Source organism: Pseudophryne corroboree, chromosome 6 (assembly GCF_028390025.1).
Source record: "Pseudophryne corroboree isolate aPseCor3 chromosome 6, aPseCor3.hap2, whole genome shotgun sequence".
Classification (NCBI taxonomy): domain Eukaryota; kingdom Metazoa; phylum Chordata; class Amphibia; order Anura; family Myobatrachidae; genus Pseudophryne; species Pseudophryne corroboree.
Window position 1 is genome coordinate 402,131,178 of NC_086449.1, and position 129,542 is coordinate 402,260,719.

At 48.5% G+C, this 129,542-nt stretch overlaps 1 protein-coding gene across 1 annotated transcript; it reads left to right on the forward strand.

Moving 5' to 3' along the window:
- The first annotated feature begins 10,803 nt into the window (after nucleotides 1–10,803).
- ECHDC3 (enoyl-CoA hydratase domain containing 3) lies at nucleotides 10,804–103,695 on the forward strand. The gene is made up of 5 exons (XM_063926866.1): nucleotides 10,804–11,028; nucleotides 36,679–36,800; nucleotides 50,960–51,057; nucleotides 101,543–101,743; nucleotides 103,317–103,695. Exons 1-5 carry the CDS (start codon nucleotides 10,883–10,885, stop codon nucleotides 103,635–103,637), a joined length of 888 nt encoding a protein of 295 aa, XP_063782936.1. The 5' UTR covers nucleotides 10,804–10,882; the 3' UTR covers nucleotides 103,638–103,695.
- Nucleotides 103,696–129,542: the final 25,847 nt, after the last annotated feature.

Consider the following 129,542-nt stretch of genomic DNA (forward strand, 5'->3'; position numbering starts at 1 on the left):
TGCAAAACATGCACTGTGTGGGGTCCTGAGGACCGAGTTTGAGAACCTGTGGTCTATACTATAGACCAGTGATGGGGAACCTTTGGCACTCCATCTGTTGTTGAACTACACATCCCAGCATGCCCTACTACAGTTTAAAACATGTCCAAATAGCAATACTGTAGCAGGGCATGCTAGGATGTGTAGTTCAACAACAGCTGGAGTGCCAAAGGTTCCCCATCACTGCTACAGACCATCCATAGTGTTCAGGGGCGTAGCTATGTCAGTCGGGGCCCCATAGCATAAAATTATGCTCCCGGCCGCCGCCTTGAATGCCCCCCACCCCCATGAATTACTCAAAATTCCCCTTCCCCAGTGAACTTCCTGCATCACTCACCATTGGGCCACGGCCGCCTCATCTGCTCTCCCGGTCTGCCTGACTCGGGATGTACTAATGCTTACCGCCACGGTAAGCATTAGTACCGTTTACCACAGAGGCCAGTTACTGAAGAGGCATATGTATTAAACCACGGCACTGAGATGCTCTTCTCACCATCCAGCTGAGTGGCCGAGCCGGGCGGGGGGACAGCCAGCAGCAGGAGCAGCATGCCGGATATCAGCAGCCGAGGTTGTGGGCTGTACATACCTGAGGCATCTTAATATTAAACAGTGCTGAGAGCCTCCGGAGCCCGCACCCCCGGAGCTGCAGTACACTGGCAGAGGACACTCCTCCCCCGAACCCTGCGTAGCCCAAAGCCGGAGATCAACAGCATGTTGACAGGCAACAAGTGGCTTCCGGCTATGCAGGTTTCGGGGGATGAGTGTCCTCTGCCGCTATACTGCAGCTCCGGGGGTGCGGCCTTAATACATATGCCTCTTCGTTAACTGTCCTCTGCAGTAAACTGAACTAATGCTTACCGTGGCGGTAAGCATTAGTACATCCCACCCTCCTCCGTGTCTCCTCACAGACGCTGGGAGGAGGCGTAGCCGTGGTCCAGAGATGTCCCTGCAGACTCAGCCATGCCTCCTCCATATGCGCATGCAGGGGGGGTTTCCGAGTACCTAGAAACCCCCCTGCACGCCGATCCATCGGAGCAGCAGACTATTTTGTTTTCTTATTTCAGAGCTGCAGAAAGACTGTGTGGCTGCCAGCAGCTGAGCTGCCTTCACTGACTGAGTGGGGACGGACTCGGAGGCAGGCTGGCTGAGTGTAGGGGGAGCTAGCTGCAAAGGAAGAAGCAGCTCCTCCTAGGCAGTTCTCCCATGTGACCAGTCTGGCTGGCCGGGTGAAGCAGTAAATCTGTGCAGTGCATGGCAGCTGTGTATTTCATGTGCAGGGTGGGATTAGTTATGATGGACAGGTGAGGCACCCACTGTCCTGGTGTTTGAGGGGGAGGGAGAGGAGTATGCTATGTGTTTATATGCCGTATGTGTGTATCCTATGTGTGTGTATATGCTGTATGTGTGTATCCTATGTGTGTGTGTATCCTATGTGTCTGTATATGCTATGTGTATGTATCCTATGTGTGTGTATATGCTGTGTGTTTATATCCTATGTGTATGTATCCTATGTGTCTGTATATGCTGTGTGTATGTATCCTATGTGTCTGTATCCCATGTGTGTGTATGTATCCTATGTGTATGTAGCCTATGTGTCTGTATATGCTGTGTGTATGTATCCTGTGTGTCTGCATATGCTGTGTGTAGGTATCCTATGTGTATGTATCCTATGTGTCTATATGCTGTATTTATGTATCCTATGTGTATGTATCACATATGTGTGTATGTATCCTATGTGTCTGTATATGTTGTATGTATGTATCCTATGGATGTGTGTGTATATGCTGTATGTATGTATCCTATGTGTCTGTATATGCTGTGTGTAGGTATCCTATGTGTCTATATGCTGTATGTATGTATCCTTTGTGTATGTATCACATATGTGTGTATGTATCCTATGTGTCTGTATATGTTGTATGTATGTATCCTATGGATGTGTGTGTATATGCTGTATGTATGTATGTATCCTATGTGTGTGTATGTATTCTATCTGTGTGTATATGCTGTGTGTATATTTCCATGTATGTATGTATGTATCCCATGTCTGTGTATATGCCGTGTATGCATCCTATGTGTGTGTGTATCCTATGTGTGTGTGTGTATATGCTGTGTGTATGTATCCTATGTGCAGTGCCGTAACTAGGCATTTTAGCACTGTGTGCAAGAAACGGCATTAGCGCTGCCCCCCCCCCCCCCCCCCCTAATGTAAAATACGGGCAGTGCGCGCACAAAAAATAGGATTTTAATTACCTACCGGTAAATCCTTTTCTCGTAGTCCGTAGAGGATGCTGGGGTCCACATTAGTACCATGGGGTATAGACGGGTCCACCAGGAGCCATTGGCACTTTAAGAGTTTGAGAGTGTGGGTTGGCTCCTCCCTCTATGCCCCTCCTACCAGACTCAGTCTAGAAACTGTGCCCGAGGAGATGGACATCTTCGAGAGGATTTTACACAGATAGTGACAAGATTCACACCAGCTCAAACACAAGGCAAACCAAGCTAACTAGCTTGAAACATCAGCAACGGCTGAACAAGATTACTTACCAAGTAATGAACCAGTACTTAACCTAGAACTAAGCAGTACAGAACTAAATAACCACTGCAGGATCATGAAGCGCTGGGCGGGCGCCCAGCATCCTCTACGGACTGCGAGAAAAGGATTTACCGGTAGGTAATTAAAATCCTATTTTCTCTTACGTCCTAGAGGATGCTGGGGTCCACATTAGTACCATGGGGATGTACAAAAGCTCCCAGAACGGGAGGGAGAGCGTGGAGGCTCCTGCAGAACTGACTGACCAAACTTTAGGTCCTCAGAGGCCAAAGTATCGAACTTGTAGAACTGTGTTCGACCGAGACCAAGTAGCCGCTCGGCAAAGCTGTAAAGCCGAGACACCCCGGGCAGCCGCCTAGGAAGAACCCACCTTACGAGTAGAATGTGCCTTAACAGATGTAAGACACGGCAAGCAGAGCCGGCCCTAACCAATATGATGCCCTAGGCAAGATTTTGGCTGGTGCCCCCTAGCACAACCGCTGGTTCCGCCTCTGACCTTGGACCTCTTTCCCAGCACCATCACCCCTCACCCATAGCAGTCCTTATTTTGGTGTTTGTACCCCCTATATTTTAAATAGGAACAGTTCGCACATTTGGCGCACAGCCCAAAAAGGGGTGTGTTTTTGCTGGCAAGGGGAAAGGCCACACAATAGTAACCCCAATTCCAATTGCGCCACACAGTACTGCAACTATAATTCACATTTGATCATGCTATAGTGTCCATAATTCATATTACATCCCACAGTAGTACCACTTTACGTTACTTCTCACAGTAGAGCCCCTTATTCACATTACATCACACTGAATTGCTCCTTATTCACATTACACCACACCCTAGTGCCCTTTCTATACGCAACGCCACATAGTAGAGCACCTTATACATATAATGCCACACATTAGTAATGCATTTATACACATAATTCCACACAGTAATGCCCCTTACACATATGAGACACATTATTAATGTCCTTATAAACATAATGCGCCTTACACATTATGACAACCTTTATTAATGCTCTTTTACACATAATGTCCCTTACACATATGCCGCACATTATTAATGCCCTTATACACATAATGACACACATAGTGCCCCCTACACATTTGCTGCACATTATTAGTGCCCCTATACACATAATGACACACATGCAGTACTACCCTGTTACACATATGGTGCACATTATTAATGCCCTTTTATATATATATATATATATATATATATATATATAATGACACACATAGTGCCCCTTACACATATGTTGTACATTATTAATGCATTTTTACATGACACACATAATGCTCCTTACACATATTCCGAACACTACTGCACAACCAACCTACTCACATGCACACAGCACTCACACTTCCACTATCCTCTGCTTGGATACAGATGTGTCCTCATAAATCTTGCCTCAATGCTAACGTCGGGCACCTTTTTTTATGAAAATGTATCTTATTTGCATTGCTATGTAGCTAGGATACACAAGCAGCTTCTGCTGATTAAAATGATATGCAGCATGCCTATATACTGTGTGAGACTGTGGCTGTATCTGCATATAAAATGGTACACACAGAATATAGGCATGCCGCATATCATTTTAATCAGCAGAAGCTGCTGATGCCCCTAGGCATATCAAATGCCCTAGGCAATTGCCTAGTTTGCCTATACCTATGGCCGGCTCTGACGGCAAACCTGCCGTAGAATATGCATGCTGGATAGTGAACCTGATCCAGTGAGAGATCGCCTGTTTAGAAGCAGGACACCCAATTTTCTTGGGATCATACAGGACAAACAGAGAATCCGATTTTCTGTGACGAGCAGTCCTCCTCACATAGGCCCTCATTCCGAGTTGTTCGCTCGCTAGCTGCTTTTAGCAGCATTGCACACGCTAAGCCGCCACCCTCTTGGAGTGTATCTTAGCATAGCAGAATTGCGAACGAAAGATTAGCAGAATTGCGAATTGAAATTTCTTAGCAGTTTCTGAGTAGCTCGAGACTTACTCCTACATTGCGATCAGTTCAGTCAGTTTCGTTCCTGGTTTAACGTCACAAACACACCCAGCGTTCGCCCAGACACTCCCCCGTTTCTTCAGACACTCCCGCGTTTTTCCCAGAAACGCCAGCGTTTTTTCGCACACTCCCAGAAAACGGCCAGTTTCCGCCCAGAAACACCCACTTCCTGTTAATCACACTACGATCACCAGAACGATGAAAAATCCTCGTTATGCCGTGAGTAAAATACCTAACTTTTGTGTAAAATAACTAAGCACATGCGCTCTGCGAACCTTGCGCATGCGCAGTAAGCGACTAATCGCAGTATAGCGAAAATCGGCAACGAGCGAACAACTCGGAATGACCCCCATAGACTTTTAGGGCCCTTACAACATCTAAGGACTTTGATGAAACTGAGGAGTCGGTCGCAACTGGCACCACAATAGGTTGGTTGATATGAATAGCCGACACAACCTTCGGAAGAAACTGCTGATGTGTCCAAAGCTCAGCTCTGTCTTCATGGAAGATCAAGTATGGGCTTTTACATGACCAGTGTCGGACTGGGGCATGTAGGGCCCACCGGGCAAATGCAGTGGTAGGGGCCCATGTTAGGGGTGTGGCCAGTCTGCAGAGGTGGTGTGGTATGTCACCTTATTGGTTTGAGTAACCATTAGAGAGTGCAACGTTTTGAGCCCCTTCATAAATATTAATATATACAGTAAATTCAGCTGCTGCATGCATGATAATGTACCAGATTAATAACCGCAGTGCACTGTAGAAAATACACCATAGTCCAGTATAAGGTAACATATGTATAATGTATAATTCAAGTGCACAGTCTGGAAACTGATCCTTAGAGCAGGAGGTGGGGCCCCAGGCAGTGGGGCCCACTGGTGGTTTCCCCTGTACCCCTGTGAGCCAGTCCAAGCCTGTACATGACAAAGCCCCCAACTCCGACACGCACCTAGCAGAAGCCAAGGCCAACAAAGTGACAGCCTCCTGTAGAGGATCAAACCAGTCCGACTGGATGAACTGCAACACCACATTAAGATCCCAAGGCGCCGTAGGCGGTACAAAGGGAGGTTGGATGTGCAGAACGCCCTTCAAAAAAGTCTGAACCTCAGGGAGGGCAGCCAACTGTTTCTGGAAGAAAATGGATAGAGCCAGATAGACCTTTATGGATCCTAACCTCAGGCCCATATCCACACCTGTTTGCAGGAAGAGGAGAAACCGTCCCAGTTGAAACTCCACCGCAGGAAACTTCTTGGACTCACACCAAGATACATATTTTTTCCAAATACGATGGTAATATTTTGACGTTACTCCTTTCCTAGCCTGCATCAGGGTAGGAATAACCTTGTTTGGAATGCCCTTCCGAGCCAGTATCAGGCGTTCAACCTCCATGCCGTCAAACGTAGCCACGGTAAGTCTTGATAGGCGAACGGCCCTGCTGCAGCAGGTCCTCCCGAAGAGGAAGAGGCCTTGGCTCTTCTAGCAGTAGATCCAGAAGATCAGCGTACCAAGCCCTTCTTGGCCAGTCCGGAGCAATGAGGATTGCCTGAATCCTTGTTCTCCTTATGAGTTTGAGAACTCTTGGAATGAGTGGAAGCGGAGGAAACACGTATATCGACTGGAACACCCACGGAGTCACTAGGGCATCCACTGCCACTGCTTGCGGGTCCCTCGACCTGGAACAATACCACCAAAGCTTCTTGTTGAAACGAGAGGACATTATGTCGATTTGGGGTACACCCCAAAGATCTGTTACCACCTTGAACACCTCCGGATGGAGACCCCACTCCCCTGGATGGAGATCGTGTCTGCTGAGGAAGTCCACTTCCCAGTTGTTTACTCCCAGAATGAAGATGGCTGACAGCGCCAACGCGTGTTTTTCTGCCCAGAGGATGATTCTTGTCACCTCTGACATTGCAGCTCTGCTCTTCGTTCCGCCCTGTCAGTTTATGTAAGCCACTATCATCACACTGTCCGACTGCACTTGAATGGCCTGATTTCTCAGAAGATAGGGCGCTTGGAGAAGACCGTTGTAGACGGCTCTTAGTTCCAGAATGTTTATCGGCAGGCCGGCTTCCAGACTTGACCATCTTCCTTGGAAGGTTTCCCCTTGAGTGACTGCACCCCAGCCCCAGAGACTTGCATCCGTGGTTAGAAGGACACAATCCTGAATCCCGAACTTGCGGCCCTCCAGAAGGTGAGGTAGTTGCAGCCACCAGAGGAGTGAAATCCTGGCCTTTGGCGACAGACGTATTCTCTAGTGCATGTGTAGATGGGATCCCGACCACTTGTCCAGGAGATCCAATTGGAAGGACCGAGCGTGAAACCTCCCGTACTGCAGAGCCTCGTAAGAGGCCACCATCTTTCCCAGAAGGCGAATGCACTGATGAACCGACACCCGGGCTGGCTTCAGGACATCCCGGACCATTGTTTGTATCACCAACGCTTTTTCCTCTGAAAGAAACACCCTCTGTACCCAGGGATCCAGGCTGGACGACACACAGATGTGGCAAAAAAGCCTGAGTCTCGCTCCCACTGGCTCCACCTCCGGGACGTGCCGTTCATCGTCATGCGGAGGATTTCGGCATACCTGAAGCAGGTTTCTGTTCCTGGGAACCCGCAGCAACAGGTTTCTTGGATTTGGGCCAACCTCCCCTAAAGAAGGTGTTGGACGGTGTGGCGTTTCGGGGCTTGGCAGCCCGAAAGGGCTGTGATGTAGTTGAAGAAAAGGGTTTCTTCGGAGCTGGTGCAGCTGAGGGAAGAAAGGGTGACTTATCCGCTGTAGCTGTGGAGATCCACGCATCCAATGCTTCCTCAAAGAGAGCCTGACCTGTGTAGGGTAGGGTCTCCACACTTCTCCTGGATTCCGCGTTGGCAGACCACTGTCGCAGCCACAGTCCTCGACGAGCTGAGACAGACATGGAAGAAATTCCTGCAGCCATGTAACCCAGGTCCTTCATGGATTCTACCAGAAATCCTGCCGAATCCTGCATGTTACGCAAAAACAATTCAACATCAGATTTATCCATAGTATCCAAATCTTCAAGTAACGTGCCTGACCACTTTACTATAGTTTTGGCAATCCAAGCACTGGCAATAGAGGGGCGTAGTATAGCCCCTGAAGCCGTGTACATGAATTTGAGCGTATTATCAATTTTACGATCAGCCGGCTCTTTCAAGGCGGTAGATCCTGGAACAGGTAAAACCACCTTTTTTGAGAGTCTGGATACCGACGCGTCAACAATGAGCGGGTTTTCCCATTTTTTCCTATCCTCCACAGGGAAAGGAAACGCCACCTGGACCCTTTTAGGATTCTGGAATTTTTTCTCAGGGTTTTCCCAAGCTTTTTCAAAAATAGCATTTAATTCATTTGACGCAGGGAAGGTTAGCGAGGCTTTCTTATTTTCAGTGAAGTAAGCCTCCTCAACCTGCTCAGGTGTTGCATCAGTAATGTTCAACACATCCCTAATGGCCTCTATCATCAATTGCACCCCTTTAGCAAGTGATGCGGCCCCCCTCAACACCTCCCCATCACCGTCTGCAGTGTCAGAATCGGTATCCGTGTCGTCTTGCATAATCTGTGCAAGAGCACGTTTTTGGGAATATACAGCGGGGGGGCCCGGAGTTAACAGAACTGGGCCAGACTGCCATAGAGTTCTGTAAAGACTGAGTTGCAGACTCATTTCGTGCAACCCTAGTAGAAATCTCAGAAATCATAGATTTGATAGAGGATAACCACTCAGGCTCCCTTGCTGGTAACTGTGCTAACACAGTGCAATCCTGATTACATGGAATGAGATCATCCTGAGAGGACATATCCTCTGCAGCATATGACACAGAGTCCCTGGACATAGCTTAATGGAGATCACAGACACTCCACACACACACAGGGGAGGACAGACAGAGTTTCACCCCCAAGAATGGCAAGAGAGACACAGACATTGGAGCCAACCCACACACAGCGCTTTTTAGGTAAAGGGGGACCCCCAACCAGCGCTGACTGTGCGCCTTAATAGGTTACACAGTCTTTACACAGCCCCCCCACCCCCACCCCTTCTACAACCCCCTGGTACCGTGAGAGATAGCTGGAGTTGTTCTGGAGGGACTTGCTCTTCACTGACAGCATTGTGCAGGCAGGAAAATGGCGCTGAACGCTGCTGGGTCCGCTCTGAGAAGCTCCGCCCCCAAAATGGCGATGTCCTCCTGCTCTTCATAAGATTATACTGGCCTAAGGAATTATGCTGGCAGCGATCCAGGGACCCTGACAGGCTGGAAGGTCAGTGTAGGGTGTAGGCGCTGGCTCAGGGCGCCCTTCACAGCGCTGCACAATGTACCGCTGAGTCCCGGAGCGCAGTTGGTACTGCGCTCTATACCCTGTTGCCGCCATCTTCACACTGGCCCCCTGCTTGCTGGGGGGGGGGGGGTCGGTGTCTCACTCACCACCAATCTTCTGGCTCTGTAAGGGGTGGCGGCATGCTGCTGGGGTGAGCGGTCCCCTGTGGCGGGGAACGATCGATCCCCTCAGGAGCTCAGTGTCCTGTCAGCGGAGATAGTGGTTCAGACACCGCAGGGCGGACACTACTCCCACCCTTAGTCCCATGATGCAGGGAGGCTGTTGCCAGCAGCCTCCCTGTAAAATAATAAACTCTAAAAAAAACTTTTTCTAAAGAAGCTCTGTAGAGCTCCCCTAGCTGTGACCGGTTCCACTGGGCATATTTTCCAAACTGAGTCTGGTAGGACTGGCATAGAGGGAGGAGCCAGCCCACACTTTCAAACTCTTAAAGTGCCAATGTCTCCTGGTGGACCCGTCTATACCCCAAGGTACTAATGTGGACCCCCACCATCCTCTAGGACGTAAGAGAAAATATAGGGGTGTGGCTTCATGGGGAAGGGGTGTGACCACAAAATAATACCAATTCATACAACAGTGCACAGTATTCTCCATTATTCAAATTACACCGCACAGTAGCGCCACTACACCAGGTAGAGCCCCTTTTACACATTACGGCAGCCAGTCCCCCTTTTTACACATTACGGCAGCCAGTACCCCTTTTTACACATTATGGCAGACAGTGTCCCCCTTTTTACAAATTACGGCAGTGTCCCCATTTTACACATTATGGCAGACAGCGTCCCCTTTTTACACATTACGGCAGACAGCGTCCCCCTTTATACACATTACGGCAGACAGCGTCCCCTTTTTACATATTATGGCAGACAGCGTCCCCTTTTTACATATTATGGCAGACAGCGTCCCTCTTTTTACACATTACGGCAGACAGGATAGATAGATAGATAGATAGATAGATAGATAGATAGATAGATAGATAGATAGATAGATAGATAGATAGATAGATACCATCTCTCCCTGCTGGCTCAGGCAATCAGGCTCCTCGGTGTTGGCAGATCCCGGACAGGTGAGAGGGAGGGGGAGGAGGGAGCCACACCTGCTAAAGGTAAAAGCTGCCAGTGTCGCCGCCACGGCTTAGCAACAAGTTGCAAGGGAAGGCTCGGGCCCCAGAGACAACTCGGGCCCCATAGCAGACGCATCCCCTGCACCTATGGTAGCTACGCCCATGATAGTGTTAATTATTAATACTGTATTCCATACACTATCTAGCGTTTAATGTTCACATATATGTTCCAGGGTCGGTACTTGTGTCTTCTACGGCTCCCTCAGGGGCCCTACACATTTGACGATGTGCCGCCGAGGTGCCCGACGGCCGACGAGCGACCCGGCGGCGGGGGGGCAGTGACGGGGGGAGTGAAGTTTCTTCACTCCCCCCGTCACGCGGCTGCATTGAAGTGCAGGCATATATGGACGAGATCGTCCATATTGGCCTGCATGCACAGCCGACGGGAGACCAGCGATGAACGAGCGCGGGGCCGCGCATCGTTCATCGCTGGAATCTCCACACTGAAAGATATGAACGAGTTCTCGTTCATTTATGAACGAGATCGTTCATATCTTTCAGAAAATCGGCCAGTGTGTAGGGCCTATCAGACTCCCACACTTGCTGCAATATTCTGAGAGCGGGAGATTTTGGATTGCATTTGGAAACCTCCCTCTAAATCCTGCGTTTGCCACTGCAGTTACTGTAGTACTGCTGACCCTTCACATGTTATTATTACTAGTAGTGAATAGTGATGGGAAGTTTCTGCAGAGCAGATCCTCCATACTAGGGGGCAGCACTGCATTTACGGCTTTAGTTTTTTTATTTTCTCATATGCAAAGTGCAAAGTTTGTGTTTGTGAGCCTGGGCAGAGAGAGTAACAAGCCCGGTGCCTATGATGAATGCATTAGTCTGCTGCCTACTCCCTGCTGCTGTGAGGCGCTCCTGCCGGGCTGCAGCTGTGCCGAGGAGATGGGTGACAGGCACAGTGCAGCGGGAGCACCCAGCACTCACCGTCTCTGTGCAGGAGGGTGGAATCAGGTAAAGGTAGTGCTGCTGCCACGGGACTCCAGCTGCTAGGGGAGGACTATAGAAAACGTTATATACGTGTAGAAAGGGGAAGATAGATTAATAAATGGCATGCTTGTTTTGTTTTTTTCATTCCTATTTTTTTTTTTTTATGGTAAGCGTGTTAATAGAGCTGCACATTTGCGAGGTAGCATAATAGTATAACAGTGTACACTCAGACATTTAAAAGCGAGTCTGCTGCTCTTTGGAAAGCTGCTGTATACTACAGGTACATGTAAAATGAGCATGTTATTCACATTCTATCAACATGTACTTTTCTCTAACGTCCTAAGTGGATGCTGGGGACTCCGTCAGGACCATGGGGATTAGCGGCTCCGCAGGAGACAGGGCACAAAAATAAAGCTTTAGGATCAGGTGGTGTGCACTGGCTCCTCCCCCTATGACCCTCCTCCAAGCCTCAGTTAGGTTTTTGTGCCCGTCCGAGCAGGGTGCAATCTAGGTGGCTCTCCTAAAGAGCTGCTTAGAAAAAGTTTTTTAGGTTTTTTATTTTCAGTGAGTCCTGCTGGCAACAGGCTCACTGCTACGAGGGACTTAGGGGAGAGAAGTAAACTCACCTGCGTGCAGGATGGATTTGCTTCTTAGGCTACTGGACACCATTAGCTCCAGAGGGAGTCGGAACACAGGTCTCACCCTGGGGTTCGTCCCGGAGCCGTGCCGCCGTCCCCCCTTGCAGATGCCGAAGTTGAAGAGGTCCAGAGGTCCAGAAACAGGCGGCAGAAGACTTTGTCTTCATAAGGTAGCGCACAGCACTGCAGCTGTGCGCCATTGTTGTCAGCACACTTCATACCAGCGGTCACTGAGGGTGCAGGGCGCTGGGGGGGGCGCTCTGGGCAGCAATGTATTATACCTTTTTTATGGCTAAAATACATCACATATAGCCCTTGAGGCTATATGGATGTATTTAACCCCTGCCAGATCTCACAAACTCCGGGAGAAGAGCCCGCCGTTTTAGGGGGCGGGGCCTATTCTCCTCAGCACACGGCGCCATTTTCCTGCTCAGCTCTGCTGTGAGGAAGGCTCCCAGGCTCTCCCCTGCACTGCACTACAGAAACAGGGTTAAAACAGAGAGGGGGGGCACTTATTTGGCGATATGATTACATATGTAAAAATGCTATAAGGGAAAACACTTGTATAAGGGGTTGTCCCTGTATAATTATAGCGTTTTTGGTGTGTGCTGGCAAACTCTCCCTCTGTCTCCCCAAAGGGCTAGTGGGGTCCTGTCCTCTATCAGAGCATTCCCTGTGTGTGTGCTGTGTGTCGGTACGTGTGTGTCGACATGTAGGAGGACGATGTTGGTGAGGAGGCGGAGCAAATTGCCTGTATTGGTGATGTCACTCTCTAGGGAGTCGACACCGGAATGGATGGCTTATTTAGGAATTACGTGATAATGTCAACACGATGCAAGGTCGGTTGACGACATGAGACGGCCGGCAAACAAATTAGTACCTGTCCAGGCGTCTCAGACACCGTCAGGGGCTTGTAAAAACGCCCATTTACCTCAGTTGGTCGACACAGACACGGACACTGACTTCAGTGTCGACGGTGAAGAAACAAACGTATTTTCCTTTAGGGCCACACGTTACATGTTAAGGGCAATGAAGGAGGTGTTACATATTTCTGATACTACAAGTACCACAAATAAGGGTATTATGTAGGGTGGGAATAATCTACTTGTAGTTTTTCCTGAATCAGATAAATTAAAGTGTGTGATGATACGTGGGTTTCCTCCGATAGAAAATTATTGGAGGTATACCCTTTCCCGCCAGAAGTGAGGGCGAGTTGGGAAACACACCTTATGGTGGATAAGGCGCTCACACGCTTATAAAAACAAGTGGCGTTACCGTCTCCAGATACGGCCGCCCTCAAGGAGCCAGCTGATAGGAAGCTGAAAAATATCCTAAGAAGTATATACACACATACTGGTGTTATACTACGACCAGCAATCGCCTCAGCCTGGATGTGCAGCGCTGGGGGGGCTTGGTCGGATTTCCTGACTGAAAATATTGATACCCTTGACAGGAACAATATTTTATTGACTATAGAGCATTTTAAGGATGCATTTCTATATATGCGAGATGCGCAGAGGGATATTTGCATTCTGGCATCAAGAGTAGATGTGATGTCCATATCTGCCAGACGATGTTTATAGACACGACAGTGGTCAGGTGATGCAAATTCCAGACGGCACATGGAAGTATTGCCGTATAAAGGGGCGGTCCATCGGACCTGGTGGCCATGGCAACAGCTGGAAAATCCACTTTTGTTACCCCAAGTCACATCTCAGCAGAAAAGGACACAGTCTTTTCAGTCTCAGTCCTTTCGTACCCATAAAGGCAGGCGGGCAAAAGGCCAGTCATATCTGCCCAGGGTTTGAGGAAAGGGAAGAAGACTGCAGCAGGCAGCCCATTCCCAGGAACAGAAGTCCTCCACAGCTTCTGCCAAGTCCGCAGCATGACGCTGGGGCCATACAAGCGGACTCAGGTGCGGTGGGGGGTCATCTCAAGAGTTTTCAGCACGCAGTGGGCTCACTAGCAAGTGGACTCCTGGATCCTACACGTAGTATCCCAGGTGTACATTGGAAATTCGAGACGTCTTCCCCTCACAAGTTCCTGAAGTCTGCTTTACCAACGTCTCCCTCCGACAGGGAGGCAGTATTGGAAAAAAATTCACAGGCTGTATTCCCAGCACGTGATAATCAAAGTACCCCTCCTACAACAAGGGAAGGGGTATTATTCCACACTATATTGTGGTACTGAAGCCAAACGGCTCGGTGAGATCTAAAAGATTTGAACAATTACATACAAGGGTTCAAATCAAGATGGAGTCACTCAGAGCAGTGATAGCGAATCAGGACGATATGGTGTCACTGGATATCAGGGACGCTTACCTACAAGTCCAAATTTTGCCCTTCTCACCAAGGGTATCTCAGGTTCGTGGTACAGAACTGTCACTATCAGTTCAGACGCTGCCGTTTGGATTGTCCACGGCACCCCGGGTCTTTACCAAGGTAATGGCCGAAATGATGATTCTTCCTAAAAGAAATATGGACGCTTTCCTGATAAGGGCAAGGTCCAGAGAACAGTTGGCGGTCGGAGTAGCACTATCTCAAGTAGTTCTACGACAGCACGAGTGGATTCTAAATATTCCAAAATCGCAGCTTTTTCCGACGACACGTCTACTGTTCCTAGGGATGATTCTGGACACAGTCCATAAAAGGATGTTTTCTCCCGGAGAAGAAAGCCAGGGAGTTATCCGAGCTAGTCAGGAACCTCCTAAAACCAGGAAAAGTATCAGTGCATCATTGCACAAGGATCCTGTGAAAAATGGTGGTTTCTTACAAAGCGATCCCATTCGGTAGATTTCACGCAAGAACCTTTCAGTGGGATCTGCTGGGAAAATGGTCCGGATCGCATCTTCAGATGCATCAGCGGATAACCCTGTCTCCAAGGACAAGGGTGTTTCTTCTGCGGTGGCTGCAGAGTGCTCATCTATGAAAGGGCCGCAGATTCGGCAGTCAGGACTGGGTCCTGGTGACCACGGATGCCAGCCTGAGTGGCTGGGGAGCAGTCGCACAAGGAAAAAATTTCCAGGGAGTGTGATCAAGTCTGGAGACTTCTCTCCACATAAATATAATGGAGCTAAGGGCAATTTACAAGGCTCTAAGCTTAGCAAGACCTCTGCTTCAAGGTCAGCCGGTATTGATCCAGTGGGACAACATCACGGCAGTCGCCCACGAAAACAGACAGGGCGGCACAAGAAGCAGGAGGGAAATGGCAGAAACTGCAAGGATTCTTCGCTGGGCGAAAAATCATGTGATAACACTCTCAGTAGTGTTAATTCCGGGAGTGGAAAACTGGGAAGCAGACTTCCTCAGCAGGCATAACCTCCACCCGGGAGAGTGGGGACTTCAGCGGGAAGTCTTCCACATGATTGTAAACCGTTGGGAAAAACCAAAGGTGGACATGATGGCGTCCCGCCTGAACAAAAAAAAAAAAAAAAAACTAGACAGATATTGCGCCAGGTCAAGGGACCCTCAGGCAATAGCGGTGGACGCTCTGGTAACACTGTGGGTGTACCAGTCAGGGTATGTGTTCCCTCCTATGCATCTCATACCAAAAGTACTGAGAATCATAGGAAGGAGATGAGTAAGAACGATACTCGTGGTTCCGGATGGGTCAAGAAGGACTTGGTACCCGGAAATTCAAGAGATGCTCACGGAAGAACCGTGGCCTCTACCCTTAAGAAAGGACCTGCTCCAGCAGGGGCCTTGTCTGTTCCAAAACTTACCGCGGCTGCGTTTTGACGGCATAGCAGTTGAACGCCGGATCCTGAAAGGGCATTCCAGATGAAGTCATCCCTACCCTGGTCGAAGCCAGGAAGGATGTAACCGCAAAACATTTTCACCGCATTGGCGAAAATATGTTGCGTGGTGTGAGGCCAAGAAGGTCCCTACAGAGGAATTCCAACTGGGTCGTTTCCTACATTTCCTGAAAACAGGACTGTCTATGGGCCTAAAATTAGGGTCCATTAAGGTTCAAATTTCGACCCTGTCGAATTTCTTCCAGAAAGTACTGGTTTCAGTGCCTGAAGTTCAGACGTTTGTAAAAGGGGTACTGCATATACAGTTTCCTTTTGTGCCCCCAGTGGCACCTTGGGATCTCAATGTTGTTTTGAGTTTCCTAAAGTCACAATGGTTTGATCCACTCACCACTGTGGACTTAGAATCTTCACCTTCCATGTGAAATATTTTATTAGCCCTGGCTTCAGCCAGGCGTGTGTCAGAATGGGCGGCCTTATCATATAAAAGCCCTTACTTAATTTTTCATTCTGACAGGGCAGAATTGAGGACTCGTCCTCAATTTCTCCTTAAGGTGTTTTCTGTTTTTCACATGAACCAACCTATTGTGGTACCTGCGGCTACTAGGGACTTGGAGGACTCCAAGTTACTTGACGTTGTCAGGGCCCTGAAAATATATGTTTCCAGGACGACTGGAGTCAGAAAATCTGACTCGCTGTTTAGCCTGTATGCACCCAACAAGATGGGTGCTCCTGCTTCTAAGCAGACGATTGCTCGCTGAATTTGTAGTACAATTCAGCTTGCACATTCTGTGGCAGGCTTGCCACAGCCAAAATCAGTAAAAGCCCATTCCACAAGGAAGTGGGCTCATCTTGGGCGACTGCCTGAGGGGTCTCGGCTTTACAACTTTGCTGAGCATTTACTTGGTCAGGGGCAAACACGTTTGCTAAATTCTACAAATTTGATATCCTGGCTGAGGAGGACATGGAGTCTCTCATTCGGTGCTGCAGGGTCATCCGCACTCTCCCGCCCGTTTGGGAGCTTTGGTATAATCCCCATGGTCCTGACGGAGTCCCCAGCATCCACTTAGGACGTTAGAGAAAATAAGATTTTACTTACCGATAAATCTATTTCTCGTAGTCCGTAGTGGATGCTGGGCGCCCATCCCAAGTGCGGATTGTCTGTAATACTTGTACATAGTTATTGTTACAAAAAAATCGGGTTGTTATTGTTGTGAGCCGTCTGTTCAGAGGCTCCTACGTTTGTCATACTGTTAACTGGGTTCAGATCACAAGTTGTACGGTGTGATTGGTGTGGCTGGTATGAGTCTTACCCGGGATTCAATATCCTTCCTTATTGTGTACGCTCGTCCGGGCACAGTATCCTAACTGAGGCTTGGAGGAGGGTCATAGGGGGAGGAGCCAGTGCACACCACCTGATCCTAAAGCTTTATTTTTGTGCCCTGTCTCCTGCGGAGCCGCTAATCCCCATGGTCCTGACGGAGTCCCCAGCATCCACTACGGACTACGAGAAATAGATTTATCGGTAAGTAAAATCTTATTTATTTATTTTTAACCAAAAAACATTTATCACTACCTAAAACATTACATTTCATAGGTAAGCACTACATAGAAGTGGTAACTTACATGTGATTATTTGTTTTTCTTTAAATACATGAATTTCAGTGATGTGCGTACAAGGTAGGCAGAGCGTCACCTGTCCTCTTGTAAACTCCAGTTTTGACTATAAAAAATATTGAGAAAAATTCAAAGAAGATATATATCTTTTTTTGTTTTATTGTAATACATTTTTAAGTGAAAACTCTGGAGGGGTGTAGTTATGTGACTGGCGGTCACCTCACCGATGGTTACAGCCCGAACCCTCTAAATCCCGTCAGTCCGCATGCCGACTAGTAGGGACTATTCCCACTCGTGGGTGTCGCGACACCCATAGAGTGGGAATAGAACCTGTGGCAAGTGCAGCTCGCCACTGAGCCCGCAGCGTGGTGAGCGCATCGAGCTGCAAGGGGCTTTGTTTCGCTCCCCCATCCCCCCCGCGGGCATTCTGCTGCTGGGATACTGCGGTCGGTATGCTGACCACCGTGGGGTCCCCAGCGCCGGCCAAGCATACCCAACCCCTACTGGGTTATGACAGGTGAGGCTGTATGGATTCAGTATAATAGACCACTGGACGGGATGCCGACAGTCGCAATCCCGATGCCAGAATCCCGATCAGAGTAATCCCGACAGGAGCGAGGCAAGTATGTTCCCCCTTCTCCTGTAATCCTCCCTTCCTGCAGCCTAAATCTAATGCCCCCAGGTGACGCCTAAATCTAAACTCTCTCCTCCGAGCCCTAACCCACCTGCTATACTTACGGTTGGGATGCCAGCTATCGGGATTCAGACGCCGGTCTTCTGACCCTTTAGGGATTCCGCCATCGCCATTTTGACGGGTTTAGGGATTCTGACAGCCGGCATCTTAACCGCATCCTCTCTGCCTACCTAAAGCTGGCTTTTACCCTCCGCACTGAAGCCCCCGGTTAATGCAGTTAAGACCGGAAGACTGGATTTTTACCACATTTTACCTTTAGTGCACCCTGCCCCATGTAACTTATTTAACAACGTAGTTCACAGACCTATCTGGTGTACACACGGGAGGCAATCACGAGACCGACTGTCGGGATACCAGCGGTCACAATGCTGACGCCGGAAATCCGGATAGGCAGGGCCGGATTAAGGTCTGCGGGGGCCCAGGGCAACGAACTTGTGGGGGCCCTTATAAATAAAATTATCCAAATATATATATATATAAAATATTTTTCTCTGACGTCCTAGTGGATGCTGGGAACTCCGTAAGGACCATGGGGAATAGCGGGCTCCGCAGGAGACTGGGCACAAAAGTAAAGCTTTAGGACTACCTGGTGTGCACTGGCTCCTCCCCCTATGACCCTCCTCCAAGCCTCAGTTAGATTTTTGTGCCCGGCCGAGAAGGGTGCACACTAGGGGCTCTCCTGAGCTTCTTAGTGAAAGTTTAGTTTTAGGTTTTTTATTTTCAGTGAGACCTGCTGGCAACAGGCTCACTGCATCGAGGGACTAAGGGGAGAAGAAGCGAACCTGCCTGCTTGCAGCCAGCTTGGGCTTCTTAGGCTACTGGACACCATTAGCTCCAGAGGGACCGAACACAGGCCCAGCCTCGGAGCTCGGTCCCAGAGCCGCGCCGCCGGCCCCCTTACAGAGCCAGAAGCAAGAAGAGGTCCGGAAATATCGGCGGCAGAAGACATCAGTCTTCAACAAGGTAGCGCACAGCACTGCAGCTGTGCGCCATTGTTACTCAGGCACACTTCGGTCACTGAGGGTGCAGGGCGCTAGGGGGGGGGGCGCCCTGAGCAGCAATGTAAACACCTTGGCTGGCATAAATACACCACATATAACCCCCAGGGCTATATGGATGTATTTTAACCCCTGCCAGAACTCACCAAAAAGCGGGAGAAAAGGCCGCCGAGAAGGGGGCGGAGCCTATCTCCTCAGCACACGGGCGCCATTTTCCATCACAGCTCCGCTGGAAGGACGTCTCCCTGACTCTCCCCTGCAGTCCTGCACTACAGAAAAGGGTAAAAAAGAGAGGGGGGCACTAATTTGGCGCAGTTTTAATACTAACAGCAGCTATAAAGGGAAAAGCACATTTTATAGTGGTATTCCTGTCTATATATAGCGCTCTGGTGTGTGCTGGCATACTCTCCCTCTGTCTCCCCAAAGGGCTAGTGGGGTCCTGTCCTCTATCAGAGCATTCCCTGTGTGTGTGCGGTGTGTCGGTACGATTGTGTCGACATGTTTGAGGAGGAAAATGAGATGGAGGCGGAGCAATTGCCTATTATAGAGTTGTCACCCCCTAGGGAGTCGACACCTGAGTGGATGAGCTTATGGAAGGAATTGCGTGACAGTGTCAGCTCTTTACGACAGACAGTTGACGACATGAGACAGCCGGCTACTCAGCTCGTGCCTGTCCAGGGGTCTCAAACGCCATCAGGGGCTTTAAAACGCCCGTTACCTCAAATGGCAGACACAGACACGGATACTGACTCCAGTGTCGATGATGAGGAGACAAACGTGACTTCCACTAGGGCCACACGTTACATGACTGAAGCAATAAAAAATGTATTGCATATCTCTGATAATACAAGTACCACTAAAAAGGGTATTATGTTTGGTGAGAAAAAACTGCCTGTAGTTTTTCCTGTATCCGAGGAATTAAATGAAGTGTGTGATGAGGCGTGGGTTTCCCCCGATAAAAAACTGATAATTCCTAAAAGGTTATTGGCATCGTACCCTTTCCCGCCAGAGGATAGGGCACGTTGGGAAACACCCCCTAGGGTGGATAAAGCGCTCACACGCTTGTCTAAACAGGTAGCACTACCTTCTCCTGATACGGCCGCCCTAAAGGAACCTGCCTATAGAAAGCTGGAGAATATCCTAAAATGTATATACACTCACACGGGTGTTATACTGCGACCAGCAATCGCCTCAGCCTGGATGTGCAGTGCGGGCCTGGCGTGGTCGGATTCCCTGACTGAAAATATTGATACCCTAGATAGGGACAGTATATTACTGACTATAGAGCATTTGAAGGATGCATTTCTATATATGCGTGATGCACAGAGGGATATTTGCCGACTGGCATCAAGAGTTAGCGCGCTGTCCATTTCTGCAAGAAGAGGTTTATGGACGCGGCAGTGGTCAGGTGATGCGGATTCTAAAAGGCACATGGAAGTATTGCCTTATAAGGGGGAGGAGTTATTTGGGGTAGGTCTATCAGACCTGGTAGCCACGGCAACTGCTGGAAAATCCACATTTTTACCCCAGGTAGCTTCTCAACCTAAGAAGACGCCGTATTTTCTCTAACGTCCTAGTGGATGCTGGGGACTCCGAAAGGACCATGGGGAATAGCGGCTCCGCAGGAGACTGGGCACAAAAGTAAAAAGCTTTAGGACTACCTGGTGTGCACTGGCTCCTCCCCCTATGACCCTCCTCCAAGCCTCAGTTAGATTTTTGTGCCCGAACGAGACGGGTGCAGGCTAAGGGCTCTCCTGAGCTGCTTAGTGTAAAAGTTTAAAGTAGGTTTTTTATTTTCAGTGAGACCTGCTGGCAACAGGCTCACTGCACCGAGGGACTAAGGGGAGAAGAAGCGAACTCACCTGCGTGCAGAGTGGATTGGGCTTCTTAGGCTACTGGACATTAGCTCCAGAGGGACGATCACAGGCCCAGCCATGGATGGGTCCCAGAGCCGCGCCGCCGGCCCCCTTACAGAGCCAGAAGACTGAAGAGGTCCGGAAAATCGGCGGCAGAAGACGTCCTGTCTTCTATAAGGTAGCGCACAGCACCGCAGCTGTGCGCCATTGCTCTCAGCACACTTCACACTCCGGTCACTGAGGGTGCAGGGCGCTGGGGGGGGCGCCCTGAGACGCAATAAAAACACCTTTTTTGGCAAAAAAGACATCACATATGCTCCTGGGCTATATGGATGCATTTAACCCCTGCCAATTTTTCCATAAAAAAGCGGGAGAAAGGCTCCGCCCCCTTCTCAGCGGCCTATCTCCATTTTTTCCTCACAGCTCCGTTGGAGGAAGGCTCCCTGACTCTCCCCTGCAGTCCTGCACTACAGAAACAGGGTAAAACAAGAGAGGGGGGGGGCACTAAATTGGCATATAAATATATACAGCAGCTATATTAGGGAAAAACACTTATATAAGGTTATCCCTGTATATATATAGCGCTCTGGTGTGTGCTGGCAAACTCTCCCTCTGTCTCCCCAAAGGGCTAGTGGGGTCCTGTCCTCTATCAGAGCATTCCCTGTGTGTGTGCTGTGTGTCGGTACGTTGTGTCGACATGTATGAGGAGGAAAATGGTGTGGAGGCGGAGCAATTGCCTGTGTTAGTGATGTCACCCCCTAGGGAGTCGACACCTGACTGGATGGTCTTATGGAAAGAATTACGTGATAGTGTCAGCACTTTACAAAAGACTGTTGACGACATGAGACAGCCGGCAAATCAGTTAATACCTGTACAGGCGTCTCAAACACCGTCAGGGGCTCTAAAGCGCCCGTTACCTCAGGTCGATACAGACACGGACACTGACTCCAGTGTCGACGGTGAGGAAACAAACGTATTTTCCAGTAGGGCCACACGTTACATGATCACGGCAATGAAGGAGGTTTTGAACATTTCTGATACTACAAGTACCACAAAAAAGGGTATTATGTGGGGTGTGAAAAAACTACCCGTAGTTTTTCCCGAATCAGATGAATTAAATGAGGTGTGTGATGAAGCGTGGGTTTCCCCCGATAAAAAACTGCTAATTTCTAAAAAATTATTGGCATTATACCCTTTCCCGCCAGAGGTTAGGGCACGTTGGGAAACACCCCCTAGGGTAGATAAGGCGCTCACACGCTTATCAAAACAAGTGGCGTTACCGTCTCCTGATACGGCCGCCCTCAAGGAACCAGCTGATAGGAAGCTGGAAAATATCCTAAAAAGTATATACACACATACTGGTATTATACTGCGACCAGCAATCGCCTCAGCCTGGATGTGCAGTGCTGGGGTGGCTTGGTCGGATTCCCTGACTGAAAATATTGATACCCTGGACAGGGACAATATATTATTGACTATAGAGCATTTAAAGGATGCATTTCTATATATGCGAGATGCACAGAGGGATATTTGCACTCTGGCATCAAGAGTAAGTGCGATGTCCATTTCTGCCAGAAGAGGATTATGGACGCGACAGTGGTCAGGGGATGCGGATTCCAAACGGCATATGGAAGTATTGCCGTATAAAGGGGAGGAGTTATTTGGGGTCGGTCTATCGGACCTGGTGGCCACGGCAACGGCTGGGAAATCCACCTTTTTACCCCAAGTCACCTCGCAGCAGAAAAAAATACCGTCTTTTCAGGCTCAGTCCTTTCGTCCCCATAAGGGCAAGCGGGCAAAAGGCCACTCATATCTGCCCCGGGGCAGAGGAAGGGGAAAAAGACTGCAGCAGAGACAGCCTCTTCCCATGAACAGAAGCACTCCCCCGCTTCTGCCAAGTCCTCAGCATGACGCTGGGGCCTTACAAGCGGACTCAGGCACGGTGGGGGCCCGTCTCAAGAATTTCAGCGCGCAGTGGGCTCACTCGCAAGTGGACCCCTGGATCCTGCAGGTAGTATCTCAGGGGTACAAATTGGAATTCGAGACGTCTCCCCCTCGCCGGTTCCTGAAGTCTGCTTTACCAACGTCGCCCCCCGACAGGGAGGCGGTATTGGAAGCCATTCACAAGCTGTATTCCCAGCAAGTGATAATCAAGGTACCCCTCCTACAACAGGGAAAGGGGTATTATTCCACGCTGTTTGTGGTACCGAAGCCGGACGGCTCGGTGAGACCCATTTTAAATCTGAAATCCTTGAACACTTACATAAAAAGGTTCAAGCTCAAGATGGAGTCACTCAGAGCAGTGATAGCGAACCTGGAAGAAGGGGACTATATGGTGTCTCTGGACATCAAGGATGCTTACCTCCATGTCCCAATTTGCCCTTCTCACCAAGGGTACCTCAGGTTTGTGGTACAGAACTGTCACTATCAGTTTCAGACGCTGCCGTTTGGATTGTCCACGGCACCCCGGGTCTTTACCAAGGTAATGGCCGAAATGATGATTCTTCTTCGAAGAAAAGGCGTCTTAATTATCCCTTACTTGGACGATCTCCTGATAAGGGCAAGGTCCAGAGAACATTTAGAGGTCAGAGTAGCACTATCTCAAGTAGTACTACGACAGCACGGATGGATTCTAAATATTCCAAAATCGCAGCTGATTCCGACGACACGTCTGCTGTTCCTAGGAATGATTCTGGACACAGTACAGAAAAAGTTGTTTCTCCCGGAAGAAAAAGCCAGGGAGTTATCCGACCTAGTCAGGAACCTCCTAAGACCAGGCCAAGTGTCAGTACATCAATGCACAAGGGTCCTGGGAAAGATGGTGGCTTCTTACGAAGCGATTCCATTCGGCAGATTCCACGCAAGAACTTTTCAGTGGGATCTGCTGGACAAATGGTCCGGATCGCATCTTCAAATGCATCAGCGGATAACCCTGTCCCCAAGGACAAGGGTGTCTCTCGTGTGGTGGTTACAGAGTGCTCATCTCCTAGAGGGCCGCAGATTCTGCATTCAGGATTGGGTCCTGGTGACCACGGATGCCAGCCTGAGAGGCTGGGGAGCAGTCACACAGGGAAGAAATTTCCAGGGCTTGTGGTCAAGCATGGAAACGTCACTTCACATAAATATCCTGGAACTAAGGGCCATTTACAATGCCCTAAGTCAGGCAAGGCCTCTGCTTCAGGGTCAGCCGGTGTTGATCCAGTCGGACAACATCACGGCAGTCGCCCACGTAAACAGACAGGGCGGCACAAGAAGCAGGAGGGCAATGACGGAAGTGGCAAGGATTCTTCGCTGGGCGGAAAATCATGTGATAGCACTGTCAGCAGTGTTCATTCCGGGAGTGGACAACTGGGAAGCAGACTTCCTCAGCAGACACGATCTTCACCCGGGGGAGTGGGGACTTCACCCAGAAGTCTTCCACATGATTGTGAACCGTTGGGAAAAACCAAAGGTGGACATGATGGCGTCCCGCCTCAACAAAAAACTGGACAGATATTGCGCCAGGTCAAGGGACCCTCAGGCAATAGCTGTGGACGCTCTGGTAACACCGTGGGTGTACCAGTCAGTGTATGTGTTCCCTCCTCTGCCTCTCATACCCAAGGTACTGAGAATCATAAGAAGGAGAGGAGTAAAGACTATACTCGTGGCTCCGGATTGGCCAAGAAGGACTTGGTACCCGGAAATTCAAGAGATGCTCACGGAAGACCTCTAAGAAAGGACCTGCTCCAGCAGGGACCATGTCTGTTCCAAGACTTACCGCGGCTGCGTTTGACGGCATGGCGGTTGAACACCGGATTCTGAAGGAAAAAGGCATTCCGGATGAAGTCATCCCTACCCTGATCAAAGCCAGGAAGGATGTAACCGTACAACATTATCACCATATTTGGCGTAAATATGTTGCGTGGTGCGAGGCCAGGAAGGCCCCTACAGAGGAATTTCAACTGGGTCGATTCCTGCATTTCCTGCAAACAGGACTGTCTATGGGCCTAAAATTAGGGTCCATTAAGGTTCAAATTTCGGCCCTGTCAATATTCTTCCAAAAAGAACTAGCTTCAGTTCCTGAAGTTCAGACGTTTGTCAAGGGAGTACTGCATATACAGCCTCCTTTTGTGCCTCCAGTGGCACCTTGGGATCTCAATGTAGTTTTGGGATTCCTAAAATCACATTGGTTTGAACCACTCACCACTGTGGACTTAAAATATCTCACATGGAAAGTGGTAATGCTGTTAGCCCTGGCTTCAGCCAGGCGTGTCTCAGAATTGGCGGCTTTATCCTATAAAAGCCCTTACCTAATTTTTCATACGGACAGGGCAGAATTGAGGACTCGTCCTCAATTTCTCCCTAAGGTGGTTTCAGCATTTCACTTAAACCAGCCTATTGTGGTGCCTGCGGCTACTAGGGACTTGGAGGATTCCAAGTTGCTGGACGTAGTCAGGGCCCTGAAAATATGTTTCCAGGACGGCTGGAGTCAGAAAATCTGACTCGCTGTTTATCCTGTATGCACTCAACAAGCTGGGTGCTCCTGCTTCTAAGCAGACGATTGCTCGTTGGATTTGTAGTACAATTCAGCTTGCACATTCTGTGGCAGGCCTGCCACAGCCAAAATCTGTAAAAGCCCATTCCACACGGAAAGTGGGCTCATCTTGGGCGGCTGCCCGAGGGGTCTCGGCTTTACAACTTTGCCGAGCAGCTACTTGGTCAGGGGCAAACACGTTTGCTAAATTCTACAAATTTGATACCCTGGCTGAGGAGGACCTGGAGTTCTCTCATTCGGTGCTGCAGAGTCATCCGCACTCTCCCGCCCGTTTGGGAGCTTTGGTATAATCCCCATGGTCCTTTCGGAGTCCCCAGCATCCACTAGGACGTTAGAGAAAATAAGAATTTACTTACCGATAATTCTATTTCTCATAGTCCGTAGTGGATGCTGGGCGCCCATCCCAAGTGCGGATTGTCTGCATTACTTGTACATAGTTATTGTTACAAAAATCGGGTTATTGTTGTTGTGAGCCATCTTTTCAGAGGCTCCTTCTGTTATCATGCTGTTAACTGGGTTCAGATCACAAGTTGTACGGTGTGATTGGTGTGGCTGGTATGAGTCTTACCCGGGATTCAAAATCCTTCCTTATTGTGTACGCTCGTCCGGGCACAGTATCCTAACTGAGGCTTGGAGGAGGGTCATAGGGGGAGGAGCCAGTGCACACCAGGTAGTCCTAAAGCTTTTTACTTTTGTGCCCAGTCTCCTGCGGAGCCGCTATTCCCCATGGTCCTTTCGGAGTCCCCAGCATCCACTACGGACTATGAGAAATAGAATTATCGGTAAGTAAATTCTTATTATCAGGCGCAGTCCTTTCGGCCCCATAAGGGCAAGCGGGAAAAAGGCGCCTCATTTCTGCCCCGTGGCAGAGGGAGAGGAAAAAGGCTGCAACAAACAGCCAGTTCCCAGGAACAAAAGCCCTCTCCCGCCTCCGCAAAGTCCTCAGCATGACGCTGGGGCTTTACAAGCGGACTCAGGCACGGTGGGGGCCCGTCTCAAGAAGTTCAGTGCGCAGTGGGCCCACTCGCAAGTGGACCCCTGGATCCTTCAGGTGGTATCTCAGGGGTACAAATTGGAATTCGAGACGTCTCCCCCTCGCCGTTTTCTAAAGTCTGCTTTACCGACGTCTCCCTCAGACAGGGAGGCAGTATTGGAAGCCATTCACAAGCTATATTCCCAGCAGGTGATAATCAAGGTACCCCTCCTACAACAGGGAAAGGGGTACTATTCCACACTATTTGTGGTACCGAAGCCGGACGGGTCGGTGAGACCAATTTTAAACCTAAAATCCTTGAACACTTACATACAAAGGTTCAAATTCAAGATGGAGTCACTCAGAGCAGTGATTGCAAACCTGGAAGAAGGGGACTATATGGTGTCTCTGGACATCAAAGATGCTTACCTACATGTCCCAATTTACCCTTCTCACCAAGGGTACCTCAGGTTTGTGGTACTGAACTGTCACTATCAGTTTCAGACGCTGCCGTTTGGATTGTCCACGGCACCCCGGGTCTTTACCAAGGTAATGGCCGAAATGATGATACTCCTTCGAAGGAAGGGAGTTTTAGTTATCCCTTACTTGGACGATCTCCTGATAAGGGCAAGATCCAGGGAACAGTTGGAAGTCGGAGTAGCACTATCTCAGATAGTGCTGCGCCAGCACGGTTGGATTCTCAATATTCCAAAATCGCAGCTGATCCCGACGACACGACTTCTATTCCTAGGGATGATCCTGGACACAGTCCAGAAAAAGGTGTTTCTCCCGGAGGAGAAAGCCAGGGAGTTATCCGAACTAGTCAGAAATCTCCTAAAACCAGGCCAAGTCTCAGTGCATCAATGCACAAGGGTCCTGGGAAAGATGGTGGCTTCTTACGAAGCAATCCCATTCGGCAGATTCCACGCAAGAACCTTCCAGTGGGATCTGCTAGACAAATGGTCCGGGTCGCATCTTCAGATGCATCAGTGGATAATCTTGTCACCAAGGACAAGGGTGTCTCTCCTGTGGTGGTTGCAGAGTGCTCATCTTCTAGAGGGCCGCAGATTCGGCATTCAGGACTGGGTCCTGGTGACCACGGATGCCAGCCTGAGAGGCTGGGGAGCAGTCACACAGGGAAGAAATTTCCAGGGCTTGTGGTCAAGCCTGGAGACATCACTTCACATAAATATCCTGGAGCTAAGGGCCATCTACAATGCTCTAAGCCTAGCAAGACCTCTGCTTCAAGGTCAGCCGGTGCTGATCCAGTCAGACAACATCACGGCAGTCACCCACGTAAAGTGAACCGTTGGGAAAAACCAAAGGTGGACATGATGGCGTCCCGCCTCAACAAAAAACTAGACAGGTATTGCGCCAGGTCAAGGGACCCTCAGGCAATAGCTGTGGACGCTCTGGTAACACCGTGGGTGTACCAGTCAGTGTATGTGTTCCCTCCTCTGCCTCTCATACCCAAGGTACTGAGAATCATAAGAAGGAGAGGAGTAAGGACTATACTCGTGGCTCCGGATTGGCCAAGAAGGACTTGGTACCCGGAACTTCAAGAGATGCTCACAGAGGACCCGTGGCCTCTACCTCTAAGAAGGGACCTGCTCCAGCAGGGACCCTGTCTGTTCCAAGACTTACCGCGGCTGCGTTTGACGGCATGGCGGTTGAACGCCGGATCCTGAAGGAAAAAGGCATTCCGGATGAAGTCATCCCTACCCTGATCAAAGCCAGGAAGGATGTAACCGTACAGCATTATCACCGTATTTGGCGTAAATATGTTGCGTGGTGCGAGGCCAGGAAGGCCCCTACAGAGGAATTTCAACTGGGTCGTTTCCTGCATTTCCTGCAAACAGGACTGTCTATGGGCCTAAAATTAGGGTCCATTAAGGTTCAAATTTCGGCCCTGTCGATTTTCTTCCAGAAAGAACTGGCTTCAGTTCCTGAAGTTCAGACGTTTGTCAAGGGGGTACTGCATATACAGCCTCCTTTTGTGCCTCCAGTGGCACCTTGGGATCTCAACGTAGTTTTGGGGTTCCTAAAATCACATTGGTTTGAACCACTCACCACTGTGGACTTAAAATATCTCACATGGAAAGTGGTAATGCTGTTGGCCCTGGCTTCAGCCAGGCGTGTCTCAGAATTGGCGGCTTTATCCTATAAAAGCCCTTACCTAATTTTTCATACGGACAGGGCAGAATTGAGGACTCGTCCTCAATTTCTCCCTAAGGTGGTTTCAGCGTTTCACTTGAACCAGCCTATTGTGGTACCTGCGGCTACTAGGGACTTGGAGGACTCCAAGTTGCTGGACGTAGTCAGGGCCCTGAAAATATATGTTTCCAGGACGGCTGGAGTCAGAAAATCTGACTCGCTGTTTATCCTGTATGCACCCAACAAGCTGGGTGCTCCTGCTTCTAAGCAGACTATTGCTCGTTGGATTTGTAGTACAATTCAGCTTGCACATTCTGTGGCAGGCCTGCCACAGCCAAAATCTGTAAAAGCCCATTCCACAAGGAAGGTGGGCTCATCTTGGGCGGCTGCCCGAGGGGTCTCGGCTTTACAACTTTGCCGAGCAGCTACTTGGTCAGGGGCAAACACGTTTGCTAAATTCTACAAATTTGATACCCTGGCTGAGGAGGACCTGGAGTTCTCTCATTCGGTGCTGCAGAGTCATCCGCACTCTCCCGCCCGTTTGGGAGCTTTGGTATAATCCCCATGGTCCTTACGGAGTTCCCAGCATCCACTAGGACGTCAGAGAAAATAAGAATTTACTTACCGATAATTCTATTTCTCGTAGTCCGTAGTGGATGCTGGGCGCCCATCCCAAGTGCGGATTGTCTGCAATACTTGTACATAGTTATTGTTACAAAAATCGGGTTATTATTGTTGTGAGCCATCTTTTCAGAGGCTCCTCTGTTATCATGCTGTTAACTGGGTTCAGATCACAGGTTGTACGGTGTGATTGGTGTGGATTCAAAATCCTTCCTTATTGTGTACGCTCGTCCGGGCACAGTATCCTAACTGAGGCTTGGAGGAGGGTCATAGGGGGAGGAGCCAGTGCACACCAGGTAGTCCTAAAGCTTTACTTTTGTGCCCAGTCTCCTGCGGAGCCCGCTATTCCCCATGGTCCTTACGGAGTTCCCAGCATCCACTACGGACTACGAGAAATAGAATTATCGGTAAGTAAATTCTTATTATAATATTATATATATATATATATATATATATATATATATATATATATATATATATATATATATATATATAAAATATTTATAATATTTTTACTAGGGGGGTTCCATATATATGGGAGGGGGAGGGGGGGCATTGGGGGGGAAAGAGGGGCATGGAGAGACAGAGAGGGGGGGTATGGGGAAAGAGACAGGCATGGGGAGAGACAGAATGAGAGACTGGGCAGAAGAACTTGCACTCAGGTGCCCTGGAGAGCAGTTACCTGCAGGCCTGTGGGAGCCACTGCGTTGTTTTTCCGTGATGTGCAGTGGATTTGTGAGGCTTCCTGCATCCTAGCAGCAGTCCTTTAGGTGGCTGTGAAGGGGCGGGCGGGAGGCATCATGATCCGGCACAGTATGCTGACCGGAAATCACGGGAGACACTCGACCCCCGGCCCACAGAAACTGCCCAGCGATGTATGCGAGCACACACTGGCTCGGCGGCTCTTCATTATTCACTGATGTTCTTGGCGCAGCTGTTAGGAAACAGCTGAGGTGCCGAAGAGCATTAAACTGGGGACAGCTACAGTAAATGCTGTACTCCAGTTTTATATGAGTAGCACTTGGAAGTCTGGGGCAGTGTGTGGGGGACCCGGGATGACCGCCCCTGTTGCCCCTCCCATAATCCAGCCGTGCTGACAGGTGGTGAAATGCCACCCGCCGGAATACAGGCGCCACAGGCTTTTCTACCTCTATGGGTGTCCACGACAACTATGGGTGTATCGGCAAGTCAGGGATTTTTAACATGCTGGATTTTTTTGATTCCCTGATAGATCGTCAATCATTGATGTTGCTGTTCAGCGTCAGCAGAATGGGAAATTGTGGCTCTGCTGTATGGCCTTTATAAGCCCTACCCTTTACAAGCAATTGAACACTACTTGTCCCCTTTTCAGAGTAATGATTGGTATCAGTTTTTGATATTATAAAATCATCAATATCTTAACATGATAAGATGCGATATTCCACCCAATATGCTTTGGACGATATAGCAGGTGGTTCATTTGCAACTGTGGATAAGTCTTTACCTGCCACCTAGCTGCTTTTTCCTCCTCACCTGATTCCTGTATCTGTTTGGGATGGGGGGGGGGGGGGGTTGGGTATGAAATGCCGGCAGTCAGAATCATAATGCTGACATATCCCAGTGAGTAATCTATCCCTTTCCATCTCCTCCCGCAGCCTAACCATATCCGTCCCTTTCGGCAGCTTAACCTTAATCATCTCATCCTGCAGCCTAAGTTTAACCCTGCCCCTAGTGCAGAGGTTCTCAAACGCGGTCCTTAAGGCACCCCAACGCTCCAGGTTTTAAGTTTATCCATGCTTAACCACAGGTGACTTAATTAGCACCTCAGTCAATTTGATATAATCATCTATTCTGAGCCATGGATAAACCTAAATCCTGGACTGTTGGGGTTCCTTGAGGACCGCGTTTGAGAACCTCTGCCGTAGTGCCTAACCCTAATACTCACCATTGGGATCCATCGTCATTGTGACCGCCGGTATTCTGACTGTCTGGAACCTGACCACTGGCATCCTGACTACATCTCGTTTGGGGATGTCCTGAAACTCTGAGAAAGCCTATCAGAAGACAACAAGAACTTCTTGGTATCTTCTGAAAGGCTCTCTTAACCTCTCAGAGAACCAGACGTAGTGTGGATTTCAACTGCGCATGCTTGATATTGACAATTAAAATGATCAATATTAATTGCAACGTATTCTTCTGAATCAATTCATACAGCCGGGTCCATATTGATTAAGAATGTCAATGTGGGACTGGTAAAGATCACAATGTCGCAAACATACTAGTGACTTGTACAGTTATTAAATAGAAACTGTGCAATTGAAATTGTATTGATTTTTGGATAACACAAAGTAAAGTGAATTACGCTATTAATTAAAAATGTACAATTACAAAACAGTCAAATAAAATCCTGATTTGAGGGGCAGAATATTTGTGGAGCTACCAGACCTGCACACGATATGCAATAAAATAATAATGCCATTACATTTTTTGTGACATCAATCCTTATAGTGTGCATTTTACAGGCACATACTTCTTTTCTCTAACGTCCTAGTGGATGCTGGGGACTCCGTAAGGACCATGGGGAATAGACGGGCTCCGCAGGAGAAATGGGCACTTTAAGAAAGAATTTGGATTCTGGTGTGCTCTGGCTCCTCCCTCTATGTCCCTCCTCCAGACCTCAGTTTGAATCTGTGCCCGGACGAGCTGGGTGCTACTTAGTGAGCTCTCCTGAGCTTGCTATAAGAAAGTATTTTGTTAGGGTTTTTATTTTCAGGGAGATCTGCTGGCAACAGGCTCCCTGTATCGTGGGACTGAGGGGAGAGAAGCAGCCCTACTCTCTGAAGATAGGTCCTGCTTCCTAGGCTACTGGACACCATTAGCTCCAGAGGGATCGTACACAGGATCTCACCCTTTGTCGTCCGATCCCGGAGCCGCGCCGCCGTCCCCCTCGCAGAGCCAGAAGACAGAAGCCGGGTGAAAGAAGCAAGAAGACTTCGAAATCGGCGGCAGAAGACTCCAGTCTTCACTGAGGTAGCGCACAGCACTGCAGCTGTGCGCCATTGCTTCCACACTACACCCACATACTCCGGTCACTGTAGGGTGCAGGGCGCGTGGGGGGGGGGGGGGGGGGGCGCGCCCTGGGCAGCAATTAGGACCTCTTGGCAAAAGTTAGACATATATACAGTTGGGCACTGTATATATGTATGAGCCCCCGCCATAATAGTGTAACGCGGGACAGAAGCCCGCCGCTGAGGGTCGGGGCTTCTTCCTCAGCACTCACCAGCGCCATTTTCTCTCCACAGCTCCGCTGAGAGGAAGCTCCCCAGGCTCTCCCCTGCAGATTCACGGTAGAAGAGGGTAAAAAGAGAGGGGGGGCACATAAATTAGGCGCAAAAACATAATATACAGCAGCTACTGGGTTAACACTAAGTTACTGTGTGATTCCTGGGACATATGGCGCTGGGGTGTGTGCTGGCATACTCTCTCTCTGTCTCTCCAAAGGGCCTTGTGGGGGAACTGTCTTCAAAAAAAGAGCATCCCCTGTCTGTGTGGTGTGTCGGTACGCCTTTCCCCCTTCACATGAGCTAAATGAGTTATGTGAAAAGGCTTGGGAATCTCCAGATAAAAAACTGCAGATTTCCAAGAGGATGCTTATGGCGTATCCCTTCCCGCCAACGGACAGGTTACGCTGGGAATCCTCCCCTAGGGTGGACAAAGCTCTAACACGCTTATCCAAGAGGGTAGCCCTGCCGTCACAGGATACGGCCACCCTAAAAGATGCTGCGGATAGAAAGCAAGAGGGTACCCTGAAGTCCATTTATACACATTCAGGTACCTTACTCAGGCCAGCGATAGCGTCGGCCTGGGTGTGTAGTGCTGTAGCAGCATGGACGGATACCTTATCTGAGGAACTTGATACCTTAGACAAGGATACTACATTAATGACCCTGGGGCATATAAAAGACGCTGTCCTATATATGAGAGATGCTCAAAGAGACATTAGCCTACTGGGCTCTAGAATAAATGCAATGTCGATTTCTGCCAGAAGGGTCCTGTGGACTCGGCAATGGACAGGCGATGCCGACTCAAAAAGGCACATGGAGGTTTTACCTTACAAGGGTGAGGAATTGTTTGGGGAGGGTCTCTCGGACCTGGTCTCCACAGCTACTGCTGGAAAGTCAAATTTTTTGCCATATGTTCCCTCACAACCTAAGAAAGCACCGTATTACCAAATGCAGTCCTTTCGATCACAAAAAGGCAAGAAAGTTCGAGGTGCGTCCTTTCTTGCCAGAGGCAGGGGCAGAGGAAAGAAGCTGCACAACACAGCTAGTTCCCAGGAACAGAAGTCCTCCCCGGCTTCCACTAAATCCACCGCATGACGCTGGGGCTCCACAGGCGGAGCTAGGCCCGGTGGGGGCGCGTCTCCGAAATTTCAGCCACAAGTGGGTTTACTCCCAGGTGGATCCCTGGGCAATAGAGATTGTGTCTCAGGGATACATGCTGGAATTCGAAGAGATGCCCCCTCACCGATACCTCAAATCGGCCCTGCCAGCTTCCCCATTAGAGAGGGAAATAGTGTTAGCTGCAATTCACAAATTGTATCTTCAGCAGGTGGTGGTCAAGGTTCCCCTCCTTCAACAATGGAAGGGTTATTATTCGACCATGTTTGTGGTACCGAAACTGGACGGTTCGGTCAGACCCATATTGAATTTAAAATCTCTGAACATATACCTGAAAAGGTTCAAGTTCAAGATGGAATCGCTCAGAGCGGTCATTGCAAGCCTGGAAGAGGGGGAGTTTATGGTGTCTCTGGACATAAAGGATGCATACCTTCATGTCCCCATTTATCCACCTCATCAGGCGTACCTCAGATTTGTGGTACAGGATTGTCATTACCAATTTCAGACGTTGCAGTTTGGTCTCTCCACGGCACCGAGAATATTTACCAAGGTGATGGCAGAAATGATGGTACTCCTGCGGAAGCAAGGGGTCACAATTATCCCATACTTGGACGATCTCCTCATAAAAGCGAGGTCAAGAGAGCAGTTACTGATCAGCGTAGCACGCTCTCTGGAAGTGTTAGGAGAGCACGGCTGGATTCTGAATATTCCAAAGTCGCAGTTGATTCCTACGACTCGTCTGCCCTTCCTGGGCATGATTCTGGACACAGACCAGAAGAGGGTTTATCTCCCGATGGAAAAGGCTCAGGAACTTATGACAATGGTCAGAGACCTATTAAAACCAAAAAAGGTGTCGGTGCATCACTGCACACGAGTCCTGGGAAAGATGGTGGCATCATACGAGGCCATTCCCTTCGGCAGGTTCCATGCGAGGACCTTTCAATGGGATCTACTGGACAAATGGTCCGGATCACATCTTCAGATGCATCGGTTAATCACCCTATCCCCCAGGGCCAGGGTGTCTCTCCTGTGGTGGCTGCAGAGTCCTCACCTTCTGGAGGGCCGCAGATTCGGCATTCAGGACTGGGTCCTGGTGACCACGGATGCAAGCCTCCGGGGGTGGGGGGTAGTCACACAGGGAAGAAATTTCCAAGGCCTGTGGTCAAGTCAGGAGACTTGCCTTCACATCAACATCCTGGAACTAAGGGCCATATACAACGCCCTACGTCAAGCGGAGTCCCTACTTCGCGACCAACCGGTTCTGATTCAGTCAGACAACAAAACCGCAGTGGCTCATGTAAACCGCCAAGGCGGCACAAGGAGCAGGGTGGCGATGGCGGAAGCCACCAGGATTCTTTGCTGGGCGGAGAATCACGTAAGCGCACTGTCAGCAGTGTTCATCCCGGGAGTGGACAACTGGGAAGCAGACTTCCTCAGCAGGCACGACCTCCACCCGGGAGAGTGGGGACTTCATCAAGAAGTCTTCACACAGATTACAAGTCGGTGGGAACTACCACAGATAGACATGATGGCGTCACGCCTCAACAAGAAGCTACAGAGCTATTGCGCCAGGTCAAGGGACCCTCAGGCGGTAGCTGTAGACGCCCTGGTGACACCGTGGGTGTTCCAGTCGGTCTATGTATTTCCTCCTCTTCCTCTCATACCCAAGGTACTGAGGATAATAAGAAAAAGAGGAGTAAGAACAATTCTCATTGTTCCAGATTGGCCACGAAGGACTTGGTATCCAGATCTGCAAGAATTGCTCACAGAGGATCCGTGGCCTCTTCCTCTAAGACAGGACCTGTTGCAACAGGGACCCTGTCTCTTCCAAGACTTACCGCGGCTGCGTTTGACGGCATGGCGGTTGAACGCCGGATCCTAGCAGAAAAGGGTATTCCGGAGGAGGTCATTCCTACGCTGATAAAGGCTAGGAAGGACGTAACAGCTAAACATTATCACCGGATATGGCGAAAATATGTTTCTTGGTGTGAGGCCAGCAATGCTCCTACAGAGGAGTTTCAGCTGGGCCGTTTCCTTCACTTCCTTCAGTCAGGAGTGGATTTGGGCCTGAAGTTAGGCTCAATTAATGTCCAGATTTCGGCCCTTTCCATTTTCTTTCAAAAGGAGTTGGCTTCTCTGCCAGAAGTTCAGACGTTTGTGAAAGGAGTGCTGCATATTCAGTCTCCTTTTGTGCCTCCAGTGGCACCTTGGGATCTTAACGTGGTGTTGAGTTTCCTGAAATCACACTGGTTTGAACCACTTAAAACAGTGGAGTTGAAATATCTCACGTGGAAGGTGGTCATGCTATTAGCCTTGGCTTCGGCTAAGCGCGTGTCAGCATTAGCGGCTTTGTCTCATAAAAGCCCATATCTGGTTTTCCATATGGATAGAGCGATATTGAGGACATGTCCACAATTTCTGCCAAAAGTGGTCTCATCCTTTCATATGAACCAACCTATTGTGGTGCCTGTGGCTACTCGTGACTTGGAGGATTCCGAGTTACTAGATGTAGTCAGGGCTTTAAAAGTTTATGTAGCCAGAACGGCTAGAGTCAGGAAAACGGAGTCACTGTTTATCCTGTATGCATCCAACAAGCTTGGTGCTCCTGCTTCAAAGCAGACTATTGCTCGCTGGATTTGTAACACGATCCAGCATGCTCATTCTGTGGCTGGATTGCCGCAGCCAAAGTCAGTGAAAGCCCATTCCACTAGGAAGGTGGGCTATTCTTGGGCGGCTGACCGAGGGGTCTCGGCATTACAGCTATGCTGAGCTGCTACTTGGCCAGGTTCAAATACGTTTGCAAAGTTCTACAAGTTTGATACCCTGGCTGAGGAGGACCTATCGTTTGCTCAATCGGTGCTGCAGAGTCATCCGCACTCTCCCGCCTGTTTGGGAGCTTTGGTATAATCCCCATGGTCCTTACGGAGTCCCCAGCATCCACTAGGACGTTAGAGAAAATAAGATTTTACTTACCGGTAAATCTATATCTCGTAGTCCGTAGTGGATGCTGGGCGCCCGTCCCAAGTGCGGACTTCTTCTGCAATACTTGTATATAGTTATTGCTTAAATAAGGGTTATGTTATGGTTGCATCAGGGTTTATCTGATGCTCTGTTATTTTTCATACTGTTAACTGGGTAAAGTTATCACAAGTTATACGGTGTGGCTGGTATGAGTCTTACCCTGGATTCCCAAAATCCTTTCCTTGTACTGTCAGCTCTTCCGGGCACAGTTTCTTTAACTGAGGTCTGGAGGAGGGACATAGAGGGAGGAGCCAGAGCACACCAGAATCCAAATTCTTTCTCAAAGTGCCCATGTCTCCTGCGGAGCCCGTCTATTCCCCATGGTCCTTACGGAGTCCCCAGCATCCACTACGGACTACGAGAAATAGATTTACCGGTAAGTAAAATCTATTTTTTCAACTGCGAATATAAACTAAAAGTCTTATATTTTCTGTGCAGGAAAGTAACGTTGAATAATCCACAGCAAAGGAATGCTTTGTCACTTGCCATGCTACAGTCTCTTCAGAAAGACATCCTTTATGAGGTTCATGATGTGAATTTGAGAGTCATTGTGATTGCAGGTATTTTTTGCACCCAAATTGAACTTTACTCCCACACTCTGCCTAGATACGTACTGCTCACCTAAAACAAACTGCACAATTGGCCTGATTCAGATGCGGCTGGAGGTGCTATCACTGCAGTTTCCTTGGAAGCCACAGTGATAGCGCTGAATGGTGATGCAGCAGGTGGCGTTGGTTACAAGCAGATGCCTCCTGCTGCAGGATGCCGTCGTCACCCCCTCCCCGCATACGAAATGACATCAGACTGACAGTCACTGGAGGACCCGTTTGCGCATGCACAGGACCCATTCTGAGCGTGCGCTATGTACCAATAATCTGTACTTTGCGCTACAGGACCTGAATCACCCCCAACATACATAAGTACTGAGTTCTCCCCCCAAGTCATGTGTTATACAACCTATCCCTTATTCTACTTTCTCTAACGTCCTAAGTGGATGCTGGGGACTCCGTCAGGACCATGGGGAATAGCGGCTCCGCAGGAGACAGGGCACAAAAATAAAGTTTAGGATTAGGTGGTGTGTACTGGCTCCTCCCCCTATGACCCTCCTCCAAGCCTCAGTTAGGTTTTTGTGCCCGTCCGAGCAGGGTGCAATCTAGGTGGCTCTCCTAAAGAGCTGCTTAGAAAAAGTTTTTAGGTTTTTTATTTTCAGTGAGTCCTGCTGGCAACAGGCTCACTGCATCGAGGGACTTAGGGGAGAGAATTTCAACTCACCTGCGTGCAGGATGGATTGGATTCTTAGGCTACTGGACACCATTAGCTCCAGAGGGAGTCGGAACACAGGTCTCACCCTGGGGTTCGTCCCGGAGCCGCGCCGCCGACCCCCCTTACAGATGCTGAAGATTGAAGGTCCGGAAACAGGCGGCAGAAGGCTCTTCAGTCTTCATGAAGGTAGCGCACAGCACTGCAGCTGTGCGCCATTGTTGTCACACACTTCACACCAAGCGGTCACGGAGGGTGCAGGGCGCTGCTGGGGGCGCCCTGGGCAGCAATATTTAATACCTTTATGGCAAAAGAATACATCACATATAGCCATTGAGGCTATATGTATGTATTTAACCCATGCCAGATATCTAAAACTCCGGGAGAAAAGCCCGCCGAAATAGGGGGCGGGGCTTATTCTCCTCAGCACACAGCGCCATTTTCCTGCTCAGCTCCGCTGTGAGGAAGGCTCCCAGGACTCTCCCCTGCACTGCACTACAGAAACAGGGTAAAACAGAGAGGGGGGGCATTTTTTGGCGATATTTTGATATATTTAAGCTGCTATAAGGAACAACACTTATATAAGGTTGTTCCCATATATATTATAGCGCTTGGGTGTGTGCTGGCAAACTCTCCCTCTGTCTCCCCAAAGGGCTAGTGGGGTCCTGTCTTCGATAAGAGCATTCCCTGTGTGTCTGCTGTGTGTCGGTACGTGTGTGTCGACATGTATGAGGACGATGTTGGTGTGGAGGCAGAGCAATTGCCGATAATGGTGATGTCACCCCCCAGGGAGTCGACACCGGAATGGATGGCTTTGTTTATGGAATTACGTGATAATGTCAGCACATTACAAAAATCAGTTGACGACATGAGACGGCCGGCAAACCAGTTAGTACCTGCCCAGGCGTCTCAGACACCGTCAGGGGCTGTAAAGCGCCCTTTACCTCAGTCGGTCGACACAGACCCAGACACAGACACTGAATCTAGTGTCGACGGTGATGAAACAAACGTATTTTCAAGTAGGGCCACACGTTATATGATCACGGCAATGAAGGAGGCTTTGCATATCTCTGATACTGCAAGTACCACAAAAAGGGGTATTATGTGGGGGGTGAAAAAACTACCTGTAGTTTTTCCTGAATCAGAGGAATTAAATGATGTATGTGATGAAGCGTGGGTTAACCCAGATAGAAAAGTGCTAATTTCAAAAAAGTTATTAGCATTATACCCTTTCCCGCCAGAGGTTAGGGCGCGCTGGGAAACACCCCCTAGGGTGGATAAGGCGCTCACACGCTTATCAAAACAAGTGGCGTTACCGTCTCCTGATACGGCCGCCCTCAGGGATCCAGCTGATAGGAGACTGGAAACTACCCTAAAAAGTATATACACACATACTGGTGTTATACTGCGACCAGCCATCGCCTCAGCCTGGATGTGCAGTGCTGGGGTCGTCTGGTTGAATTCCCTGACTGAAAATATTGATACCCTGGATAGGGACAGTATTTTATTGACTATAGAGCAATTAAAGGATGCTTTCCTTTATATGCGAGATGCTCAGAGAGATATTTGCACTCTGGCATCGAGAGTAAATGCGATGTGCATATCTGCCAGAAGGAGTTTATGGACGCGACAGTGGTCAGGTGATGCGGATTCCAAACGACATATGGAAGTATTGCCGTATAAAGGGGAGGAATTATTTGGCGTCGGTCTATCGGATCTGGTGGCCACGGCAACTGCCGGAAAATCCACCTTTTTACCTCAGACCCCCTCCCAACAGAAAAAGACACCGTCTTTTCAGCCGCAGTCCTTTCGGTCCTATAAGAACAAGCGGACAAAAGGACAGTCATATCTGCCTCGGGGCAGAGGAAGGGGTAAGAGAGGGCAGCAAGCAGCCCCTGCCCAGGAACAGAAGCCCTCCCAGGGTTCTGCAAAGCCCTCAGCATGACGCTGGGGCCTTACAAGCGGACTCAGGAGCGGTGGGGGGTCGACTCAAGAATTTCAGCGCACAGTGGGCTTGCTCACAGGTGGACCCCTGGATTCTGCAGGTAGTATCTCAGGGTTACAGGTTGGAATTCGAGAAGTCTCCCCCTCGCCGGTTCCTAAAGTCTGCTTTGCCAACGTCTCCCTCAGACAGGGCGACGGTATTGGAAGCCATTCACAAGCTGTTTTCTCAGCAGGTGATAGTCAAGGTACCCCTCCTACAACAGGGAAAGGGGTATTACTCCACGCTATTTGTGGTACCGAAGCCGGACGGCTCGGTAAGACCTATTCTAAATCTGAAATCTTTGAACCTGTACATACAAAAATTCAAGTTCAAGATGGAGTCACTCAGAGCAGTGATAGCGAATCTGGAAGAAGGGGACTTTATGGTGTCCCTGGACATAAAGGATGCTTACCTGCATGTCCCAATTTGCCCTTCACATCAAGGGTACCTCAGGTTCGTGGTGCAAAACTGTCATTATCAGTTTCAGACGCTGCCGTTTGGATTGTCCATGGCACCTCGGGTCTTTACCAAGGTAATGGCCGAAATGATGATTCTTCTGCGAAGAAGAGGCGTATTAATTATCCCTTACTTGGACGATCTCCTGATAAGGGCAAGGTCCAGAGAACAGCTGGAGGACGGAGTAGCACTAACCCAACTAGTGCTGCAACAACACGGGTGGATTCTGAATTTTCCAAAATCCCAGTTGACCCCGACGACACGTCTGCTGTTCCTGGGAATGATTCTGGACACGGTTCAGAAAAAGGTGTTTCTTCCGAAGGAGAAAGCCAGGGAGTTATCCGAACTTGTCAGGAACCTCCTAAAACCAGGGAAAGTGTCTGTGCATCAATGCACAAGAGTCCTGGGAAAGATGGTGGCTTCTTACGAAGCGATTCCATTCGGCAGATTCCACGCACGAACTTTTCAGTGGGATCTGCTGGACAAATGGTCCGGATCACATCTGCAGATGCATCAGCGGATAACCTTATCGCCACGGACAAGGGTGTCTCTTCTGTGGTGGTTGCAGAGTGCTCATCTGTTAGAGGGCCGCAGATTCGGCATACAGGACTGGGTCCTGGTGACCACGGATGCCAGTCTGAGAGGCTGGGGAGCGGTCACACAGGGAAGAAACTTCCAGGGAGTATGGTCAAGCCTGGAGATGTCTCTTCACATAAATATACTGGAGCTAAGAGCGATTTACAATGCTCTAAGTCTGGCAAAACCCCTGCTTCAGGGTCAGCCGGTGTTGATCCAGTCGGACAACATCACGGCAGTCGCCCACGTAAACAGACAGGGCGGCACAAGAAGCAGGACAGCAATGGCAGAAGCTGCAAGGATTCTTCGCTGGGCGGAAGATCATGTGATAGCACTGTCAGCAGTATTCATTCCGGGAGTGGACAACTGGGAAGCAGACTTCCTCAGCAGACACGATCTACACCCGGGAGAGTGGGGACTTCATCCAGAAGTCTTCCACATGATTGTGAACCGTTGGGAAAAACCAATGGTGGATATGATGGCGTCCCGCCTCAACAAAAAACTGGACAGGTATTGCGCCAGGTCAAGAGACCCTCAGGCAATAGCTGTGGACGGTCTGGTAACACCGTGGGTGTTCCAGTCAGTGTATGTGTTCCCTCCTCTGCCTCTCATACCAAAAGTACTGAGAATTATACGGCAAAAGGGAGTAAGAACGATACTAGTGGCTCCGGATTGGCCAAGAAGAACTTGGTACCCGGAACTTCAAGAGATGCTCACGGAGGATCCGTGGCCTCTACCTCTAAGACGGGACCTGCTTCAGCAGGGACCGTGTCTATTCCAAGACTTACCGCGGCTGCGTTTGACGGCATGGCGGTTGAACGCCGAATTCTAAGGGAAAAAGGCATTCCGGAAGAGGTCATTCCTACACTGGTAAAAGCCAGGAAGGAGGTGACTGCACAACATTATCACCGCATTTGGAGAAAATATGTTGCGTGGTGTGAGGCCAGGAAGGCCCCCACGGAGGAATTTCAACTGGGTCGATTCCTACATTTCCTGCAAACAGGATTGTCTATGGGCCTCAAATTGGGGTCCATTAAGGTTCAAATTTCGGCCCTGTCGATTTTCTTCCAGAAAGAATTGGCTTCAGTTCCTGAAGTCCAGACTTTTGTAAAAGGAGTACTACATATACAGCCCCCGGTTGTGCCCCCAGTGGCACCGTGGGATCTTAATGTAGTCTTGGATTTTCTCAAATCCCATTGATTTGAGCCGCTCAAATCGGTGGAGTTGAAGTATCTTACATGGAAAGTAACCATGCTACTGGCCCTGGCTTCAGCCAGGAGAGTATCAGAATTGGCGGCTTTATCATATAAGAGCCCATATCTGATTTTCCATACGGACAGGGCAGAACTGCGGACGCGTCCTCATTTTCTGCCTAAGGTGGTGTCAGCGTTTCACCTGAACCAGCCTATTGTGGTGCCTGCGGCTACTAACGATTTGGAGGATTCCAAGTTGTTGGACGTGGTCCGGGCATTGAAAATATATATTTCAAGAACGGCGGGAGTCAGAAAATCTGACTCACTGTTTATATTGTATGCACCCAACAAGATGGGTGCTCCTGCTTCTAAGCAGACGATTGCTCGTTGGATTTGTAGCACAATTCAACTTGCACATTCTGTGGCAGGCTTGCCACAACCTAAATCTGTCAAGGCCCATTCCACAAGGAAAGTGGGCTCATCCTGGGCGGCTGCCCGGGGGGTCTCGGCATTACAACTCTGCCGAGCTGCTACTTGGTCAGGGGCAAACACGTTTGCAAAATTCTACAAATTTGATACCTTGGCTGAGGAGGACCTTGAGTTCTCTCATTCGGTGCTGCAGAGTCATCCGCACTCTCCCGCCCGTTTGGGAGCTTTGGTATAATCCCCATGGTCCTGACGGAGTCCCCAGCATCCACTTAGGACGTTAGAGAAAATAAGAATTTACTTACCGATAATTCTATTTCTCGTAGTCCGTAGTGGATGCTGGGCGCCCATCCCAAGTGCGGATTGTCTGCAATACTTGTACATAGTTATTGTTACAAACAAATTCGGGTTGTTATTGTTGTGAGCCGTCTGTTCAGAGGCTCCTACGTTTGTCATACTGTTAACTGGGTTCAGATCACAAGTTATACGGTGTGATTGGTGTGGCTGGTATGAGTCTTACCCGGGATTCAATATCCTTCCTTATTGTGTACGCTCGTCCGGGCACAGTATCCTAACTGAGGCTTGGAGGAGGGTCATAGGGGGAGGAGCCAGTACACACCACCTAATCCTAAAGCTTTATTTCTCTATCGTCCTAAGTGGATGCTGGGGTTCCTGAAAGGACCATGGGGAATAGCGGCTCCGCAGGAGACAGGGCACAAAAAAGTAAAGCTTTACTAGGTCAGGTGGTGTGCACTGGCTCCTCCCCCTATGACCCTCCTCCAGACTCCAGTTAGATTTTGTGCCCGAACGAGAAGGGTGCAATCTAGGTGGCTCTCCTAAAGAGCTGCTTAGAGAAAGTTTAGTTTAGGTTTTTTTCTTTACAGTGAGTCCTGCTGGCAACAGGATCACTGCAACGTGGGACTTAGGGGGAAAGTAGTAAACTCACCTGCATGCAGAGTGGATTTGCTGCTTGGCTACTGGACACCATTAGCTCCAGAGGGATCGAACACAGGCCCAGCCGTGGAGTCCGGTCCCGGAGCCGCGCCGCCGACCCCCTTGCAGATGCTGAAGCGTGAAGAGGTCCGGAAACCGGCGGCTGAAGACTCCTCAGTCTTCATAAGGTAGCGCACAGCACTGCAGCTGTGCGCCATTTTCCTCTCAGCACACTTCACTGGGCAGTCACTGAGGGTGCAGAGCGCTGGGGGGGGGCGCTCTGAGAGGCAAATATAAACCTTATACAAGGCTAAAAATACCTCACATATAGCCCATAGGGGCTATATGGAGATATTTAACCCCTGCCTGACTGGAAAAATAGCGGGAGAAGAACCCGCCGAAAAAGGGGCGGGGCCTATCTCCTCAGCACACGGCGCCATTTTCTGTCACAGCTCCGCTGGTCAGAACGGCTCCCAGGTCTCTCCCCTGCACTGCACTACAGAAACAGGGTAAAACAGAGAGGGGGGGCACATTAATGGCTATATATATATATATTAAAGCAGCTATAAGGGAGCACTTAATATAAGGATATCCCTTGTATATATAGCGCTTTGTGGTGTGTGCTGGCAGACTCTCCCTCTGTCTCCCCAAAAGGGCTAGTGGGTCCTGTCTTCATTAGAGCATTCCCTGTGAGTTTGCGGTGTGTGTCGGTACGTGGTGTCGACATGTATGAGGACGATATTGGTGTGGAGGCGGAGCAATTGCCAAATATGCAGATGTCACCCCCCAGGGGGTCGACACCAGAATGGATGCCTTTATTTGTGGAATTACGTGATGGTTTATCTTCCCTTAAACAGTCAGTTGAGGACATGAGGCGGCCGGACAATCAATTAATGCCTGTCCAGGCGCCTCAAACACCGTCAGGGGCTGTAAAACGCCCTTTGCCTCAGTCGGTCGACACAGACACAGACACGGGCACTGATTCCAGTGACGACGGTAGAAATTCAAACGTATTTTCCAGTAGGGCCACACGTTATATGATTTTGGCAATGAAGGAGACGTTACATTTAGCTGATACTACAGATACCGTAAAACAGGGTATTATGTATGGTGTGAAAAAACTACAAACAGTTTTTCCTGAATCAGAAGAATTAAATGACGTGTGTGATGAAGCGTGGGTTGCTCCTGATAAAAAGTTGATAATTTCAAAAAAGTTATTGGCATTATACCCTTTCCCGCCAGAGGTTAGGGCGCGCTGGGAAACACCCCCTAAGGTGGACAAGGCGCTCACACGCTTATCCAAACAAGTGGCGTTACCCTCTCCTGAGACGGCCGCACTTAAGGATCCATCAGATAGAAAGATGGAAGTTATTCAAAAGAATATATACACACATGCAGGTGTTATACTACGACCAGCTATAGCAACTGCCTGGATGTGCAGTGCTGGAGTAGTTTGGTCAGAATCCCTGATTGAAAATATTGATACCCTAGATAGGGACAATGTTTTACTGTCGTTAGAACAAATAAAGGATGCATTTATCTATATGCGTGATGCACAGAGGGATATTTGCACACTGGCATCTCGGGTGAGTGCTATGTCCATTTCAGCCAGAAGAGCCTTATGGACACGACAGTGGACAGGCGATGCGGATTCAAAACGTCACATGGAGGTTTTGCCGTATAAAGGGGAGGAGTTATTTGGAGTTGGTCTATCAGACTTGGTGGCCACGGCTACTGCCGGGAAATCCACTTTTTTACCTCAAGTCACTCCCCAACAGAGAAAGGCACCGACCTTTCAACCGCAGCCTTTTCGCTCCTACAAAAATAAGAGAGCAAAGGGCTTGTCGTACCTGCCACGAGGCAGAGGAAGAGGGAAGAGACACCAACAGGCAGCTCCTTCCCAGGAACAGAAGCCCTCCCCGGCTCCTGCAAAAACCTCAGCATGACGCTGGGGCCTCTCAAGCGGACTCGGGGACAGTGGGGGGCCGTCTCAAAAATTACAGCGCGCAGTGGGCTCACTCGCAGGTAGACCCCTGGATCCTGCAGATAATATCTCAGGGGTACAGGTTGGAATTAGAGACGGATCCTCCTCACAGCAGGTGATAGTCAAAGTACCCCTATTACAACAAGGAAAGGGGTATTATTCCACTCTATTTGTGGTACCGAAGCCGGATGGCTCGGTAAGGCCTATTCTAAATCTGAAGTCCTTGAACCTCTACATAAAAAAGTTCAAGTTCAAGATGGACCAGGGGTACCTCAGGTTCATTGTTCAAAACTGTCACTATCAGTTTCAGACGCTGCTGTTCGGATTGTCCACGGCGCCTCGGGTCTTTACCAAGGTAATGGCCGAGATGATGATTCTTCTTCGAAGAAAAGGCGTATTAGTTATCCCATACTTGGACGATCTCCTAATAAGGGCAAGGTCCAGAGAACAGCTGGAGACAGCTTTAGCACTATCTCAAGAGGTGCTAAGACAACACGGGTGGATTCTGAATATTCCAAAATTCCATTTAATCCCGACAACTCGTCTGCTGTTCCTAGGTATGATTCTGGACACGGTTCAGAAAAAGGTTTTCCTTCCAGAGGAAAAAGCCAAGGAGTTATCCGATCTGGTCAGGAACCTCCTAAAACCAGGAAAAGTGTCAGTACATCAATGCACAAGAGTCCTGGGAAAAATGGTGGCTTCTTACGAAGCAATTCCATTCGGCAGATTCCATGCAAGAATATTCCAAAGGGATCTGTTGGACAAATGGTCAGGGTCGCATCTGCAGATGCACCTGCGAATAACCCTGTCACCAAAGACAAGGGTGTCACTTCTGTGGTGGTTGCAGAAGGCTCACCTATTAGAAGGCCGCAGATTCGGCATTCAGGATTGGATCCTGGTGACCACGGACGCCAGCCTGAGAGGCTGGGGAGCAGTCACACAAGGAAGAAACTTCCAGGGAGTATGGACGAGTCTGGAAAAGTCTCTTCACATAAACATTCTGGAACTAAGAGCAATCTACAATGCTCTAAGCCAGGCGGAACTTCTCCTGCAAGGAAAGCCGGTGTTGATTCAGTCGGACAACATCACGGCGGTCGCCCATGTAAACAGGCAGGGCGGCACAAGAAGCAGGAGTGCAATGGCAGAAGCTGCCAAGATTCTTCGCTGGGCGGAGAATCACGTGATAGCACTGTCAGCAGTGTTCATCCCGGGCGTGGACAACTGGGAAGCAGACTTCCTCAGCAGACACGATCTTCATCCGGGAGAGTGGGGTCTACATCCAGAAGTCTTCAACATGTTAATAGACCGTTGGGAAAGACCAATTGTAGACATGATGGCGTCTCGCCTCAACAAGAAACTGGACAAATATTGCGCCAGGTCAAGAGATCCACAGGCAATAGCTGTGGACGCACTGGTAACTCCTTGGGTGTACCAGTCAGTGTATGTGTTTCCTCCTCTGCCGCTCATACCAAAGGTATTGAAGATCATACGGCAAAGAAGAGTAAGAACAATACTAGTGGTTCCGGATTGGCCGAGAAGGACTTGGTATCCGGAACTTCAAGAGATGCTCACGGACGAACCGTGGCCTCTACCTCTGAGAAGGGACCTGCTACAGCAGGGTCCCTGTCTTTTTCAAGACTTACCGCGGCTGCGTTTGACGGCATGGCGGTTGAACGCCAGATCCTAAAAGGGAAAGGCATTCCAGAAGAAGTCATTCCTACCTTGATTAAGGCACGGAAGGAAGTCACCGTGAAACATTATCACCGCATTTGGCGAAAATATGTAGCGTGGTGCGAGGATCGGAGGGTTCCGACGGAGGAATTCCAACTGGGTCGTTTCCTACATTTCCTGCAATCAGGATTATCTATGGGTCTCAAATTGGGATCCATTAAGGTTCAAATTTCGGCCCTGTCAATATTCTTCCAAAAAGAATTGGCCTCTGTCCCTGAGGTCCAGACTTTTGTCAAGGGAGTACTGCATATACAGCCTCCTGTGGTGCCTCCGGTGGCACCGTGGGATCTAAATGTAGTTTTAGATTTCCTCAAATCCCATTGGTTTGAACCATTGAAAAAGGTGGATTTGAAATATCTCACATTGAAAGTGACTATGTTACTAGCCCTGGCCTCTGCCAGGAGAGTATCTGAATTGGCGGCTTTATCTTATAAAAGTCCTTATCTAATCTTCCATTCGGATAGGGCAGAACTGCGGACTCGTCCGCATTTTCTCCCTAAAGTGGTATCAGCATTTCATCTGAACCAACCTATTGTGGTGCCTGCGGCCACTAGCGACTTGGAGGACTCCAAGTTGTTGGACGTTGTCAGAGCCTTAAAAATATACATTGCAAGGACGGCTGGAGTCAGAAAATCTGACTCGCTGTTTATATTGTATGCACCCAACAAGTTGGGCGCACCTGCTTCTAAGCAGTCGATTGCTCGTTGGATTTGTAACACAATTCAACTTGCACATTCTGTGGCAGGCCTGCCACAGCCTAAAACTGTAAAAGCCCACTCCACAAGGAAGGTGGGCTCATCTTGGGCGGCTGCCCGAGGGGTCTCGGCATTACAACTCTGCCGAGCAGCTACGTGGTCGGGGGAGAACACGTTTGTAAAATTTTACAAATTTGATACCCTGGCAAAGGAGGACCTGGAGTTCTCTCATTCGGTGCTGCAGAGTCATCCGCACTCTCCCGCCCGTTTGGGAGCTTTGGTATAATCCCCATGGTCCTTTCAGGAACCCCAGCATCCACTTAGGACGATAGAGAAAATAAGAATTTACTTACCGATAATTCTATTTCTCGGAGTCCGTAGTGGATGCTGGGCGCCCATCCCAAGTGCGGATTATCTGCAATACTTGTACATAGTTATTGTTAACTAATTCGGGTTATTGTTAAGGAGCCATCTTTAAGAGGCCCTTTCTGTTGTCATACTGTTAACTGGGTTTAGATCACAAGTTGTACGGTGTGATTGGTGTGGCTGGTATGAGTCTTACCCGGGATTCAAAATGCCTCCCTTATTGTGTATGCTCGTCCGGGCACAGTACCTAACTGGAGTCTGGAGGAGGGTCATAGGGGGAGGAGCCAGTGCACACCACCTGACCTAGTAAAGCTTTACTTTTTTGTGCCCTGTCTCCTGCGGAGCCGCTATTCCCCATGGTCCTTTCAGGAACCCCAGCATCCACTACGGACTCCGAGAAATAGAATTATCGGTAAGTAAATTCTTATTTTCAGTGCCCTGTCTCCTGCGGAGCCGCTATTCCCCATGGTCCTGACGGAGTCCCCAGCATCCACTACGGACTACGAGAAATAGAATTATCGGTAAGTAAATTCTTATTTTTGTTTGCCACAATGTCTTACACCTACCACACATTCATCCTCAAATCATCTTCTGGTAGGGCTTGTTCCCCGATATTTTCTCTACAATGATCTGAGTTGACCCCCAATTATCAGACACAGCCTGACCCTTTATCAGGACCTTGGCAACAATTGTATTCTGAGCAGTGGTCTTGTCAAATAAATGATGTGCTGCACGATCTATATTTATTTGCCAGCAACTCGCAATTGTGCACTATTAGTACAGCATTGCCTTATAGGCAACACACAGTCATATCATTTGTTCAGCAGGAATCATTTGATTTGTCGTTGGTGTAAGGTACTGTAGCTTACACTGCTGATAAAGGCTTTTCATATACACCCACACACACACACACACACACACACACACACACACAAACACACACAAACACACACACACAATGTGCGCCATAGAGTTTTAGTAGGTTGAATTAAACAATTTAAAAATCAAGCATTTATTTGCAATAAAACAAATTTACATTTGTACCAATGTTTAGAATGACAAAGGCAGATCACCAATCCACAGCAATCAATCAGTGCACTAGAATTGCTTGCCGCAGCTAGCTGCCACGATGCTTCACATTGGGGTGTTGATCATTGGGTCGACAGTAACTAGGTTGACAGTCATTAGGTCGACCATTATTGGTTGACACTTGAAATAGATCAACGCGGTCATTAGGTCGCCATGAATTTTTCTTTATGTCGTTTTTTCCGTAAAGTGACCGGGAACCCCAATTTGTGCACCTTGTACCCCCGTATGGCTTGCTTTGTTCGCCATGCTTCGGGCAAGGTTTACTATTCCCAATCGTAGTCCACGTGGATCGTAAAGTATGAAAAAGTTTAAAAAATTTAAATTTGTTTAGAAAAACTCATGTTGACCTTTTCATGTGTTGACCTAGTGACCATGTCGACCTAATTAGTGTTGACCTAAGCAGGGCCGGATTAAGGTCTATGTATGTGGTGTGTATGTATATATATATATATATATATATATATACCGATACACATATACTGTAGCTCCTCTGCGGCGGCACTCAGAAATGATGACAGACAAGGCAGGAATAATATTAATGTTTCAAAGGTTTAGTTTGTCATCAGGATGACAAAGTAAACCTTCGACACGTTGATATTATACCTGCCTTGTCTGTACATTATTTCCGAGTGCCGCCGCAAAGGAGATATAGTATTTGGAGTTCCCGCAGAGGTACCTTTGGCTATATTGGGGGTGCTGCTTCAATTCACTATCTATATATATCTATATATATATATCTATATATATCTATATATATATATCTATATATATATATATCTATATATATATATCTATATATATATATATATATATCTATATATATATATATATCTATATATATATATATATATATATATATATATATATATATATACAGGTTGAGTATCCCTTATCCAAAATGCTTGGGACCAGCGGTATTTTGGATATGGGATTTTTCCGTATTTTGGAATAATTGCATACCATAATGAGATATCATGGTGATGAGACCTAAGTCTAAGCACAGAATGCATTTATGTTACATATACACCTTGTACACACAGCCTGAAGGTCATTTAATACAATATTTTTAATAACTTTGTGTATTTAAACATAGTTTGTGTACATTGAGCCATCAAAAAACAAAGTTTTCACTATCTCACTCTCACTCAAAAAAGTCTGTATTTCGGAATATTCCGTATTTCGGAATATTTGGATATGGGATACTCAACCTGGGATGTCAGGTATGCAGCTGGGCGATTGCCACCAATGGCATAAAACTGAAAGTAATATTTCCAAATATGGTTGCATATATATATATATATATATATATATATATATATATATATATATATATGCAACCATATTTGGAAATATTACTTTCAGTTTTATGCCATTGGTGGCAATCGCCCAGCTGCATACCTGACATCCCAGCGCTGACGATGTGCACCACATGCGGGAAGGGGTCCAGAGCCGCTGCGACCAGCTCCCTCTTCCGCAGCTCAGCTGTCTTCTCAACAGCAGCTGCCGCTGAGGAGCTTCCCTACAGTCAGCGCCGACGATGTGCACCATGTGAGGGAAGGGGTCCAGAGCCGCGGCGACCAGCTCTTTCCTGCCTGTGCCGCAGCGGCTCTGGTTAGTCAGTGCCTCGCGGGATTTGATGTCATTAACCCGTGAGGCACTGACAAACTATCACTCGTTACTAATGTTAAATTAGTCTTCACTTTAGGTGCAGGGTGCTGGTCAGTGAGGAGGTCATATTTCAATTTTAAAGTACAAAATGTTTGATGTGATGTATCACTAGAGCTACAGTAAGTGCAGCGATATGTAAATGTAAATATGCCCTCCTCACTGATCAGCAGCCTGCATTTAGAATGAACACTATAAATGGTGCTTCAGCCAATCAGCTCCTGTCATTGAGGAGCTGATTGGTTGGAGCACCAGTTAACATTTGTGACAAGTGATAATATCACTCGTTAAATCTGCCCTTTTATTTCTATGACTAAAACACGTTTATACTTTTTCTTTTCAATGTTTGCCTGCTTTTCAGCTGAAGGACCTGTATTTTCATCTGGCCACAATCTAAAGGAATTTACAGCTGCACATGGAAAAGCATACCACGCAGATGTATTTAATGCTTGTGTCAAGGTGAATGTCAATACTGAACCTAAATTTAGTAATTGAGCAAAAGCACTTAAACTATAATCACATGTAAGCATATGACACATAGACAAAAATGATTTACTACATTGCCAAGGTATGTAGATACCCATATGTATTAGTTGAACAACTCATTCCAAAGCCTTGGACATTACATAGAAACATAGACTTTGACGGCAGATAAGAACCACTTGGCCCATCTAGTCTTCCCCATTTTTTTAATTCGTTAGGCAATCTCAACCCCTTTTGAACCTTAGTTCTTTGTAAGGATATTCATATGCCTATCCCATGCATGTTTAAATTGCTCTACTGACTTAGCCTCTACCACCTCTGATGGGAGGCTATTCCACTTGTCCACTACCCTTTCTGTGAAGTCATTTTTCCTTGAACCTGCCTCTCTCCATTTTCAGAGTATGTCCTCGAATTCTAATACTTCTCTTCCTTTGAAGAATGTTTCCCTCCTGTTACCCTTGGTATATTTGAAAGTTACTATCATGTCCCCCCTTTCCATTCTCTGCTCCAAACTATACATGTTAAGATCTTTTAGCCTTTCCGGGTAAGTTTTGTGATGTAGGCCATGTACCATTTTCGTTGCCCTTCTGTGTACACTCTATAATGTATTTAAATCCTTCTGGAGATATGGTCTCCAGAACTGGACACAGTATTCCAGATGAGGCCACACCAATGACCTATACAGTGGCATTATAACTTATTTTTTCCTGCTACCGATTCCTTTCCCTATGCACCCAAGCATCTTATTTGCCTTTCTGCAGCGGGGTACACTGGTATTCCACAGTGAATAACATAGGGGGTGTAAAGTTGGATCTTGATCCGAGGCACCAACAGGCTAAAAACTTTGACTGTTCCCAGGATGCACCGCACAGCCTCCTCTATATAACCCCTCCTCCGTGCACAGGAGCTCAGTTTTAAAGTTGGTGCCTGCAGCCTTAGGCAGCCCTGAAGAAACTTGAAGAAAAGCTTTTACTATTATGCTGAGCCGCAGCACTTCTATGTCTGGGAGACATGCCGTGCTGCGGCTCCATCACCTCCCTTTCTCGGCGCTGTACACTCCCGCGGCCTGGTTCCCAGGTACTTACAGCAGGGACGCACCAGTATTTCTCTAACGTCCTAGAGGATGCTGGGGACTTCGTAAGGACCATGGGGAGAGACGGGCTCCACAGGAGACATGGGCACTTTAAGAAAGAATTTAGTTCCTGGTGTGCACTGGCTCCTCCCTCTCTGCCCCTCCTCCAGACCTCAGTTTGATTCTGTGCCCAGAGGAGCTGGGTGCTTTTCAGTGTGCTCTCCTGAGTTTGCTGATAGAAAGTTTTTTGTTAGGTTTTTTTTATTTTCAGGGAGCTCTGCTGGCAACAGACTCCCTGCATCGTGGGACTGAGGGGAGAGAAGCAGCCCTACTCTCTGAAGCTAGGTCCTGCTTCTTAGGCTACTGGACACCATTAGCTCCAGAGGGATCGGTACGCAGGATCTCACCCTCGCCGGCCGTGCCGCCGTCCCCCTCGCAGAGCCGGAAGACTGAACCCGGGTGAGTATGAGAAGCTAGAAGACTTCACAGGTGGCAGAAGACTTTGTGGTCTTCACTGGAGGTAACGCACAGCACTGCAGCTGTGCGCCATTGCTCCACACACCTACACATACTCCGGTCACTGTTAGGGTGCAGGGCGCAGGGGGGGGGGGGGGCGCCCTGGGCAGCAATTGGGACCTCATTCTGGCAAATGAACACATATATACAGCTGGGCACTGTATATATGTAGGAGCCCCCGCCAAAGAAATTAAATTTAAGCGGGACAGAAGCCCGCCGCCGAGGGGGCGGGGCTTCTTCCTCAGCACTCACCAGCGCCATTTTTTCTCCACAGCACGCTGAGAGGAAGCTCCCCAGGCTCTCCCCTGCTGATACACGGTAGAAGAGGGTTGAAAAGAGAGGGGGGGCACATAATTAGGCGCAAAAAAAAAAAGTATATAAACAGCAGCTACTGGGTTAACATTAAGTTACTGTGTTATTCCTGGGTTATATAGCGCTGGGGTGTGTGCTGGCATACTCTCTCTCTGTCTCTCCAAAGGGCCTCGTGGGGGAACTGTCTTCAGAAAGGACATTCCCTGTGTGTGTGGTGTTTCGGTACGCTTGTGTCGACATGTCTGATGTGGAAGGCTATGTGGGAGAGGAGCGGGAGCAAATGAATGTGGTGTCTCCGCCGACGGCGCCGACACCTGATTGGCTGGATATGTGGAAGGTTTTAAATGATAATGTAAATTCCTTGCATAAAAGATTAGACAAGGCTGATGCATTGGGACAGGCAGGGTCTCAACCCGTGCCTGATCCTATGTCGCAGGGACCGTCGGGGTCTCAAAAGCGCCCACTATCCCAAATTGTTGACACAGATACCGACATGGATTCTGACTCCATTGTCGATTACGATGATGCAAAGTTACAGCCAAAGTTGGCTAAATCACTCCAATATATGATTTTAGCAATTAAGGAGGTTTTGCACATCACAGAGGAAACCCCTGTCCGTGACACAAGGGTTTATATGTATAAGGGAAAGAAACCTGAGGTAACTTTTCCCCCCTCACACGAACTGAATGAGTTATGTGAAAAAGCTTGGGAATCTCCAGATAAAAAACTGCAGATTTCCAAACGGATTCTTATGGCGTATCCTTTCCCACCAACGGACAGGTTACGATGGGAATCCTCCCCTAGGGTGGACATCGCTTTAACACGCTTATCCAAAAAGGTAGCCCTGCCGTCCCAGGATACGGCTACCCTCAAGGATGCTGCTGATCGCAAACAGGAGGGTACCCTGAAGTCCATTTATACACATTCAGGTACCTTGCTCAGACCGGCAATCGCGTCGGCCTGGGTCTGTAGTGTAGTAGCGGCATGGACTAATACCTTATCAGAGGAGTTTGATACCCTAGATAGGGATACTGTTTTATTGACCCTGGGGCATATTAAAGACGCTGTCCTTTATATGAGAGATGCTCAAAGAGACATTAGTCTGCTTGGTTCTAGAATAAACGCTATGTCGATTTCTGCCAGAAGGGTCCTGTGGACTCGGCAATGGACAGGTGATGGCGACTCAAAACGACATATGGAGGTTTTACCTTACAGGGGTGAGGAATTGTTCGGTGAAGGTCTCTCGGACCTGGTCTCCACAGCTACGGCTGGAAAGTCAAATTTTTTGCCTTATGTTCCCTCACAGCCTAAGAGAGCACCGCATTATCAAATGCAGTCCTTTCGTTCACAAAGAAACAAAGTCCGAGGTGCGTCCTTTCTTGCCAGAGGGAGGGGCAGAGGAAAGAAGCTGCACAATACAGCTAGTTCCCAGGAACAGAAGTCCTCCCCGGCCTCTGCAAAATCCACCGCATGACGCTGGGGCTCCACTGGCGAAGTCGGGGCCAGTGGGGGCGCGTCTTCGGAATTTCAGCCACATGTGGGTTCACTCCCAGGTAGATCCCTGGGCAATAGAAATTGTGTCTCAGGGTTACAAGCTGGAATTCGAAGAGGTGCCTCCTCGCCGGTTTTTCAAATCGGCCCTACCATCTTCCCTCCTAGAGAGGGAGATAGTGTTAAATGCAATACAAAAATTGTATCTTCAGCAGGTGGTGGTCGAGGTTCCCCTCCCTCAACAGGGAAGGGGTTATTATTCGACCATGTTTGTGGTTCCGAAACCGGACGGTTCGGTTAGACCCATATTGAATTTAAAATCTCTGAACCTATACTTGAAGAGGTTCAAGTCAAGATGGAATCGCTAAGAGCGGTCATCGCCAGCCTGGAAGGGGGGGATTTTATGGTGTCACTGGACATAAAGGATGCGTACCTTCATGTCCCCATTTATCCACCTCATCAGGCGTACCTAAGATTTGCGGTACAGGACTGTCATTACCAATTTCAGACGTTGCCGTTTGGTCTCTCAACGGCTCCGAGGATTTTCACCAAGGTAATGGCGGAAATGATGGTGCTCCTGCGCAAGCAGGGTGTCACAATTATCCCGTACTTGGACGATCTCCTCATAAAAGCGAGATCAAGAGAGCAGTTGCTGAACAGCGTATCTCTTTCACTGAAAGTGTTACAACAACACGGCTGGATTCTCAATATCCCAAAGTCGCAGTTGGTTCCTACGACTCGTCTGCCTTTCTTGGGCATGATTCTGGACACAACCCAGAAAAGGGTTGATCTTCCGATAGAAAAAGCCCAGGAACTTATGACTCTGGTCAGGAACCTTTTGAAATCAAGACAGGTGTCCGTGCATCATTGCACTCGAGTCCTGGGAAAGATGGTGGCCTCATACGAGGCCATTCTCTTTGGCAGGTTCCATGCGAGGACTTTCCAATGGGATCTGTTGGACAAGTGGTCCGGATCACATCTACAGATGCATCGGTTGATCACCCTGTCCCCCAGGGCCAGGGTGTCGCTCCTGTGGTGGCTACAGAGTGCTCACCTTCTCGAGGGCCGCAGATTCGGCATTCAGGATTGGATCCTGGTGACCACGGACGCAAGCCTCCGAGGTTGGGGAGCAGTCACACAGGGAAGAAATTTCCAAGGTCTTTGGTCAAGTCAAGAGACTTGTCTGCACATCAACATCCTGGAACTAAGGGCCATATACAATGCCCTACGTCAAGCGGAGGCCTTACTTCGCGACCAACCAATTCTGATCCAGTCAGACAACATCACCGCAGTAGCTCATGTAAACCGCCAAGGCAGCACAAGGAGCAGAGCGGCAATGGCGGAAGCTACCAGGATTCTTCGCTGGGCGGAGAATCATGTAAGCGCACTGTCAGCAGTGTTCATTCCGGGAGTGGACAACTGGGAAGCAGACTTCCTCAGCAGACACGACCTACACCCGGGAGAGTGGGGACTTCATCCAGAAGTCTTCGCACAGATTGTGAGTCGGTGGGAACTGCCACAAATAGACATGATGGCGTCCCGCCTCAACAAAAAGCTACAGAGGTATTGCGCCAGGTCCAGAGACCCTCAGGCAGTAGCGGTAGACGCCCTCGTGACACCGTGGGTGTTCCGGTCCGTCTATGTATTTCCTCCTCTTCCTCTCATACCCAAGGTGTTGAGAATAGTAAGAAGAAAAGGAGTGAGAACAATCCTCGTTGTTCCAGATTGGCCACGACGGACCTGGTATCCAGATCTGCAGGAAATGCTCACGGAAGATCCGTTGCCTCTTCCTCTAAGGCAGGACCTGTTGCAACAGGGACCCTGTCTGTTCCAAGACTTACCGCGGCTGCGTTTGACGGAATGGCGGTTGAACGCCGGATCCTAGCGGAAAAAGGTATTCCGGTTGAGGTTATCCCTACGCTGATAAAGGCTAAGAAGGAAGTAACAGCAAAACATTATCACCGTATATGCCGAAGATATGTTTCTTGGTGTGAGGCCAGGAATGCTCCTACGGAAGAATTCCATCTGGGCCGTTTTCTTCACTTCCTACAAACTGGAGTGGATTTGGGCCTTAAATTAGGCTCCATTAAGGTCCAGATTTCGGCCCTATCCATTTTCTTTCAAAAAGAATTGGCTTCTCTCCCAGAAGTTCAGACTTTTGTTAAGGGAGTACTGCATATTCAGCCTCCGTTTGTGCCTCCGGTGGCGCCTTGGGACCTTAATGTGGTCTTGGACTTCCTAAAGTCACACTGGTTTGAACCACTGAAAACGGTGGAATTGAAATATCTCACTTGGAAGGTGGTCATGTTATTAGCCCTGGCTTCGGCTAGGCGAGTGTCGGAATTAGCGGCTTTATCACATAAAAGCCCCTATCTGGTTTTTCCATATGGATAGAGCGGAATTGCGGACACGTCCTCAGTTCCTGCCAAAAGTGGTTTCATCCTGTCATATGAACCAACCTATTGTGGTGCCTGTGGCTACACAGGACTTAGAGGATTCCGAGTCCCTTGATGTGGTCAGGGCTTTGAAAATTTATGTAGCCAGGACGGCTAGAGTCCGAAAAACAGAAGCAGTGTTTGTTCTGTATGCATCCAACAAGCTTGGCGGCCCTGCTTCAAAGCAGACTCTTGCTCGCTGGATCTGTATCACGATTCAGCAGGCGCATTCTACGGCAGGATTGCCGTTACCTAAATCGATCAAGGCCCATTCCACTAGGAAAGTGGGCTCTTCTTGGGCGGCTGCCCGAGGGGTCTCGGCACTACAGCTGTGTCGAGATGCTACTTGGTCGGGTACAAACACCTTTGCAAAATTCTATAAGTTTGATACCCTGGCTGAGGAGGACCTCATGTTTGCTCAATCGGTGCTGCAGAGTCATCCGCACTCTCCCGCCCGTTTGGGAGCTTTGGTATAATCCCCATGGTCCTTACGGAGTCCCCAGCATCCTCTAGGGCGTTAGAGAAAATAAGATTTTACTTACCGGTAAATCTATTTCTCGTAGTCCGTAGAGGATGCTGGGCGCCCGTCCCAAGTGCGGACTACTTCTGCAATACTTGTATATAGTTATTGCTTCAATAAGGGTTACGTTATTGTTGCATCGGGCGTGAACTGATGCTATGTTGTTGTCATACTGTTTACTGGATTGTTATCACAAGTTGTACGGTGTGATTGGTGTGGCTGGTATGAATCTTGCCCTTGGATTAACAAAAATCCTTTCCTCGTACTGTCCATCTCCTCTGGGCACAGTTCTCTAACTGAGGTCTGGAGGAGGGGCAGAGAGGGAGGAGCCAGTGCACATCAGGAACTAAATTCTTTCTTAAAGTGCCCATGTCTCCTGCGGAGCCCGTCTCTCCCCATGGTCCTTACGGAGTCCCCAGCATCCTCTACGGACTACGAGAAATAGATTTACTGGTAAGTAAAATCTTATTTTTTGGCACACCGCCGCTGCTCATCTCTTGGATCGCGTAGCTGCTGGACTTGGGGAGGAGGTAAGAGGGATCCCCAGGGGGACCCGCCGGGTAAAATCGCGATTTGCGCGTGGCCCATTGGAGATGGACTGCGCGTCTGGCGTGGACACTGTACTGCTCAGGTACCACACTATATCCACCAGGGCGATTTGGGAGCACAGGCATTTATTTTAGGCTGCTTACAGTACCGGTGGTGAAGTCCAGCATTGTGGGGATAGAGCGCTGCCTGTAGCCCCTCCCCCCAGCTTCGGGCGCCATCTCCTGCAGATGCTTCTGCCCTGGAGCTGCTTTCACTTTCCCCTCTCTCCCTGCTGAGACCTGGCGCCATTTTTAGCTGAAGGGCTGCTCTCTATGGGATTGCTGGGTGCTGTCTCCTCTGTATAGCCGCCTGTTCCAGTGCCGTGCTTATACAGGACACTTGAGTATTCTACCTGTCAATTGACTGTGGCCCTCATTCCGAGTTGTTCGCTCGCTAGCTGCTTTTAGCAGCATTGCAAACGCTAGGCCGCCGCCCTCTGGGAGTGTATCTTAGTTTAGCAGAATAGCGAACGAAAGATTAGCAGAACTGCTACTAACTAATTCCTTGCAGTTTGAGTAGCTCCAGACCTACTCCTAGATTGCGATCACCTCAGTCCGTTTAGTTCCTGGTTTGACGTCACAAACACGCCCTGCGTTCGGCCAGCCACTCCCCCGTTTTTCCAGCCACTCCTGCATTTTCACCTGGCACGCCTGCGTTTTTTAGCACACTCCCTGAAAACGGCCAGTTTCCGCCCAGAAACACCCACTTCCTGTCAATCACACTACGATCACTCGAGCGTTGAAAAAAACGTCGCTCGAGCTTGTGTAAATCTCCAAAGTTTTGTGCAAAATTACTTAACGCATGCGCACTGCGTACCATGCGCATTTTCCACCTAATCGCTGCGTTGCGAAAAAAGGCAACGAGCGAACAACTCTGAATGACCACCTGTGTTAATTAAGAAATAAGTGTTCTTCTGACAGAATAGGTGGTACAATTATTCTGTGATACATATCCAGTACTGCTGTGCATTGTTATATCTCTCTGCATATACATATCTGCTATTATATGTAAATATCCTGTCCAGTGCAGTATTATTGCTGTGTACATTACTCCTGCATTGTGTTTGTGACTGAGTGTGCCATATAGCTGCTGTGCGTGCTCTCCTTGTTAAGTGTATCACACCCTTGCTATCACTATATTCTGAACCCTGTGAGGATAAGTGCGTCAAGGTCCACATTTATTTGTCTATATATTAGAGAGAGAGAGAGATATAGAGAGAGAGCTATATATTGCTACACAGTCTATACATCTCAGTGTATTTTTCTGTGTATTTCAGTCACCCCATACCGATTAATTTCTCTGTTTGTGTCCTGCTTTTATTAGCACATAAATCAAGGGATTACGGGATTACTACTGTTTGGATATATTGTACTGTGTGCTGTGCGGCTACATTCCTCATAATGTCTGCCACACAGGGCGGGAATGCTGCTCCCACGGATTTACCGAGAGGGGAACCTGCTGCTAGAGATTTGTGTACTGGGTCACTTACATCTCCCACTCCACCTGTGGCGAACTAAGAGCCACCATGGGATGCCTTCTCTTGTATGCTAAATACTTTGGTAACACGTCTTACGCCCCCTGTGGGACTACCTATGCCATTGCAGCCACAAATTGTCCCTGTAGTTAATCCGCCTTGTATCTAACCAGATACAGGTTTTGAATAAATCCTTGGTTAAACAGAAGTCTACACCTCAGCCCTCAGGGGCTAAGGGGCCCTCTAAGCACGTGATTTCTTCCTCTCAATCCACTCATGTTTCAGTTACTTCTTCTGATGAAGATGGGGCCTATACTGATCTGACTGATTCTGACTCAGCAGCCTCTGATGGGGAGCATGTACCTCAGGTTGATGTCCCTGAATTAGTGGAAGCTATCAAAATTCTCCAGATTGATGATGAAACTGATCCCACTACTGCATCAAAAAAGCCTGATAAATTGAAGCGTCAGAAGGTGGCAAAGGATAGTTTTTTTTCACTCTGACCCTTTAATTGACATACGTCAAGAGGCTTGGATCTCCCCAGGAAAGAAGTTTGCCCTGTCCAAGAAGATGTTGGCTTGTTTTCCTATCCCTGCGGAGTTGACTAACAAGTGAGAAACTCCACCGCCGGTCGACTCTCATGTCGCCTGGATTGTAGTTTCCTCTTCTCTGCCTGTCACCACTGTCACCTCCCTGAATGAGCCGACAGATTGTTAGATGCGCACCAAGCAAAGTAAGAATTCCAGACCCTATGGTAAATCCGAGCAGAAGCCGGTTTCCGGGCCTTCAACATAGTTTGAATGACAGCCTCAGAAAAACCTTTGGCCCTTAAGTCGGACGTTTCAAGAGCCACGCCGTCAAAGCCAACCGGGCTAAATCCTGATATACACAGGGGCCCTGAATGAGGAGATCTGGGCGCTGTGGAAGTAGAAGGGGACGCTCTATCGAGAGACCCTGAAGGTCTGAGAACCAATGCCGTCTGGGCCACGCAGGAGCGATCAGAAGTAGGATTCCTCCTTCTTGCTTGAACTTCCTTATTACTCTGGGCAGGTGTGACACCGGAGGAAACACGTATGGCAGCTGAAAGTTCCATGGAATTGCCAGTGCATCGACTAACGCTGCTAGAGGATCCCTTGTCCTTGCTCCAAAGACCGGAACCTTGTGATTGTGTCTAGACGCCATCAGGTCCACATCTGGAAGGCCCCACCTGTCCACGAGGATTTGAAACACTTCTGGATGGAGGCTCCATTCTCCGGCGTGTACGTCCTGACGACTGAGAGAGTCCACTTCCCAGTTTAGGACCCCCGGAATGAATACTGCCGATATGGCTGGCAGATGGCGTTCCGCCCACTGAAGAATCCTTGATACTTCCCTCATTGCCATGCGGCTTCGAGTGCCACCTTGATGATTGATGTACCCCACTGTGGTGGCATTGTCTGACTGTACTTGAACAGGTCTGTTCTGTATTAAATGCTGGGCCAAGTTCAATGAGTTGAACACCGCCCGCAATTTCAGAATGTTTATCGGGAGGAGAGACTCCTCCTTGGTCCACTGATTCTGAAGGTAGTGTTGCTCCATCACCGCGCTCCAACCTCTCAGACTGGCATCCGTCGTCGGAGGGACCCAGTTGGAGATCCAGAAGGGACGACCCCTGCTCAATCATTGGTCCTGAAGCCACCAGCTCAGTAACAGATGGACCTCCGGAGACCAGGAGATCATTTGAGACCTGATCCGGTGATGCAGCTGTCCCACTTGGCAAGAATCAGCTTCTGATGAGGGCGGGAATGGAATTGAGCATACTCCACCATGTCGAAAGCCGACACCATGAGACCTAGCACTTGCATTGCCGAATGTATCGACACTTGGATACGAGATAGGAAGTATCGAATCCTGTACTGAAGCTTCAGGACTTTCTCCTGAGATCAGAACAACCACTGGTTGTGAGTGTCCAACAATGCCCCCAGGTGCACCATGCTCTGAGCAGGGACCAGGGATGATTTCTTCCAGTTGATGAGCCACCCGTGGGCTTTCAGAAACTGGATAGTCAGATCCAGATGGCGTAGGAGAATTTCTGGGGAATTTGCCATGATCAACAAGTCGTCCAGGTACGGTAGGATCTTGACCCCTTGACGGCGGAGTACAGCCGTCATTACCGCCATGACCTTGGTGAAGACTTGCGGAGCTGTGGTCAAACCAAAAGGTAACGCCCGAAATTGGTTCTGGAGATTGGCAACCGCAAACCTCAGGTATTGCTGATGAGACATTGCAATGGGAATATGCAGGTAAGCATCCTGTATGTCCAGGGAGACCATATAATCCCCAGGTTCCAATGCCAGAACAATAGAGCGAAGAGTTTCCATACGAAACTTGGAGACCTTCACAAATTTGTTCAAGGACTTGAAGTTGAGAATGGGCCGGGATGACCCATTCGGTTTCGGGACTAGGAAAAGCGGTGAATAGTACCCCTTGCCTCTCTAATCTAAAGGCACCTGTATTACCACTCCTGTGTTCAGGAGGGACTGTACCACCGAATGAAGAGTTTTTGCCTTCACCTGATCCGAAGGCACGTCTGTCAGGCAAAATCGATGAGAGGGATAATTTTTTAAGGATACGGCGTAACCTCGAGTGACGACTTCCCGTACCCAGGCATCTGAAGTGGTCTTCAACTATTCCTGGGTATACCCTAGAAGTCGGCCCCCCACCCTGGGATCACCCAGAGGGAGGCCCGCCCCGTCATGCGGCAGGCTTATCAGTCTTGGAAGCAGGCTGACGGGCAGCCCAGGCCCGTTTGGGTTTGGAAGTGCGACCCTGTTTCGGGTACACCTGACCCTTTGCTTTCCCTGAAGGACGAAAGGAGCGAAAGGAAGTACTCTTAGCCTTCGGTACCGAAGGAGCAGTACTAGGTAGACAAGCTGTTTTAGCAGAAGCTAAGTCAGCCACAATCTTGTTGTGGTCTTCTCCGAAAAGGAATATGTAAACAAGGAAATACAGCGCTTAAATGGTCACATAAGCAAAAACAGGTAGCATGTAAAATCTTTGTTTTATTAAAACATGGAGTAAAAATGTATTTAAAAAGTATATATATGATGGTTGAATCAAGTGCACATAGCTGGCAACTGCCACATAAATTCAAATATCAATCAAGATAGGTGTTTTTCCTAGTGTCAAAAGTCCTTGCAGAAGGTAGGTATTATATAGAACCTGTTCCTATGATAGTCCCCTTGAATAAAAGGACCCTATATCCTATCCGTGAGTTATAGTTACCACCAGCGTCCCTTGAGGTAATTAGGCGAATCTGCGTCCGCAAATGGCTGTTCCTCAGAGGGTGGTAGATGTGAATCCTCCACGGTGTAATACAGGTTCTTTTAAGGGTCCAAGTTGTTAAAAAGTCAATTGAGGGGGCTTGGTCCAGGTCCAATCCTTCCAAGGTCTAGGCAAACACACTGTCAGGCAAGTCCCACCAACGTGTTTCGTTGCTTGCGTGCAACTTTTTCAAGGAAAAAAAAAAAAAAAAGTTGCACGCAAGCAACGAAACACGTTGGTGGGACTTGCCTGACAGTGTGTTTGCCTAGACCTTGGAAGGATTGGACCTGGACCAAGCCCCCTCAATTGACTTTTTAACAACTTGGACCCTTAAAAGAACCTGTATTACACCGTGGAGGATTCACATCTACCACCCTCTGAGGAACAGCCATTTGCGGACGCAGATTCGCCTAATTACCTCAAGGGACGCTGGTGGTAACTATAACTCACGGATAGGATATAGGGTCCTTTTATTCAAGGGGACTATCATAGGAACAGGTTCTATATAATACCTACCTTCTGCAAGGACTTTTGACACTAGGAAAAACACCTATCTTGATTGATATTTGAATTTATGTGGCAGTTGCCAGCTATGTGCACTTGATTCAACCATCATATATATATACTTTTTAAATACATTTTTACTCCATGTTTTAATAAAACAAAGATTTTACATGCTACCTGTTTTTGCCTATGTGACCATTTAAGCGCTGTATTTCCTTGTTTACATATTGTTTGGGGGTCTGACCAACCCTTTTCTGTATAGCTGCTGTGGGGAACCACCCATCTAGTGCCTGGGCTTAGTAATACCTTTGGGTATTGCTTTTTTATTCTCCGAAAAGGATGTCTCTCTTAAAAGAGAGTACCTCCATGGTTTTCTTAGAGTTCAGATCCATGGACCAGGACCGCAACCATAGAATCCGGCGAGCCAGTTCAGGATCAGAATCTGTGGGGTCAGTATAAACGCCATCCTCATCAGATGCCCATTGTGAGGAAGTAATGGCCCGCTTAGAGGACCCCTTGGTCTTAGGCGGGCGAGGGTTAGACATCTGAGTAGTCAGTGATTGGTTCAATTGCTGTAACTGAGCAGACAGTTGATCTGCCCATGGCGGGTTAACCGCGGGGACCATAAGCGGTTGTACCGGCACAGGAGGTCCCATAGAGGGCGTTAATCTAGTTACCAGCGTATTCAAAAGCGTGGAGAAAGTAGCCCAAGGCGGATCATTTTGAACTCCCATTGCTACGATCCCACTGGGGAGTAAGGAGCCACCTGAACCCTCAGCTGCTATATTTTCCTCAAATGCGTCTGCAGCGTCCCCACCACACAATGAGGGATCATCCCCAGCTCCGTTGCCCCTTGTAGCTGACATATCCGAAAGCTCAATGCAGGGCAACCCAGTACAATATCAGCAGCACAATACCTGACAAGAACCCCCTGTGCAGTGTAACAGCACAAACAGGGAATTCAAGAGGCATATGGTGACTAAAAATCACAGAGAAAAATACACACTGAGTATATCTTGTGAAACACCTATATAAAATGATAAACCTGACGCACTTAGCCCCCTCAGGTTATAGAATATAGCAATCTGAGTGAGATACACATAATGGAGGTCGCACAACAGCTATATGAACACACACATAGTCACATTACACAATACAGAAATTATGACATGCAATAAAACTGCACTGGACTAGCAATACAAAGTAGTATTAAGTATAGCTATACACTCAATAGATATAACAATGTACAGTAAAGACTGAATGTATATCACAGGGTACTTGTACTATAGAACCTTGACTAAATGCACTCTTTCTTAACTAACACTGTCAGCAGACATGTAGAATACTTAAGTGTCCTGTAAAATGTACAGCGCTTTACAGAGGAGGATTTGCCCAAACAGTCCCAGGATCAGCTCAGCTTGTTCTAATGACGCCCAAACGCTGACAGGGAGTGAGGGAGAGAGAGATATGCAGCTCCAGGGCGGGAACATTTATTCTAAATGGCGCCCTGGGGCTGGGGGAGGGGCTACAGATCAAAGCCTTATCCCCCTGCTGGATTTCACCACCGGGTACTGTGGGCTTATAAAAACGGTTTGAGAGGAAACCGACCTGTGCCCTTGCCCTGGTGGTCTAGTGGGGTCTCTGTACTGCCACAGTGTCCACACCAGCGCGCGCGGCCCGCCTCCCACTGGCCGCGCGGGTTCGCTATTTACAGCGGGTCCCGCCGAGGGGACCCACTTACCTCCTTCCTGAGTGCGGCCACGCGATCCAGGAGAACAGCGGTAGTGTGTGTGTGACTAACTGGAAGAAACCAGAACCTCCGCTGTAAGTACCTGGCAACCAGGGCACGGGAGTATACAGCTCCGCTGGGGGTGGTGATGGAGCTGCAGCAGGAGATGTCTGACTGACATCTAACACAGTCAGTGTCTCTGCTGCAGCCCTTAAAGTCTTCATTTTTCATTAAAAGTTTCTTCTCAGGGCTGCTGGAGCAGGCCCCCTGTTGTATGCCTGCTTACTGCATGGCACCAACTACAAACCTGAGCTCCTGTGCACGGAGGCGGGGTTATAGAGGAGGTGGCGCTATGCATTCTGGGAACAGTCAAAGCTTTGAGCCTGTTGGTTCCTCGGATCAAGATCCTACTCTACACTCCAATGTCATTCCCTGTGGAGCCCAGTGTACCCTGCAGCAAAAAGTTCTACTTTTTGTTCCTTTCGGACTTCCGGTAAATCAAAGGGTCAAGGGTACTCGAGCAAGGCTCGTACTTCCAGGACCGGTAAGCCAAAATCTAAGCAATCCTGGGCTGCCCGTCAGCCTGCTTCCAAACAGGACAAGCCTGCAGCATGACGGGACGGGCCTCCCCCTGGGGGACCCCAGGATGGAAGGCCGACTCCTGCAGTTCACCCAGGTCTGGTTAAAGACCACTTCAGATGCGTGGGTGCAGGAAATTGTCTTTCACAGGTACGCGGTCTCCTTCAAGAGATGTCCCCCTCACTAGTTCTGCGCAACGGTCATCCCATCAGACCCGTTGAAGGCGCGAGCTCTACACTTGGTTGTCCAATCCCTCCTGGAGACAGGAGTGGTGGTGCCGGTGCCTGTCTCTCAAAGAGGGAGTGGCTACTACTCGACCCTGTTTCTCTTACGTCCTAGAGGATGCTTGGGTCCATATTGGTACCATGGGGTATAGACGGGTCCACCAAGAGCCATTGGCACTTTAAGAGTTTAATAGTGTGGGCAGGCTCCTCCCTCTATGCCCCTCCTACCAGACACAGTTTAGAAAATGTGCCCGGAGGAGCCGGTCACCGCTAGGGGAGCTCTACAGAGCTTTTCTGGAAAAGTTTTATTTAGAGGGTTTTTTTTGTTTTTGTTTTTTTTTACAGGAGGCTGCTGGCAACAGCCTGCCTGCATCGAGGGACTGAGGGGGGGAGCAGTGTCCGGCCTGCGGGGTCTGAGCCATTGACTCCGCTGACTGGACATTGAGCTCCAGAGGGGACAGATCGCGCCCCGCCACAGGGGAACGCTCACCCCGGCAGCCAGCCGCCACCCCTTTGCAGAGCTGAAGTGCGGCTTAAGGGTAGGAGCGCGGTGTTAACAGCGCTCCTGGACGGCTCAGCGGTGCGGCGCTGTGAGGGGCGCCCTGAGCCAGCACCTGACCCTACACTGACCAAAATAAGCCTGTCGGGGTATGCGGATCCAAGCCAGCACAAAATCCTCAGGCCAGTATAATCTTCTAAGAGCGGGAAGACAGCGCCATTAAGGGGGCAGAGCTTCTCCTCAGAGCGGACCGAGCAGCGTTCAGCGCCATTTTCCTGCCTGCAGCTCACTGCCAGTGGATGAACAGGTCCCTCCAGAGCAACTCCAGCTATCTGTACGGTACCAGGGGGTTGTAGAAGGGAGGGGAGGCTGTGTAAAGACTGTGTCACCTATTAAGGGACACAGTCAGCGCTGGTTTAGGGTCTCCCTATACCTCTAATAGCGCTGTGTGTGGGTTGGCTCCAATCTCTGTGTCTCTCTGCCATTCTTGGGGGGGAAACTCTGTCTGCCCAGTACCCTGTGTGTTTGTGGGGTGATTGGTGTGTATGTGCAAACATGTCTAGGGACACGGTTTCATATGCTGCAAAGGATTTATCTTCCCAGGAAGACTGCATACCATGTAATCAGGAGTGCACTGTTGTAGCGCAGATCCTGCTAGAGAGCCAGAATGGTTAGTCTCTCTTAGGGGGACTATTTCTCAGATTTCTGATAGGGTTGCTAGGACTGAGCATGCCACTCAGGTCCTGCAATCCTCTATGGTTGTATGGTCTGATACTGCTTCCTCGGGGTCCCCTGCTGTACATTCTCACAAACGTGCACTTGCCAAACTTATGCAGGATGACATGCACACCGATTCTGACACTGCAGATGGTGACGGGGATGTGTCGAGGGGATGTGTGTTGCACATTTCTGACACCGCTTCTGAGCAGGTGGAGGAGGCCTTTTTCACAGACAGTAGGAAGCCCCCCACCTTCCCGGCATCCAAAGAATTAGATGCTATCTTTGAAAAAGCCTGGGAAAATCCGGAGAAGAAATTCCAGATCCCTAAGAGGGTCTTGGTTGCTTTTCCCTTCCCAGAGGAACATAGAAAAAAATCGGAGTCTCCGCCGATAGTCGACGCCTCTGTCTCTAGGCTGTACAAACAGGTGGTGTTGCCAGTCCCAGGATCTACCGCGTTAAAGGACTCGGCAGATCGCAAGGTAGATGCTACCCTAAAATCCATTTACACGGCTTCAGGGGCTATTTTACGGCCTACTATAGCCTGCGCTTGGATTGCAAAAGCTATTGCCAGGTGGTCAATCACTCTGCAGGAGGAATTGACTACGATGGATGGAGGTGATGTTGATTTATTTTTACGTCATATTCAGAATTCTGCAGGGTTCCTGGTAGATTCCATGAAGGACCTGGGTTCCATGGCTGCGGGGATCTCCTCCATGTCCGCCTCGGCTCGCAGGGGTCTCTGGCTGCGCCAATGGTCTGCGGACACGGAATCCAGGAACAGTGTGGAGGGCCTACTCTATACAGGTCAGGCTCTCTTTGGGGAGGCGCTGGATGCGTGGATTGCCACGGCTACCGCGGGTAAGTCTTCTTTTCTCCCCTCAGCTGCGCCGGCTGCGAAGAAGCCTTTTACACCCAACCACGTCACAGTCCTTTTCGGCCCGCGAGGCCTAGAAAGAAAAAACAAACCTTCGAACACCTTCTTCAGAGGTGGTCGTGCCAAAGGAAAGAAACCTGCCCCCACAGGTCCTCAAACACAAAAGCCTGCTTCTGATACCCCCAAGTCCTCTGCATGACGGTGGACAGCTGGGTCTGGAGGAAGGTCAGGTGGGGGCGAGACTCCGACGCTTCAGCCACGTCTGGGTGTCTTCTGGCCTGGACCCCTGGGTGCTGGATATTGTGTCTAGGGGGTAAAGACTGGAGTTTCAAAATCCCCCACCTCACCGTTTCTTCAAGTCAGGCTTGCCAGCTCTGCTGGCAGACAGAACAATTCTTTTGGAAGCCATCCGAAAATTGGTGGTGTCAGAGGTCATTGTTCCAGTTCCGCCTCGGCAGTGGAACAAAGGTTATTATTCAAGCCTTTTTGTGGTACTGAAACCGGAGGGTTCGGTACAGCCGATTCTGAACTTAAAGTCTTTGAACCCTTATCTCAAAGACTTCAAATTCAAGATGGAATCTGAGAGCTGTCATCTCAGGACTGACGGAGGGGAAGTTCATGGTGTCTCTGGACATCAAGGATGCGTACCTCCACATTCCCATTTGGTCGTCGCATCAGGCATATCTCAGGTTTGCACTGTTAGACGATCACTATCCGTTTCAGGCGCTGCCGTTTGGCCTCTCCACAGCACCGAGGATCTTCACCAAGGTAATGGCGGAGATGATGGTTCTCCGCAGCAAACGGGTGAACATAATACCCTATCTGGACGATCTCCTGATCAAAGCGTCGTCCAGAGAGAAGTTGTTGCGATCCATTGCTCTTACGACACATCTGCTCAAGGAGCACGGTTGGATCCTGAACCTTCCGAAGTCTCATCTGGAGCCGACAAGGAGGCTGTCTTTCCTGGGGATGATCCTGGACACGGAAGTGCAGAGAGTGTTTCTGCCAGTGGAGTAAGCATTGGTGATTCAATCAATGGTCTGGGATGTCTTAAAGCAGGCCTGGCCAACCTGTGGCTCTCCAGATGTTGTGAAACTACACATCCCAGCATGCCCTGTCACAGTGTTAGCATTCCCTAATAGCAAAACTGTGGTAAAGCATGCTGGGAATTGTAGTTTTACAACAGCTGGAGAGCCACAAGTTGGCCAGGCCTGTCTTAAAGCCTACCCGGGTCTCGGTTCATCAGTGCATCCGCCTTCTGGGGAAGATGGTTGCCTCCTACGAGGCTCTACAATACGGAAGGTTTCATGCTCGATCCTTTCAGCTGGATCTCTTGGACCAGTGGTCGGGATCTCACCTACACATGCACCAGAGGATACGTCTGTCGCCGAAAGCCAGGATTTCGCTCCTCTGGTGGCTACAACTACCACACCTTCTGGAAGGCCGAAGGTTCGGAGTTCAGGACTGGATCCTTCTAACCACAGATGCAAGTCTAAGAGGTTGGGGAGCAGTCGCTCAGGGGGAAAACTTCCAAGGATGGTGGTCGGATCAAGAATCCCTTCTCCCGATAAATATTCTGGAGCTAAGAGCCGTGTACAACGGCCTTCTGCAAGCAGCACTCCTTCTACAGGATCGGGCTGTTCAGGTGCAGTCGGACAACGTGACCACAGTGGCCTACATAAACCAACAAGGCGGAAGGAAGAGCAGGGCTGCCATGTCAGAGGTGTCAAGAATCCTCCTCTGGACAGAAAGACACGCGGTGGCGATGTCAGCAATCTTCATTCCGGGAGTAGACAACTGGGAAGCAGACTTCCTCAGCAGACACGATCTCCATCCAGAAGAGTGGGGCCTCCATCCGGATGTGTTCGAGGAGGTAATTGGTTGGTGGGGGGTTCCTCACATAGACATGATGGCCTCCCGCCTCAACAAGAAGCTGCGGAGGTACTGTTCCAGGTCGAGAGATCCACAGGCAGTGGCGGTGGACGCACTGTAACACCGTGGGTGGACACCTCAGTGTATGTGTTCCCTCCACTTCCTCTGATACCAAAGGTTCTTCAGCTGGTAAGAAGAACAAAGGTTCTGGCAATCCTCATTGCTCTGGACTGGCCAAGGCGGGCTTGGTATGCAGATTTGATGGATCTTATGCTGGAGGATCCAAGGCATTTACCTCTTCAGGAGGATCTGCCACTGCAGGGGCCGTTCGCCTATCAAGACCTACCAAGGCTACGATTGACGGTTGAACGCCAGATCTTAGCTCGGAAGGGTATCCCGAGTGAGGTTATTCCTATCCTGACTCAGGCTCGGAAAGGGGGTAACGTCTAAACATTACCATCGCATTTGGAAAAAGTATGTGTCTTAGTGTGAATCCAAGAAGTTTCCTAAGGTGGAGTTTAAACTTGGAAGATTTCTCCTCTTTCTCCAGGCAGGTGTGGATATGGGCCTGAGATTAGGTTCTGTAAAGGTCCAGATTTCGGCCCTATCCCATTTTCTTCCAGAAACAATTGGCTGCCCTCCCTGAGGTTCAGACCCTTTTGAAGGGAGTTCTGCACGTCCAGCCACCCTTTGTGCCGCCTACGGTGACCTGGGATTTTAACGTGGCGTTGCAGTTCCTCCAGTCAGACTGGTTTGAGCCTCTACAGGAGGTTGAGGTCAAGTTTCTCACATGGTAGGCTGTCACTTTGTTGGCCTTAGCTTCTGCTAGACATGTGTCGGAGTTGGGGGCTTTGTCATGTAAAAGCCCCTACTAGGTCTTCCATGAAGATGAAGCTGAGCTCCGGACACGTCTGCAGTTCCTTCCGAAGGTTGTGTCGGCATTTCATATCAACCAACCTATTGTGCTGCCAGTTGCTACGGACTCCTCAGTTTCATTAAAGTCCTTAAATATATTGTAAGGGCTCTGAAAATCTATGTGAGGAGGACCCTGATACAGTCCAGGAAGGGGGTAACGTCTAAGCATTACCATCGCATTTGGAAGAAGTATGTTTCCTGGTGTGAATCCAAGAAATTTTCTGCGGTGGAGTTCCAACTTGGACGTTTTCTACTATTCCTGCAAGCAGGTGTGGATATGGGCCTGAGATTGGGCTCCATCAAGGTCCAAATCTCTGCTTTGTCCATCTTCTTTCAAAAACAGCTGGCTGTCCTCCCTGAGGTTCAGACTTTTTTGAAAGGGGTTCTGCACATCCAACCTGCCTTTGTGGCGCCAACAGCACCCTGGGATCTTGATGTGGTGTTGCAGTTCCTGCAATCAGCTTGGTTTGAACCTCTAATGGAGGCTGACATGAAGTTTCTTACGTGGAAGGCGGTCACTCTGTTGGCCTTGGCTTCTGCTCGACGCCTGTCGGACTTTGGGGCTTTATCTTGTAAAAGTCCCTATCTGATCTTCCATGAAGACAGGGCGGAACTTAGGACTCGTCCACAGTTCCTGCCTAAAGTTGTATCGGCTTTCCATATCAACCAACCTATTGTGGTGCCAGTGGCTACTGACTCCTCAATTGCTTTAAAGACCTTGGATGTTGTGAGGGCTTTGAAGATCTATGTGAAGAGGACTGCTCGTCATAGAAAAACGGACTCTCTGTTTGTCCTCTATGATCCCAAGAAAATTGGGTGTCCTGCTTCTAAGCAGTCGATTTCACGCTGGATCAGGTTCACTATCCAGCATGCTTATTCCATGGCAGGGTTGCCGTGTCCAAAATCTGTAAAGGCCTACTCTACTCGTAAAGTGGGGACTTCCTGGGCGTCTGCCCGGGGTGTCTCGGCTGTACAACTCTGCCGAGCCGCTACTTGGTCTGGGTCGAACACGTTTGCCAAGTTTTACAAGTTCGATACTTTGGCCTCTGATGACCTCAAGTTTGGTCAAGCAGTGTTGCAGGAGCCTCCGCGCTCTCCCGTACTGGGAGCTTTGGTACATCCCCATGGTACTAATATGGACCCCAGCATCCTCTAGGACGTAAGAGAAAATAGGATTTTGGTTACCTACCGGTAAATCCTTTTCTCGTAGTCCGTAGAGGATGCTGGGCGCCCGCCCAGCGCTGCGTTTTCCTGCATTGGTTTTATGGTTCAGTTTTGGCTGGTTCCTAGGTAAGTTCTGCGTTATTTACTGTTTCAGCTGTTGCTGAGTTTTCCGGCATGTTTTCCGGATTTGCCTGTTGTGTGAGCTGGTATGAATCTTGCCACTATCTGTGTAATTCCTTCTCTCGAAGTATGTCGTCTCCTCGGGCACAGTTTCTAGGCTGAGTCTGGTAAGAGGGGCATAGATGGAGGATCCAGCCCACACTATTAAACTCTTAAAGTGCCAATGGCTCCTGGTGGACCCGTCTATACCCCATGGTAGTAATATGGACCCCAGCATCCTCTACGGACTACGAGAAAAGGATTTACCGGTAGGTAACCAAAATCCTGTTTTCTAGTGCCAAAACCCAATGGGTCTTTCCGGCTAATTGTCAACCTTAAGTTACTAAACAAGTTTGTGAGAGTTTCCATGTTCCGTATGGAAATACTGCGCTCCATTGTATGGCCATGGAACCTGGGGATACATGGTATCCCTGGATATACATGATGCATACCTGCATTTATACCATGTAGTCCCCAGGTTCCATTGCCATTTCGCATCGGCAATATCTGCGTTTTGCTATTGGCAACCTCCATTATCAATTCAGGGCTCTGCCGTTTGGACTGACTATGGTCCCACGGATTTTCACCAAAGTCGTGGCCGTGATGACAGCCCATCTCCATCAACAGGGAGTCAGGATCCTGCCGTACCTGGACGACCTGCTGATCCTGGCAACCTCCCAAGATGTCCTCCTGAGTCATTTCCAGCTGACAGTGCAATTCCTCACAGGCCACGGATGGCTGATCAATTGGAAAAAGTCCTCCCTGGTCCCTGCACGGCGCATGGTGCACTTGGGGGCCCTACTGGATACGCACAGCCATAGGCTGTTTCCGTCTCCAGAGAAGGTCCTGAGGCTTCAGTACAGGATCAGATACTTCCTCTCTCGCCCAAAAGTACTAGGCCTGATAGTGTCGACTTTCGACATGGTGGAGTGTGCACAATTCCATTCTCGCCCTCTCCAACAATTAATCCTATCCAAGTGGGACGGTCTGCCTCAATGATGCCTCAAATGATGGTCCTGACTTCGGACGTCCGCTTATCACTGTCCTGGTGGCTCCAGGATCAACAGTTAGGCAGGGGCCATCCCTTCTGGGTCCTTCTGACAACGGACGCCAGTCTGAGGGGCTGGGGCGCGGTGTCCGAGCAACACTCTCTCCAAGGTCGCTGGACCCAGGAGGAGTCTCTCCTCCCCATCAGCATTCTGGAACTGCGGGCAGTGTTCAACGCTTTGACTCTAGCCCTGCCTCTTTTAATGTACAGGCCTGTTCAAGTACAGACTGACGACACCACCGCGGTGGCGTACATAAATCATCAAGGTGGCACTCGAAGCCGAAACGTAATGATGGAAGTGTCCAGAATTCTTCAATGGGTGGAACGCCATCTGCCAGCAATATCGGCAGTGTTCATTCCGGGTGTCCTCAACTGGGAAGCGGATTTCCTCAGTCGTCAGGACATACACGCCGGAGAGTGGAGCCTTCATCCGGAGGTGTTTCAACTCCTAGTGGACAAGTGGGGCCTACCAGATGTAGACCTGATGGTGTCTTGACACAATCACAAAGTTCCGGTCTTCGGAGCACGGACAAGGGATCCTCAAGCAGCGTTCGTGGACGCACTGGCAATTCCATGGAAATTTCGACTACCATACGTGTTCCCTCCGGTGTCACTCCTGCCCAGGGTTCTGCGGAAGTTCAGGCAAGAAGGAGGAATGCTACTTTTAGTCGCTCCAGCATGGCCCAGACGGCATTGGTTCTCAGACCTGCAGGGTCTATCGATGGAACGTCCTCTACTACTTCCTCAACGCCCAGACCTACTCGTTCAGGGCTCTTGTGTCTACCCAGACCTGGCCAGGCTGGCTTTGACGGCGTGGCTCTTGAAGCGTCACTCCTGAGGGCCAAAGGATTTTCTGAGGCGGTCATCCAAACTATGCTGAAGGCCCGTAAATTGGCTTCGGCTCGGATTTACTACAGGGTCTGGAACTCACCTGGTGTGCTGCTAAGAACTATGATGTATTTAAGTTCAGAACCTCATGGCTTCTGGCCTTTCTGCAACAAGGCCTGGACTTGGGCCTTCGTCTGGCCTCCCTCAAGGTTCATATTTCTGCCTTGTCAGTGTGGTTTCAGAGGAAACTTGTGTCTATTCCTGACATTCATTCTTTCACTCAGGGTGTTTTGCAGATACAGCCTCCCTATGTCCCTCCTGTGGCTCCATGGGATCTGTCTGTTGTCCTTAATGCCCTGCAAGGGTCTCCCTTTGAGCCTCTTGATTCTGTAGACCTGAAATGGCTTACTATTAAGGTCTTGTTCCTGTTGGCTATTGCTTCTGAAGAGTGTCGGACTTAGGCGCTTTGTCCTGTCGTCCGCCCTTCCTGATATTTCATTGTGACTGAGCAGTTCTCTGTACTCGCCCTGGTTATCTGCTTAAGGTGGTGTCATCTTTCCACCTTAACCAAGAGATTGTGGTTCCGGGCTTTATCTCTTCTGGTTTGTCTTCCAAAGAAAGGTCTTTGGATGTGGTACGGGCTCTCCATATATATGTGGAGAGGACTCCCTCCATTCGGAGGTCTGACTCCCTCTTCGTACTGCTTGATTTTCACAAACGTGGCTGGCCTGCAAACAAGCAAACTTTGGGCAGATGGATTAGAATGGTGATTGCACAAGCTTATGCACAGGCTGGTCTCCCAGCTCCTGTTGCTATCAAGGCCCATTCTACTCGGTCTGTTGGACCTTCTTGGGCGGTTCGCCGTGGCGCGTCCGCAGAACAGTTGTGCAAGGCGGCTACGTGGTCCTCTGTGAACACGTTCATCAGGTTCTATGCCTTTGATACTTCCTCCTCCCAGGATGTCTCCTTTGGACCCCAGGTTCTTGTGACCGCTACTGTGCGTCCCCTCCCATGAGGAACTGCTTTAGGACATCCCCGATGTTATTCCCTGTGGAATACCAGTGTACCCCGCTGCAGAAAAGGAGATTTATGGTAGATATACCATTGTTAAATCTTTCTGCGAGGTACACTGGATTCCACAGGGCGCCCACCCTGACGCACTTAGCTTCTTTGGGTTTGTATGGCATTAGTCGCTGGTCCCTTCTCCTGTCTTAACATCTACCGTCTCTTTACCTGCTACTACATTGAACTGGTTAACAAAACTGAGCTCCTGTGCACGGAGGAGGGGTTATATAGAGGAGGCGGTGCATCCTGGGAACAGTCAAAGTTTTTAGCCTGTTGGTGCCTCGGATCAAGATCCAACTCTACACTCCCGATGTTATTCCCTGTGGAATCCAGTTTACCTCGCAGAAAGAGATTTAACAATGGTAAGTCTACCATAAATCTCCTTTTCTTATTGCTTTGTTGCATTGCTTTCTTGCCTTTTAAGTCACTTAAAGTAATGACACCTAAATCTCTTTCCTTCTCAGTACTTTGCATTATACAGTAGTACCCTTGATACTATATTTAGCCTTTGGGTTTTTGAGACCCAAGTACATGATTTTGCATTTTTTAACATTAAACTGTATTTGCCACGTTCTTGACCATTTCTCAAGTCTACCTAGATCATCAGTCATTTGTTCTACCCCTCCTGGTGTGTCTACCCTGTTGCATATCTTTGTCATCTGCAAAAAGGCATACTTTCCCTTCAATACTATTTTCAATATCACTAATAAAGATATTAAAGAGCACTGGTCCAAGTACAGATCCTTGGGGGTACTCCACTTATAACCGTTCCCTCCACAGAATGCACTCTATTTACTACAACTGTCTGTTTCCTATCTTGCAGCCAGGTTCTTATCCATTTAACTGTTTTATAATCCAATCCCACACTTATAAGTTTATTTAGCGGTCTGCAATGTGGGACAGTGTCAAATGCCTTACTAAAGTCTAATTAAAAAAAAGTCTAACATTAATATGCAGTATGTCCTATCATACTTTAGCAGCCGCCATTCTTGTGGGAATGCTTTCCACTAGATTTTGGATCATGAATTCAGGATTTGCATCCATGAGGTTGGGCAGTAAAGCATGGTCAGCGTTCCAGTTCATTCCAAAGTTTCCTGTAGGGGGTTGATGTCAGGGCCCTGTGCAGCACAATTGTGTTCTTACACATCAAGCTCACCAGACTATTTGTAGATCAACCTTGCTTTGTGCACAAAGGTGTTGACATACTGAAAAGGAGGTGGGTGGGGGGGGGGGTCCCAAACTGTAACAAAGTTTGAGGTTCAAAATATAGTTGGAACTCACATCTGTATGTATTGCATGCAGCTTCCTTTAGAAATAGTAGTTAATGCAGGATTCATAGGAAGAACACTTAATCACCAGTCACTAGACCTAATATTGCATATTAAAATTACCACAGACATCATCAGCGCTCGTATCAAACCTGCATTAGCCACAAAGGAAATAATAGTTTAGGAGGTCATTGTACGTATGCTGTAAAGATTTCCCTTCAATGGCACCTAGAGGCTCAGCCATAACCATGTAAAACACCCCTGGGCCATTGGGCAGTACGGATGGTGTAATGGTTAGCATTACTGCCTCACAGCACTGAGGTCATGGGTTCGATTCCCACCATGGCCCTAACTGTGTGGAGTTTGTATATTCTCCCTGTACTTGTGTGGGTTTCCTCCGGGTACTCCGGTTTCCTCCCACAATCCAAAAATATACTGGTAGGTTAATTGGCTCCCAACAAAATTAACCCTAGCATAAATGTGTGTGTGTACATCTGATAGGGAATATAGATTGTAAGCTCCACTGGGGCAGGGACTGATGTGAATGGGCAAATATTCTCTGTACAGCGCTGCGGAATATGTGTGCGCTATATAAATAACTGATAATAAATAAATAAATACATTATTCCTCTTTCACCAAATGTTACAATTGGTAGTAGGTATTTGGGCAAGAAGGATTCTTCTGGCATCCACCAAAACCAGATTCATCCACCAGGTGCCAAATAGTGAAATGTAATACATCATTCCAGACGACTCGTTTCCACCGTTCAGTGGTATTGTGCTACTCAGCTGACATTTGGCATTTCACATGGTGAACTTGTGTGTAGCTGTTTGGCCATGGAAAACTAATTATTAAAGTAACTGATAATCAGCACAAAAGCAGTTTGTTTCCAGAAGCAGCTTGGAACTCTGTAGCGAGTGTTACAACCATTAACCACTTAACTGACGATTTATTTTGCCGAAAACCGTTCCGAAATTGTCGGGGCTTTTTATGAGTGAATTAGGTGAAGAACATGAATTTAACCCTATCCCAAATGATTTTAGTTCAAAAAAAAAAAATAAGAGGAAAAAAAAATATTTTTTTCTTACGCCCTAGAGGATGCTGGGGACTCCGTAAGGACCATGGGGATAGACGGGCTCCGCAGGAGACATGGGCACTAAGAAAGACCTTTAGGTATGGGTGTGCACTGGCTCCTCCCTCTATGCCCCTCCTCCAGACCTCAGTTTATTACGGTGCCCAGAGGAGACTGGGTGCATTACAGGGAGCTCTCCTGAGTTTCCTGAAAAAGAAAGCAGAAGACTTCAGATCTTCACTGAGGTAACGCACATCGGTGGCGCTGTGCACCATTGCTCCCACACAGCACACACAAACGGCAGTCACTGTAAGGTGCAGGGCGCAGGGGGGGCGCCCTGGGCAGCAATATGGACCTCCAAAGGTGGCAATAACCTTATACACAGGCTGGGCACTGTATATAAGAGAGATCCCCCGCCATGTTTTGAAATTTTAAGCGGGACCGAAACCCGCCAATGAGGGGGCGGAGCTTGTTCCTCAGCACTCACCAGAGCCATTTTCTCCACAGCACACCGCTGAGAGGAAGCTCCCCGGACTCTCCCCTGCTTAACCACGGTGAAAGGGGGTTTTAAAGAAAGGGGGGGGGGGGGCACATAATTTGGCGCAAAATAGATATACAGCGCTATCTAGGTAAAACATATAGTGTGTGTTTTTCCTGGGTCATCAGCGCTGGGTGTGTGCTGGCATACTCTCTCTCTGTCTCTCCAAAGGGCCTTTGTGGGGGAACTGTCTTCAGATAAGAGGTTTCCCTGAGTGTGTGGTGTCGGTACGCGTGTGTCGGCATGTCTGAGGTAGAAGGCTTTCCTAGTGAGGAGGTGGAGCAAATGAATGTGGTGTCTCCGTCGGCAACATCGACACCTGACTGGGTGGATATGTGGAATGTTTTAAGTGCTAATGTTAATTTATTGCACAAAAGGTTGGAAGCCAGGGAACAGGCAGGGAGTCAACCCCTGCCTGCCTCTATGTCGCAGGGACCTTCGGGGTCTCAAAAGCGCCCACTATCCCAAATAGTAGACACTGATACCGACACGGATTCTGACTCCAGTGTCGACTACGATGATGCAAAGTTACAGCCAAAATTGGCTAAAAATATTCAATATATGATTATTGCAATAAAGGATGTACTGCATATCACTGATGAGCCCTCTGTCCCTGACACGAGGGTACACATGTTTAAGGGAAAGAAAGCTGAGGTAACCTTCCCCCCTCTCATGAGCTTAACGAGTTATGTGAAAAAGCTTGGGAATCTCCAGACAAGAAACTGCAGATTCCCAAAAGGGTTCTTATGGCGTATCCTTTCCCGGCTAAGGACAGGATACGGTGGGAATCCTCCCCTAGGGTGGACAAAGCGTTGACACGCTTATCCAAAAAGGTAGCGCTGCCATCCCAAGATACGGCTACCCTCAGGGATCCTGCTGATCCCAAGCGGGAGGCGACTTTGAAGTCCATTTACACACATTCTGGTACTTTACTCAGACCGGCGATAGCGTCGGCATGGGTTTGTAGCGCTGTAGCAGCATGGACAGATACCTTATCGTCGGGATTGGATACCCTGGATAAGGATACCATTTTATTAACCCTGGGTCATATTAAAGATGCTGTCTTATATATGAGAGATGCTCAAAGAGACATTGTCCTGCTGGGTTCTAGAGTCAACGCTATGTCGATTTCTGCTAGACGAGTCCTATGGACCCGACAATGGACAGGTGATGCCGACTCAAAGAGGCATATGGAGGTTTTGCCTTACAGGGGTGAGGAATTGTTTGGGGAAGGTCTCTCGGACCTGGTCTCCACTGCTACGGCAGGTAAATCAAATTTCCTCTAACGTCCTAGTGGATGCTAAGGACCATGGGGAATAGACGGGCTCCGCAGGATACATGGGCACTTTAAGAAGAATTTGGATTCTGGTGTGCTCTGGCTCCTCCCTCTATGTCCCTCCTCCAGACCTCAGTTTGAATCTGTGCCTGGACGAGCTGGGTGCTGTTTAGTGAGCTCTCCTGAGCTTGCTATAAGAAAGTATTTTGTTAGGTTTTTTATTTTCAGAGAAGCAGCCCTACTCTCTGCAGATAGGTTCTGCTTCTTAGGCTACTGGACACCATTAGCTCCAGAGGGATCGTACACTGGATCTCACCCTTTGTCGTCCGATCCCGGAGCCGCGCCGCCGTCCCCCTCGCAAAGCCGGAAGACAGAAGCCGGGTGAAAGAAGCAAGAAGACATCAAAATCGGCGGCAGAAGACTCCAGTCTTCACTGAGGTAGCGCAGAGCACTGCAGCTGTGCGCCATTGCTCCCACACTACACCCACATACTCCGGTCACTGTAGGGTGCAGGGCGCAGGGGGGGGGGGGGGGGCGCCCTGGGCAGCAATTAGGACCTCTTGGCAAAAAGTGGACATATATACAGTTGGGCACTGTATATATGTATGAGCCCCCGCCATAATATTGTATAAAAACGCGGGACAGAAGCCCGCCGCTGAGGGGGCGGGGCTTCTTCCTCAGCACTCACCAGCGCCATTTTTTCTCCACAGCTCCGCTGAGAGGAAGCACCCCAGGCTCTCCCCTGCAGATACACGGTAGAAGAGGGTGAAAAAGAGAGGGGGGGGCAAATAATTAGGCGCAAAAATCATTATTACAGCGGCTACTGGGTTAACACTAAGTTACTGTGTGATTCCTGGGTTTTATAGCGCTGGGGTGTGTGCTGGCATACTCTCTCTCTGTCTCTCCAAAGGGCCTTGTGGGGGAACGGTCTTCAAAAAGAGCATCCCCTGTGTGTGTGGTGTGTCGGTACGCTTGTGTCGACATGTTTGACGAGGAAGGCTATGTGGAAACAGAGCGGGAGCACATGAATGTGGTGTCTCCGCCGACGGCGCCGACACCTGATTGGATGGATATGTGGAAGGTTTTAAATGATAATGTTAATTTCTTACATAAAAGGTTAGACAAAGCAGAAGCCTCAGGACAGTCAGGGTCTCAACCCGTGCCTGATCCTATGTCGCAGAGGCCGTCAGGGTCTCAGAAGCGCCCACTATCCCAAATTGTTGACACAGATACCGACATGGATTCTGACTCCAGTGTCGATTACGATGATGCAAAGTTACAGCTTAAATTGGCTAAAGCCATCCGTTATATTATTCTAGCAATTAAGGATGTGTTGCACATCACAGAGGAAACCCCAGTCCCTGACAAGAGGGTTCATATGTACGGGGAAAAAAGGCAAGTGGTGACCTTTCCCCCTTCACATGAGCTAAATGAGTTATGTGAAAAGGCTTGGGAATCTCCAGATAAAAAACTGCAGATTTCCAAACGGATGCTTATGGCGTATCCTTTCCCGCCAACAGACAGGTTACGCTGGGAATCCGTCCCTAGGGTGGACAAAGCTTTAACACGCTTATCCAAGAGGGTAGCCCTGCCGTCACAGGATACGGCCACCCTCAAAGATGCTGCGGATAGAAAGCAGGAGGGTACCCTGAAGTCCATTTATACACATTCAGGTACCTTACTGAGGCAAGCGATAGCGTCGGCCTGGGTATGTAGTGCTGTAGCAGCATGGACTGACACCTTGTCTGAGGAAATTGATACCTTAGACAAGGATACTATATTAATGACCCTTGGGCATATAAAAGACGCTGTCCTATATATGAGAGATGCTCAAAGAGACATTAGCCTACTGGGCTCTAGAATAAATGCAATGTCGATTTCTGCCAGAAGGGACCTGTGGACTCGGCAATGGACAGGTGATGCCGACTCAAAAAGGCACATGGAGGTTTTACCTTACAAGGGTGAGGAATTGTTTGGGGAGGGTCTCTCGGACCTGGTCTCCACAGCTACTGCTGGAAAGTCAAATTTTCTGCCATATGTTTCCTCACAACCTAAGAAAGCACCGTATTACCAAATGCAGTCCTTTCGATCACATAGAGGCAAGAAAGTCCGAGGTGCGTCCTTTCTTGCCAGGGGCAGGGGCAGAGGAAGAAAACTGCACAACGCAGCTAGTTCCCAAGAACAGAAGTCCTCCCCGGCTTCCACTAAATCCACCGCATGACGCTGGGGCTCCACAGGCGGAGCTAGGCCCGGTGGGGGCACGTCTCCGAAACTTCAGCCACAAGTGGGTTCACTCCCAGTTGGATCCCTGGGCAATAGAAATTGTGTCTCAGGGATACAAGCTGGAATTCGAAGAGATGCCCCCTCACCGTTACCTCAAATCGGCCCTGCCAGCTTCCCCTTTAGAGAGGGAAATAGTGTTAGCTGCAATTCACAAATTGTATCTTCAACAGGTGGTGGTCAAAGTTCCCCTCCTTCAACAAGGAAAGGGTTATTATTCGACCATGTTTGTAGTACCGAAACCGGACGGTTCGGTCAGACCCATATTGAATTTAAAATCCCTGAACATATACCTGAAAAGGTTCAAGTTCAAGATGGAATCGCTCAGAGCGGTCATTGCAAGCCTGGAAGAGGGGGATTTTATGGTGTCTCTGGACATAAAGGATGCATACCTTCATGTCCCCATTTATCCACCTCATCAGGCGTACCTCAGATTTGTGGTACAGGATTGTCATTACCAATTTCAGACGTTGCCATTTGGTCTCTCCACGGCACCGAGAATATTTACCAAGGTGATGGCAGAAATGATGGTACTCCTGCGGAAACAAGGGGTCACAATTATCCCATACTTGGACGATCTCCTCATAAAAGCGAGGTCAAGAGAGCAGTTACTGATCAGCGTAGCACGCTCTCTGGAAGTGTTAGGACAGCACGGCTGGATTCTAAATATTCCAAAGTCGCAGTTGATTCCTACGACTCGTCTGCCTTTCCTGGGCATGATTCTGGACACAGACCAGAGGAAGGTTTATCTCCCGATGGAGAAGGCTCAGGAACTCATGACACTGGTCAGAGACCTGTTAAAACCAAAAAAGGTGTCGGTGCCTCACTGCACACGAGTCCTGGGAAAGATGGTGGCATCATACGAGGCCATACCCTTCGGCAGGTTCCATGCGAGGACATTTCAATGGGATCTCCTGGACAAATGGTCCGGATCACATCTTCAGATGCATCGGTTAATCACCCTATCCCCCAGGGCCAGGGTGTCTCTCCTGTGGTGGCTGCAGAGTGCTCACCTTCTAGAGGGCCGCAGATTCGGCATTCAGGACTGGGTCCTGGTGACCACGGATGCAAGCCTCCGGGGGTGGGGGGCAGTCACACAGGGAAGAAATTTCCAAGGCCTGTGGTCAAGTCAGGAGACTTGCCTTCACATCAACATCCTGGAACTAAGGGCCATATACAATGCCCTACGTCAAGCGGAGTCTCTACTTCGCGACCAACCGGTTCTGATTCAGTCAGACAACATAACCGCGGTGGCTCATGTAAACCGCCAAGGCGGCACAAGGAGCAGAGTGGCGATGGCGGAAGCCACCAGGATTCTTCGCTGGGCGGAGAATCACGTAAGCGCACTGTCAGCAGTGTTCATCCCGGGAGTGGACAACTGGGAAGCAGACTTCCTCAGCAGACACGACCTACACCCGGGAGAGTGGGGACTTCATCAAGAAGTCTTCACACAGATTACAAATCGGTGGGAACTACCACAGATAGACATGATGGCGTCACGCCTCAACAAGAAGCTACAGAGCTATTGCGCCAGGTCAAGGGACCCTCAGGCGGTAGCTGTAGACGCCCTGGTGACACCGTGGGTGTTACAGTCGGTCTATGTATTTCCTCCTCTTCCTCTCATACCCAAGGTACTGAGGATAATGAGAAAAAGAGGAGTAAGAACAATTCTCATTGTTCCAGATTGGCCACGAAGGACTTGGTATTCAGATCTGCAAGAATTGCTCACAGAGGATCCGTGGCCTCTTCCTCTAAGACAGGACCTGTTGCAACAGGGACCCTGTCTCTTCCAAGACTTACCGCGGCTGCGTTTGACGGCATGGCGGTTGAACGCCGGATCCTAGCAGAAAAGGGTATTCCGGAGGAGGTCATTCCAACGCTGATAAAGGCTAGGAAGGACGTAACAGCTAAACATTATCACCGGATATGGCGAAAATATGTTTCTTGGTGTGAGGCCAGCAATGCTCCTACAGAGGAGTTTCAGCTGGGCCGTTTCCTTCACTTCCTTCAGTCAGGAGTGGATTTGGGCCTGGAGTTAGGCTCAATTAAGGTCCAGATTTCGGCCCTTTCCATTTTCTTTCAAAAGGAGTTGGCTTCTCTGCCAGAAGTTCAGACGTTTGTGAAAGGAGTGCTGCATATTCAGCCTCCTTTTGTGCCTCCAGTGGCACCTTGGGATCTTAACGTGGTGTTGAGTTTCCTGAAATCACACTGGTTTGAACCACTTAAAACAGTGGAGTTGAAATATCTCACGTGGAAGGTGGTCATGCTATTAGCCTTGGCTTCGGCTAAGCGCGTGTCAGAATTAGCGGCTTTGTCTCATAAAAGCCCATATCTGGTTTTCCATATGGATAGAGCGGAATTGAGGACACGTCCACAATTTCTACCAAAAGTGGTCTCATCCTTTCATATGAACCAACCTATTGTGGTGCCTGTGGCTACTCGTGACTTGGAGGATTCCGAGTTACTGGATGTAGTCAGGGCTTTGAAAGTTTATGTAGCCAGAACGGCTAGAGTCAGGAAAACGGAGTCACTGTTTATCCTGTATGCATCCAACAAGCTTGGTGCTCCTGCTTCAAAGCAGACTATTGCTCGCTGGATCTGTAACACGATTCAGCAAGCTCATTCTGTGGCTGGATTGCCGCAGCCAAAATCAGTGAAAGCCCATTCCACTAGGAAGGTGGGCTCTTCTTGGGCGGCTGCCCGAGGGGTCTCGGCATTACAACTATGCCGAGCTGCTACTTGGTCAGGTTCAAACACGTGTGCAAAGTTCTACAAGTTTGATACCCTGGCTGAGGAGGACCTATTGTTTGCTCAATCGGTGCTGCAGAGTCATCCGCACTCTCCCGCCCGTTTGGGAGTTTTGGTATAATCCCCATGGTCCTTACGGAGTCCCCAGCATCCACTAGGACGTTAGAGAAAACAAGATTTTACTTACCGGTAAATCTATTTCTCGTAGTCCGTAGTGGATGCTGGGCGCCCGTCCCAAGTGCGGACTTCTTCTGCAATGCTTGTATATAGTTATTGCTTAAATAAGGGTTATGTTATAGTTGCATCAGGGTTTATCTGATGCTCTGTTATTGTTCATACTGGTAACTGGGTAAAGTTATCACAAGTTATACGGTGTGATTGGTGTGGCTGGTATGAGTCTTACCCTGGATTCCAAAATCCTTTCCTTGTACTGTCCGCTCTTCCGGGCACAGTTTCTTTAACTGAGGTCTGGAGGAGGGACATAGAGGGAGGAGCCAGAGCACACCAGAATCCAAATTCTTTCTTAAAGTGCCCATGTCTCCTGCGGAGCCCGTCTATTCCCCATGGTCCTTACGAAGTCCCCAGCATCCACTACGGACTACGAGAAATAGATTTACCGGTAAGTAAAATCTTATTTTTTTGCCTTATATTTCCTCACAGCCTAAGAAAGCGCCACATTATCAAATGCAGTCCTTTCGGTCAAATAAAAACAAGAGAGCACGAGAATCGTCCTTTCTTGCCAGAGGTAAGGGCAGAGGGAAAAAGCTGCCAACCACAGCTAGTTCCCAGGAGAAGTCCTCCCCGGCCTCTACAAAATCCACTGCATGACGCTGGGGCTCCGCTGAGGGAGTCCGCCCCAGTGGGGGCACGTCTTCGACTTTTCAGCCACATCTGGGTTCACTCACAGGTGGATCCCTGGGCAATAGAAATTGTTTCCCACGGTTACAAGCTGGAATTCGAAGAGATGCCCCCTCGCCGGTTTTTCAAATCGGCCCTACCAGCTTCTCCCCCAGAAAGGGAGATAGTTTTAAATACAATTCAAAAATTATGTCTTCAACAGGTGGTGGTCGAGGTTCCCCTGCTTCAACAAGGGAGGGGATATTACTCAACCCTATTTGTAGTCCCGAAACCGGACGGTTCGGTCAGACCCATTTTAAATTTAAAATCCTTGAACCTATACTTGAAAAGGTTCAAGATGGAATCCACGGCCCCGAGGATTTTCGCCAAGGTAATGGCGGAAATGATGGTGCTCCTGCGCAAGCAGGGTGTCACAATTATCCCATACTTGGACGATCTCCTAATAAAAGCGAGATCACGAGAACAGTTGTTAAACAGCGTGTCACTTTCACTAAGGGTGTTACAGCAACACGGCTGGATTCTCAATATCCCGAAGTCACAGTTGGTTCCTACAACTCGTTTGACCTTCTTAGGCATGATTCTGGATACGGACCAGAAAAGGGTTTATCTTCCGATAGAAAAGGCCCAGGAACTCGTGACTCTGGTCAGGGACCTATTGAAGCCAAAACAGGTGTCGGTGCATCACTGCACTCGAGTCCTGGGAAAGATGATGGCATCTTACGAGGCCATTCCTTTCGGCAGGTTCCATGCGATGACCTTCCAATGGGACCTACTGGACAACTGGTCCGGGTCACATCTACAAATTCATCAGTTGATCACCCTGTCCCCCAGGGTCAGGGTGTCTCTCCTGTGGTGGCTGCAGAGTGCTCACCTTCTGGAGGGTCGCAGATTCGGCATTCAGGACTGGGTTCTGGTGACCACGGATGCGAGCCTCCGAGGTTGGGGAGCAGTCACACGGAAGAAACTTCCAAGGTCTTTGGTCAAGTCAAGAGACTTGTCTCCACATCAACGTCCTGGAACTGAGGGCCATATACAACGCCCTTCATCAAGCGGAGACTTTGCTTCTCGACTTACCAGTTCTGATCCAGTCAGACAACATCACCGCAGTAGCTCATGTAAACCGCCAAGGCGGCACAAGGAGCAGAGTGGCAATGGCGGAAGCCACCAAGATTCTTCGCTGGGCGGAAAATCATGTAGGCGCACTGTCAGCAGTGTTCATTCCGGGAGTGGACAACTGGGAAGCAGACTTCCTCAGCAGACACGATCTACATCCAGGAGAGTGGGGACTTCATCAGGAAGTCTTCGCACAGATTGCAAGTCAGTGGGGCCTGCCCCAGATAGACATGATGGCGTCCCGCTTAAACAAAAAACTACAGAGGTATTGCGCCAGGTCAAGAGACCCTCAGGCGGTGGCAGTGGACGCCCTAGTGACACCGTGGGTGTTCCAGTCGGTCTATATGTTTCCTCCTCTTCCTCTCATCCCCAAGGTGTTGAGAATAATAAGAATGAGAGGAGTACAGACAATTCTCATTGTTCCAGATTGGCCGCGAAGGGCCTGGTATCCGGATCTGCAGGAAATGCTCACAGAAGATCCGTGGCCTCTTCCTCTAAGACAGGACCTGTTACAACAGGGGCCCTGTCTGTTCCAAGACTTACCGCGGCTTCGTTTGACGGCATGGCGGTTGAACGCCGGATCCTAGCGGAAAAGGGCATTCCGGTTGAGGTCATTCCTACTCTGATAAAGGCTAGGAAGGACGTGACAGCTAAACATTATCACCGTATATATGGCGAAAGTATGTTTCTTGGTGTGAGATCAGGAATGCTCCTACGGAAGAATTCCATCTGGGCCGTTTCCTTCACTTCCTACAAACTGGAGTGAATTTGGGCCTAAAATTAGGCTCCATTAAGGTTCAGATTTCGGCCCTATCCATTTTCTTTCAGAAGGAATTAGCTTCTCTCCCAGAAGTACAGACTTATGTGAAGGGAGTGGTGCATATTCAGCCTCCTTTTGTACCTCCGGTGGCGCCTTGGGACCTTAACGTAGTGTTGAGTTTCCTTAAGTCGCACAGGTTTGAACCACTTAAAACAGTGGAATTTAAATATCTCACTTGGAAAGTGGTCATGTTGTTAGCCTTGGCTTCGGCTAGGCGAGTGTCGGAATTGGCGGCTTTGTCTCATAAAAGCCCGTATCTGGTTTTCCATATGGATAGAGCGGAATTGCGGACCCGTCCTCAATTCTTGCCTAAGGTGGTTTCATCTTTTCATATGAACCAACCTATTGTGGTGCCTGTGGCTACACGAGACTTGGAGGATTCCGAGTCCCTTGATGTGGTCAGGGCTTTGAAAATTTACGTAGCCAGAACGGCTAGGGTCAGAAAAACAGAAGCACTGTTTGTCCTGTATGCTGCCAACAAGGTTGGTGCTCCTGCTTCAAAGCAGACTATTGCTCGCTGGATCTGTAACACGATTCAACAGGCTCATTCAACGGCTGGATTGCCGTTACCAAAATCGATTAAGGCCCATTCCACTAGGAAGGTGGGCTCTTCTTGGGCGGCTGCCCGAGGGGTCTCGGCATTGCAATTGTGCCGAGCTGCTACTTGGTCGGGTTCAAACACCTTTGCAAAGTTCTACAAGTTTGATACCCTGGCTGAGGAGGACCTCATGTTTGCTCAATCGGTGCTGCAGAGTCATCCGCACTCTCCCGCCCGTTTGGGAGCTTTGGTATAATCCCCATGGTCCTTACGGAGTCCCCAGCATCCTCTAGGACGTAAGAGAAAGTAAGATTTTAAACCTACCAGTTAATCTTTTTCTCCTAGTCCGTAGAGCAGGCATTCCCAACCACGGTCCTCAAGGCACACCAACAGTGCAGGTTTCAGTGATATCCAGGTTTGAGCACAGGTGACTTAATTAGTACCTTAGTTATTTTGATTGAATCATCTGTGCTGCAGCCTGGATATCACTAAAACCTGCACTGTTGGTGTGCCTTGAGGACCGTGGTTGGGAATGCCTGCCGTAGAGGATGCTGGGCGCCCGTCCCAAGTGCGGACTTCTTCTGCAAGACTTGTATATAGTTTTTGCTTACATAAGGGTTATGTTACAGTTTCATCAGTCTCGGTCTGATGCTGTGTTGTTTCATACTGTTAACTGGCTCGTATATCCCTAGTTATACGGTGTGAATGTTGTGGGCTAGTATGAATCTTGCCCTTAGATTAACAAAAATCCTTTCCTCGTACTGTCCGTCTCCTCTGGGCACAGTTTCTCTAACTGAGGTCTGGAGGAGGGGCATAGAGGGAGGAGCCAGTGCACACCCATACCTAAAGTTCGTTCTTAATGCCCATGTCTCCTGCGGAGCCCGTCTATCCCCATGGTCCTTACGGAGTCCCCAGCATCCTCTACGGACTAGGAGAAAAAGATTTACCGGTAGGTTTAAAATTTTATTTTTATGTATTTTTGTAATAATTTTTTTCCGAAACATCGATCGGGAACGTTGTGACCATTGGAACATCGCGACCATCGCGGCTTTCATTTTGAAAGCCGGTACAGCCTGCAGGTATACAGGGGTGGTCTGGGGGTGGCTTGGGAGGGTTCATTTACACTCCCCAGCGGCTGCCATTGTCTGCAGCCGCTGGAGGGGGGGGGGGGGGGTGTCCTGCCGTGCTGACACAGGGGGAGAGTGCAGGGAGGCAGAGGGACAGCAGCAGCGGAGGGAAGTTTATCTTCCCTACCGCTGCTAACACTCTCTATCTGACTGGTCGCATCCTGTGCGACCAGGTGAGAGAGAGCACTTGCAGGCATGGTCGCATCTGATGCGACCATGCCAGGCAAGTGGTTAATAGACTATTTCTTTGCTCTTCAGTACTTGTCGGTCTTGTTATGGGCCTGTCAGACGCAGCCACATATGATAATCTCTAGCAGACTGAGTGAACACAGATGTGATTTTACATATTTTAGCATTTCTCCCAGAGATTCTTACATGGACAGCTGTTGGCTGGATCTATCCTGGCATGAAAGGTTTCACACACAGGAGATACGACTCATGACATAGTCATTGAAGTGTCAGGGGCATGTAGGTCGTTTTGTGCTATTCTGAGGTGTGCATACAGTGAATGGATCAGTTACACCCAGCAGTGGGCAGGTCCAAGTGCTGATACTTATGGTGGTTGTAGCTATGGACAGAAAATGGGTGGTGCAGCTTTCTACCTGAAGCCCTACAGATAGTTTCATTAGCCCTATGGAATCTTCCATTAGCATAAATTGGTTATTCTAACTTCTGCAATTACAGTGACTTTGCTTTCTGCTCAGGATCAGGCCCTCTGTGACACAGCTGTTTCTTGCCAATAGCACTCCCAGTGCCATGGGTAGATGGACAGGCCAACTAATATCCAGCGGCGGCGAGCAGTGTGACATAAGCAGACTCCGGTGGTGTGACAGCATAGCAGCCAGCTAGAGTTGGGGGCTGGTGGGGGCCCCGTGCGATTGCACGGCTCGCCCACCCCTAGAAACGTCCGTTTTCTGTGAGATTGTGTGGCCGAGCTTCTGTTGTTCCTAGAGGTTTCCACTTTAACAGTAACAGCACTTACAGGTGACGGACAAACTGACTTAAAAAATGCTGTAATCTTCAGTACAACCCATTCTACTCCTGATGTTGGATTATGGCTCAATGCCTTTAGCAATGAATGTGGCTGAAATGGTCATAAACACTATCATTATAGAAGGGTTGTTTACATGGGATGCTGTCAATTTACCTCCAATCAAAATCCCGACAAGGTCAAAATACCGACATGTAAAATGCTGACAGGTCAAAATGCCGACATGAGTTTTTCATGATTTTCTCTTACGTCCTAGAGGATGCTGGGGACTCCGTAAGGACCATGGGGTATAGACGGGCTCCGCAGGAGACATGGGCACTATAAATAACTTTTAGTATGGGTGTGCACTGGCTCCTCCCTCTATGCCCCTCCTCCAGACCTCAGTTAGATTTTGTGCCCAGAGGAGATAGGGTGCATTACAGAGGAGCTCTCCAGAGCTGATGGGTGCAGGGCGCAGGGGGGGCGCCCTGGGCAGCAATAAACCTCTGGACTGGCATATAAGGGTACATTAGGCTGCGGAGGCAGTAAATGCAGAGATCCCCCGCCATTTTTTGTATATTGAAGCGGGACCGAAGCCCGCCGCTGGAGGGGTCGGAACTTGATCCCTCAGCACTAACAGCGCCATTTTCTTCACAGAACGCTGCAGAGAAGCTGGCTCCCCGGACTCTCCCCTGCTGAACTCGGTGACAGGGCTGAAAAGGGGGGGGGGGGGTTAGGGTGCATTTTTAAGGTGCAGTGAGTGTATACATTGATTATATATATAAAAAGCGCTATCTGGGTTTTATTCCAGTGTCAGTTGGCGCTGGGTGTGTGCTGGCATACTCTCTCTCTGTCTCTCCAAAGGGCCTTGTTGGGTAATTGTTCCCTTATAGATATATCCCTGTGTGTGTGGGGGTGTCGGTATGTGCATGTCGGCATGTCTGAAGCGGAAGGCTCGTCCAAGGAGGAGGTGGAGTAGATGAGTGGTGTGTCTCCGTCGACAACGCCGACTCATGATTGGCTGGACATGTGGCATATGTTAAATGCAAGTGTGGCCTCATTACATAAGAGACTGGATAAAGCAGAGTCCAGGGAGAAAGCAGGGAGTCAATCCACGGATTGGACTGGGTCACAGGGCCCTTCTGGGTCTCAAAAACGTCCCCTATCCCAAATAGTAGACACTGATACCGAAACGGATTCTGACTCCAGTGTCGACTACGATGATGCAAAATGACACCCAAGGGTGGCAAAAAGTATTCAGTGTATGATTATTGCAATAAAAGATGTTTTGCATATCACAGATGACCCCTCTGTCCCTGACATGAGGGTGCGCATGTATAAGGAAAAGAAACCTGAGGTAACCTTTCCCCCAACTCATGAGCTTAACGAATTATTTGAAAAAGCTTGTGAAACTCCAGATAAAAAACTGCAGATTCCCAAAAGGGTTCTTATGGCGTATCCTTTCCCTGCACAGGACAGGGTACGTTGGGAATCCTCTCCCAGGGTGGACAAGGCTTTAACACGCCTGTCCAAGAAGGTGGTGCTACCGTCTCCGGACATGGCAGCCCTCAAGGATCCTGCTGATCGCAGACAGGAGACTACTTTAAAGTCAATTTATGCGCATACAGGTGCTTTGCTCAGACCGGCAATAGCATCGGCATGGGTATGTAGCGCAGTTGCAGCATGGACAGATACCTTGTCAGCTGGCCTTGATACCCTAGACAGGGATACCATTTTATTAACCTTAGCCCACATTAAGGACGCAGTCTTATATATGAGGGACGCTCAAAGAGACGTTGGGCTGCTGGGTTCCAGAGCCAATGCCATGGCTATTTCTGCGAGACGAGCTCTATGGACCCGCCAATGGACGGGTGATGCAGACTCAAAGAAGCATATGGAGGTTTTACCTTACAAGGGTGAAGTGTTTGGGGAGGGGCTCGCGGACCTGGTTGCCACAGCTACCGCGGGTAAATCTACCTTTTGTCCCCCAACAGCAAAAGAAAACTCCACAATATCAGATGCAGTCCTTTCGGTCGCATAAGTCCAGAAGAGGTCGGGGCTCCTCCTTCCTTGCCAGAGGTAAGGGTATAGGAAAGAGAACACCTGCTTCGGCTAGTTCCCAGGAGCAGAAGTCCTCCCCGGCTTCTACAAAATCTACCACATGACGCTGGGGCTACCCTAAGGGAGTCCGCACCAGTGGGGGCATGCCTTCGACTTTTCAGCCTGATCTGGGTTCTTTCAGACGTGGATCCTTGGGCGATGGAAATTGTTTCCCAAGGCTACAAGCTGGAATTCGAAGATGTGCCCCCTCGCCAATTTTTCAAGTCGGCCTTGCCAGCTTCACCCCCGGAGAGGGAAGTAGTGTTAGCTGCAATTCAAAAGCTGTGTCAACAGCAAGTGGTGGTCAAGGTTCCCCTGGTCCAACAGGGAAAAGGGTATTATTCATCCCTGTTTGTGGTCCCAAAGCCGGATGGTTGGGTCAGACCCATTTTAAATCTAAAATCCCTAAACCTGTACTTGAAAAAGTTCAAATTCAAGATGGAATCGCTACGAGCTGTAATATCCAGCCTGGAAGGGGGGGATTTTATGGTGTCACTAGACATAAAGGATGCATACCTTCATGTCCCCATATACCCCCCTCATCAGGAGTACCCGAGATTCGCTGTACAGGACTGTCATTACCAGTTTCAACGTTGCCGTTTGGGCTTTCCATGGCCCCAAGGATTTTCATCAAGGTAATGGCGGAGATGATGGTGCTCCTGCGTAGGCAGGGAGTCACAATTATCCCATACTTGGACGATCTCCTGATAAAGGCGAGATCGAGAGATCAATTGCTGAAGAGCGTGTCGCTCTCCCTGAAAGTGCTGCAACAGCACGGTTGGATTCTCAATCTGCCAAAGTCACAATTTGTTCCAACGACACGACTATCATTCCTAGGCATGATTCTGGACACGGAACAAAAGAGGGTTTTTCTCCCATTGGAAAAAGCCCAAGATTTCCAGAACATGGTCAGAGACCTGCTAAAACCAAAAAGAGTGTCTGTTCATCAATGCACTCGAGTTCTGGGAAAAATGGTGGCAGCCTTCGAGGCCATCGCCTTCGGCAGGTTTGATGCGAGGACTTTTCAGTGGGACCTTCTGGACAAGTGGTCCGGGTCCCCCAGGGCCAGGGGGTGTCTCCTGTGGTGGCTGCAGAGTGCTCATCTTCTAGAGGGTCGCAGGTTCGGCATCCAATACTGGGTTCTGGTGACCATGGACGCGAGCCTCCGAGGATGGGGAGCAGTCACACAAGGAAGAAATTTTCAGGGACTATGGTCAAGCCAGGAGGCTTGTCTACTAATCAACATACTGGAATTGAGGGCCATATACAACGGCCTACGACAAGTGGAGAATCTTCTTCGCGACCTACCGGTTCTGATTCAATCAGACAACGTCACAGCCGTGGCTCATGTAAACCGCCAAGGCGGGACAAGGAGCAGAGTGGCGATGGCGGAAGACACCAGGATTCTTCGCTGGGCGGAAAATCACGTAAGCGCTCTGTCAGCTATCTTCATTCCGGGAGTGGACAACTGGGAAGCAGACTTCCTCAGCAGACACGATCTCGATCCAGGAGAGTGGGGACTTCATCAAGAAGTTTTTGCAGAGATAACAGGTCTCTGGGGAATTCCTCAAATAGACATGATGGCGTCACGCCTCAACAAGAAGCTTTGGAGGTATTGTGCCAGGTCACGGGACCCTCAGGCAGTAGCAGTAGACGCCCTAGTGACACCATGGGTGTTTCAGTCGGTCTATGTATTTCCGCCTCTTCCTCTCATCTCAAAAATATTGCAGACAATACTCATTGTTCCAGATTGGCCTCGAAGGGCCTGGTACTCAGATCTTCAGGAAATGCTCACAGAAGATCCGTGGCCTCTTCCTCTCAGGGAGGACCTGTTGCAGCAGGGGCCATGTGTGTTCCAAGACTTACCGCGGTTACGTTTGACGGCATGGCGGTTGAACACCGAATCCTAGCTGGGAAAGGTATTCCGGAGGAAGTCATCCCTACTCTGATAAAGGCTAGGAAGGAGGTGACGGCAAAGCATTATCACCGTATCTGGAGGAAGTATGTATCTTGGTGTGAAGCCAAGAATGCTCCTACGGAAGATTTCCATCTGGGACGGTTTCTCCACTTTCTACAGACAGGAGTGGATATGGGCCTGAAGTTAGGCTCCATTAAGGTACAGATTTCGGCCCTATCTATATTCTTTCAGAAGGAATTGGCTTCTCTCCCAGAAGTCCAGACGTTTGTGAAGGGAGTGCTGCACATCCAGCCCCCCTTTGTGCCCCCAGTGGCACTGTGGGACCTTAACATGGTGTTAAGTTTCCTGAAATCTCACTGGTTTGAGCCTCTTCAAACAATTGAATTAAAATTTCTCACGTGGAAGGTGGTCATGTTATTGGCCTTGGTATCTGCAAGGCGGGTGTCTGAATTGGCGGCCTTGTCCCACAAGAGCCCCTATTTGATTTTCCATGTGGATAGAGCTGAGTTGAGGACTCGTCCTCAATTTTTGCCTAGGGTGGTTTCTTCATTCCATATGAACCAACCTATTGTGGTGCCTGTGGCTACGGGGGACTGGGAGGACTCCAAGTCCCTGGATGTAGTCAGGGCCTTAAAGATTTATGTAGCCAGGACGGTTAGGGTTAGGAAAACAGAGGCTCTGTTTGTCCTGTATGCAGCCAACAAGGTTGGCGCTCCTGCTTCTAAGCAGACTATTGCTCGCTGGATCTGTAACACGATTCAGCAGGCTCATTCTACAGCTGGATTGCAGTTACCAAATTCAGTAAAGGCCCATTCCACTAGGAAGGTGGGCTCTTCTTGGGCGGCTGCCCGAGGCGTCTTGGCATTACAGCTTTGCCGAGCAGCTACTTGGTTGGGTTCAAACACTTTTGCAAAATTCTACAAGTTTGCTACCCTGGCTGATGAGGACCTTGCGTTTGCTCAGTCGGTGCTGCAGAGTCATCCGCACTCTCACGCCCGGTTGGGAGCTTTGGTATAAACCCCATGGTCCTTACGGAGTCCCCAGCATCCTCTAGGACGTAAGAGAAAATAAGATTTTAAACCTACCAGTAAATCTTTTTCTCCTAGTCCGTAGAGGATGCTGGGCGCCCTTCCCAGTGCGGACTACATCTGCAAGACTTGTATATAGTTGTTGCTTTCATAAGGGTTATGTTACAGTTAGAATCGGTCTTTGACTGATACTGTTTTTTTGTTCATACTGTTAACTGGTTGCGTATATTCCAGGTTATATGGTATGATTGGTGTGGGCTGGTATGAATCTTGCCCTTAGATTAACAAAATCCTTTCCTCATATTGTCCATCTCCTCTGGGCACAGTTTCTCTAACTGAGGTCTGGAGGAGGGGCATAGAGGGAGGAGCCAGTGCACACCCATACTAAAAGTGCTTTATAGTGCCCATGTCTCCTGCGGAGCCCGTCTATACCCCATGGTCCTTACGGAGTCCCCAGCATCCTCTACGGACTAGGAGAAAAAGATTTACCGGTAGGTTTAAAATCTTATTTTTTTCATTGAAACCGACTTGTTCGTACTTTACCATCCCAGTGGACCTGGAGGGGGAATATAATAGTGTGCGAGGCACCGTGCCCGAAACACGGCGAGCGCAGCGGTACACTTATATGGTGTCCATGTCAACCTATGTCGACATACACACCAAAAACCAGTGAAAACCGAATGTCTGTATTTTGACCTGTCGGTATTTTGACCTTGTCAGTATTTTAAATGTCGGGATTTTGACTGTCGGTCAATTGCTGTCGGGATTTCGACCGTCGGGATTTTGATTAGAGGTATTTCATACCGATCCTGTTTACATATTTTGTGCCTATGTAGTGTGTATTGCGGTGTTGGTAGTGTACCATATATTATGCACATTTTGTTGTGTAGAAACTAGTGATGAGCACCGGAAATTTTTCGGGTTTTGGGTTCGGTTCCGCGGCCGTGTTTTGGGTTCGAACGCGTTTTGGCAAAACCTCACCGAATTTTTTTTGTCGGATTCGGGTGTGTTTTGGATTCGGGTGTTTTTTTCAAAAAACCCTAAAAAACAGCTTAAATCATAGAATTTGGGGTTCATTTTGATCCCAAAGTATTATTAACCTCAATAACCATAATTTCCACTCATTTTCAGTCTATTCTGAACACCTCACACCTCACAATATTATTTTTAGTCCTAAAATTTGCACCGAGGTCGCTGGATGGCTAAGCTAAGCGACCCAAGTGGCCGACACAAACACCTGGCCCATCTAGGAGTGGCACTGCAGTGTCACGCAGGATGGCCCTTCCAAAAAACACTCCCCAAACAGCACATGACGCAAAGAAAAAAAGAGGCGCAATGAGGTAGCTGTGTGAGTAAGCTAAGCGACCCTAGTGGCCGACACAAACACCTGGCCCATCTAGGAGTGGCACTGCAGTGTCAGACAGGATGGCCCTTCCAAAAAACACTCCCCAAACAGCAGCACATGACGCAAAGAAGAAAAAAAAGAGGCGCAATGAGGTAGCTGTGTGAGTAAGCTAAGCGACCCTAGTGGCCGACACAAACACCTGGCCCATCTAGGAGTGGCACTGCAGTGTCACGCAGGATGGCCCTTCCAAAAAACACCCCCCAAACAGCACATGACGCAAAGAAAAATGAAAGAAAAAAGAGGTGCAAGATGGAATTGTCCTTGGGCCCTCCCACCCACCCTTATGTTGTATAAACAGAACATGCACACTTTAACCAACCCATCATTTCAGTGACAGGGTCTGCCACACGACTGTGACTGAAATGACGGGTTGGTTTGGACCCCCACCAAAAAAGAAGCAATTAATCTCTCCTTGCACAAACTGGCTCTACAGAGGCAAGATGTCCACCTCATCATCATCCTCCGATATATCACCGTGTACATCCCCCTCCTCACAGATTATCAATTCGTCCCCACTGGAATCCACCATCTCAGCTCCCTGTGTACTTTGTGGAGGCAATTGCTGCTGGTCAATGTCTCCACGGAGGAATTGATTATAATTCATTTTAATGAACATCATCTTCTCCACATTTTCTGGATGTAACCTCGTACGCCGATTGCTGACAAGGTGAGCGGCGGCACTAAACACTCTTTCGGAGTACACACTTGTGGGAGGGCAACTTAGGTAGAATAAAGCCAGTTTGTGCAAGGGCCTCCAAATTGCCTCTTTTTCCTGCCAGTATAAGTACGGACTGTCTGACGTGCCTACTTGGATGCGGTCACTCATACAATCCTCCACCATTCTTTCAATGGGGAGAGAATCATATGCAGTGACAGTAGACGACATGTCCGTAATCGTTGTCAGGTCCTTCAGTCCGGACCAGATGTCAGCATCAGCAGTCGCTCCAGACTGCCCTGCATCACCGCCAGCGGGTGGGCTCGGAATTCTGAGCCTTTCCCTCGCACCCACAGTTGCGGGAGAATGTGAAGGAGGAGATGTTGACAGGTCGCGTTCCGCTTGACTTGACAATTTTGTCACCAGCAGTTCTTTGAACCCCAGCAGACTTGTGTCTGCCGGAAAGAGAGATCCAAGGTAGGTTTTAAATCTAGGATCGAGCACGGTGGACAAAATGTAGTGCTCTGATTTCAACAGATTGACCACCCGTGAATCCTTGTTAAGCGAATTAAGGGCTCCATCCACAAGTCCCACATGCCTAGCGGAATCGCTCTGTGTTAGCTCCTCCTTCAATGTCTCCAGCTTCTTCTGCAAAAGCCTGATGAGGGGAATGACCTGACTCAGGCTGGCAGTGTCTGAACTGACTTCACGTGTGGCAAGTTCAAAAGGTTGCAGAACCTTGCACAACGTTGAAATCATTCTCCACTGCGCTTGAGACAGGTGCATTCCACCTCCTATATCGTGCTCAGTTGTATAGGCTTGAATGGCCTTTTGCTGCTCCTCCAACCTCTGAAGCATATAGAGGGTTGAATTCCACCTCGTTACCACTTCTTGCTTCAGATGATGGCAGGGCAGGTTCAGGCGTTTTTGGTGGTGCTCCAGTCTTCTGTACGTGGTGCCTGTACGCCGAAAGTGTCCCGCAATTCTTCTGGCCATCGACAGCATCTCTTGCACGCCCCTCTCGTTTTTTAAATAATTCTGCACCACCAAATTCAAGGTATGTGCAAAACATGGGACGTGCTGGAATTTGCCCATATTTAATGCACACACAATATTGCTGGCGTTGTCCGATGCCACAAATCCACAGGAGAGTCCAATTGGGGTAAGCCATTCTGCGATGATCTTCCTCAGTTGCCGTAAGAGGTTTTTAGCTGTGTGCGTATTCTGGAAAGCGGTGATACAAAGCGTAGCCTGCCTAGGAAAGAGTTGGCGTTTGCGAGATGCTGCTACTGGTGCCGCCGCTGCTGTTCTTGCGGCGGGAGTCCATACATCTACCCAGTGGGCTGTCACAGTCATATAGTCCTGAGCCTGCCCTGCTCCACTTGTCCACATGTCCGTGGTTAAGTGGACATTGGGTACAACTGCATTTTTTAGGACACTGGTGAGTCTTTTTCTGAGGTCTGTGTACATTTTCGGTATCGCCTGCCTAGAGAAATGGAACCTAGATGGTATTTGGTACCGGGGACACAGTACCTCCAACAAGTCTCTAGTTGCCTCTGCAGTAATGATGGATACCGGAACCACGTTTCTCACCGCCCAGGATGCCAAGGCCTCAGTTATCCGCTTTGCAGCAGGATGACTGCTGTGATATTTCATCTTCCTCGCAAAGGACTGTTGGACAGTCAATTGCTTGGTGGAAGTAGTAAAAGTGGTCTTACGAGTACGACTTCCCCTCTGGGATGACCATCGACTCCCAGCAGCAACAACAGCAGCGCCAGCAGCAGTAGGCGTTACACGCAAGGATGCATCGGAGGAATCCCAGGCAGGAGAGGACTCGTCAGAATTGCCAGTGGCAGTGACATGGCCTGCAGGACTATTGGCATTCCTGGGGAAGGAGGAAATTGACACTGAGGGAGTTGGTGGGGTGGTTTGCGTGAGCTTGGTTACAAGAGGAAGGGATTTACTGGTCAGTGGACTGCTTCCGCTGTCGCCCAAAGTTTTTGAACTTGTCACTGACTTATGATGAATGCGCTGCAGGTGACGTATAAGGGAGGATGTTCCGAGGTGGTTAACGTCCTTACCCCTACTTATTACAGCTTGACAAAGGCAACACACGGCTTGACAAATGTTGTCCGCATTTCTGTTGAAATACTTCCACACCGAAGAGCTGATTTTTTTGGTATTTTCACCAGGCATGTCAATGGCCCTATTCCTCCCACGGACAACAGGTGTCTCCCCGGGTGCCTGACTTAAACAAACCACCTCACCATCAGAATCCTCCTGGTCAATTTCCTCCCCAGCGCCAGCAACACCCATATCCTCCTCATCCTGGTGTACTTCAACACTGACATCTTCAATCTGACTATCAGGAACTGGACTGCGGGTGCTCCTTCCAGCACTTGCAGGGGGCGTGCACATGGTGGAAGGCGCATGCTCTTCACGTCCAGTGTTGGGAAGGTCAGGCATCGCAAACGACACAATTGGACTCTCCTTGTGGATTTGTGATTTCGAAGAACGCACAGTTCTTTGCTGTGCTTTTGCCAGCTTGAGTCTTTTCATTTTTCTAGCGAGAGGCTGAGTGCTTCCATCCTCATGTGAAGCTGAACCACTAGCCATGGACATAGGCCAGGGCCTCAGCCGTTCCTTGCCACTCCGTGTGGTAAATGGCATATTGGCAAGTTTACGCTTCTCCTCCGACAATTTTATTTTAGATTTTTGAGTCCTTTTTTTACTGATATTTGGTGTTTTGGATTTTACATGCTCTGTACTATGACATTGGGCATCGGCCTTGGCAGACGACGTTGCTGGCATTTCATCGTCTCGGCCATGACTAGTGGCAGCAGCTTCAGCACGAGGTGGAAGTCGATCTTGATCTTTCCCTATTTTTGGAACCTCAACATTTTTGTTCTCCATATTTTAATAGGCACAACTAAAAGGCACCTCAGGTAAACAATGGAGATGGATGGATACTAGTATACTTATGGATGGACGAGCGACTGCCGACACAGAGGTAGCTACAGCCGTGGACTACCGTACTGCGTCTGCTGCTAATATAGACTGGATGATAATGATATAAAAAATATATATATATCACTACTGCAGCCGGACAGGTATATATTATATAATGACGGACCTGCTGGACACTGTCAGCAGCACTGCAGACTCCTAAAGTAAGCTACTAGTAGTATCAAGAAGATAGAAAAAAAAAACCACAGGTAGGTGGTATACAATTATGGATGGACGAGCGACTGCCGACACAGAGGTAGCTACAGCCGTGGACTACCGTACTGCGTCTGCTGCTAATATAGACTGGATGATAATGATATAAAAAATATATATATATCACTACTGCAGCCGGACAGGTATATATTATATAATGACGGACCTGCTGGACACTGTCAGCAGCACTGCAGACTCCTAAAGTAAGCTACTAGTAGTATCAAGAAGATAGAAAAAAAAAACCACAGGTAGGTGGTATACAATTATGGATGGACGAGCGACTGCCGACACAGAGGTAGCTACAGCCGTGGACTACCGTACTGCGTCTGCTGCTAATATAGACTGGATGATAATGATATAAAAAATATATATATATCACTACTGCTGCCGGACAGGTATATATTATATAATGACGGACCTGCTGGACACTGTCAGCAGCACTGCAGACTCCTAAAGTAAGCTACTAGTAGTATCAAGAAGATAGAAAAAAAAAAAACACCACAGGTAGGTGGTATACAATTATGGATGGACGAGCGACTGCCGACACAGAGGTAGCTACAGCCGTGGACTACCGTACTGCGTCTGCTGCTAATATAGACTGGATGATAATGATATAAAAAATATATATATATCACTACTGCAGCCGGACAGGTATATATTATATAATTAATGACGGACCTGCTGGACACTGTCAGCAGAATGCGTTTATAGAATAAAAACACCACACGACGAGTGTTTAACTTTTTCAGTCAGACAATCACAATATACTGGTGGTCAGACAGTGGTCACTGGTCAGTCACACTGGCAGTGGCACTCTGGCAGCAAAAGTGTGCACTGTTAAATAATATGTACTCCTGCTACTGCTCCCCAGTCTCCCCCACAATTAAGCTGTGTGAGCACTGAGCACTCAGCACAGTCAGATATACATAGATGATGCAGCACACTGAGGCTGAGCACAGATATGGTATACTGTTACTGTGTCACTGTGTATCGTTTTTTTTCAGGCAGAGAACGGATTATATTAAATAATAATATAATAAAAAAACTGCACTGGTGGTCACTGGTCAGTCACTAGTAAACTCTGCACTCTCTGAGTACTCCTAAGCTCCAGTAAATCAAGTGTCTCACTCTCACTCTCTCTCTTCTAATCTAAATGGAGAGGACGCCAGCCACGTCCTCTCCCTATGAATCTCAATGCACGTGTGAAAATGGCGGCGACGCGCGGCTCCTTATATAGAATCCGAGTCTCGTGATAGAATACGAGCCTCGCGAGAATCCGACAGCGGGATGATGACGTTCGGGCGCGCTCGGGTTAGCCGAGCAAGGCGGGAAGATCCGAGTCTGCCTCGGATCCGTGTAAAAAGGCTGAAGTTCGGGCGGGTTCGGATTCCGAGGAACCGAACCCGCTCATCACTAGTAGAAACACATTTCACATTAGGTCTTAACATTCTGACTCAATGTAATAATAGTCCCTGCATGATGGGGATGATATTTGTGTTTAGCAAAGCTGCCCATGTTACATTTCTAATGGAAAGGATTAAACTTTATTTTTTTTTTTTACCTAAGCTAACACTGGGGGGAATGTTATCTCCACATATCTGCTTACTTCACAGAGATGTGCTATGTGTTGTTGCAGCTTATGAAAACAATCCAAACCATACCAGTACCTGTTATAGCCCAGGTGAATGGTCTTGCAACAGCGGCAGGGTGCCAGCTTGTTGCTAGCTGTGATATAGCTGTTGCGTCTGACAAGTCCAAGTTTGCTACACCAGGTGTCAATGTTGGACTGTTCTGCTCTACGCCTGCTGTTGCTTTGGGAAGAGCTGTGCCAAGAAAGGTCAGTACATTTTCTATTTATTTTATAAGAATACAACCTTATTGAGATACTCGTTTGTCTGCATTCAGGCTTTGCCCTTAACAAACGTTAGGACGTGCAGAATAAATATATGAATATACATCTGGAGTTGTACTAACCACATGAAGATAAATGTAAGAAACTCATTTAGCTGTATTTTCCTGTATCATATAATAGATATATGGGCCTTTTTAAGAAATGTATGCTAGTGATGCAGCGACTGTGCGAAAATCTGCCACAGCCACAGGGAATTGCATTTAGACGCCTACTGGTGGCTTTACGAGTCCCACGAAGACTCAGCGTGGGGCACAGATCAATCGTTTATCAAACTTCTGAGTGCTACTATGGTCACACAGCATGTCTGCAGGAAGTAAGACCCTGGAGTCATTGCAGCTGCGTACGGGATGGCTGCAGGAAGTAAGACCCTGGAGTCATTGCAGCTGCATACGGGATGGCTGCAGGAAGTAAGACCCTGGAGTCATTGCAGCTGCTTACGGGATGGCTGCAGGAAGTAAGACCCTGGAGTCATTGCAGCTGCGTACGGGATGGCTGCAGCAAGTAAGACCCTGGAGTCATTGCAGCTGCGTACGGGATGGCTGCAGGAAGTAAGACCCTGGAGTCATTGCAGCTGCGTACGGGATGGCTGCAGGAAGTAAGACCCTGGAGTCATTGCAGCTGCGTACGGGATGGCTGCAGCAAGTAAGACCCTGGAGTCATTGCAGCTGCGTACGGGATGGCTGCAGCAAGTAAGACCCTGGAGTCATTGCAGCTGCGTACGAGATGGCTGCAGCAAGTAAGACCCTGGAGTCATTGCAGCTGCGTACGGGATGGCTGCAGGAAGTAAGACCCTGGAGTCATTGCAGCTGCGTACGGGATGGCTGCAGGAAGTAAGATCCTGGAGTCATTGCAGCTGCGTACGGGATGGCTGCAGGAAGTAAGACCCTGGAGCCATTGCAGCTGCGTACGGGATGGCTGCAGGAAGTAAGACCCTGGAGTCATTGCAGCTGCGTACGGGATGGCTGCAGGAAATAAGATCCTGGAGTCATTGCAGTTGTGTACGGGATCAGAGTGGCAGGCTGAAACACAGCCTGAAAAAAGGGCATGCCTACATTTTTGCCACCACTCTCTGCAACCATCCCAAAACAGTCCCTGTCGGTAAATCAATCACTTTGCAAATAAATCCTCTCTGAGACTGCTGTTGCGAGACCATAGCAGCACATGCGCAGTGTGACTTATGTGTAATCAGCCAATAATTGTTCCAAAAACAGGTTTGCATCCATCTCTGAATCAGGCCCTATATACATATGCGTGTATGGGTTTTTAAGTAAATGCTTATTTCTTTATATAGAACACATTATATAGAACTGTACAGCACATAGGCAAGATACAGAATGTCAAACACATAATATGACAGCCATCGATTTTACATCTATATCGATTAAATCATCCGGCTGTGACTGGACACCTGCATGTTTTCATTTACATTATATTGTGCATTGCCCTGTATTGCTGCATGGCAGAATTCTGTACCTCTCAGTCTGTTTCCATTTTGCAGGTTGCTTTGGAAATGCTGTTTACAGGTGAACCAATATCAGCTCAAGATGCTTTGCTTCATGGTCTTCTCAGCAAGGTGGTACCCGAAGACAGCTTGGAAAATGAGACAATGAAAATTGCCCACAAAATTTGCCAGGCAAGTCGCCCTGTCGTCGCTCTAGGAAAAGCTACATTTTACAAGCAAATGTCACAGAGCCTGGATGAGGCATATAACCTAGCATCGCAAGTCATGTTGAAGAATCTAATGTTGAAGGATGGCCAAGAAGGGATAGAGGCATTCACACAGAAGAAGAAACCAGTGTGGACTAACTCACTAGAATGATCTGGGAACCTTTACATAATTATATACATATATAAATAAATTCATATATGTCTCATGATTGCTACTGATTTTACTTACCTGTAAACCAAAGAAAATTGATATAAATTTACTTACATTTGCAAAAATGTAAAAAAAAAAAAATGTTTTTATGTTGTCATTATGGGGTTTTCTGTGTAAAATTTTGAGGGAAAAAATGAATTTATTCCATTTTGGAATAAGGTTGTAACAAAACAAAATGAGGAAAAAATGAAGCACTGTGAAAACTTTCCGGATGCCCTGTAGGTATAATGTATTGATCCCTGGTTAATAGGTTATTACAGTTCCTTGCAACTATACCCCAGAGCAAGCAAAATAATCTGCACCTACAAAGACCGGAATCGATGTATAATGATTCTATGCAGGTTATATACATATTAAACTTTGCAACAGAATATCAAGGAAAAGCATGACAAGGTTGTAAATTGCTTTGAGACTACTGACTATTTGGAAGATTTCGATTATCACAAACAGCAGGTGTGACTTCTCAGCAGCGAGAAGTAGTGAGGGAAACGTTCTTATATATTTAGATGTTACATAAACAATCACAAGTAAATGACATTGCTGTGCATAGTTCCCATTCAGTGTGATCTGTGGTAAAGGTAATTTTCACCAGTGGTCACATGGGAAAAGCTACATTCCACAAGTCATAAAAGAAAGGAACGGATGCATCTACGATAAACAATGCTCTTGCAGAACGCAGACGTAACAAGAACAGATGAAGATATGTCTACAGAGTATTACCAGTTTAATGAAAGTTGTTGAAAAGAAGATGTGGAGAGGAAAATACATGAAATTTAAACATCTATTGCTAATAATAGTATGAGTGCACCATTCATACATACAGTAAATGACAATATGCCCATAGCAACTGGTTTCATTATCATAGAAAGTTACATCTACAAGTTGCAAAACAAAAGTTAAAAGTGGAAACAAATTATGAACAAGTTGTGCTATAAGGTTTCTATATATTTCTTGCAACAGTATTTTTTATTTATTCATTTATTTTATAGAATTGTGTTTGGGAGGCATTAAATGTCTCATACAATTGTGCATAGAGAACACAAGAATTCATAAAGGCTAGAGCTACACTAGAAATGTTTATTTGTACATTTTTGTGCAGTTCACCTTAGACCAGGGGTTCTCAACTCCAATCCCCAAGTGCCAACAGATCGTGTCTTGTGGTTGTAAATGGTTAGTTCAGTGGTTCTCAAACTGTGTGCCTAGTAACCCTGGGGTGCCTTGGGACACTTGCAGTGGTGCCTTGGATTGGTGATCCAGGACCAATTCAAATGATTTATGGTCAATGTAATAGATAAAACCAGTGCTGGTGGCTGCCAATCATAAAATATGTGGACAAACAGAAGCAAATCTTGTCCCTCACCACACAACTGAACCTAATGATGACATATAAACACAATTTACTTAATTTCTCTGACGTCCTAGTGGATGCTGGGTACTCCGTAAGGACCATGCAGCTAGCTTGTGCTTCTAAGGCTACTGGACACCATTAGCTCCAGAGGGATCGAACACAGGGCCCGACCTCGATCGTCCGTTCCCGGAGCCGCGCCGCCGTCCCCCTTGCAGAGCCAGAAGACGGAAGATTCCAGGAGAAAATCGGCGGCTGAAGACTCCGGTCTTCAATAAGGTACTGCAGCTGTGCGCCATTGCTCCCACAGCACACCACACGCTCCGGTCACTGGTGGGTGCAGGGCGCTGGGGGGGGGGCGCCCTGGGCTGCAATTTGTATACCTTACTTGGCAAAATGCACATAATACAGTTCTAAACTGTATATGTGCCTAATCCCCCGCCATAAATATTATTAAAAAAGCGGGAGAAGCCCGCCGCTGAAGGGGCGGGGCTATCTTCCTCAGCACAGCCAGCACCATTTTCTCTTCACAGCTCCGCTGGAAGGACGCTCCCCAGGCTCTCCCCTGCAGTATACGCTACGGAGAGGGTAAAAAAGAGAGGGGGGGCACATAGATTTAGGCGCAATTGTGATAATAAGCAGCTATTGGGGGAAAATTCACTTTGTATTAGTGTAAATCCCTCTGTTATATAGCGCTCTGGTGTGTGCTGGCATACTCTCTGTCTCCCCAAAGGACTTTGTGGGGTCCTGTCCTCAGTCAGAGCATTCCCTGTGTGTGTGTGCGGTGTGTCGGTACGGCTGTGTCGACATGTTTGATGAGGACGCTTACGTGGAGGCGGAGCAGGAGCCGATAAGTGTGATGTCGCCCCCTGCGGGGCCGACACCAGAGTGGATGGATATGTGGAAGGTATTAACCGACAGTGTCAACTCCTTGCATAAAAGGTTCGATGACGTAACAGCTTTGGGACAGCCGGCATCTCAGCCCGCGCCTGCCCAAGCGTCTCAGAGGCCATCAGGGGCTCAAAAACGCCCGCTACCTCAGATGGCAGACACGGATGTCGACACGGAGTCTGACTCCAGTGTCGACGAGGATGAGACAAATGTACAATCCACAAGGGCCATCCGATGCATGATTACGGCAATGAAAAATGTGTTGCACATTTCTGACATTAACCCGGTTACCACAAAAAAAGGGTATTATGTTTGGGGAGAAAAAGCAGCCAGTGACTTTTCCCCCATCTGATGAGTTAAATGAATTGTGTGAGGAAGCGTGGTGTTCCCCAGATAAGAAATTAGGGATTTCTAAGCGGTTACTAATGGCGTACCCTTTCCCGCCAACGGATAGGTTACTCTGGGAGACATCCCCTAGGGTGGACAAGGCGCTCACACGCTTATCAAAAAAGGTGGCACTGCCGTCTCAGGATACGGCCGCCTTAAAGGAGCCTGCAGATAGAAAGCAGGAGGCTATCCTGAAGTCTGTGTATACACACTCAGGTACTATACTGAGACCTGCTATTGCTTCAGCATGGATGTGTAGTGCTGCAGCAGCATGGTCTGATTCCCTATCAGATAACATTGATTCCCTTGACAGGGATACTATTTTGCTAACCATAGAGCATATTAAAGACGTAGTCTTATATATGAGAGATGCACAGAGGGACATTTGCCGGCTGGCATCTAGAATTAATGCAATGTCCATTTCTGCCAGGAGAGTATTATGGACTCGGCAGTGGACAGGTGATGCTGATTCTAAAAGGCACATGGAAGTTTTGCCTTATAAGGGTGAGGAATTGTTTGGAGACGGTCTCTCGGACCTCGTGTCCACAGCAACAGCTGGGAAGTCGACTTTTTTACCTCAGGTTCCCTCACAGTCTAAGAAAGCACCGTATTATCAAGAACAGTCCTTTCGACCCCAGAGAGGCAAGCGGGTCAGAGGCGCGTCCTTTCTGCCCAGAGGCAGGGGTAGAGGGAAAAAGCTGCACCAGTCAGCCAGTTCCATGGAACAAAAATCCTCCCCTTCTTCCACTAAGTCCACCGCATGACGCTGGGGCTCCACAGGTGGAGCCAGGTGCCGCGGGGGCCCGTCTCCGGAACTTCAGCGACCAGTAGGTTCGCTCACAGGTGGATCTCTGGGTTCTACAAGTGGTATCTCAAGGATACAAGCTGGAGTTCGAGACGTCTCCCCCTCGCCTTTACCTCAAATCAGCCTTGCCAGCTATTACCAAGGAAAGGGAGGTAGTACTGGCGGCAATTCACAAGCTGTACCTCCAGTAGGTGATAATCAAAGTTCCCCTCCTTCAACAGGGACGGGGTTACTATTCCACAATGTTTGTGGTACCGAAACCAGACGGTTCGGTGAGACCCATACTAAATTTGAAATCCTTGAACACTTATATAAGGAAGTGCAAGTACAAAATGGAATCGCTCAGGGCGGTTATTGCAAGCCTGGAAGAGGGGGATTTTATGGTATCACTGGATATCAAGGATGCTTACCTACATGTCCCCATTTACCCACCTCACCAGGAGTACCTCCGATTTGTGGTACAGGACTGCCATTACCAATTCCAGACGTTGCCGTTTGGTCTGTCCACGGCACCGAGGGTATTTACCAAGGTAATGGCCGAAATGATGATACTCCTTCGAAAGAAGGGAGTTATAATTATCCCGTACTTGGACGATCTCCTTATAAAGGCGAGGTCCAAGGAGCAGTTGTTGGTCGGAGTAGCACTATCTCAGGAAGTGCTACAACAGCACGGCTGGATTCTGAATATCCCAAAGTCGCAGCTGGTTCCTACGACGCGTCTGCTGTTCTTGGGTATGATTCTGGACACAGAACAGAAGAAGGTGTTTCTCCCGGAGGAGAAGGCCAAGGAGTTGTCATCTCTGGTCAGAGACCTCCTGAAACCAAAACAGGTGTCGGTGCATCACTGCACGCGAGTCCTGGGAAAGATGGTAGCTTCTTACGAAGCAATTCCCTTCGGCAGGTTCCATGCAAGGATCTTTCAGTGGGATCTGTTAGACAAGTGGTCCCGGATCGCATCTTCAGATGCATCGGTTGATCACCCTGTCCCCGAGGGCCAGGGTGTCTCTGCTGTGGTGGCTGCAGAGTGCTCATCTTCTCGAGGGCCGCAGATTCGGCATTCAGGACTGGGTCCTGGTGACCACGGATGCAAGCCTCCGAGGTTGGGGGGCAGTCACTCAGGGAAGAAACTTCCAAGGACAATGGTCGAGTCAGGAGACTTCCCTACACATAAATATTCTGGAACTAAGGGCCATTTACAATGCCCTAAGTCAAGCAAAACCCCTGCTTCAAAACCAGCCGGTACTGATTCAGTCAGACAACATCACGGCAGTCGCCCATGTAAACCGACAGGGCGGCACAAGAAGCAGGATGGCAATGGCAGAAGCCACAAGGATTCTCCGATGGGCGGAGAATCACGTGATAGCACTGTCAGCAGTGTTCATTCCGGGAGTGGACAGCTGGGAAGCAGACTTCCTCAGCAGGCACGACCTCCACCCGGGAGAGTGGGGACTTCATCCAGAAGTCTTCCAGCTGATTGTAAATCGTTGGGAAAGGCCACAGGTGGACATGATGGCGTCCCGCCTCAACAAAAAGCTAAAAAGATATTGCGCCAGGTCAAGGGACCCTCAGGCGATAGCTGTGGACGCTCTAGTGACACCGTGGGTGTACCAGTCGGTTTATGTGTTCCCTCCTCTTCCTCTTATACCAAAGGTACTGAGGACAATAAGAAAGAGAGGAGTAAGAACTATAATCATCGTTCCGGATTGGCCAAGAAGAACTTGGTACCCGGAACTACAAGAAATGATCTCAGAGGACCCTTGGCCTCTGCCGCTCCGACAGGACCTGCTACAGCAGGGGCCCTGTCTGTTCCAAGACTTACCGCGGCTGCGTTTGACGGCATGGCGGTTGAACGCCGGATCCTGATGGAAAAGGGCATTCCGGTTGAAGTCATTCCTACGCTGATAAAAGCTAGGAAGGATGTGACAGCAAAACATTATCACCGCATATGGCGAAAATATGTTGCTTGGTGTGAGGCCATGAAGGCCCCAACAGAAGAATTTCAGCTGGGTCGATTTCTGCACTTCCTACAGTCAGGAGTGACTATGGGCCTAAAATTGGGATCCATAAAAGTCCAGATTTTGGCCCTGTCTATTTTCTTTCAAAAAGAACTGGCTTCACTGCCTGAAGTTCAGACGTTTGTTAAGGGAGTGCTGCATATTCAGCCCCCTTTTGTGCCTCCAGTGGCACCTTGGGATCTCAACGTAGTGTTGGATTTCCTAAAATCACATTGGTTTGAGCCACTTCATACCGTGGAGTTGAAGTATCTCACGTGGAAAGTGGTCATGCTTTTGGCCTTGGCTTCGGCTAGGCGTGTGTCAGAATTGGCGGCTTTGTCATGTAAAAGCCCTTATCTGATCTTCCATGTGGACAGGGCAGAATTGAGGACTTGTCCCCAATTTCTCCCTAAGGTGGTATCAGCGTTTCATTTGAACCAACCTATTGTAGTGCCTGCGGCTACTCGGGACTTGGAGGATTCCAAGTTGCTGGACGTAGTCCGGGCCCTGAAAATCTATGTTTCCAGGACGGCTAGAGTCAGAAAAACTGACTCGCTGTTTATCCTGCATGCACCCAACAAGCTGGGTGCTCCTGCTTCTAAGCAGACTATTGCTCGCTGGATCTGTAGCACGATTCAACTTGCACATTCTGCGGCTGGACTGCCGCATCCTAAATCAGTAAAAGCCCATTCCACAAGGAAGGTGGGCTCTTCTTGGGCGGCTGCCCGAGGGGTCTCGGCTTTACAACTTTGCCGAGCTGCTACCTGGTCGGGATCAAACACGTTTGCAAAATTCTACAAGTTTGATACCCTGGCTGAGGAGGACCTTGAGTTTGCTCATTCGGTGCTGCAGAGTCATCCGCCCTCTCCCGCCCATTTGGGAGCTTTGGTATAATCCCCATGGTCCTTACGGAGTACCCAGCATCCACTAGGACGTCAGAGAAAATAAGAATTTACTCACCGGTAATTCTATTTCTCGTAGTCCGTAGTGGATGCTGGGAGCCCGTCCCAAGTGCGGACTTCTGCAATACTTGTATATAGTTATTGCTTAACTATAGGGTTATTGTTCTGAGCCATCTGTTGAATGAGGCTCAGCTGTTGTTCATACTGTTAACTGGGTATAGTGATCACAAGTTGTACGGTGTGATTGGTGTGGCTGGTATGAGTCTTACCCTGCATTCCAAATCCTTTCCTAGTAATGTCAGCTCTTCCGGGCACAGTTTCCTTAACTGAGGTCTGGAGGAGGGGCATAGAGGGAGGAGCCAGTGCACACCAGATGTAGTACCTAATCTTTCTTTAGAGTGCCCAGTCTCCTGCGGAGCCCGTCTATTCCCCATGGTCCTTACGGAGTACCCAGCATCCACTACGGACTACGAGAAATAGAATTACCGGTGAGTAAATTCTTATTATTTCTTTCCAAATTGTTTAATAAGAAATTTTTGCCCTGGGGTGCCGTGATTTAAAAAAGTTTGGGAACCACTGGGTTAGTTAATCTGCCTTTTTGGGTCAGTCATTATCTCACCTGCTTTCACAGACACATCCTTAAGCCATGACTTTTTCGGGAAAACTTGAGGGTTGAGGATGAGAACCACCTCCTGAGATAATCTATATGATCTGTAACAAGTGGATCCTTATCGTGCTAGCAGAGGTGTGATTGGGGTTGTTTAATAAGAACAGGGGCAGACATGTTGGAAAGGGGATGCAATATCCAATGGAAAAAAAAACGATTTGGTGGAAAAAATTACAAAGGCGCAGTTATGAGTTTGCATCTTTTCAAGGCACCCTGTCTGACATGCGGTGGTATTCAGCACTTACAGCTGCTGTGTGTTGACACTCCATTGACTCCAACATGTACACTTGCAGTGAATGCAGATATATAGAGCAGGCGCCATTTAAAAAAAACGCCACTGTACATACACACTACTGACCACAAGTGCAAGTGTGTATGTGGTCATTGGATCTACAGAACTCCATATAACAGTTTAAATACTTCTACTTACATTAAAATATACCATTAAAATAATAAACTTTGATGCAAGAAAGTAAGAGGCTTAAACGACCCCCAGGTGTATATTTACTGAAGTGCGGGTTTACAGAAGTGGAGATGTTGCCCATGACAACCAATCAGATTCTACTTATTCTCTCTTACGTCCTAAAGCAGCTGTGGCCAACCTGTGGCTCTTGAGCCGCAAGCAGCTCTTTCTTTATTCAAAGGTGGCTCCCGACACGCTAAGTCACTTGACCACAACAGATCTGGAAACCGCTGCACTCTATCCAGACATGCAGCATCGCTAAAGGGACTGACAACTGAGGGTGCCACATACTAAAGGTGAGACATACAGAAGACACACAAGTGGCTGCTGCAATGGCACGAGTTGGGTTGGGGGGGCTGTAGTGACAGAAGGGGGAGCTGGTTGGAGTGACATAGGAGGGTGCTAGCAGGAGTGACACATGGGGCAGCTGGCTGGAGTGACACAGCAGGGTGCTGGCTGAAGTGACAGGAGAATGCTGGCTGAAGGGTATTATGTGAATCTGGCTTCTTCAATATATTTTATGTGGACCTGTCTTTTTTTAATTCTTTTATGTAGAAGTGGCTTTTTCAATGTATTTTATGTTGGCTCTGTCTTTAAAGATTTATTTTATGGGGATCTTGTTTTTTAAATGTATTTTATACCAGGGTCAAGGCCTAGCAGGCACAAGGCCACACCCCATTTTTATATGCATGCCTTCGCCTCAATGTCGGCGCTTTGACATACCTAACATGATTTTTTGTCTCTTTGTCTCTGACTGGTTGGCCACCCCTGTCCTAGAGGTTACTGGGGTCCATATTAGTACCATGGGGGTATAGACAGGTCCACTAGGAGCCATTGGCACTTTTAGGAGTTTGAGAGTGTGGGCTGGCTCCTCCCTCTATGCCCCTCCTACCAGACTCAGTTTAGAAAATGTGCCCGGAGGAGCCGGTCACAGCTAGGGGAGCTCTACAAAGCTTCTCTGATAAAAGTTTATTTTTAGAGTTTATTATTTTACAGAGAGGCTGCTGGCAACAGCCTCCCTGCTTTGCTGGACTAAGGGGGGGGAGTAGTGTCCGCCCTGCGGGGTCTGAGCCACTATCTCCGCTGACAGGACACTGAGCTCCTGAGGGGATCAAACGTTCCCCGCCACAGGGGATCGCTCACCCCGGCAGCATGCTGCCACCCCCTTACAGAGCCAGAAGATCAGTGGCGAGTCAGTCACCGGCCCCCCTAGCAAGCGGGGAGCCGGTGTGAAGATGCCGGCAACAGGGTATGGAGCGCAGTACTATCTGTGCTCTGGGGCTCGGTGGTACATAGTGCGGAGCTGGGAGGAGCGTCCTGAGCCAGCGCCTACACTGACCTCTAAGCCTGTCAGGGTCCCAGGATCGCTGCCAGCATAATTCCTCAGGCCGGTATAATCTCCAGAATAGCGGGAAACAGCGCCATTAAGGGGGCGGAGCTTCTCAGAGCGGACCCAGCAGTGTTCAGCGCCATTTTCTTGCCTGTAGAAACTCTGTCAGTGAAGAGCAGTCCCTCCATCTCAACTCCAGCTATCTCTTACGGTACCAGGGGGTTGCAGAAGGGGGGGGGAGGCTGTGTACAGACTGTGTAACCTATTAAGGTGCACAGTCAGTGCTGGTTGGGGTCTCCCTATACCTTGAAAGCGCTGTGTGTGGGTTGGCTCCAATCTGTGTCCCTCTTGCCATTCTTGGGGGTGAAACTGTCCTCCCCTGTGTGTGTGGGGTCTCCATTTAGCTATGTCCAGGAACTCTGTGTCATATACTGCAGAGGATATGTCCTCTCAGGATGATCTCATTCCATGTAATCAGGATTGCACTGTTTTAGCGCAGATACCAGCAAGGGAGCCTGAATGGTTATCCTCTATCAAATCTATGATTTCTCAGATTTCTACTAGGGTTGCACAAAATGAATCTGCAACTCAGGTTTTACAGAACTCTATGGCAGTTTGGTCTGGTTCTGTTACCTCAGGGCCCCCCTCTGTAGGTTCCCACAAACGTGCTCTTGCCCAGATTATGCAAGATGACACGGATATCGATTCTGACACGGCAGACGGTGTTGGGGATGTGCTCAGGGGGGCCGCATCTCTTGCTAAAGGGGTGCAGTTGATGATAGAGGCCATTAGGGATGTGTTGAATATTGCTGATACAACACCTGAGCAGGTTGAGGAGGCTTACTTCACTGACAATAAGAAAGCCTCGCTAACCTTCCCTGCATCCAAAGAATTAAATGCTATTTTTGAAAGCATGGGAAGACCTGGAGAAAAAATTCCAGATCCCTAGAAGGGTTCTGGTTGCTTTCCTCTTCCCTGAGGAGGATAGGAAAAAATGGGAAAACCCACCCATAGTGGACGCGTCTGTATCCAGACTCTCTCAAAAGGTGGTTTTACCTGTTCCAGGATCTACCGCGTTAAAGGAGTTTAAGGAAAAGAAGGGGCGACCCGGCACTGGTCTCTATAACACAAATTAAATTAAATTGACCAAAATTCGGACGATTATGATTAATTTACCAAATTTCTGTCCAGTTTGGTGGTGCGCCCAGAGCCAGGAAGAGCATATGTCAATGGTAGGAGAGGAAAGGAAGGCTCTTGTGTGGGCGTACTCTTAGTTAATTGAAAAAGATTTCAACGGATTTTAATTAATCATGAATGATATTAAGACATAACTTTTATTAGATATACATAAAAAATTCTTATGATTACCCATTGAAGAACATAGGATCCAAAGTAAATGCGGTGAGAAATAAAATAAGTATTAAATTGAAAAATATAGAAATGTTCTGGTCCTGTCTCACAGAAATGTGATAAGAAAGGCTGTAGACAAAGTTCTACACCCATTTCAGCCCGACCAGTACAGAGAATCTGTATTGATAAGACCAACATGTGGTCAATTAATCAATTATATCAATATTCAACAGGTCAGGAAGTAATTAGTGAGACCTAAATCAATTCACGCCGGTCACCAAACTAATGCACAAGTGTATATTAATTATAAAGGACTCAAGTGGTCTTGATGGATGAAATAATAAGAATATGCAATTCACAGGATAAAGATATTGAGGGATAGGAACAAGTGGTGATACTGCTGTTGGAGTCAAATGACGCACATCATAAAAATGATTGATAATCTACAACACTGGGTATTACCTGTGAGTCTCCTCCTCAGGTACTGACCCAGCCCAACACTGTTTAGCTTCCAAGATCGGACGAGATCGGGCACTGGCAGTGTGGTTTGACAGTAGAAAATAGGTGGATCAGACGCCAATGAGAGTGCACCTATGTATAAGAGTGTGACAGTTAGTCACAGTAGATGTGGATCTGCTTTCTACGTTAAGCTGGATGCAACAAATCCCACGCTGGTGGTATTGTGCACCCTGGATCGCAGATGAGAGTCCACGGAAATAAGAGCAGGATGGAAACAGAAATCAGCAAAAATCATATGCAATGTATCCTGATAGCAAATATTTCAATCAAGCACATTCAGAAGTGTAATTCATGTTGGTTATAAATACTGGTGACACAATAAGTTTGTCCTCACAGATGGAGAGAACAGATAATGCGCTGATATAACAGCCAAATATCAAATCAATACACTGGCTCAAGGTACCCTGGGGAAGGGGTTATAATTGTATGCACAGTATTCCTATATTATAAGGGAAAGCTAATACCAGCCTGAAATACTGGTTGGAATAACAGCCTGGCTATTGTATGCATGCAAATAGTGCAGCTGACACAGAAAGCAGAAAAATAAGCATATATGTCAAAGTACACTGAACATTATCCTATTCAATTACTGTTGTCAATAAGCAGGCATATAGTTGTGGAATTAGGTCCCCTAGGAAATTAATGAAGATATTTAAAGTGCCCACACAGGCACTGAAAGTGTGCTTAACTGTGTGGAATCAGCGACCTGGTATCCTCTCAGAAACTGTGGTTGGTGCCGGTGGGCCCGCTGGCTGGGAAAACACGTTTCACCCCGCAGGGCTTGTTCACTTCCTGGACTTGCGGGTGAATGATCGGAGCACTATAAGAATGCCTAGCGTGGCGGCATGAGCCAATCGTAGCCAGCGCTTCCCTGTTGTGGGCGTGAGGGAATGCGTGGCATTAGGACATGTAAGTTGAAGCCGCTTACGTCAGCGGCTGTCTCCCCTGTGATTGGGCCGCTCGCGTCAGCGGCTTGTATCGAATAGGAGCTGGAAACCCTATTGGTGTGGGGTGGAGCCAAGGACATGGATGTAGATGGGGCCATGTTGGTAAAGGGCAAATTTGCCTGTGATGCATAAAGGGAGGGGGAACATAGGAATTGTTGCTTTGAGGCCTTTTTGCCGTGCCGCTTGTATCAGTGGCTAGTATCCATTATGAGCTAAAGTATTGAGGATATAAGCGGGAGCTGGAGACGTGGCGTGCTTGAAGTAGATGAGGCCATCTTGGAAAAGGGCAGTTTGCCCATATGCATAGAGGGAAGGGGGGCATGAGCTTGTTAAGGAGCTGACAGGTGGGGGTTGAGCTATGGAATGCTGGTCATTAAAATAAAATTAATAATACTATTATTCAGAAATTATATATATAGAGGATAACAGTGGCGATTAATAAGGAAAAAAGTTTAAAAAGGTTTGCCCTGATTAATTACGTATGTGAGGGCAAATCAGACTGTGTATGGTATTACACAATTATCAGATGGCCCATTCATATATAATATGCCATGGGGCCATCTGGGTATAAATATAGGATATGTATAAAATAGGAGAAGGGTAATAATGGGTGCGAGAAAGGTTATTAGTGTGGGCAAATATTATTTAGGTAGAAAGTAAAAGGGTGTGTTGATAGGAAATGATGATGCAGTATTATATTGAGCTGGTGAGTTAAAAAAAAGGGGGGGGGGGAGGGGGTGAGGAGAACATTTATTTATATATGCTCATGCATGCATATATGCGTGCACATGCACACACCAATGCATACATATACACGTATCCTAAGGTGCACACACGCACATGTACACATGCGCATGTGGTGTAATTGATGTGAGTGAAAATAGATAAAGTGTGCCATTAGGACGACGTAAAGAACAAAATGTGAAGCAAGAGTGATGTGGTTATAAAAAGATGTGATCATAATTAGTCAATGAAGATCCCATTATAATTAAACAATTGCTAATATGTGTGACATGGGAGTTAGTGAGAAGTGAGTCATGGAATAAAATGGAAACAGGAGACAATTGTTAGATGTTGATAAATATTTCTATAATGCTGCATTCAGATCGCAAATGCCGGATCCTACCCGGTAAGAGAAACGTGTACTTACCGGGTGGGATCTGGCATTTGCGCTCCGTTGCTGGCTTTCCGACCCGGCAAAATACCGGGTCGGTTGCCATAGCAGCGGAGGGCGCAGCAGGGGCGGGGGTGGAGGCGGCGCCGGGAGATGAGCTCATCTCCTGCGCCGCCTCTGCCTATGCTGTGAATGGGAGCCGTGTCGCATCGGAACGGCTCCCATTCACACTGCGCCTGACCCGGTAATCAACCCGGTAATAACCCTTCTTTTTTACCGGGTTGAATTACCGGGTCAGGCGACCCGCTAATTCTGAAAAGGACCTTTCACATCGCACACTGACCCGTTTCGACACGGCAATATGCCGTGTCGATACCGGGTTTTTAGTGCGATGTGAAAAGGGTTTGACTGTGTTGAGAACTGGGTAGAATGAGAGTCGGAGAAAAAATGTGTGGGGAAGATACAGAGGGAATGGAGAAGATGAAAGAAGTGGATAGAGGAAGGGAGAAATAGACATACAAATTAGAAATGAAAATACAGAGTCATGAAATTGATGGATTAAAGATCAGCTCACAAGAAGACTCCATAATTTTTCATTGAGTCCAGATGGTTTGAGAGTTCCCAGTCGAAAAATCCACTCACTCTCCCTTTTCAATAATTCCTTGGTAATATCCCCACCTCGGATCCCCAAATGGATACGATCAAGACCAAAGACTTTCAATTCCTTTAATGATCCTTTGTGAACAAAGTGAAAATGTCTAGCAACTGAAGTGAGTTGCTTCATTCGTATAAGGTCTTGTTGGGCATTCCGAATATTGCCCGTATGTTCCAAGACCCTCTCCTTCAATTTCCGTGTGGTCATGCCTATGTATTTCAACTCGCAGCTACAGGTTATACAGTAAATCACTGCCTGTGTGTTACAGTTAAAGAAGTGTTGTATCTTTGTAGATTGTCCATATCTGTCGGTGACCAACTTTTTTTGTAACATTTGTGGGCATAACTTGCAATGACCACATGGGAAAGGAAAGAGCCAGTGGTTAAGGGTTTCTTAGGAAGTGAAGTCAGGAGATGGCTACGAACTAATTGATCTTTAATATTTTTAGATCTGCGCCAACTCATCTGGACAGGAGTATTGACAAAAGGGAGTAGGTCAGGATCAAGTTGTAATATGGGAAGACCCGGAAAAAAAATTCCAGATCCCTAGAAGGGTTCTGGTTGCTTTCCCCTTCCCTGAGGAGGATAGGAAAAAATGGGAAAACCCACCCATAGTGGACGCGTCTGTATCCAGACTCTCTCAAAAGGTGGTTTTACCTGTTCCAGGATCTACCGCGTTAAAGGAGTTGGCTGATCTCAAAATAGTTACTACGCTCAAATCCATGTACACGGCTCCAAGGGCAATTCTATGTCCCACTATTGCCTGTGCATGGATTTCCAAAGCTATAGTAAAGTGGTCAGGCACGTTACTTGAGGATTTGGATACAATGGATAAAAGTGATGTTGAATTATTTTTACGTAACATTCAGGATTCTGCAGGATTTATGGTGGAATCCATAAAAGACCTGGGTTCCATGGCTGCAGGTATATCTCCCATGTCCGTCTCAGCTCGTAGGGGACTTTGGCTGCGCCAGTGGTCTGCCAACGCGGAATCCAGGAGAGGTGTGGAGACCCTACCCTACACAGGTCAGGCTCTCTTTGGGGAAGCGTTGGATGCGTGGATCTCCACGGCTACAGCGGGTAAGTCACCTTATCTTCCCCCAGCTGCACCTGCTATGAAGAAACCTTTTTCTTCAGCTGCATCACAGTCCTTTCAGGTTGCTAAAACAAGAAAGGCCAAACCGTCCAACACCTTCTTTAGAGGAGGTCGGCCAAAGTCCAAGAAACCTGCTGCGGGTTCCCAGGAACAGAAGCCTGCTTCAGGTACGCCAAAGTCCTCAGCATGACGGTGGACCACACGGTCTGGAGGTAGGGCCGGTGGGGGTGAGACTCGGACATTTCAGTCACATCTGGGTGTCGTCCAGCCTGGATCCCTGGGTACAAGATATTGTGTCTCAGGGGTACCGGCTGGAATTTCAAGATCTCCCTCCTCACCGGTTCTTCAAATCAGGCTTGCCAGCTTTGCCGGCATACAGGGCTATCCTACAGGGAGCCATCCAGAAGTTGGTGGAGGCACAGGTTATTGTACCAGTTCCTCCCCAGATGCAAAACAAGGGTTACTATTCGAACCTTTTCGTGGTACCAAAACCGGATGGTTCGGTCAGGCCCATTCTGAACTTAAAATCACTAAACCCCTTTCTGAGGGAGTTCAAGTTCAAAATGGAGTCTCTAAGGGTGGTGATATCAGGTCTGGAGGAGGGGGAATTACTGGTATCCCTGGATATCAAGGATGCGTACCTCCACATTCCGATTGGCCGCCGCATCAAGCTTATCTCCTATTTGCACCATTGGACTGTAATTTTCAATTCCAGGCCCTGCCATTCGGCCTCTCCACAGCACCGAGGGTATTTACCAAGGTGATGGCTGAAATGATGGTTCTCCTCCGCAGACGGGGTGAACATAATTCCATATCTGGACGATCTGCTGATAAAAGCATTGTTCAAGGAGAAGCTGTTACAGTCCATAGCTCTCATGACCCTCTTCTCAGGGACCATGGTTGGATCCTGAATCTTCCAAAATCACATTTGGAACCAACCAGGAGGTTGTCATTTCTGGGAATGATCCTCGACATGGAAGTGCAGAGGGTGTTTCTTCCAGAGGAAAAAGCGTTGGTGATACAAACAATGGTCCGGGATGTCCTGAAGCCAGCCCGGATGTCGGTTCATCATTGCATTCGCCTTCAGGGGAAGATGGTGGCCTCTTACAAGGTTCTGCAGTAAGGGAGATTTCATGCTCGGTCCCTCCAACTGGATCTCCTGGACAAATGGTAAGGATCTCATCTACACATGCACCAGAGAATTCGCCTGTCGCCAAAGGCCAGGATCTCACTCTGGTGGCTGCAATTACCTCACCTTCTGGAGGGCCGCAGGTTCGGGATTCAGGACTGGATCCTTCTAACCACGGATGCAAGTCTCCGGGGCTGGGGCGCAGTCACTCAAGGGGAAACCTTCCAAGGAAGGTGGTCAAGTCTGGAAGCCGGCCTGCCGATAAATAATTCTGGAACTAAGAGCTGTCTACAACAGTCTTCTCCAAGCGGCCCATCTTCTGAGAAATCGGGCCATTCAAGTGCAGTCGGACAATGTAACGACAGTGGCTTACATAAACCGACAGGGCGGAACGAAGAGCAGAGCTGCAATGACAGAGGTAACAAGAATCATCCTCTGGGCGAAAAAACATGCGTTGGCGCTGTCGGAAATCTTCATTCCGGGAGTAGACAACTGGGAAGCGGACTACCTCAGCAGACGCGATCTCCATCCAGGGGAGTGGGGCCTCCATCTGGAGGTGTTCACGGAGGTGACAAATCTTTGGGGTGTACCTCAAATAGACATGATGGCCTCTCGTCTCAACAAGAAGCTTCGGCGGTATTGTTCCAGATCGAGGGACCCGCAAGCCGTGGCGGTGGACGCCCTTGTGACTCCGTGGGTGTTCCAGTCGGTATACATGTTTCCTCCACTTCCACTCATTCCAAGGGTTCTAAAACTCATGAGGAGAACAAGAGTTCAGGCAATCCTCATTGCTCAAGACTGACCAAGAAGGGCTTGGTACGCGGATCTTCTGGATCTACTGCTAGAAGAGCCGAGGCCTCTTCCTCTATGGGAGGACCTGCTGCAGCAGGGGCCGTTCACTTATCAAGACTTACCGCGGCTACGTTTGACGGCATGGAGGTTGAACGTCAGATATTAGCTCGGAAGGGCATTCCGAACAAGGTTATTCCTACCCTGATACAGGCCAGGAAAGGAGTAACGTCAAAGCATTACCATCGCATTTGGAAAAAGTATGTGTCTTGGTGTGAATCCAAGAAGTTTCCTACGGTGGAGTTTAAACTTAGAAGATTTCTCTTTCTCCAGGCAGGTGTGGATATGGGCCTGAGATTAGGTTCCATAAAGGTCCAGATTTCGGCCCTATCCATTTTCTTCCAGAATCAATTGGCTGCCCTCCCTGAGATTCAGACCCTTTTGAAGGGAGTTCTGCACGTCCAGCCTCTCTTTGTGCCACCTACGGCGCCCTGGGATCTTATCATGGCGTTGCAGTTCCTCTGGTCGGACTGGTTTGAGCCTCTACAGGAGGTTGAGGTCAAGTTTCTCACATGGAAGGCTGTCACTTTGTTGGCCTTAGCTTCTGCTAGACATGTGTCGGAGTTGGGGGCTTTGTCATGTAAAAGCCCCTACTTGATCTTCCATGAAGATAGAGCTGGGCTCCGGACACGTCCGCAGTTCCTTCCGAAGGTTGTGTCAGCATTTCATATCAACCTACCTATTGTGGTGCCAGTTGCTACTGACTCCTCAGTTTCATCAAAGTCCTTGGATGTTGTATGGGCTCTGAAAATCTATGTGAGGAGGACTGCTCGTCACAGAAAATCAGACTCTCTGTTTGTCCTGTATGATCCCAAGAAACTTGGGTACCTGCTTCTAAGCAGACAATCTCTCGCTGGATCAGGTTCAATATCCAGCATGGGTATTCTACGGCAGGATTGCCGTGTCCTACGTCTGTTAAGGCCCACTCTACTCGTAAGGTGGGTTCTTCCTGGGCGGCTGCCCGGGGGGTGTCTCGGCTTTACAGCTTTGCCGAGCGGCTACTTGGTCTGGGTCGAACACGTTTGCAAAGTTCTACAAGTTTGATACTTTGGCCTCTGAGGACCTCAAGTTTGGTCAATCGGTTCTGCAGGAGCCTCCGCGCTCTCCCTCCCGTTCTGGGAGCTTTGGAACATCCCCATGGTACTATGGACCCCAGCATCCTCTAGGACATAAGAGAAAATAGGATTTTAATTACCGACCAGTAAATCCTTTTCTTGTAGTCCGTAGAGGATGCTGGGCGCCCGCCCAGCGCTTCGTGATCCTGCAGTGGGTACTTGGTTCAGTACTGCTTAGCTCTTGGTTAAGTACTGTTTTGTTACTTGGTAAGTAATATTGTTCAGCTGTTGCTGATGTTTCAAGCTAGTTTGCTTGGCTTGCCTTGTGTGTGAGCTGGTGTGAATCTCGGCACTATCTGTGTAAAATCCTTCTCTCGAAGATGTCTGTCTCCTCGGGCACAGTTTCTAGACTGAGTCTGGTGGGTGGGGCATAGAGGGAGGAGCCAGCCCACATTCTCAAACTCTTAAAGTGCCAATGGCTCCTAGTGGACCCGTCTATACCCCTATGGTACTAATATGGACCCCAGCATTCTCTACGGACTACAAGAAAAGGATTTACTGATGGGTAATTAAAATCCTATTTTTCTTTTTCATCCACTAGGGGTCACTGGAGTACTCTTGGGATTTGGACGGGGCGTTAGCAGGGATAGACATATTTAAATATTTAAATTAGTAGCCCTCCATACTCCCAAGATGCCTCAGTGGTTTTTTTGGGCCTCACTGGGATGGCACATGTTGGAGATTCTCCAAAATCAGCATTGGCTGATTTCAGCCTAGGGCTGCTGCAAACAAGGAGCTGGACAGGAGAATCCCCATCATAGCCTCCACTATATTCAGGTAATGAGCAGCCAAGCAGCTCACACTGCTGCAGCTCCTTTGCTTTGCTGGGGGATCGGGGCGGTCAGCTCATACTGCCGCCCCGCCATGTGGGGACTTTAAGTTTTTGATTATAATTAACTTTGCTCCCGCTGCCCACTCACCAGGCCAGCCAAGCTGCCACCGCTGGGCGCCCGCCGCCGCTTCCCGGCTTCCTTCCGTGGTTGCCTCCCACTAGCCACTAGGTCATCCTCTCTGCTGCGGACAGCTTCCATGCCACGGCTTGCCTCTCACTCACTGACCGCGGACAGCTCTCACTGCTGCTGCAGTCCATCAGCACTAAACGCACACAGCTGTGAGCTAAAGGGGGGAGATCACGGGGTGGGGGTTTACACAATGGCTAATAGAAGGCTCAAAACAGCACAAAAGTACCTGAATAAGCTGTGTCTTAGTTCATTTTAAGCACATCTAAGGTCCCTGCTGTCAGGCAATTAAGCCTGAAATAATGCTTATAGGGGTTCTGATGTATAATGACAAACGTGTTATAAATACAGAATCTAATGTATGTATATGTAAAATGTGCTTAGGTTATAACCTGACAAAGTTGCTTTATTATACAGAAGGATTTAATTTATATATATGACAAGGTGTTCATCTCACATGCAAATTTTCAGTAGCTTTTTATCCCCCTGTGAATTAACGCTGGTTTATTATTCAGCAGCAATAGATTAGTCACTTATGCATGCATGCATTTGGATTACTTATCACGAAGCAGCAGAGTTGTTAAAATCTCACAGCGGATATTTTAAACATGGCCATGTTATGATTACCACTACTCCTCCTGGGTTCCGTTTTGTAGTACTCCCGGCTCTGGTGCCAAATACCCTTTTAAGGCGAGCCTTATCCGGAGATCATTCAGATTTTCTTCCCAGCACTGGAGGCAAGTAGATGGTAGATTTGTCGCGGGCAGGTCAGGTAAAGAGACGCGTTTCACCGCCTACATACATCGGCGGCTTCCTCAGTCAGATGTTTGAAGTCTGCCGCCTTGCATAAGTGACTAATCTTTTGCTGCTGAATAATAAACCAGCGTTAATTCAAAGGGGGATAAAAAGCTACTGAAATTTTGCATGTGAGATGAACTCTTGAAAGCAAGTTTCTACAATACTAATTTCCTTCTGATTAAGTGCTTTTTCAATAACTGCCTTACTACTAATTCATTAAGGAAAGGATACAGTATCAGCCTGAGTGAAAGAAAGTGATTGAACATCAGATTGTAGCCGATACAGCTTGTAGCATTGAAGTGAAACATTGTGAAATAATTGTATCCAGCTGTATTTTATGTGCACTAAGAAGGTTAGATAAGCTACTATAAAGAGCAGAGCACTGAATGGTTATATTAGATGTGTTATGATCATCTTTTTATTATACATCATTGTGGTTTTTAGTTATATATTTATCTGATTTTAGTGTGTACCAGGTGCACTGCACTTCTGGGTTATACACACTTTAGTTACATTTTTTACTGTGGGACTTGTCTTTCACTGTATACCTGTCTGTGTGGGATCAGTAAGAGATCCCGCCGGATGGAATACCGACACCGGAATCCCGACCGGCACAAACCCGATGGGGGCGAGCGCAGCGCAGCCCCTTGCGGGCTCGCTGCACTCGCCACGCTGCGGGCACGGTGCCTTGCTACGCTAGGCACACTAATTTGTTCTCTCTCTATGGTTGTCGTGGACACCCACAGAGGGAGAATATGTTGGTATTCCGACTGCCGGGATGCCGTCCGGCGGGATCTTGACTGCATCCCGTCTGTATACATAATGAGTAAAACTAATGCAAAAGCAAAAAAGTAGCTTGTCTGTGAGAGTGTGTTACGTGTTACACTGTGCAAGACACACTTGCACAGTGTGTCTTGCAAATAAGGGTACAAGTATGAACCTCTACCCTGATCCTCTTTGAGCAATGATGGCGGGTGTGGTGACTCAGTTATGTTCAGAGTTGACCGCTGCATGAAAAGATTGTGAGACGACTAGGTCTGATTCTAGGTTATTACCGTCTGAGTTGCCAGAGTGGGCTCAGGATAAGGACTTTGCAGAGTTTAAAAAAGTCCAGGTCAGCGGCGGATTTAGGGGTCTGGCCGCCCCTAGGCACATCATTATTGCCCCCTCCCCCCCAAAAATATAATAAATATGAGAGGGATTGGAGGTGCCGGGATGGTGTGTGTGGGGGGATGTGCCTCAATGGTAGGGGCATTCAGCGGTTCGGCTATGTGAGGGGGTCGGAGGTAATGCGATGCTACACAGACACATACACCCAGTCGGTGATGTTGCTGAGGTACAGTACTACAGTGGGGCAAAAAAGTATTTGGACAGCCACAGATTGTGCAAGTTGACCCACTTAAAAAGATGAGAGAGGTCTGTAATTTCCATCATAGGTACACTTCAACTGTGAGACATAATCTAGAAAAAAAACCTAGGAAATCAAATTGTATGATTTTTAAACAATTTATTTGTATATTCTTGCAGAAAATAAATATTTGGACAATCAAAAAGTTTAACTCAATACTTTGTAATATAACCTCGGTTGGCAATTACAGAGGTCAAATGTTTCCTGTAGTTCTTGACCAGGTTTGCACACACTGTAGCAGGTATTTTGGCCCACTCTTCCATGCAGATCTTCTCTAGATCTGTCATGTTTTGGGGCTGTCGCCGGCCAACACAGACTTTCAACTTCCTCCACAGATTTTCTATTGGGTTGAGGTCTGGAGACTGGCTAGGCCACTCCAGGACCTTGAAATGCTTCTTATGGAGCCACTCCCTTAGTTGCCCGGGCGGGGTGTTTTGGGTAATTGTCATGCTGGAAGACCCAGCCACGTTCCATCTTCAATGCTCTGAGGGAAGGAGGTTTTTGCCCAAAATATCACGATACATGGCCCCATTCATCCTCTCCTTAATACGGATCAGTCGTCCTGTCCCCTTTGCAGAAAATCAGCCCCAAAGCATGATGTTTCCACACTCATGCTTCACAGTGGGTATGGTGTTCTTGGGATGCCATTCATCATTCTTCTCTCTCCAAACAAGGCAAGTGGAGTTTATACCAAAAAGTTCAATTTTGCTCTCATCTGACCACATTACATTCTCCCAATCCTCCTCTGGATCATCCAGATGGTCACTGGCAAATTTTAGGCGGGCCTGGACATGTGCTGGCTTAAGCAGAGGGACCTTTCAGGCGCTGCAGGATTTCAATCCATGACGACGTAGTGTAAAATCGTAACCTTTGTGACTGTGGTCCCAGCTCTCTTGAGGTCATTGACCAGGTCCCCCCGTGTAGTTCTGTGCTGACTCCTCACCGTTCTCAAGATCATTGATACCCCACGAGGTGAGATCTTGCATGGAGCCCCAGGTCGAGGGAGATTGTCAGTGATCTTGTATTTCTTCCATTTTTTAATAATTGCGCCAACAGTTGATCTTTTCTCACCAAGCTGCTTGCCTATTGTCGAGTAGCTCATCCAAGCCTTTTGCAGCTCTACAATTTTGTCCCTGGTGTCCTTAGACAGCTCTCTGGTCTTGGTCATGGTGGAGAGGTAGCTGTCTGACTGTTTGAGGGTGTGGACAGGTGTCTTTATTACAGATAACCAGTTCAAACAGGTGCCATTAATACAGGTAATGAGTGGAGGATAGAAGAGCTTCTTAAAGAAGAAGTAACAGGTCTGTGAGAGCCAGAAATCTTGTTGCTTGGTAGGTTTCCAAATATTTATTTTCCACAAGAATATACAAGTAAATTGTTTCCTGTTTTTTTTCCTTCAGATTCTGTCTCTCACAGTTGAAGTGTACCTTTGATGGAAATTACAGACCTCATCTTTTTAAGTGGGTCAACTTGCACAATCGGTAGCTGTCCAAATACTTTTTTGCCCCACTGTACATGCACTCACCTTGGGCTGGGGCACACCTCTCTCTGGGCTCCCAGTGGCCTCCGGACTGTCGGTCTCCCCACCAGACCTGCTCCCCCTTTTGGATGTCTTACTGCCCGCAGCCGCCTGCATGTGAGGGGAGAGATGCGCTGCTGATGCCACGGCCACTGGAGAGGGACACTGATGTAAGGTCTCCATGCCTGCAACCCTGCATTGGTGTCCAGTCACTAATATGCTCTGCTGGGCTGGATGGCCGTTACTGCCCACGGGCATGTGGTGCTTCCTTGGCCGGCCTATTTTACATCTTGGCGCCAAGCTCCGCCACCATCGCAGCCGGATTCATGCATGCGCAGCCTGGATTTCAGCGGCTGGGTGATTCCGGGAGATTGGGATAGTTTAGCAGGGCCGTGGGATACTAATTGGTGGAATGGGACTGCCGCAATGGGATGGTGGTTTGGAGGGTCAACGATGGGGATGAGCTGATGAAGCAGGGACTCGGTGTCATGGGGGAGTGAGACCTGCTGTGCCGCCACTAGGCACGTGCCTAGTGGGAAGTCCGGCACTGGTTCAGGTACAGCTCACTTCGTACGAGTAGTCATCGCTTGTCTCATAATTTACGGTTTCAGCTGTGTTGCATTCTGACGATTCAATGCCAGACCTTATATCGCCGGAGGAACAAGAGGAAGGTGAATTGGGCCAGGAGTCCGATAGTGAGGTTATTGATAGCCTGGCCATTGATAATCTCATCAGGGCAGTAAGTCAGGTGCTAAATTTTACTTAGACTGAAGAACCTCTTTCAAAATGATGAGGTTTTATTTGCCAAAAAAACAGGGCAACTGTGTGTTTTCCTTATACAGATTCTCTAAATAAACAGTAGACGGAAGCATGGAAAATTCCAGATAAACGGTTTTCTATGCCTAGGCAGTTTCTGTCTAACTACCCATTCCCAGAGTCTATGACAACTAAATGGGAAAATCCACCAACAGTGGATTCCTCAGTTTCAAAACTTTAAAAGAAGTTAACCATTCCAGTCCCAACTGCAATGTTGCTTAAAGACCCCTCAGAGCGTAAGCTAGAAACTATACTAAAGTCAATGTATACAGCAGTAGGGGTGTTGCTTAGACCTGCTTTAGTTGGAGTTTGGGTTAACAAGGCTGTAGTTGCATGGGCAACACAGCTGAAGTTAGGCCTACAACAGGATCTTCCCTTAGACCAGCTTATGCTTCTTGCTGATCACACTTGTGAATCGGCTGAGTATTTAGGTACGGCTTCTATGGGTGTCAGCCAGGTTAGTACTCTGATTTCGGTTTCACTAGTTACGGCCCGATGGGCACTGTGGCTGCGTTCTTGGCAGGCCAAGGCCGAGTCGAAATGAGGCATAGAAGCGTTGCCTTACAATGTCAAAATGTTATTTGGTCCTGAATTGGACAAATGGATTTCTCAGGCTACTGGGGGAAAGTCTGTTTTCCTGCCATTGCCCGCACCAGTTCCTAAAAGGAAATACACTGCACCAGCGTTCAAATCTTTTAGACCTCAGTCCTTTCGAGGCCATGCTCGAGGAACAACCATACAGAGTAGATGTGGTAGAGGACATGGTTTTCAACAAACCACTAACCGTCGTCAGGACACAAAGGTCGCTGACAAGTGGCATGACGAGCTTCCAGCCCATCTCGGATCTTCAATTGTGGGAGCACTACTTCAGACCTTTCACTTGGCATGGTTTCAGACATCCACAGATGGGTGGATCCGCAATTTAGTGTTCAAAGGTTACAAAATAGAGTTTGATTGTCTACCACCAATACGGTTTTTGAAGACAGGCCTGCCTCTGTCAGGAGACAAAAAGGCGGTTCTGCAGACCGCGATTCAGTCTCTCGTAGATTCAGCAGGTTTGATTCAGGTTCCAGTTCACCAACAGGGTCAAGGTTATTATTCCAGTCATTTTGTAGTGCCAAAGCCGGACGGCTCGGTCAGACCGATATTAAACCTGAAGGGGCTCAATCAGTATGTCACTTACTACAGATTCAAGATGGAATCCCTGTGGTCAGTGATTGCAGGTTTAGAACCACAAGAATTCATGATTTTGCTGGCTTTCAAGGATGCGTACTTACACATTCCAATTTGGCCACCGCATCAGGCGTACTTAAGGTTTGCAGTACAACAAAACCATTATCAATTTCAAGCACTACCGTTTTTTTCTCTCTCCTCAGCACCTCGGGTATTCACAAAGGTGATGTCTCTGATGATAGCTCATTTCCGATCCCTGGGAGTGATAATAATTCCGTACTTAGACAACCTTGTCATCGAAGCTCCGTCTCAACAAATACTCCTTCAACATGCCTTACTAACGTACAATGTACTAGTTCAGCACGGTTGGATTGTCAACTTCAAGAAATCAAGACTGGTTCTGTATCAAAGAATTCAATTCCTAGGAATGATTCTGGATACAGTGGATCAACAAAATTACCTGCCAGAACAGAAAGCACAAAGTATTCGTCATCTGGTACAGTTAGTGCTCAAACCACGGACAGTCTCCTGCATTTGTGCATTCAACTGTTATGAAAAACGAGTTTTATGGTAAGAACTTACCCTTGTTAAAACTCTTTCTGCGAGGTACACTGGGCTCCACAAGTCTGGACAATGGGGTGTAGAGTAGGATCTTGATCCAAGGCACCAACAGGTCAAAGCTTTGACTGTTCCCAGAATGCACAGCGCCGCCTCCTATATCACCCCGCCTCCCAGCACAGGAGCTCAGTTTAGTTAACCAGCCCACTGCAGTAGCAGGAAAAGAGACGACAACGGTTAGTAGCCACATACACCACACTCTCACGACAAGAGAAGTGTCAGCGGCTAATGCCATATCAACCCAAAGAAGCTAAGTGCATCAGGGTGGGCGGCTTGTGGAGCCCAGTGTACCTCGCAGAAGGAGTTTTAACAAGGGTAAGTTCTTACCATAAAACTCGTTTTCTGCTGCGGGGTACACTGGGCTCCACAAGTCTGGACAATGGGGATGTCCTAAAGCAGTTCCTTATGGGAGGGGACGCACTGTAGCGGGCACAAGAACCTGGCGTCCAAAGGAAGCATCCTGGGAAGCGGCAGTATCGAAGGCATAGAACCTTATGAACGTGTTCCCGGAGGACCACGTAGCCGCCTTGCACAATTGATCAAGGGTCGCACCACGTTGGGCCGCCCAAGAAGGTCCAACAGACCGAGTAGAATGGGCCATAATATGAACAGGAGCTGACAGACCAGCCTTCACATAAGCATGCGCAATCACCATTCTAATCCACCTGGCCAGGGTCTGCTTGTAAGCAGGCCAGCCACGTTTGTGGAATCCAAACAAAACAAAGAGAGAATCAGACTTTCAAATAGAAGCAGTTCTCTTCACATAGATACGGAGAGCCCGTACCACATCCAAAGACCGCTCTTTGGGAGACAAATCAGGAGAGACAAAAGCTGGAACCACAATCTCCTGATTAAGGTGGAACGTAGAAACCACCTTAGGTAAATATCCGGGACGAGTCCTAAGAACCGCCCGGTCACGGTGAAAAATCAGATATGGGGTACTACAAGACAAGGCACCCAGATCCGACACTCTTCTAGCAGAGGCAATAGCCAGCAA

What these genes read in the sequence shown, in the direction of transcription:
- ECHDC3 (XM_063926866.1), top strand. Translation starts at nt 10,883, where the DNA reads ATGATGAATGCATTAGTCTGCTGCCTACTCCCTGCTGCTGTGAGGCGC. An exon ending in GTGCAGGAGGGTGGAATCAG is followed by an intron (nt 11,029 to 36,678) that starts GTAAAGGTAGTG and finishes TTTTCTGTGCAG; the next exon opens with GAAAGTAACGTTGAATAATC. An exon ending in TATTTAATGCTTGTGTCAAG is followed by an intron (nt 51,058 to 101,542) that starts GTGAATGTCAAT and finishes GTGTTGTTGCAG; the next exon opens with CTTATGAAAACAATCCAAAC.